General features: G+C 47.6%; 7 protein-coding genes and 1 long non-coding RNA gene across 15 annotated transcripts; 4 read left to right on the plus strand and 4 right to left on the minus strand.

Annotated features, from left to right (window-relative positions):
- Positions 1-536: 536 nt before the first annotated feature.
- On the plus strand, positions 537-12,998 carry ARPC1B (actin related protein 2/3 complex subunit 1B). The gene is made up of 10 exons (XM_033109942.1): positions 537-672; positions 6,229-6,305; positions 7,070-7,174; positions 7,616-7,838; positions 8,565-8,672; positions 9,706-9,912; positions 9,993-10,068; positions 10,978-11,171; positions 12,013-12,103; positions 12,401-12,998. The coding sequence occupies exons 2-10, from the start codon at positions 6,242-6,244 to the stop codon at positions 12,437-12,439; spliced, it is 1,107 nt and encodes a 368-aa protein (XP_032965833.1). The 5' UTR covers positions 537-672; positions 6,229-6,241; the 3' UTR covers positions 12,440-12,998.
- An 816-nt stretch (positions 12,999-13,814) lies between these two features.
- On the minus strand, positions 13,815-23,686 carry PDAP1 (PDGFA associated protein 1). The gene is made up of 6 exons (XM_033109948.1): positions 23,535-23,686; positions 20,496-20,587; positions 19,108-19,215; positions 17,558-17,679; positions 15,455-15,606; positions 13,815-14,546 (listed from the first exon to the last, which is right to left on the minus strand). The coding sequence occupies exons 1-6, from the start codon at positions 23,545-23,547 to the stop codon at positions 14,488-14,490; spliced, it is 546 nt and encodes a 181-aa protein (XP_032965839.1). The 5' UTR covers positions 23,548-23,686; the 3' UTR covers positions 13,815-14,487.
- Positions 23,687-23,840: 154 nt separating this feature from the next.
- BUD31 (BUD31 homolog) lies at positions 23,841-33,783 on the plus strand. Of its 3 annotated transcripts, none has more exons than XM_033109949.1 (6): positions 23,841-23,998; positions 25,051-25,191; positions 25,624-25,748; positions 31,439-31,561; positions 31,788-31,954; positions 33,540-33,783. In XM_033109949.1, the coding sequence occupies exons 3-6, from the start codon at positions 25,655-25,657 to the stop codon at positions 33,588-33,590; spliced, it is 435 nt and encodes a 144-aa protein (XP_032965840.1). In that variant the 5' UTR covers positions 23,841-23,998; positions 25,051-25,191; positions 25,624-25,654; the 3' UTR covers positions 33,591-33,783. The 3 variants fall into 3 exon arrangements, with proteins under 3 accessions (XP_032965840.1, XP_032965842.1, XP_032965841.1); XM_033109950.1 differs by lacking the exon at positions 23,841-23,998 and adding an exon at positions 24,001-24,128; XM_033109951.1 differs by lacking the exon at positions 25,051-25,191 and having other exon boundaries at positions 23,870-23,998.
- Positions 33,784-33,925: 142 nt separating this feature from the next.
- Positions 33,926-52,324, minus strand: PTCD1 (pentatricopeptide repeat domain 1). 3 transcript variants are annotated; one of them, XM_033109940.1, is made up of 9 exons: positions 52,225-52,324; positions 49,666-50,167; positions 47,473-47,613; positions 43,131-43,349; positions 41,185-41,286; positions 38,594-39,277; positions 37,363-37,479; positions 36,485-36,667; positions 33,926-34,384 (listed from the first exon to the last, which is right to left on the minus strand). In XM_033109940.1, the coding sequence occupies exons 2-9, from the start codon at positions 50,143-50,145 to the stop codon at positions 34,202-34,204; spliced, it is 2,109 nt and encodes a 702-aa protein (XP_032965831.1). In that variant the 5' UTR covers positions 50,146-50,167; positions 52,225-52,324; the 3' UTR covers positions 33,926-34,201. The 3 variants fall into 3 exon arrangements, with proteins under 3 accessions (XP_032965831.1, XP_032965830.1, XP_032965832.1); XM_033109939.1 differs by lacking the exon at positions 52,225-52,324 and adding an exon at positions 52,085-52,195; XM_033109941.1 differs by lacking the exon at positions 52,225-52,324 and adding an exon at positions 51,972-52,050.
- A 73-nt stretch (positions 52,325-52,397) lies between these two features.
- CPSF4 (cleavage and polyadenylation specific factor 4) lies at positions 52,398-66,541 on the plus strand. Of its 4 annotated transcripts, none has more exons than XM_033109946.1 (8): positions 52,398-52,655; positions 54,455-54,505; positions 56,237-56,389; positions 58,582-58,677; positions 59,070-59,163; positions 60,870-60,942; positions 62,575-62,670; positions 65,585-66,541. In XM_033109946.1, the coding sequence occupies exons 1-8, from the start codon at positions 52,553-52,555 to the stop codon at positions 65,651-65,653; spliced, it is 735 nt and encodes a 244-aa protein (XP_032965837.1). In that variant the 5' UTR covers positions 52,398-52,552; the 3' UTR covers positions 65,654-66,541. The 4 variants fall into 4 exon arrangements, with proteins under 4 accessions (XP_032965837.1, XP_032965838.1, XP_032965834.1 ...); XM_033109947.1 differs by having other exon boundaries at positions 62,578-62,670; XM_033109943.1 differs by having other exon boundaries at positions 52,401-52,655; positions 62,500-62,670.
- Positions 66,542-67,347: 806 nt separating this feature from the next.
- ATP5MF (ATP synthase membrane subunit f) lies at positions 67,348-74,915 on the minus strand. The gene is made up of 4 exons (XM_033109952.1): positions 74,771-74,915; positions 69,571-69,678; positions 68,268-68,384; positions 67,348-67,488 (listed from the first exon to the last, which is right to left on the minus strand). Exons 1-4 carry the CDS (start codon positions 74,781-74,783, stop codon positions 67,460-67,462), a joined length of 267 nt encoding a protein of 88 aa, XP_032965843.1. The 5' UTR covers positions 74,784-74,915; the 3' UTR covers positions 67,348-67,459.
- A 36,889-nt stretch (positions 74,916-111,804) lies between these two features.
- Positions 111,805-112,444, minus strand: LOC117024907 (uncharacterized). The gene is made up of 2 exons (XR_004423532.1): positions 112,368-112,444; positions 111,805-112,178 (listed from the first exon to the last, which is right to left on the minus strand). It is a non-coding gene; the product is annotated as an uncharacterized LOC117024907 (long non-coding RNA).
- Positions 112,049-124,755, plus strand: LOC117024905 (zinc finger protein OZF-like). Its single transcript, XM_033110583.1, has 5 exons — positions 112,049-112,186; positions 113,347-113,429; positions 113,980-114,068; positions 116,288-116,414; positions 123,060-124,755. The coding sequence occupies exons 2-5, from the start codon at positions 113,396-113,398 to the stop codon at positions 124,271-124,273; spliced, it is 1,464 nt and encodes a 487-aa protein (XP_032966474.1). The 5' UTR covers positions 112,049-112,186; positions 113,347-113,395; the 3' UTR covers positions 124,274-124,755.
- The last annotated feature ends 10,028 nt before the right edge of the window (positions 124,756-134,783 follow it).

Here is a 134,783-nt window from a genome sequence, read left to right on the forward strand (position 1 = left end):
GCTGCCAGATATGAAAGAAGTGAAGCAGTCTGCAGTGGAACCAAAGGTCATAAAGTCAGCATTGAGAGAACATGCTGGAACAGCCAGAGTCAGCTGAGGCGCTGGTGTGCACTCCTGACCAGGGCCAGCACCCCAGTTTTGTAGTGAGGATGGGAAGGGTTGGGAGGGCTGGACTGGCTGCCTTGTCGACACCGTACTGCACTTTTGTCGCCCAGCAGGCATCAGTTAGTGAAGTACCCGTGATGGTACCCGTGAGCTGGGGACAGAGGCCTGCAGAGGTTCCCTAAGTTGCTGGGTCACCAGCACCAGCGTGTGAACGTAGAGCCCGTCCTGCTCTCGGTGGGGTGGGGTGGGGGACATGCACACTGCCAGACTCCGGGTACCCGCCGGCTGTGCTCAGGCTGCGCACCCCTTTCTAAGCCTCAGTCTCCCCGTCCATAAAGTAGTGAGGGGCGGTCGTGGATGATTTCTGGGCTCCCTGGGTCGGTGCAGACCCGAAACCCGGAGGGTTGGGCGGGGCCTTGGATTTCCGGACGGTCCCTGGTCCCCGCCCCCATCCCCTTGGGGCTGAGGCTGCGAAGCGCCGCCCCACGCCCACGAGGAAGTGGCTGCGAGTCCCAGAGCCGGTTCGGCGCGTCGACTGCCCAGAGTCCGCTGCCGGGGCGCCCCGAGGTGAGGAGGCGCGGGGGTTTGGTGGCTCGGAGGTGGAGGGCCGGGGGTCTGCCTAGATGTGAGGGGAGTTTGGGTGGATACGGGGATGAGAGGGGCGCGGGGAGGGGAGCCTGAAGGGGAGGAGCGGGGGAAAACCTGCCGGGAGATCTGGGGGCGTCCGGAGGGGAAGGGGGTACCCAGTAGTGAGGGGGTACGCGGGGGCGGAAGCTCCCCAGGAGGTGAGTGGGGAGCGGGCGGCAGGCCGGCCGAAGAGTGGGCAGCGCAGGGCTCCCCGCACCCGGCGCCCTCGGGGCGGCGAGATCCCTGGCCCACGTTTCCCCCTCGTCCCCTCCCTTGCTTCCCCACTTCCCTGACTTTTCCCCACGGTCGGTGTCCCCGTTATTTCAGGCAGCGAGGGCCCCACGCCCAGTCACTTCCCCCAATCCTCCAACCTTCCGGGTTGCTCCAGCGGGAAATGAGCTGGCGCCCCCGCCCCGCCCCTCTCTCCTCCCGGCCGCCCCCTCCCGGCCCCGGGAGCCAGGTCCGAGGCGTCCTGTACCGGCTGAGCTGGACCCGAGCGGATCCGATCCGAGTGGCCCCTCCCCTGCCGGCAGCAGCTGGGAAAACAGCCAGGACACCCAGACGAGGCAGGGCCGGGACCGCGGGCAGTAACTGTAATACAGTAATGAGTAGCGTGAAGCAGCAGGAGAGCTGGAGGCTCTCCCCAGCTTATTCCAGGCTGTCCCCAGGCTCCTCCCGCCGGGCACCCGGCGCGGTGCTGCCCGATGTTTAAGAGCACCCATCACCTGTGAGTCCTCGGGGCCCTAATACGAGTGCCAGCTTCTGCTTTCACTGGCTGATGACCTTAGCAAACCACCTCATCTCTCTGGGCCCCAACTTACTTGCCTTATCTGGAAAATCGGGAACTTTCAAGTTGTGAGACATAAATATGATAATATGTATAAGGAACTTGGCAATATGCCAGGCACGCACAGTATAAGTGTGTGCTGCTATTGTCACTGTTATTATAAGGCTTGCCTATGTTTATCAAAGTGGCTGTCCAGGTGAACCTGTACTCTTAAGATTTGGGGTCAGAATGTGCTGTGCTTTTTAAGAGCTGTGTGACTGAGCAAATCTTGGCTTTTGTGTAAGTCTCAGTTTCCTTCTGTACAAAACAAAGGTTAAAAAAAAACAAACACCAAAAAACTTCTTAGGCTTGCTTTAGGGGTTAAAGAATGTACGTCAACGTCCTGGGTAAATCCTGGGCACTTAGAGATGCCAAGAAAAGTTAGTTTATTACATATGTGTTTGTATGTAATCCACATAGGTTTTTTCCTAATAAATAGTATCCCAATGTGTTAATATCACATGTACTCTTTCCATATCTCTAGTCATCTGGATTTTTTTATCCTGTCACCATTATAAAGAGGATTATTTTGGACATATTTGCTTTTTTAAAAGTCAGTGGCTGTTTTCTTAGCACAAAAATGACTTTATGCCACCAGTGTTAACAATCTTAAATTCCTGTTTGTGTTATTCTGTTCTGTTTGTTCCTACCCAGTTGTTGAGCGTTATCACATTGCTCTTCAGAAAGGCTGAACAAATTATTAATAGCAACAAATGAGAATTTCTCTACAGTCCTGCCAGCATTGAGTTTTGTGTGGCTTTGGTTTTTGTTTTATTTGGATTACTTTAACTGGAGCTTTATGGTGCCTTGTGATCGTTTTCGTTTGTGTTTCTTGACTTTGCCTGCTTTTTAAGACCTTAAGAGCAGATTTGGGGAGAAGGGATTGATTGGCTGGGTTTTTTGGGGTGGCAAGGGCTGTTCTACACATAACAGGAAATTGAGTAACTGCTTAGCAGGCTGCAAAATGGCTCACTAGCAGCTCCCTCTAGCCAAACTCTGAGCTGGGTGGGGACTTCCCTATATGCCTGTGGAGCCGAAATCCTTGCCTCCAGGCAGCTCCTGCCTGGATTAACCTCAAATACAGCCAAACCTCTGGATTCAGGGAAGGCTAGTAAAGCTTGTCTGAAAGGATGAAAAATCCTACAGCCGGTGCCTCATCCAGCCCCAGCCTTTTTTGAACGGAGATGTGAAGAAGCATTGTATGAGGGCACCAGCCAGTACAATGAACGCAGCACTGTAAGGAAGGAGTGCTGAGGCATGAGACCCTTGGCCGGGCAGCCTGAGGCTTCGCCTAGCTTGCTTTGCTTTGGAGAGGAGCTATATTCTCCCTGAATCCTCAGAGGACCCTCTAGATTGCAGGTTTCCAGGATTTTCTAATCATTGACCCTATCAGGAAAAAAATTTGAGCACATGCTCCCCAGCAAATATTTACAAATTTCATCCATATGCCACTGAAGTAATATGGCATATCCGTTATAGAACATCCCCTAAGACAGATATGAAAGAAAGGATGTGAATCGTTCATTCAGCCACATTCAAGAAATATTTATTGAGCATCTACTATGTGCCAGGTACTATAATTGGTGGTGGGGATACATCAGTGAACAAATACCCCTGTCCCCCTGGGGCTTACGTACATACCCCAGGGTGTCGTCTTTGGCACCCCTTGATGGAGACCCACACCCCACTTTGAAGAGCTATACCCCCTCCCAACCCTCATGCCACGCTTCTCTGCCCTCAAACCCCCAGCTGTGGATGCTTCCCCAGTCTGGAAAGTACTGCTGGGACCACAGAAAGATGCTGGCTCCAGTCTAGGGGGATAGGGAATCTCTCAGAGTTTGGCCGATGCTCGCCCAGCCTCACTCAGTTTCAGGAGTGATGGGAGACACTGAGCACTTCATGTGAATCCCACGTCCCAACGCCATCCTCAGGTCCCCCTCCTGTCTGTCTTCAACGGTCACATGGGCCCACAGAATGCTGGCTCACAGGGCCATGGTGACAAGTGCATGGGTGCCCCAGAGGCCAGAGCCTCGGCCTGCCTTTGTCTCACCACGAACCTTCTCTGACGCATTGTATTGTCAACACACTTGGGCACAAAAGCCCTGCCAGCATTTTCCTATGCGGGAGGTTGGCTGGTAGTGAGCCCCCCTCCCCCTCTTGGTAGGGTAGAGGTTTTCCTGGGAATGATTAAGTCAGAGTTCCTCAGTCAGGTGGCCCTATGTGAAGGCTGCTTCCCTGGATCTGACCACAGGGACAATCCAATGATTCCTGAACTAAGAAATTACGCACAGCCCTGAGGCTACCGTGGCTGGAAAAGCCCCTCCCCTCTCTGGGCTCCAGCTTCCTCATTTGTAGCATGTGGGGGTTGGGAATCATTGCTGGGGCGCTGCTGGTTTCAGATGCTTTGCAGAACTTACAAAAAAATAAGAAAAAAAGGGAAGTGCGTCCTCCGCTCTCCCACTCCCTTCACCCATACCCCTGCTCCCTTTAAGGTGTTGCTTCAGCGGAGTAAGAAGTAGTCCTGAATTCATGCTAAAATGTGATTGGCTGATGTAGTCTGAACTTCCCCTGTCTGTCCCCCTGTGCCTGTGGCCATCTTTCCCAGCCCCTCCTTCTCCCACTTGAAAACCTTTGGATCCCAGGAAACAGTGGTCAGGGTTCCCCAAGTCCTCTCAGCTGCATCTTTTACTAGCATGGGGGCCACTGTCCTCGGCCATCCCAGCTTTTCCATCTTCACCGCCTGGAATTCTGGAACATTATGCTGGACAGGCTTTTACAGCCTGGCCCAAGTGTCTGGATGCTGTTCCCGAGACCTTGCAAGAGGCAGAGATGCCGGCCACACGGCGAATGTGTGACATTTGGAGCTGGGAAGTTGGTTCTTCCTGCTGACCAGCTCTGAGCCTGAACCTGGGGGCCAAGAACCCCGCTGCCCTTGGCTGCGGCCTCAGTGTTTCTTCCTTCTGGATCTCCTCGGACTGAAGGAGTCAGGAGTGGTTGGCCTCAGCTGGAGTCCAGGGCTTTGGAAGTAGGCTCTTGCCTTGATGCTGCCATTGCCCTGTTGGTGACCTTTGAAAATGGGGGTGAGCGGAGTAGCATAGCTTAGCAGTCAGACAGGCCTGGTGCTCCCACTCCTGAGTCTTGTCGTCTGTGGTGTAGACAGTGATGAAACCCTGCCTCAGCAGAACGGATGCAGCACTGGCCCGGCCCACATGCACCGGAAGCTTGGGGGAAATCCCCATCAGGCCTGCTAACCCGAGTCCACAGCTGGAGGGCCACTTCCTGGGCCTTTGCCCTACACAGAGAGGCCTTATAAGGAAAGAGGCTGGGGAGGCAGCCATGGTGGGAGCAGTGTGCTTGTGTGCGTGCAAGGCCGAAAACGTTCCATTGTGTGCATATGGGAGCAGTGTGCACACGTGCGCGTGCAAGGCTGAACACATACCATTGTGTGCATATGGGAGCAGTGTGCACACATGTGCACGTGCGTGTGCAAAGCTAAAGACATGAGCATGTGTGGCCTAAAAGCCTGGGCTGCTGAGGAAGATGTCACTTTGGTCTTTATGGATGAGTAGGACTTTGCTGACTAGAACAGGGGTGGGTATTGGGTGGCGTGGAGAGAATAGCACACAGGTGTGAAATGTGGGCAGAAATGGCCTTGAAGGCACATCCACAGGAAAGCAGCCTTCCCTGCAGAGGGAATAGCATGCACAAAGGCCAGGAGTTCTGCGTTCTCCAGGCACTCTTGGCTGAGGGCAGCAAGCTCAGCATGAAGAACAGCCTGGAGGGAGGGGATGGCCTGAGAGGGTAGTTGCTGGGAGAAGTCAGCCAGTCCAGGGCAGAAATGAGCAGAGCTGTGTGGGGAGGGGGGAGAGCAAAGGGAGGCTGTGTGTGGACCCCCCCCTCCGCAGGCCCAGCAGGCTCCCTTGCAGCTCAGCCAGCACTGCTGAGCAGGAGGAGGGGCGGGGGACGTGCCAGCCCCTCTCCAGCAGGGAGGCCTGCGACTGCCAGGGCTGTACCTTCCGTGCTGGGCCCAGTCTCCCTCCTCCAGGCACCGGCTACCCTCTGGATCCTCATTCACCCCAAAGCCAGGCCACCTTGGGGCCCCAAAGACCCCACTACCCACTCCAGGCGCAATATTGCCCATCCTCTCAGCTGCAGGAGCAGCAAATGAGTTTCTTTGATGAGCACGCGTTCTGTCTGTCTGTCCGCCTGTGCCCTGGCCCACAGGCGCCTGCAGACCCACCCAAGGAGAGAGGGGAAGACCAGGGCTCTGGGTGTGGAGGGGACTGCTCTGGGTTCATGACAGTGTTTCATTTCATCCTCTCACCCTGTCCTTCTGGCGGGGCGTTCCACCTATGAGAAAACGAAGGTACATATGATGGGTGATGGCTGGTCTGGCTCAGGGTCCCAGCACACCTCACTCACGGCAGTGGCTTCACCCCGCCACCCACACCCCTCCCCCACTACCCCACCCTTTGTTCCCTGGAGCCTCAGAGATATCCCATGACAGTTGTCATTTTATGAGGAGGGAACCTGAGGCCCCAGGAGGGAAGCAGGGCGCCAAGCCAGAGTCAGGAGGCAAGGTGGCCCCCACTTCCTTCCTGTGCAGTGGGCTGAGGCCTGATTCTGGGGCAGGGGCAGGACTGACTTGGGTTCTCCCCTCTTGGGCACAGAAGCTGAGAAGCCATGGCCTACCACAGCTTCCTGGTGGAGCCCATCAGCTGCCACGCCTGGAACAAGGACCGCACACGTGAGTGCCGCTGGCCCCCAGAGCACGCACACATGGGCGTTAAAGCAGCCAAGCACCCTGGACTTGGACTCTGAGGGTCGGCTGTCCCCCTCCTGCACCCTGGGTCCTGAGTACTTAGGAGGGAAGGGATGCACAGCTGAGATAAGCAGGGGCAGCCGGGCGAATGGGCGTTGAAGGCTGGAGGTGAGAGCAGAGCCTGGCGCAGGCTGGGCCGTAGGTACAGGGGCTCCCAGGCTGGGGATGAGAACCGAAGATATAACCTGCAATGGCTGGTAGTGAGATGAGCTGTGCAGACCAACACATGGGGTAAGGGAAAGCAGTGGAGGCAGAGGCGCTGATTTCAAAAAGATGGCCGGAGAAGGCCTTTTGGAGGAAGCGATGTTTGTACTGAGACTCAAAGGAGGGGAGGCAGGGAGGGGCAGGTGCAGAGGCCCTGAGGTTGGGCAGCAGGCGGACTGGCTGGAGTTGGGAGCAGAGGGCAGTAGTGAGGGATGGGGAGAAGCTCCCAGAGGTCATGAGACTGCTTTGGAGACATCCACGGTGGTACAGGTGAGGGGTGGCCAGTCCCTGGGGAGGTATCACAAGGGAGGCCCGAGGGCCTTCAGGGAGTCCTTACGAAGCAGAGGAGGAGAGTCCAAGTATCGAAGGACAAGGCATTGTGCAAGTGGCCTGTGAAGGGCGTTCCAGGTAGAGAGGGGTCATGAGGGCAGGGGGGAGCCTGGGCATGCTTGCATCCTCCCACTTCCCACCCGTCTCTCCTGCAGAGATTGCCATCTGCCCCAACAACCACGAGGTGCACATCTATGAGAAGAGCGGGGCCAAATGGGTCAAGGTACACGAGCTCAAGGAGCACAACGGGCAGGTGACAGGTGGGTGAGGCTGGCTGGGATCACCCTCCTGACAGGAGGCAGGGGGAGGGCAGGCCCAGCCAGGGCATCCACCCACTCACTTGTTGGTAGGATAGTTTGGGTTGTAAGTAACAGCCCTCATTCGAAGTGGCTTACGTTAGAAAGGGATTATATTGGTTTGCGTTACTGTAAAACTCAGAGATTTGGGGGGCTTCAGGAAAGGCTTGATCCAGCAGCTCAGCATTACCAAGGACCTATTTCTTTTCTGTCTCTTGGCTTGGCCTTCCAGCATGTTTGGTGATAGCTGGGGGAGCTATAACATCCCCAGTAAGCTCTAGGAGCACTCCCTGGAGCAGCTTTCCTCCAGATTATGGCTTCTGAGCCCCTCCTACACAGACGCTTCTAGAGCTAGCCATTTCTCCTTTGGTGGCTTCAACCTAGTGTCCCATCCCCACACCATAGGCATTGACTGGGCCCCTGAGAGTAACCGCATCGTGACCTGCGGCACAGACCGGAATGCCTACGTGTGGACGCTGAAGGGCCGCACGTGGAAGCCCACGCTCGTCATCCTGCGGATCAACAGAGCCGCTCGCTGTGTGCGCTGGGCCCCCAATGAGAACAAGTTTGCGGTGGGCAGTGGCTCCCGTGTCATCTCCATCTGCTATTTTGAGCAGGAAAATGACTGGTGGGTGCCTGGGCAGGGCCCGAGTGGGTTGGGAGGGCCCCGGGCTGCAGACCAACAGGCGGTGGGCCTAGAGTGCCCCCGAAAGCATCAGATGGGGTATTGGAACCCCTGTTCACATGACACTGAGGAAGTGTGTCCTCTGGATCTTGTCGGTGACGTAAGGGGCTCCCTGCACAGTACTGGGTGTTCCCACAACCCTGTCTCAGTAACAAGGTTACAGACCACACCAGGGCCACCTCTGTGGTCACTGCATTAAGCCCTGCACACATACTGGCATTGACCCCCACAGCCCGCTGGACTGGGCGCCTGTTTTGCCCACTTCACAGATGAGCAAATTAAGGCCCTGCGGCAAAGTCACTTGCCCAAGGCACCCAGCCTGTCACACTCCAGGACCAACTCATAAGGTCTCAGACACATGATAATCTCCCCATGGTCCCTGACGACAGAGGCCAGGCAGGAACTCAGGCTGGAGTCTGGGAGACCCAAGTTCAAATCCCAACAGGGTTGTGAGGTTTAAAGGAGATCGGGGGTAGAGTTCCCACACATTATTGGCCTGAGTGGTGGTCCTGACAGGCCTGTGGGCTGGCAATGCCCAGGCCCCTCCCTTCCGGGATCTCGGTGGTCTGCAGGGCCCAGCTGGAGCCTGGGGCACTAAGACCCCAGGTGAAATAGGGGGGTTGCTCACCTGTCTGTCCCTCTCTCCCCCTACCTGACTACTGTGTCCAGGTGGGTGTGCAAGCACATCAAGAAGCCCATTCGTTCCACCGTCCTCAGCCTGGACTGGCACCCCAACAACGTGCTTCTGGCCGCGGGCTCCTGTGACTTCAAGTGCCGGTGAGAGGGTGGGGCCCTGACATAAACAAGGGAACAGGGATTAGAGAGTTGAGGGGAGCCCCGTCCTGGGAGCCCCACACTTTGCCTTCCAGACCAGCTCTGCTGCCAGCAGGGTGACCTGGGCCTCAGTCGAGCATCTGTGAGGTTTTGCTCTTTGAAGGATCATCGTTGGGTCCTGTGTTCAGCCCACGGACGTCTTAGCAGGATGTGCCCCTTCCCACGTGCTAACGTCAGCAAGGTTTCCTGGGCCCTCTCCCACTTCCTAGGACCCCCCCACCCCTTCAGTTTCTTGGCTTCTGTCTGAAGGAAAATGAGTGGGTGTACTTTTCACACTGAGGTATGATGACTGGGCCAAGCCCTGCCTCATTATCCTAAGGCCTGGAATGTAGAGTCTCTAGTAGCCATTGGCTGTGGTTTACATCTGGGCTTAGCACCCCAGAGTCTCCCAAGGCCTCTAGCTCCCAGCCCCAGACAGAGAGCCTGGGTGTCTGAATGTCCATCTGGGACACGAGACTACGGGAGGCCCGGGAGGCCCCTTTGGAGGCCGTGGGCACAGGGAAGGAGACGTCCTGATAAGGCTCTGTCGGTGGGTGGGGAGCTGGTTGGCTGGCATCCTGATCTGTCAGCTGAGCCTTTGCTGGCCCTGGATGGAGAGAAGCGGGTTACTGAGTGTGAAGGCAGCAGTGTGCAGTAGCACTGGCGGGATGAGGGCAGGGTTAGTTCGAGGTACAGAGCAGAGGAAGGAGGGGTGTGCTCGGGGCTGGCTGTGGGGTGCAGTGGTCGGCACGATGAGGACCAGAACGCCCCTGGGTCTCACCTGTGGATGGTCAGTCTGCAGGTGAGGGTGCCAAGTGCCCGGGAGTTCACAGGACTCTGAGCTGGAGGACCTCCTGGCCGCACTCCATTGCACAAAGAGGGCACTGAGGCCCAGACTTGTCTGAGAGAGAAGATGCAGGTCATGAAAAGCTGGCTGTGGTACCATGAGCCTGACGCGCTGACCCTCGGTGACTTTTTTTTTTGTGTCCATGGACAGGATCTTCTCAGCCTACATCAAGGAGGTGGAAGAGCGACCGGCACCCACCCCGTGGGGCTCCAAGATGCCCTTTGGGGAGCTGATGTTTGAGTCCAGCAGTAGCTGTGGCTGGGTGCATGGCGTCTGCTTTTCAGCCAGCGGTAGCCGCGTGGCCTGGGTCAGCCACGACAGTACTGTGTGCCTGGCCGACGCCGACAAGAAGATGGCGTGAGTACAGGTTACCTGAGGGGGGAAACCACGGCACAGCAGGAGGGGGCCAGTGTGGCTGACATCTTTGTCTCTCGCAGTGTTGCGACTCTGGCCTCTGAAACGCTGCCGCTGCTGGCCCTGACCTTCATCACAGAAAACAGTCTGGTGGCCGCGGTAAGGAGGGAGGGAAGGTGGGGAGCAGTGGCCCGTTAGAGCAGGTCTCCCAGTGAGCCCAGAGATGCCCAGCCAGCTCCCCCTTGGTCCCCCACCACCCCTTTTCCCTCCATATTGATCAGAAAAAGTTGGATTATGCTGCAACAACAACAAAACTCCCCAACTGCAGCGGCTTAACACGGTACAGATTTTTTCTCGCTCCCTTTACATGTCCAGCATGGGTGTTGTGAGGGGGCCCTGCTCAGTGCAGGTGGAGGCTTTGTCATCAACATGCTCCCCAGCTGCCCTGGAGGGAGAAGGGGGACGTGGAAAATCGGGCCCTGGATCCTGACATCTCTGCGTTACTGGCCAGTGGAGATGACAGGGCCACAGCTACCTCAGTGGGTGTGTGGGGGGTGTGCAGTTCTACCAAGTGTCCAGAAGGCACTCCTGCTCTCCCTCCCTCCTGCCCTCCTGTCTGTCAAGTCCCTTTTCACCCCTTAGCAAACATAACGGGGAGCCCAGAGAAAGATCAGGTCTGCTTGGCCTAGAGAAGCTACACCTGTGGGGTGTCTCTCAGGGCAGGTGTAACCGCTGAGCAGGACAGAAGGCCCCGGGCTCCCGGAGGAGTCCCAGACAAGCTTTCCCATCTAGCAGCTGACCTTGCTGGGGTCGGGGCCGCCCTGTGTGCACACTCCCAGCATCTGGTCCCCATAGCTGGGGTCGGGCCTGGATGTGTCTGCAAGCTGGCATCAGCTTCCCGGTAGCTCCACCCGAATCCTGCATCCAGCCTCCCGGGAGCCAGACTCATGGCCGAATGCCCCTTTGCCTCACAACTTGCCTCCAGCCTCAGTTTCCCCCTGTGGAAAATAGGGGCGCTGCGCCTGCCCTCAGCCAGTGCACTTAAATAGCACCCCCTTCTCATCTCAGGGCCACGACTGCTTCCCAGTGCTTTTCATCTACGATGGTGCCGCGGGGACGCTGAGCTTCGGTGGGCGGCTGGACGTGCCCAAGCAAAGCTCGCAGCGTGGCTTGACGGCCCGTGAGCGCTTCCAGAACCTCGACAAGAAGGCGAGCTCTGAGAGCGGGACAGGCCTAGACTCGCTGCACAAGAACAGCGTCAGGTGAGGGGAGCCTGGGGCGGGGCCTGGGCTCCGCAAGAAAGACAGGTGAGGGTGTAGCCAGAGGGGCCGGCCTGGGCCTGGAAGCCGGGCTGATCTGGACTCATCCCAGCAGCCTGGAGGTGCGAGCCCTGATTTAGGGAGCCAGCTAGATCCCTGTAGGTTGCACAAAAATAGTGTCAGGTCGGGGCAGAGCAGTCAGCCACGCTCGGCATTTTTAGGACAGGGCTGTGGCCACCGTCGTCGGGGTGGGGCCTGCGGTTCTCTGGAGTGGCTAGGCAGTGACTGCTGGCTTCTCATGGGCAGAGTCATAGCTGAAGCAGGTCTAAGTGCTAGAAACTGGTGAGATGGTGGCAGAACTCCGGGTCCCGCTGCAGCCTCCTTGAGAAACTAGGGTGGGACTAGGGGGAGATCCTTCAAAACTCCCAAATCCTACCAGCCCCAGGTGTCTGCTCCACAGCAAATAGAAGAAATGTGGCAAGACTTTCTGACCCAGCCAGTTAAACTCTCTTGGCGTTTAGGGACCAAAGTCCTTTGTCCATCTTTCAGCGTTCTTCAGAAGCAGCCATGCCCCTCCCAGCCCGATCTGTCTTTTTCCCATCCTGCCACCCTATTGTCACTACACACCTTCCCCGGACACACGTGTCCTTAACGCCCTGCCAGGCCGTTGTGTGTCCTGTTCCAGTTGCCTGGGCCACCCTTGGCACCTCGCACACTACTGCTGTCCCTAAAGCAGACTCGTGAGCCCGGTCCTGTACTCCTGCCTCCTGGAGGGCACAGTGGGCTGGAGTCCAGCACAGGAACAGGCTGGGATCCATCCCTAAAGCCCTCCTCCTCTTTGCAGCCAGATCTCGGTGCTCAGCGGGGGCAAGGCCAAGTGCTCGCAGTTCTGCACTACCGGCATGGACGGCGGCATGAGCATTTGGGATGTGAAGGTGAGCTCGCCCCCACCCCCGCTTCCCACCCGACTCCCTGGCCCCATACTTCATTCCTGCAGGAAAAAGTACTTGGCACGAGGGGGGAGATGAGAGGCAGCCCCTCGACATCTGGGCCTCAACACACTGCGGGCACCTCCTTTTTAGGGCTGGGATTCAAACTCAGGTCCGCTCGACCCCAAAGACCAAGTTCTCTGTCCTCTGCCCCGCTGGGGCTGGGGTGGGTGTGGGCCAGGTCCCTGCAGATGGGATGTTTGCAGGACCCCTGAGAACCAGCCTGTTCTGCTCACCTTCCAGAGCTTGGAGTCAGCCTTGAAGGACCTCAAGATCAAATGACTGTAAGGAGAACGGTGGCCTCATCCCAGCTGCTGGGGAAGGAAGGGGTCAAGGAGGCTAAGGCTCGCTTTGCTGAATGTTTCTAGGGTACCCATTTGGGTCCCCACAGTGGGGAAAAAGGGGTAGGGGGTAGGAAGCTTTTCTTAACCTATTTGAAGGAACACGTGCCTTTTTCTTAAATACTTTCATTTATTTAAAAAAAAAAAATTCCCCAAGCACTCTGCTGGTCATGAACTGCTTCGAAATTTGGAATAAAAATACAATTGTAGACATGCTCACCTGTTTGGAAGACGAGGTTAGGTTTTGCACGGGCATAGGTAGCTTACTTTGGTTTGCCAGCCAAACGATCCGTCAATCCAAGGGCCTTCCCCCACATGGTTCCTTCCCCACTGCAGTCCTGCCTAGGGGCTGCCAGGACCAGGCGCCTTTCCTGTCATCCACTTAGTAGTTAGATTCCTGGACAAGTGGTTGTACATCCCAGGCTGGTTCTGGGCTTTAACAGAATTTAGTATTTCTCTATTTGATGTTTGCAGTTGGTTTCTGATAAATGCTCATTTTTTAAGACAATTTCCCATTTCTTTTACTCAGAGGGTTATTTTTGTTTGTTTAACCATACACTTTTTAGTTATCTACTTATGGGTTTTCTTTTAGTCTAGGTAATGAGGGGTTTTCTGCAGGCCAGGGTGCGCTAGAGGCTGGCAGCTGTGACATCCCTCTGGGGCACCCAGAGCTGTTGACTTTCAGCACGGTCAAGCCCAGGTGTGGGAGCGGTCACTGGAGTCAGGGGCTTGAGTCCATCTCTGCCACTAAATCCGTCTGACCTCAGGTGCAATCTCCTACGTGGCACCCAGTCACTGATCTCTCAGGACTGTGCAAAGGCTGTTCACGAGGCAGAGCCCCACAGTGGGGGTGCAGGGGCCTGAGGTGCCGTGGCCAAGCCTGCAGGCAGCCCTTGTGACTGTGCTGAGCCCCAGCGTCCCAGCTGCCAGCCCCACACTGGGTGGTAAGGTCTAAACCAGGTAAGGCATGGCAGTCATGCTGGGTATCCATTTTGGGGATACTTCCTTCCAGCACTGAAATCCTGAAGCTGTTAACACCAGGGGGCAGGACAGGGAGGCCTGGTGCTGCTGCCAGCTTGCTGTGGACGTGGGAGGGTCCCTGGCTACCCCAGCCTAAAATCCCTACTTGTTTAAAGGGGAGTGGAGGGGGCCAGCTCTCGTATCCTGCACTCTCGTTTGGATGGCTGGGATCCAGTCCCCAAACCCTGCTCAGTGCCCGTGGACCTTGTGGGGTAGCCCTGCTTTGAGGGACACCACGCCCTGCTGGGTGGAAACAGCTCGGGCACAGGGACGCAAGATGGATCACAGAACAAGGATTACGATAATGTCAAGTTTAATCTGCCAAATATACAAGTTGGAATTGTGGTGCGTGTTTTGCCTGGGTGCTGAACAGTAAACAGGTTTCTTGAAATGACTGATGGGAAGGGTTAAGCACGGGCCCTGGCCAGAAGGGAGGGAATGGGACAGGGAAGGGCAGAGGGGAGGCCTCAGTCGGAGGGGACTGGCCAGGGATGAGCCATGACCCTTCAGGGACCCAGGGGCAGGGGCTCCCAGATGACAGCCTCTCTGTGTAAGCACCCAGGCAACAGACGGGCTGGTTGTTGCAAACTCGCCAGCAGCTGCCCCCAGCACAACCGCCCCCCACCGTGCAATCTACTGGACAAACAGAAGCTCCTCTCACCCCACCTCCCAGGCACCCCCAACCAGGGTTCTGAATTCTAAAAACAGCAAAAACATTCAAATGGTTACATATGAAATGCTGTCCTGCCTCTTTCTGTCACAAAGACAGCAGCTGCCCCCTTCCCCTGCCCCCCCTCCCACCATCCCCCCAACAATTTCTGTGCCAAGATGAAGAGGAGGCCCCAGGCTGTGGGGGGCTCCTTGTCTTGAGGGGCTGCTGCAGTGGTGCCAGGGCACAGGGTGGGCGAGCCATGGCAGCAGCGCTGGCAGCATGGCCCAGTCCCCTGGTATCTCCTCCCTCCGGCCACGCTACTTATTCAGGGAGAGCGACTGCATTCGTCTTCCTGACAAAGTCGCGTCATCTTTTGCTGAGGGTAGAAAGGGAAGGAAAAGGTAGAGTTAGAACAACGCCTCCCCATACACAACTGCGTCCCCAGAACCGCAGACCTGCAGGTCTGAAAGGCCTCAAAAAACTGCAACTGGCTCAGCAGGCAGATGAGGAGAAAGCCCCAAGGAGAAGGGCCCACCTTACCGCCTTCCCAAGGGAGGTTCCTGCTGAAGCCACTGGACCCAGGTATCCAACATTCTTGCTGAGTCTGGGGCCCACTCAGTAAAGGCCACCAACACACTCCATGGGGCAAACAGAAACTCTTCTTACCCGCTCCCCAGCCCCAGGAAAAACCCCTTAATTCCAACCACTTCCCGTGGGTTCTGAAGTCTACAATCAGCAACAATGTTCACAGTCACATAGGAAGTCCTTTCCTGCCTGGGGCCTGTGAAGCAGGAGCTGCAGCAGGGAATTGGGCTAACCAGGTATCTCCAGTGGAGAGAATGCCCCTAGGCAACTGGTTTCCAGTTTCTAGGCCTCAGTTTCCTTGCTATTTGGTGAGGAGGCAGGACAGCAGGATCCCTAAGGGCTCTTGTCCCACAAGGAATCGTGCATGTGACCAGGACACAGAAGGACATGAGCCAGAACACTCCTATAAAGCAGAACAACTCCCCATGGCCAACCTGGCCTAGAGGAACCCCTGCCACCTTCGGTCCCACTGGAGACACGGGGGAAGAGACACGTGGGCCACACCTCATCTAAGTCTGTGCCTTGGCCCCCCTTCCCAAGCCGCTAGGACACACTGGTGACCCCAGGCAGCTGTCTCAGCCACACAAGGCACTCGAGCACACACTCGGGGCCTCCAATCTCACCGCTTCCCATTTCACAAGGCCAGTGAAGTGTAGGGTCGGTGCCCAGAACCAAGTGCTCCAGAGGCTCGGCACTTACCTTTCCTCTCTTCCTCTTTCTTCCTGGCAGCCTCCTCCCGCTGTTTCCGGATGATCGCCAGCCGGGCAAGGTCGGCCTTGGCTTGCTCTGTCTTCCCAGCTAAATGCATTTTCATGTAACGCTCTTTTGCTTTCTGCTTCTCAATTTCTTCTCTGTTTGGATAAAATGGTGTCACAAGGGACATCTTCCCCACCGTTATCAGCTGAGCTGGATGTGGGAGCCAGAATTAAGGCCAAGTATTCAGTCTGGGGCCCAAGCGGAAGAGGGCACCCTGGCTGAGGGAGGGGCCCTGGCTGTGTGCCCCCTCCCTGATGGACACTCACCCAACAAGCACGCAGAGGACAGGCCTGGACCTCTGCACGACAGGCTCAAGGGGCTGGGGAAAGTTCAAGTGGTCCACTCAGCTTCCTCAGATGGAAAACACAGGATGGGGGTGAGCTCAGCACCTGTGACCTTCGGAAAGCCTTAGCACAGAGTGGACCATACCTGGTGGGGCGGTGGGGGTGGGGGGGACAGGATGTGGCTGACTAGGGGCTGGTGTCCACATAAGAGGGACAGAAACCAAGTGAACTGTGTGTCCAGAGAAGACCAAGAGGAGGAAGGCACTACAAACCACACTGTAAGGAGTGGAGAAAGGAGTGGACCAAGTGGCCTTGGATGGGAACAGACCCAATCTCAGATCGACACGACAGCACATTCTCAGTCAGAGCAGCTCATGTGTGCATGAGGCTGCTCCCAAGTGGGGAGCCCCCATGGATGGGGGTGTGGGAATAAGAGCTGGACTCCCATGGGACAAAGGTGACAGCCACCAACCTGCTAAGTAGAGAGAGAGGTGAGGGCCATTTGTTTCCCGTTGAGGATCTCCTTCCCAAGCCTGAGATTCTGAACTGGGGGGTCCTATTTATACCAGGTTCTTGGAAGAGCCAGGTTTTGGAGGGAACAGGGAAGCCCTGCACGGCAGGAGGCTGGGGAGGGACTTGGCATCTCAGAGGCCTCACAGCACACAGGGCTGAGGAATAATGAGGAGACATGGGGAGCCTGGCCGGAGGGGTGGGGGGGTGAAACCCAGCAAGCAAGTCAGATGAGCAGATGTCTGCCCAGAAGACTCTGGACAAGACAACGTGCTAGAGATGAGATGGGAATACCTGCCAGCCCAGCAGACCCTACCTGGGGAGGGAGGAGGGGGCACGGAGGCATCTAGAATAAGCAAGGCTGCAAGAAGGCTCTGCAGGACCTCCTTAGTGAAAGCTAAGTGCAGGCAGGGTGCGGGCCTTTATGGCTTTCACTCCTTAACCCCGAAAGACGGGAGTAGCAACAGGATGCACTTTTCACTGTGAGAAGGAAGCTACTGGAGGGGGAAGAGTCTTCTGCAGCCTCCATTCACGGGCCTTTCCAATGGGGTTTTCATAGACCCCTTAGCCATCATGGGGCCAACACAGGAAGGTGGGAAGTCCTGCAGCCCACAACCTCTTGTAAGGCCCTTGATGTCACCTGGTGGCCATCAAAAGCCAGGGCACTACTTATGGAAAACAGGCCATGTGCAGGGCACTTTGGTACTCGATTGTGATCCTCGCACAACCTCTGAGGAAGCTATTACCTGCAGCAACATTTTCACCTGGGGAGCCAGGCGCCCTCCCTGCAATGTGCTGCCTTCTGGATACCACAGTCCCTAAGCCCCCTCCCAAGCTCCACGGCCATGACATTACAGATGGATGCGGGCCAGAATGGTGAGATCAGGCTGGGTAAGGAGGTGGCCCTGGAGCGGGGTGTGCTAAGAGGAAGGGAATGTAGCGGAACCCTCTGCATTCCGGGATTACTTCAAGTGCAACACTCGGGTCTGAATCGATTCTATGTATTTTCCCTGCTACGTTTCTATTGGTGAATAAAAAATTCTTTTGTTTTGTTTTTTGGAGAAGCTCCTTGAAGTGGCTTTTGGGGAATGAGAAGCAACAGAAATCAACACCATAGCTGGAGCCTCCACACAGTCACTGGGGACCTGAGCCCGAGAAGCGAGGGCCTCAGGGGAGGTGGGTGCCTCAGCCCCCCGCAGGTCAGCCCCCGGCCCATGTGCCCCGGTCACCAGGCCCAGAAGCAGAAAGTTACCGTTCTCTCCTCGAGAGCTCCTTGGGCCCGTCCAGGTCCAGTTGTGTGACCTTTTTGGTTGTCTGTGCCACCCGGTTGGGGTTCTCGATGTCGATAAGCCCTTCCACACCTTTGCGCTTTTGCTAAGATAGAACGAGAAGCTGGCCATTGGAGTTTCAGTCCTGCAGAGCCCCTGAAGGCACTCCCACCATCTCCCAACAGCCCATCTGGATACAGGACACCACAAACATAACGTGTCTAACAAGCACTCTAGCTTCACCCCTCACCCACCTGGCTCCGCCCCATAATCCTAAGCACAGCCTTATTCCTCTTTCCCTTGGCCCCCTTCCAACCCTCAGCAAACCCCAATAAATCTACCTCGAAAATATGGCTTAAATCTACCCACTGTTGTGCACTGCCACTGCCACCAGCCCAATATAAGCCACAATTTCTTATCTGAGTACCAGCCACCATCTCCCTGCTTCCACCCTCAACACCCTACAATTCACTCTTTGCTGAGAAGCCAAAACAATCTTTTTTTAAACTTTTATTAGTTGTACTATTAATTTCTCTGTTTTTCAGTCTCTACGTATGCAGCCTCCTCTTCATATCCTAATTTATAGGGGTCCCGCTCAGCTGGTCTTCAGATGATTCTCAAGGTTGACTGTTCTATCACTTAGCTGTAACTTGAATGTGATTCTGGGGGCAGCAGGCACAGCCTTTCTCTATTCTGCCATCTTGGGCGTTCCCCCAGAACAATCTTTTAAAGCGAGTCTGGTCATCTCTCCCTCCACCTCAAGACCTCCCCCAACTGCCCTCTACAGTGAAACCCAAACCCCTTCAACACGCATGCACTGCTCTTTACATGCTTTCCTCCCTTACCCCTCAGCTCTCCACCCCTTACCCGCCGAGCCACAGCCCAAGCCCTCCTGTGCCCTGAACGTGCTCAGGCCGTGCCCAGTCCAGGGCCTTTGCACTGGTTAATCTGGCTGCCACCACCTCCTCACCACACACGATTCTAAGTACCTGCGATCACAGTCCGTTTTATCTGTAATACTCCTCACTACTTGAAATGATACTGTTCACTTATTTCCTTCTTGTCTATCCAATCACAGGCCCCTCAGCGCTGGGGAGATGTTCTAAGACATGCGTCATTAGGCACGTTTGTTGTTGTTCGGGCATCAGAGTGCACTTACAGAGCCCGATGGCGTGGCCCACTGCTGTGATTGGAGGTGCTACGCCCAGACAGGACGGGCAGTGCAGGTGTGCTCACACCAGCATCGCCGCAAGCCGTATGGAGTACTGTGCTGCACCACCACATTATACCGCTAGTGTCACTAGAGAATAGGAATTTCTCAGTTCCGTTATAATCTTACGGGACCACGGTCATATACTTGGTCCATCGTTAACCGAAACGTCGTTACACAACGCGTAACTATCTCCCTATTAGAATGTAAACTCCTGCGAGCTGGGACTCTGTCTGCACCCACCACTGAGACCGATAATCAATACACACGCGACGAATGCTGAGTGAGCGAGTCCGTGTCCCAGGCCCCCACCAAACTCAGTACCTGGTAATCGTCTTCTTCATCCTCACTTTCATCTGAGTCTAGTGATTTCTTCTCCTTTTTGGGGTCACCTGCAGCCCCATCTCCACCTTCTTCTTGTTCCTCTTCTTCCTGTTTCAGAAATGGACAACCTGCAGAATCAAAAACGCAAAACAAACCCCCAACACTGTGACCCCGGCCCCCACATCCCCCACACGGTGGACCTTGAGAAATTCAGCCCGCAGAAGGCTGGGACCAAGGATGACAAGGGTCCCACTGTGAGACCCCGGCCCCCAGTGGGGGACCTGTCAGAGGCAGCCTATCCACTTGACTCTGCAGCCTGGAAGCCATTCCCACAATCCAGCAAGCCCATCACACAGCCATAAATGCCATTCCCCTTCTCAGCCCTGGTACCTCCTCTCCCAGGATCGGACTCAGCCATGGGGCTGGAAACCACAGTCCTGCTCAGCTGCTCTCCTGCTCCCATAGCTGCCAAACTGTGCTCGCATTCCCAGGCGAGTCCTCCCCTGCTTTCCACTCCAGGGTCAGTGGCAGGCCAGCCACTCTGACCTGCCCATGCAGATGTCCTGCTACACTGGCTTCCCACGACAACACCCCAGCACGCCCATTCCCTCCACCTTTCTTACCTCCCCACCAAAAAGATCCTTTATAAAAACTGTACACCCTTCCCCGCTTAGCACTTGCCTACACGTTCTCCGAGGTCCTGCTCAACTGCCAGCCCCTCCACTAGGCAGGCCCTCCTCTACCCTCCCCTCTCGGGGCTCCAAGGTACTATACAACTGTGCCGCTCCTCTGGCCTGACTGTGCCCCGCTTCGGCGCTTACGCAGGTGAGGATCTAATTCTGACACCACCAGTGACAGAAACATATTTTGTTCCTGACAGTGGGCTGGAAAAAGCGCTGCAGAAACAGAGTAAAGGGAACTACTAAGCTTGGACTGGAGTCAGAGAAGAGGTGAAGTTAAACAAGGTCTGGGGGAATGAATGACTGTGCCTGCTGGGGGTGTGGAAGGCAGGCCATCAGGTTATGCTGGGTTTGGCAAGCAGTCCTCAGGGCTGGAGCCGACGAGCGGTGGTGCTGGGAGCTCACCCTGGGGATGGGCAGAGCCTGGCAGAGGGAGAACCCCTGGAAGGCAGGAACACAGGACCAAGAACAGATACCCACTAACGCAATCATTGCTGAGTGAACAAAGCTCTAACTGATCCAGAGGATGGCTGCCCTCTTGACTGCCATCAGTTGTTCTGAGACTCCCACCTGCTCCTTGCTGCCCCCCAAACCTCAGGTATAGGCCTTTCCCTGAGAATGGGTGGTCCTTGCCTGCCCTCTCTGGGTACCAAAGAGGCAGGGCGCCACCCTGGGACACTGGAGTGGCCTGGACAGGCATGTACTCACCCTGGCCTTCTGCTTTTCAGCCTGGAGCTGTGCGTCGATCTCCTCGGGGCTCGTGTACTGCCGGGCCCGGCCTTTGTGGCCTCCCTTTCTCCCTGCATGAGGAGGTGAAGTTGAGGAGGGCGGAAGGGAAGCAGCTCCTTGACTTCCCAGCCCGAGGGCTGTCATGCTTGCGGCGTTCTCATTGGAGGCTGCAGACCTCACCTATCCCTCACCAAGCACCCCCCAAACCGATACTCCCCTCCTCGTGTTCAAAGGACAAAAGAGGCAGCACATGACCACTTGATGGGGCACCGAACTGTGTGCTGGATGCAGGTTCCCACACACAGGACCTGAGGGGAGGATATGGAGGAGGGCATACCGCATACAGTGACTGGCAAAATCCCCTGGTCCCTCAGAATCCAAACATAGCAGACTCAGACGCAATCATGAGAACGTGTAACACTTACACCTCTGCTGTCACTACCGTTCTTTTTACTTGCAATGTTGTGTCACAGCCATGGGCTCTTTTGATCGTCAGAACAAACCTACGGTGTAAGAATTACAGCTGGTCCCATTTTATAGACAAGGAGACTTAAAATCAAAGTAGAGTGAAGAGCACAAATGCTCGAGTCCAACTCTGGGATTCAGCTCTTAGCTCTACCACTTACTAGCTTTGCGATGTTGAGCAGGTACTTAACCCCTCAGAGCCTCAGCTTCTTCATCTATGTCCCTACTTCATAGGGTTGTCACGAAGATGGATTTGTTAACACATGTAAAGCTGTTGGGACAGTGCATGGCACAGGGATAAGCACCACAAAAATGTTTGTTATGATTCTTCCTTTTCTCTCTAATAACAGTATTTGGTGTAGGGGGAAAACCACTGGCCACATCAGTAATTTACTACAAATGTGAGCGAATGTAAAATACATCATGTTCACCTAAATGGTATGGTAGAAAGAGAAAATTTAATACCTATAGATAGGAGAAAACTTTATCTTGCTTAAAGTAAGAAACATAGCTGGCAAAGTGCAGATTGAAAATAAACCGAACTACCATCTAAGAGTTAAAAATATGACTAGCAATTTCAAGTTCATCTAAGTGTATCAGTTTTATAGTCTGACCCTGTTGAGCCAGGACACTACACAGACCCCTGCCGAAGCCATCAGCCAGTTTTACAGCAGGGTGGCATCCCCTCCGCTTGTCCTAGAGGAAACTGCGTGGCTGTGGCCTCTACCCATCCCCAAGCTTTCCTGAAAGCTGTGGTCCACCTGATTTCAAGTGAGTCTCTCACTGAGGGCAGAGAATCGGTGTGAGACAGCCAGAGCTAGTCTGGACTCCAGAGACACTAAGAGATACCGGCCTCCCCTGAGTTCCTAGACAGCAGCTGGAGAGCCATAATTGGGCTGCTACAAAGTACACCACCCATTTTTAATGACTACCTCGGTTCCCAGGAGTGTCTCAGTCTATGCTCATGAAAATCCTATTATGAGAGATCAAGCTCACCATTATAACCAACACCCTTTCTTGCACTCTTAAAAGTCCACGCAATAGTAACAACTCAAAACTGGCTGCTACCGGCTCCCACCCTGCACACTTGGCTAGGAGATACTGACCTTAACTTGGTCTACAGTAACTTTCATCAGCAATTTGTGTCTTCAGAAACGCTTCCCAGTTACATAACGCAAGCAAGAGTTGGTCCTTTGTTCATGGGGAATTTGATACTTTAACATACCCGTGTTGTGTTTGGCTTTTGAAGCAAATTAATGCAAGCAAGAAATGTAAAACTTGTCTACACATAAAACTTTTCACAAGCCAAAAGGCCAAATCATTTAACCAAGAATTGATATATAGGACTTTCTAATGTTAACATCCAACCTTGGCTCAAAGCACCTATGAAGTCGGACTCCGAGAGCCAGAATTCTGGAGTTGGAAGGGCTCCTTTTGCCAAACAGTAGACTTAGGAACAGAGGTAACATGGCCCTTCTTACCACAGAATAAATTAGTAGACAGCAAAGTATAAATGAATTCTGCTCTGTGAAGCCCAGTGTCTCTGGAAGCAGAGTCAGGAAGTCATTTAGGTTTGAAAAAGCTCCAAGGAGATTTTCCCGTGGGCTGATGCATCTCAACCAACAGGACACATGAGCTACCAATATCAACAGAACCAACATCTGCTCTGTGCCAGGGGCGAGGCAGGCACTTCCAGCGCTCTATCGTTTTATGACCCCTACCCCCAACTCTCCAGGCTAAGGGTTGGCAGCCAGGTGTTCCAGATGAGGAAAACAGGCTGGAAGTTAAATAACTTCTTCAAAGTCACATGTTGGGCTTCAAATTGAGAACGACCGAAGCTTAGGGAAAGAGGCTGGAAGACGATCGACAACGCACTGGGAAGCTATGGATCCTGTACCTTCTTGGCCAAGGAACTGACAAAGTCTTACAAACAACAGCAGGTAATCCTTACTGGGCACTTCAGGCCTGCCCGGCCCTGCATTGTGCACTCCACCTAGTGTAAGGCTCTCGTCAGTACTATGAGGTAGGGACAATCATAACCCCCGTTTCCAAATGAGAAAACCGAGACACAGGGAGGTTAAGCGACGGGCTCAAAGGCACATAAAACCTCGAGCCGCTCCTGAATGGGGCAGTCAAAGCTCGGTCGGCCAAGCTCAAGAGCACTACGCTATGTCTCACTACGCAGGCCCGGCTCGACCAGAGCCCAAGGCCCACATTTCACACGCGAGCCAGGCAGGCCCTGCACAAGGCGCGGGACAAAGTGACTCAGTCACCGGCGAACCTAGAAGGAAAGAAGCTTCAGACCCTCCAGGCCAGGAGAAGCGCTCCCTAAAACTGGCCTTCTGTGTCCGATCCGAGGGAGTGGCTCGAGGCCACTGTGGTCCTCAGTTTCCCCATCTGGACAATTGGGCGTCGAGGCCCAGGCCTGGACCTCGGCCGGCGCGGACGTCCCCCCTTTGCGCCTCTCTCCGAGGCTCCCGCGGGTTGAGTGGACAGCGGGAACCGGACTCGAGCGGCCCCTCGAGGCCCGCGGGCCACGCGCCCGGCCCTCACCTCCTTTAGGCATCGCGGCTCCGGCGGCTGCGGCGGCGGGGCCTCGAACTGACACCGGAACCGGAAATACCTCGGGCTCGACTTCTTCCGCCCAGCCCAGTCCCCTCAGCGCGGCGCCGCCGCCGCTGTCGTCGCAAGAACCGGGGACCTCACGGAAGCCGGCGCACGAAGCCGGACTGTCCCGCGCGCTGCCTGAGTCCAGGCTCTCACGTGCGCAGCCGGGCAACAGCACCCTCAGTCTCCCCCACCCCGGGAGACACGTGAGTCTGCCGGCCACCCCTCCCGGGAAGTGAGGACAAAAAGCAACAGCGACTCTGGAATTCTATACAGGCAGAGCATCGGACACCTAAGATTACGCGCTCTCCGCGCGAGGTAGGGCGGGGCTCCCGAGGACCTCACCCTAAAGCGATCACCTGGGAAGCGGAAGAGTAAGGAATCGGGGACCGACAGCGACAGAGGTTCCGGTAGGTGATTTTTTTCCTCCGTTCTCCGGTACCTGGGTAATGGCTGGGGCCAGGGATCGAAGGTCTGCACTAGCGCAGAGGGTGATGTGAACGCCTGGACTGCGACGGGTTCGGGCCCCTGGACCCGGAGGTCAGACTGAGTTTCCGAGAGGAGGCGGCGCCTCGCTCGTTCTGCTGAGAGAAGGGGAGATTAGGGGATGCTCTTGTTCCTGGCCCCGCCCCCACGCTGTTTTCTGTGCCGAGAGCGTGTTTTGTCTAAAAACTGCTTGTTCTTCTTGTAAGCCCAGTTCAGATGGCGTCCTCTGTATGAGGCTCTCCTACGATTCTGGCTGTAACGTCTTTATTCCTTTTCTCTGACGCCTTTTCACTCGCCGCTACTCTCGAGCGCAACTACCCCTCTTACACCGCCAGACACCTTGATCTATTTTACCTCCTACCTGTTATCTCCCTTGGGAGGCTTCCTCTGACTCCCAGGCTGGGCCAGGGCCTTCACATTTCCCTAGTTGATAGCAGAGTGGTCATTCCCGTGTCTTTGTCCTCCCAGCCCGTGCGCGCTGGGGCAGGGACCAGATTCCATGCATCTCTAGCTTCAGCGTAGGGGAGACAAGTACAAAGACCACTGATTTGGAAGTCAGGGTCCCCCAATCAGAGTCAGACTCTGCTAGCTCCCAGCTGTGTGACCCTGACTTGAGCTTTTGAGGTTTGATTCCTCATCTGTAAGGTTGTTAAGGAGAATTCATGGAAGGAGGTTTTGGGGTGGGGAGGACTTTGTAAACCATCAGACACCCTACAGAAGGGAGGGACGGAATGAATTTGGGGGAGAGGAGTCAGCTATGTTTAAAGGTAAGAGATAACCTGAGTTCTCTTTGCCAGTTAGGCAATGGTATGAGGCTTGAAAAAAGTGCTTTGCTGTTTACATTTGAGTTGGACTACTGTATGGGTTTTACATGACTTGTCTCTATGTAGTATGTTTGTTGGGTTTAAAAGAGAACGTGGCAATCTGGCTACTCGTATTCCCTTATTTTACAGATGAGACTGCCCTTATTTTACAGATGAGACTGAGGACAAGGAAGGGAATGTGACTCTCTCCCCCAAAAGTCACAGAGTAACTGGTAGAGCTGGACAAGAACCTAAGCCTCTAACTGAAAAGACCAGAGATTTTTCTGTTACACTCTTGGGAAGCAGACCCTAAGGTACTTTGGTTTTATATTGTCTTTTTCCCTTTTAAACACTCATTCTCTCAGCTCCCCTAATCATAATTCTTTTCATACTGTATTGTAATTGTCTTTTTACTTTCTATCTCTTCGCTAGAATGTCACCTTATCGAGGACAGAGGTTGTGTCTTACTCATTGTTCTATGTTCCCAATATCCAGTAAGAGGGCAGGCTCATAGTTGATACCCGTTAATGATAATAACAAAAATCAATTAAGCACACATTAAATGCCATGCATGTTATACACAATTATCGTTAAATCTTTACAGTGACCCTATAGTGTAGGTTCTGTTATCCCCATTTTACAGATGAGATAACAGGGAAGTGAATATGAACCAGAATGGTGGCTGGTGAAGAGCTCCTTTGGGTATCTGAGGTTCAGAAACCAATTCATTTAATTTTCCCCTCCAGATCTTCGCAAAGTATCTTGTGGGGGGAAAAAATGCCTAAAGTCAAAAGAAGCCGGAAAGCTCCCCCTGACGGCTGGGAGTTGATTGAGCCAACACTGGATGAATTAGATCAAAAGATGAGAGAAGGTGAGTGGAGGAGTTCCTGTTTTGGTGGGCTGCATCCAAGGGTCACAGGCTTAGATGCCTCCAGGGGACAGACATAAATGCAAAGAGGGCAACACTGTGGCCTCCTGACACTGACATGTTTTGTTTACTTATTAACTGTGGGAATACAGTAAGTGTTGGAAAATAAGATAACAGTAATGAAAAGGTCCTCAAAAATATTTTTTGGGCCAATTTGAATATAAAAGCTTTAGGGAATATAAAGCAAATAGTCTACCTCTAATTATTTACTGTTTTGGCTGGATGTATATTTAAAATCATAGTGAATATATTTACTTGGGAAAACCCTGTTTTTTCACTTTTTTCTGAAACATTTTATTCAGATTTTTCTTGAATCTCTGACACTGTTTTCATCATCTTTGTTTTTTCATCATCTACCAGTTTTCCAGAATGTGCTATCTTCATTTCCCTCTAAATGTTGTGTGCTCCTGTACTTTGTGAATTCAGTATAGTGTAGTTTTTGGAAATCTTATCTGAATACCCAAACTTCTGTTTGCCTTATTTGATCACAGTGTTACCAGTTACTAAATTACTTTTTTTTAACTTTTTTTTTTTTAATTTACTAAATTACTTTTTAAAGTAATCATTTTTTACAGCTTTTAGGTAATTAACCCTTGTTATGAAGTCATACCTCCAGCAATAAGTACTAACTAAATCACTGTTAAATTACTTTGCCTCCTTTTTTCAAAACCTCTATTAAATACCTAGAACTTACAGTAATCAAGATCATTTTGAGCTGAGAGATTTCGTCCCCACACAGATCTTTATTCAAAATAAAGAAACTGGAGAATGCTGTAAGTCAGATTTTGTAAATCCTTGAAAATAAATCTACTTCCTCTTTTAAGGGATGATTTTTGGGTATTTAGATGTATGTGATACTCTTTACCTCCAAAACAAGTGTTTTTCTCTCCCATTTTTATTTAACCAGATAGCCCGTTAGCATTTCTTTGCTTTCCCATTTTGCTCTTACTACCACTACAAAGAAAACAGTGGATGGCAGCTGGGACCAGACTTGGCTTCAGTGTTGAGAACAGTGGGGAGCTCTGGGGATGTGGAAGCCTGGAGAGGGGCAGAAACTGCTACTTACCTCAAGCCCATTTTACCATTGGAATGCAGGCTCAGCATAACCAAATTTGCTACCTTTTTTTCCCCAAGAGAAGCCAAAAATCTAGCTGTTTTATGTGAACTCTTCTAATTTAAAATTCAAACTTAAAAAAAAATAGTTTCTGTGGGAAGAACCAAACAGAGCCTGCCTTCAGGCTGGCTGGAACTGCCAGCTTCCAGTTTGTAGCCTCCAGTACAAGTTTGGCCTGTGGAATCTGTGGCTGTACTCCTAGGCCATGGGGGACCCTTGTGTGGCCTTTGGCACAGAAAGTCCCAAAGCCAGTGGCATTAGCAGGCCCTTACTCCTTCCTGATCTGAGGGCCATGTACAGGACAACTCACTTATTGAAGCAGTTGGCATTGTTATCTTAGGAAGGAAAATTTGTTTTCTTTTTTAGTTTGTTCCCCCGTATTTCCTAGCTCTGATCTTCATAGCTCAGATCTTCGTTTCTGAGCTCATCATGCAAGTTTTTGTATAGGCGCTGTCACCCTGTAAGTCTCCAAAACCAAAAGCCTGGTGTAGGGATGAGGGGTAGAGACAGGAATCGTGTGGCAGAGCGTTCTGTGGGGGTTGGCAAAGGACTGTCTCTGCACTGTGACCAGGACTCGTGAAGACCTTTGTTTTTATAAGGACTTTGTTAAACTAATTGAAAATCAAGCATAGTCAGCACTTGCATAATGAACATTTCATTAGACTTTTAAAGACTAGTACTTTAAAAGGACTGTTAACCCAGGTTTTGAAGTTAATGGGCATTTTTTGGCATTAGCAAAGAGGCAGAAACCGAAGTCTAGTTTATGCTGTGGTATCTCCTGCCGCTGGCCTCTTTTCATATCTTCTGAGTGGCAGGACGCATCACCCACTGAGAGCTGCCTTCCACTTTGTGAGTGGACCTGTGCAAAGCGATAGCCAAGACTGTCCCAGGGGCTCAGAACCGCAACAATCCTTTCCTTTCACTACCTTTTTTTGAGGTTGGGGGAGGGTAGATGGAAGGGACTGAAGTTGTGGGGGAGGTAGGAAGCACATCAATAAAGAGGAAACCATCACGCTGGCGGGGAGGGGAAAAGGATATCCAAGAATGTTCACATTATCTTGTGAAAATGTGTCCAAAAAGGGATTTTAAAAATGCAGGTGATGCTATGATTAAAAGATTTGAGAAAAGACTCAAAAGCATAGAAGGTTCCACTTCCAGGATGGCAGCGTAAGGAGCTCCATGCTCACCCCCGCCCTTCCCTCAGTGGTCTCATCCAGTCACATGACTTTCGACATTCTTTACCTAGGTGACCAAATGTCTTCTCCAGCCTTGACTCCACATTAAACTACCAACTGCCTATTGGTTGGCTCCATTTGAGTGTCTAAAAACATCTCAAACTTAACATGACCAGAACTGAATCCTCATTCACACCCCAAAGCTGCTTCCCTTCTTAGGCCACAAACTATGGAGCTGTCCTTGACTCCCCTCTTTCTTTTATTCCTCCTATCCAAGCATCCTAGACATCCAGATTCCTAAAAAGGGTGGCAGAACAGAGGGAAAATTGTCACAGATAAATATGACTTGAGACAAGTCAATCAAAGACAATACCTGGACATTGTTTGGATCTTAATTCAGACACATCAGGTGTCAACAGATATTTTTGAGGCAATCTGAAAATTGAACATGGACTGAATATGGGATGCTAATAAGGAAATGGTTGATTTTGTTGGGTGGGATATTGACATTATACGTAGGTATTTTTTAAAGTCCCTATTAGTACGTTAGAGATACATATATATTTATAAATGTGATGCTTGATGTTTGAGATTCTTTTTTAAAATACTCCCAATTCCTTCACTCCCCAAAGTGGGCAGAACTTGATAAAATAAAACTAGCTGACTGTTATTGTTGAAGCTGGGCGACAGATACTTGGGAATTCAGTAAACTGTTTTCTTTTGTGTATATTTGAAATTATGCATAGTGAAATCTTAGAAAATTCATGAATGTAAAATCTGACTCCTTTTATCCCATCTACCCCCACCACCTGGTCCAGCTACCCTCACCTCTCATCTGGATTACCGCAGTAGCCTCTTGCGTCTCCTCTCCCTAGAGTCTTCTCCAGGGTGAGGGTTTTAAGTCACATACCACTGACCCTTTAGTGGTTCACCTCCCCATCAGAGCAAAACCAAAGTCCTGTGGCCTCCCAGGTCGGACATACACTCACCCCAGCTCCCTCGAGCTCTATCCCCCACCGCCCCCACTCATTCACCTCCCCCAGCTCTGTTGTTCCTTGATCCACAGGTACAGTCCTACCTCAGCGTCTTTGCATTGCTGTTTGCTCTGCCTCTTGACCATGTTTGCCCCTCATTTTTCTTTTTTAAATTGAGATATAATTGACAGAACATTGTATTAGTTTTAGGTGTGCAACATGATTTGATATATGTGTATATTGCAAAATGATTATAGTAAGTTTAGTAAACATCTATCACCTCAGTTACAGTTTTTTTTTTTTCTTGTGATGAGAACTTTGAGATCTACTCTCAGCAACTTTCAGATCTACAAAAGGGTATTGTTAACTATAGTCACCATGCTGTACATTACATCCCCGGGACTTAAAACTGGAAGTGTGTCCCTTTTGACCACCTTCACCCATTTCGCCCACAGCCCACCAATACTTCTTGTCTCTTAAGGTCTCCTCCGATCACACGTCTCCTGTGTGCCTTTGGTCACCTATATAAAATGGCAGTCCCCCCTTTCCCCACTTGCCATCTCCTTCCATGTTTTCTTTTTCCCTATGCCATTACCACTTAGCACCAGGTGGTAATCAGCTTCCCTCTCCTGGTACTCAGCTGCAGGCCTTGTCTGTCCTCCCTGTGGCTGTATCTTGGGCACCCAGAGCACAGCCTCGCCCCCAGGAGGTACACAGTGTGCATTTGCTGCATCCTTGACACCCGCCTTTTGCATGGGTCAGAATCCTGTTTTATAAATATTAGGTAATAAAATGGCCTCAAAGTTGGAGAAAGGGAGATACAGGTTTTTGCCATTCCTCACCTTTCCCCTCTGCCCTAAAAACCAAGAGGTGGTGGTAGACAAGACCAATTTGTGACAGCTGAGAGAAAGACTTGCCGTGTGGCCGGTGTGAGCTGCTGCCTGAGCCTCTAGATACTGATGCAGCAGTTATTTCCTGAAGGTCCGCTGCTGTGAACTTTCAGACTTGTCCTTTTTTTTTTTCCTCTCTTATCCCTAACGGACTTTAGGAAATGAAATTAGATGTCCATCTATAGGCCCAGAATTACCTTGAGATATTATTATGCTGTAGAAATAGGTCTGGAAGGATGAAGACCAGGGTGTTACCAGAGGTTATCTTTGAATGATTTCTTAAACTCTTTGGTTTCTTATTAAAAAGATTTTAAATTTAAAACAATTATGTTTAAATCATGTGGCTTATGTTTTTGCTTTAATTTTTAAAAACAGCTCTATTAAAATATAAAACATATGTAAAATTTGCCCTTTTAAAGTATTCAGCTAAGGGGTGTTCAGTATATTCAGAATTGGGCAACCATCACCCCAATCAATTTTACATTTCATCACCCCCAAATGAAATCCCATACCCTTTAGTGGTCATTCTCCCTTCTTTTCCCCGTTATCTCCCAGTTCTAAGCAACAGCAATCTACTTTGTCTGTAAAGACAGAATCATACAATAGGTAGTCTTTGGGGACTAGTTTCTTTCACTTAGTGTAATGTTTTCAAGGTTCCTCGAGGTTGTGGTGTGTCAGTACTTCTTTCCTTTTTATGGCTGGATGATATCCATTGTGTGGCTAGGTTACATTTTATCTGTTCATCAGTTGATGGACACGGGTTATTCCTTTTAGCTGTTGTGAATAATGATGCTGTGGACACTTATATACAGGTAATCCCCATAGAACACGGTCGGTAGGTTCCTAAAAAACCTGTTATACAAATCCATGTTATACGAAACAAAGAACTAGTATAAAAAAGGGGGGTGACGTTTCAAAAATTAAGAAAACATACTACTATATTTTTATAATTAAGAGAAGTATCTTCATTAAAGCAATTTTCACCAAAAGTGTAACATTAACATGTATTAAATGTTTTCTTCGTCATCACTACTAAGCTTTTATTATGTTCCGTGTTGTTTGGGGATTTCTCTAATTCTCAAACCATGTTAGAGTGAACCCGTGTTCTAGGATGCCGGGTTGTACGAGGGGTTTCCCCAATTCTCGAACCGTGTTACAGAAGTGCCGTGTTATACGGGGGTTACCTGTACAAGCTTTTGTGTACATGTGTACGTCCAGTTCCCCCGCCAAACTGTTCTCACAGCAGCTGCACCATTTTACATTCCCACCAGCAGGGTATGAAAATTCCAATTGGTCCACATCCTCAACACCTGTCATAGTCTGTCATTTTGATTATAGCCACTCTGGTGGGTATAAAATAGGATTGATTCTTTATTCCTAGTTATTTTAAAAAACAAAGAAAACAAAAAAAAACTCAAAATAAGATGTGCAGATTAACCCTCCCTGCCAAAACAAAACACGAACGCCTCCTTCTCCCCAGCTGAGACGGAGCCACACGAGGGGAAGAGGAAAGTGGAGTCTCTGTGGCCCATCTTCAGAATCCATCACCAGAAAACCCGCTATATCTTTGACCTCTTCTACAAGCGGAAAGCCATCAGCAGAGGTAAGGGGCTGAATTCACTCTTGGCCTTTCTAGCCTGAGTGGCTTTCAGATTTATTTAAGTAATGGATCTAACAGCCTCAGCAAGTTTCATGATTCTTCTTAACCACTAAAAAAGGTGGGGAGGGGACACTGTTGGCTAAAGAGTCTTTTTTAATGAGGTAGTGATGGGCCAGGGGAGGGCCAGCTGACACCATGGACTGATGCCCTGTCCCCATCTTTCTGACAGAACTATATGAATATTGTATTAAAGAAGGATACGCAGACAAAAACCTGATTGCAAAATGGAAAAAGCAGGGGTACGAGAACTTATGCTGCCTGCGGTGCATTCAGACACGGGACACCAATTTTGGGACAAACTGCATTTGCCGAGTCCCCAAAAGCAAGCTGGAAGTGGTAATGTCTCTATCCCTATACAATGTGTGATGATTGAGTTTGATGTTACTTTCAGTTCAGATTTCTGTCCTAGTTGACGCCAAAGGATTTTATACTCTTTGGGGGCTGGAATATAGTTTGGTCACTGGATGTGCTGTTGGCCATTCCCCCTGGGAGTAAATCCCTCTATCCAGGAATCCATGTAGGTAGTTTGGCAGTAATCATGTTTGCCACGTCTGGGGCCACTCCACCTTTGGGCAAGTTATTGAACTTCATGCCTCACTTACGAAATGGGAGTAACGACACCCACCCCCACAGTGGTTGGGAGGACTAAGTCAGGGAAGGGTGGCTCGTCAGCAGTGCTCACCCTTCAGCCATCCCTTTTTCCAGGCCCCCTTTTCTTCACTATACTTTAATTACACTGCATTACATTCTTTTCCAAACTAGGCTGGGCAGCTCGGGAATGGTGCTGGGTGTGCAGTAGCTGAGCTCAGGACGCGAGCCCCTCTGAAATGGAGCTGCAGGAGGAGGCGGGGAAGTTACTGCCTGGCCGTAGGCCATTCATGGCTTTTGAGTGTAGCCCCTTAGCTGACTATTGTTAGCCCAGCTGGGAGGTCAGGCCCCATTGCCCATCTTCTGGGTCGGCCTTTCACACAGGTGTCCCATCACAGGGTCCCCTGACTCTGCATACTAGTTACAGCTTACAGAGCTCCAGCTCTCAGCCAAGGGCTTCAGCTCAGTAGGCAGCTGTCTCCCTGAATCGTCTGGAAGGTCAAGGGCAGGCATTCTGAGCAGTGGAAAGTGAGCAAGGGCTGCCTCCCCAAGGGAAGGCCCTGGGTGTTAGTTTTCAGGGCGGGGGAGGGGCGCAGGCAGAGACAGATGGCAGAGTGGCAGAAGCCCCCCTCATCTGAGAACACGAGGATTCCATGGCAGTGCCTGGTAGGGGTGCTGCCCTAGCCCGCCCTGGGGCCAAAACAGCCTGCTTTAGAGTTATTTGGTTGGGTTTCACCCAACTTATCAGATCTTGTTTGCTTAGACAAGAGTCCTACTCCAAAAAAGAGGAAAATAGGAAAATAAATAGAAACCACTGCTCTGGGGTCTTCTGCCTGCTGGGTAGGCAGGCCCCTGGCCAGACACTGGGCCACACCTGGCCTAGGGGAGAGGACTGTCCCTCTGGCTGCCGCAGGGACTCAAGTGCACACCCTTCTTCCTCGGGGCCTCACTGGAGAGTTCCGCTGCCCAGGCGAGGCCCTGAGGCCCCGGCAGTAGCATATACGCCTCCAGCTCACTGCACATGCTCACTTCACGGGGTAACGAGTCATTCATAGATTTTTCCCCCTTTTTGGAGAGAAAACAAAGTGTTTATGTTGAATCTGCATAAATTAAATGCACACAGAGATGTAACTTTAGTATCAACAACAGCTGTTTCCATCTTCATGAGGGAACCAAGTTACCAAGTTTTCACCATCCAGAACTGGAACGGAGGAGTTTCTGAGGTGTCCTATAGGGAGTGACTGTCCCATGGCCAGCCTTCTTGGCGAGAGCATTACTGGGGGTGGGGGTGGCACGTGGAGGGGTGCAGTGTCTCAGCCGACCTCTGTTGCAGGGCCGGATCATTGAGTGCACGCACTGCGGCTGCCGGGGCTGCTCCGGTTGAGGCCCTTGGGCCCGGACCCCTCTCCACCCAGGACTTCAGATTTGCTGGTGTCTGCCTATCATGCCGCCCCCTTTCCTGGGAGCAGCTCTTCTCGCAGAGTGGTACCCCAGGCCTGAGCTGGAACATGGTCTCTACGTGTGAAGGCTTTGGTGTTCATCAGCTATGATTTATAAAAATAAATCTTGAAACCTTTGGGCCCTGCATTCGTTCTTTCAGAGCCAGGAGTCTGTGAGGCCCTGGAGACCAGTCGCCCTTGGGGCGTGATACTGACGCCACCTCATCCGTGCCGTGAGACCCTGATCAAGTTCATTTTTCTCATCAGTGATGACAACCTGTCAGGCGAGGGTAGCCTAAGATGACGTGCCAGCGTGGCCCAAGCTGCACTGGGACCTGCTGTGAACTTGTCAGGCACCCTACGCCCAGCATTTGTCCTCATACCAATGCCTGCAAAATGCTGCAGCTCTTACTCTGGCCGGACCTTTCTCATGCTTGAGGCTACAGCAATGTTCGTGTGTCTTTAGCATGAAAGGGACTCCTGGGACTCCCACAGAGCACTACGTAGGCTGTGCACTTTGTTCCAGCTCTGCTGGAGGTCCCCCAGGGCCTCCCCATCATCTGCCCCCACGGCCTCCGTCCACAGCAGCCTCGGGGATGCTGTCTTGGTCCCCCTTAGGCTTGGTCCGGAACTTCTGCCACGGGTGGGGGGTTTCTTCTGCTGGCATCACTTTCAGCCACTGCTTATAATAAGCTCTAAAGCCATCAATCTTCTCCAAGTAGGTGTTTTTCCCTTTGTACTGTAATTAGAAAAGCATGGGATTCAGGGGTTCAAGGAGCACGATTAGAATCACTACACACTACCTACAGCTAATCCCAAACCACGGCAGCTGGCCTAGCCTCAGGGAAACTGTTCCCTCTTCCAGGTGGTTAAGACGAAAGGGCACAAAAGCTACTCAATACCTGAGTAGTTCACCGTAGAGAAGCAAAGTTGCTGGACGAGGCGGACCCAGACTTCCATCTGCGGACAGTCCTTCCTAACTGTGCTGCCCTGCTCCTATACCCAGCAGGGTGTCACCCCTGTCCCCCAGGCAACAACCGCTGGGTCCCACCAGCTGCCTCCACAGTCTGACGACGGCCGCCCCTCGGCACAGCCACTGTCTCCCTTCTTACCCTCATCTCAGCACTGCTGCAGCGGTCTCTACAGAGAGGTGGAAAGAAAAGGAGCAAACCAAATGTCCTAGGCAGATACCAAAGGAAGCTGGTAGAGGAATAGACGGAAGAAACAGACAAAGCATCAGAGAGAAAGGCTTCATGATGATAAAAGGGTTGATTCAAAAGATTTAACAATTATAAACTTGTATGTATCTAATAGAGCCTGAAAGTACATAAAGCAAAAACCTGATGTGGGGACAGAGCCAGGAGCGCAGTTTCCAGGCTCTCGCCCTCACGTGGAAAGGTGCTCACTCGGATAGTAAATGGCCATCAGCTGTGGCTGGTTGGCCGTCAGCTGTAACCAGTGAGCCACTGGCCCCTAATATAACTGCTGTGGCTACGCTAGCAGAAAATGGGGGCTAGCAAGAAGATGGGGGCTGAGCCTGCAAGCGCGGATTGCGGTTAGCAGGGCAATTGCACCTAGCAAGTGAGATTGGTTCGCAGAGAGAAGTGGACGGCAGGTTGCAGACAGTATGGTTTCTGCTTCCTGTGTCTCCAACCCAGCCGCCAGCAAGAATTTCGCGGTATGACTCCCCTATCTATGGCTCCGTGGATGTTCCTTTTTGGCCTCACCATGTCCTGCGTTCTTATTTGGGGAGCGGGAGCAGAGACCCCGCAGGCTGCCTCGCACGACACCTGACTATCAGAAATACGTCCACCACCATAAGGGAATATGAATATGATTTGAATACAATAAGCTCTAAGGCCAGTGGTAGTCTGGTGACTGCTGCCTGAACCTGAGAAGACCTTAGTGGGCCCTCTACCACGCAGTGAAGAGACAGTCGGCTAACTCAATTTTTGTCAAACACAACCAACAAAAGACTAGTCTCCAGAATACATAAAGAACCCTGAGGAGTCAGTAAGACAAGCCTAAGTGCCCAGCTGTGCCCTCTGCCTGGCATACTCTCCACGGCTGGCTAATTCTTACCAAGCCTTACTCAAGCATCAGCTACACAGCTGTCCCTGACCCCATGTCCCCACGGCTTGGTGTGTCCTTGCCAACTTAACTCCCTCCCCATCGGGCTCATGCTCCTCCAGGCCACAGCTGCTCTGGAGGAGCTCAGCACAGGATCTGACTCAGTGGGCCGAAAAACGGAACCCCCAGAGCCTGACAGCCACAGAGCAGCAAGGAGAGAAGTGGCCATTGCAGAGCAGATTCTGTCACTGCCCTAGTGTCACCCCCCATTCACTTGACAACAGTCTGTACTGGCTATCAGGTAATGGGCAGGCACCAGGGATCCAGGTGAGCAACACAGACCGTCTCCGCCTCTAGGGGCAAGAGTCACGTGTGCACATGTAATCACAGGCTGTGAAGCATGGTGACAGGGAAGGGAGGTAGCCCGCAGGGCATCTCTGAGAAAGCCATTTAGCTGAGACCTCCTGGATGAGAAGAAGCCAGTTATGTGAAAAGCAGGGGGATACAGAATACAAAAAGCCTAAGGCAGGAAAGTGGCTGGTGTTATCTAGAAAGGATGAAAGTCTTGTGGGACTGAGAAGTGAACAAAGGGAAGAGTGGCCTGAGATGAAGGAGCCACAGGGACCGGGTCTAAGGAGTTTGCAATTGCTCCTAAGGGAAGCCACTGACAGTTTAAAGCAAGGGCATACCAACCCCAGAAGGCCAGAACCGGGGTGAGGATGGCATTGGATAAGGAGACCATGGGCACATGAGAGCTCGGTGCGCATACCCGGTCAAAGGTGGGTGGGTACTGGGCGGCAAACTCCAGTTGGCGGATGACCACTTCATTCACCGGGACTCGGTTCCGCTGCATGTCCTTCAGGATACTGATGAGATAGGTGTAGTCCAGCTTCTTGAGAGCCGCGTTGATGAGAGAGCTGTAGATGTAGGTGTTGGGGACCATCTGGGATTTCTGGAAAATCACACAATCAGCGAGATGACGGCGACCCTTGGGGCAAAGCCACTGCGGCATGTCTGGCTTGGGGAGTTACTCTGCCCGTCAGGTCTGCAGGTGCAGACCAGCGACCAGGGACAAGAAGGGCAGAACCTCGGAGCAACAAAAGGACAGCACGCATGCCCGCTCTGCAGATCCCCCCACACAGCTAAGCACCTTCCCCTCTCAGCCCTGACAACTGAGAGAGAAGAATGCTGCTCTCAGAGATCAACAGACTCGGGCAGTAAACCACGGGCGGGAGACCTCTTCCCCGGCTCTTGGCTGTGGGTTTACAGCACCCCTGCCCCCCAACAATTCTGATACATTCCTGCTCCAGTCTACCCTCTAGCCCTCCAGGGTTGGGGCCAAGACCTGTCCCCACACCTCACTCTCACCCACTGCCACCTTCAAGACTGTAACATCCTTGCTCTCCACGCCCATTCCTGCAGCAGCTCACCAGGTCCTTTCTCCCAAATTGGGCCAATGATCATTCTAAACTTAAAGGTAGTACAATCCCACTCCCCCCCGCCCCCTCCTACAGCTATCCTGTCTGGGTGCAGAGACCTGGGGGATTTGGGAGGGCCCCCACTTCTTCCCCCACTCAGCTTCCTTCCTAAGCACCCCCCGAGTGCTCCTCAGCACCACAGGTCCTACCCAGGCCTGGGCCCACTCACCTTCATGTCTGCCAGCAGCTGCAGACCGTCCCCTGGTCTGTGACACGCAATGGCCAAATTACAGAATGTCTGCAGGTTGGGGACAATTCCCCTCTTTGCCAGGACTGGCAGCAGCGCCTGTGGGGACAAACATGGCACCCAGTAAGCTGTAATCCCCCAGCCCTGGCTAGAGCCTTCTCTGTCAAAGCCGGGGGATGAATGCTGGAGACTCCAGGGGCATGGCACAGCTCTGCTCCCAGGCCTCAGGCGCCCCCTGCTGGCCTCAGCCAGGCATCCGAAGGCCCAGGGTCCTGTCCAGCCACCTATCCGAGCCCAGCCCCCCAGAGCTTAGCCACGGTCCACATCCACCCTGGCTCCTAGCCTGCCTGTCTCCAACATGCTGTCCCTTCTCCCGGAATGCCCTTAATATTCCTGCTCCTCTGTCTGCCATCCATCCCCGCACTTGGGCCTTCAGTGTCCCTGGAACAGCAGAGGCCTCGAGGGCTCACGGTCCCATGGTCCCGGGTGGCAGACAACACCAACAACAGTGTGGGAAGTGCTGGCTGAGGGGCCTGAACAGGGGCGAGGGAGAGAACAGGACACCTGTCAGCCTGGCTGGGTCAGGGAGAGCCCCAGGGAGGGCCCCATCACGTTTAGCTTATGTAGGGAAAGGTGCCCTCTGTGCCGTGGGCCTGAATGCAGAGGCTGTGTCTTTGTCATCTTTGATGCTCACAAGTGCCCAGGTCAGTGCCCTGGCAAAAAAGACACCACATAGAAACACGTCATATGAATGAACAAAGTCCTGTGAGAACCCCGGCGTCCCCACATGTGAAACAGGGAAAGCCAGATACCAGCAGTGCCTCCTGGGGTGGTCAGGAAAGGAAGAAATGGAGGTGAAGCTCTTAGAACACTATCTAGTACAAAGTGCGATGTCACAGAGGCTGAAGCGTCGGGACACGCAGGAGCCACCAGCCTCAGGCCACCACGGCCCCCTTCCCTTGTCAGTGTGCGGATGTGTTTGGTGTCTGCCTCCCACCCATCTGTGCGCTCCTTGAGGAGAGCAGGGAGTGCAGCTGGCTGGTTCATCGCTCAACTCCCAGCTTCTCAGCAGAGCCCAGAACGGGCTCAGGACAGTCTGCCCAACTGCAGGAATGGACGACACCTGGCAGGGAGCCAGGTCCGGCAGTCGGATTGATCAGAGGAGAGAAGGGGGCCCAGCCCAGAGCCCGGTGCCGGCCTCCACACCCCTCACCTTCGCCCCCTCCAGATCGCCCAGCTTGCTCTTCTTCCTCATCAGAGTGTTGAAGAATGTCACATCAGCCTCCACCTGGTGTGAGTCCAGGACAGTCAGCAGCGAGGACTCTGCAGGGCTCCCTGGCTCCACCACCTCGGCCAGCAACGTGAGGGTTTTGATGTCAGGCCGGAGCCCATGCTCTGCCATCTTGCCCAGGAAGCCCTCCAGGCCCCCCATCAAGGCCAGCCTGTCAGCTGGGGTGGTCACAGTCCCAAAGGAGACCACAGCTGGGGGGACAGCCCCCAAGGTCAGTAAGTTGGCCTCCAGCCCCCAGGAGGCAAGGGCCGTGTCAGCAGGGTCCACCTTGGTTTCCACTTCAGGCTGGGCCTCGCTGGAGACGCTGGCCTCCCGAGGCTCCTGAGGCCTCTCAAGTGCCTGAGAAGGTTCCAGAAACAGCTGCTTCTCCAGAGTCTCCACGTGCAGACTGGCTGACATGCCGTCGATCATCCCGGCCCGGGCTGCCCTCCTTGCCCGCTGCCCGCCTTCTGGGGGCTGGAACAACACCATTTCCTCCCGGGGCCTCAGGAGCAGCACGGAGGCCACGTCTGGGTCCCCCAGGCCACAGTCCCGAGCTGCCCCCAACAGCAGGTTGTAGATGTGCCGGCTTGGCTGGAGGCCTAGACTCAGCATCTGCCTCCACACCTGCCAGGGAGAGACAGCCTCAGCTCTGTGCTCCGTCTCTGGAGGGAGCAGGCACTGGACTCAGCAAGCAGCCGGCAAACACCAAGGGCGAGGGAAGAAGGCGGAGAGCATCTGACCTCACACCAGGCTCTGGGCAACTAAGAATCTGAAGAATCTGAGAACCCTCTAGGAGACTTCATGGGGGTACCACTCCTTTCCTCCCTTTAGCTCTCCCTAAAACTGGGTCCTGGATCTCTGCCCACTTTGGTACTTCCCTGGGGATGGACAGCCAGGAGGCTAGGTTCTGGAAGAGTCTAAGCCAACTTAGGGATTGGATGCAGCTGCACGTCCTGAGTGCAGACTGTGCTCTGCCCCACGCAGCCTTCTCAGACTTCCTCGGGAGCACAGGACAGAGGAAAACTGCGCCAGGCAGAGAGCCTCACTAGCTGTGGGCTTAGCCCTGTTTGCTCTGAGATGAGACCATTTTCATCCTCACAGCACAGTGTTCTGTGTTCTCCAAAAAGGGCTGCTCTGATCATGCCTGGGTGACCAAGACAGCGCCACAGGGGCTCAAGGTCTCGCTTGCTTCTCGTCTCCAGACTCAACAGGAGGCCACACTCAGTGGGCCCAGAGCGTGCATCTGACTTCCTGCCCTCAGGGACTAGTGTGCAGGTGAGGTGGGGCAGGTAAGGCCCAGGTGGGCACACCTGGCAAGAGGGTGGCTGTCCACCAGACAGAGTCTTGAGGAGGGCTAGGGTCTTGGCAGGCACCTTCACAGGTGACGAACTGAGTTTTTGCAGAGATACACATGCTATCCCAGGGTGGCAGGGATTCTGACTCTAGAGCCAGTCGTACCTTGGTTCAAATCCCAGCTCTGCCACTTAGTGACTGTGGGAACTTAGGTAAGTTACGTAGCCTCTGGAGCCTCAGTTTTCTTGTCTGTAAAACAGGGCTAATGCTGCCTAGCTCAGGCAGTTTAGTAAGTGCATGACACTGTGCACGGCTGCTAGTCTTACAGACCCTTTTATAACTAGAACAGATCTAGACCAAGGAGAGGAAGGAGTTAGGTCTCGGCTGGTTTGCACCAGCCGAAGCTTGCTGATGGCCAGGGAATGGCCGGCGGCCCCTGCTTCCAGGGAGTCTGCAGAGGGAAGGCAAGCATTTGGTCCAGGGCTGTCCCAGATCACTGGGGCTTGAACTCTGTGCAGACCAACGACCTGTGGATCCTGCTGAAATCCTGATCTGGACGCAGTGGGGAGGCGGGGTCTGAGACCCTGCCTTTCTGGCACATCCCAGGTGAGGCTGCTGCTGCTGCTCTGTGGCACCCCCTGAAGCTGGAGGGCTCTAGGTGAGCTGCGGCTGACGAGCAGGAGAGCACCCACCACCACTAATACTATACCCCACTTGATGAGGGTGTTGGTTCTCTCTGGGGGTCTGAGGTGGGATTAGAGCAGCATGTCTCGACTCTGATGTCCATGAGATTCTCCCAGGACTATATACAACTCCTGGGGTTCCCCTGCAAAGATGCTGAGCTGGGGGCCGATGGAGGATGGTTGAGCGAGCACCCCAGGTAGGTGTGCTGCCGGCATGCGGGAACCGTAGCTTAGTAAATGCGGGCTGGCTGCACAAAGGCCGCCAAGCAGAGTAGGAGGGCATGGGCTGGCTGCGCCCTCCCTCTCAGGGCAGCCATGCCGCCACCTCCTCTGAGGGCCTGCTCTCCCTGCCTGCTGTAAAATGAGGTTGGTGAGGGGTGGGGGGGAGCACTCTGCTCTGGAAAAGCCAAAAGATCACAAATATAAAACACCCAGCACAGAGCAGGGGGAGGAGCTCAAGACATGCACACACGGACATCATGTGCACCCCACACAGGCACACGGGAGAAGTGGGGCAGCGGGAGAGGCAGGCAGGCAGAGCCAGAAGGGACACACCTGCAGGGCATATCGAAAACCTGTCTTCTTGTCCTGGATGCAGCCCATGAGCAGGAAACTGAAGGTCTCCTCTGTGACGGCATGTCCTTTACGAACCATTTCCTGGGGGAGGGAATGAGGTGGTCCTGTTGGGAACCTGCAGCAGAGCCCAGCCCCGCCCGCAGGGTCTGACTCAGGACGGACACTCCTGGGGCAGGCCCGCTTCTGCATGTCTAAAAGGAGGGCCCTGAGCCGGGCTCTAGGGCCAGCTAAGAACCAGCTCCTGAGCAGAGTTGTCCCAGTGCTGCCTGCATTTCCTCCTCCCCTTTCCCAGCCCTCTCTTCCAGCTGCTCCTATCATTTCTGTGCAACCCTCTGCAAAGACCACCCCAGTGGTCACTTTTAGCGCCTGTACTCAAGGCTTTGGAATTGCAGAGCTGGTTTCAAGTCCCAGCTTCACCACTGGCCAGCTGCAGGAGCGCAGGCAAGACTCCCCAGTCTGTTTCCTCATCTGTGGCAGGATTTGTCCTGGAGCATCTTGGGAACGACCACACGAGGCGGTGTGGTGGCTGCACACAGCAAGTGCTCAGGGCACTAGTTACTACTGGCTTCTCCTGGGCCTGTCGTGGTTGGCCACTGCCTACTTGAGATACTCCTGCCCCCTCTCAGCACTTCAGGATCTCTTCCTCAAGCCTGTTCTCCTCTGCCCTTTGTCAGCACGGGTGCTCCCACCCCAACACTGCCATTCTCCCGCCTCCCCGTTGCCAACCCTTCCACCTCAGTGAAGTTTTAGTCTGTGTTCTCTCTCCTGCATCATCACAGCTAATATCGTAACTCACCCCTCTCCCTCACCAGGCAGGTGACCTGTCTAAAACACAGATCTGACATCTCTGGACAGGTCAGGCCAGAGGCCTGTCAGCCACACTTCCGGAAGCTTACGGTACTGGCCTCGCACACAGCACCCTCTGGAGGGATGCGTCCCTCACAGGAAGGTCTCCAGGCTCGAGACCATGATCCTGCCCTTCGAGCAGGGCAGGCCCACTCAAGGCAGCCAACCCAGGGACTGGCCACAGGCTGCCCCACACCGTGAGGTGCCGGACAGCCCATCAGGTCCTCTCTCTCACGATGGGCAGGAGGGACCTTGCTAAGTGCAGTGAGGAAAAGCGTCTGTCAGTGATGTACAGAGTGAGACAGCAAGCAGCCACGACTCTGGGTAACACTAAAAATAAAGAGTGTGACATGCCTGAGGGAAGAGTACGACGACAAGGCTGCCCAGGGCCTTGCTGAGCCTTGACACTACCCTGCTTCTCCTGGGGTTTAGTTGTGGGGACCTAGAGCCTTCCCTGCTTCCTACAAGCCTTAATTTCAGTGTTAACTTGCATCTGTCTTACATCCTTGCAACCGGAGAAAGCAGAACCACCACCCTGCTCTTGGTCCGCCCTACTCAAACCCCCTCCTGGTCACCTCCGTACACTGGGGATAAAAACCCTTCTTACGAGGCCGCTGAGGAGTAGGAGAGGATACAGGCCAAAGCTCTACGCAGACAGGCCCCTGCTGTGCTCTCATACTTCCACCGCCTGCTTCCCTCAAACCCAACAGAAGGACCGGTCGGAATCCACAGCTCCCTGGACACTGGGGCTTTTGTTCCTGCGGCTCCTTTGAAGCAGGAGGCCCTCCCTGCTGAGCACCGACTCATCTTTAGCACTGTGAGGCCGCCCTCCTTGTGACACCACCGAGTCTCACACAGCAGGACACAGCACACAGCAGCACACAAAACCCACCACCCTCGTGGGGCTGGGAGCCTCTGAGAGCAGTCTCGTCGGATTCCTCTGTGAACCCCAGGGCCCAGCTCCAGGCCATCTCACTGGCCCCTGAACCTTCTTGCATGAGGGGCACACATGGCCACAGCCTCACATCGCTACCCAGCACAGGTCCCGAGTGGGAGGCAGGAAGGGAGGGCGTCCCCACCTTGAGCACATCGAAGCACATCCTGAGGTCTGCACACATAGCCGTCATCTTCAGCAGGGCATGGTAGGTTTTCAAGTTGAGTTGGAAGTTTCTGGCCTGAAGCTGCTGCCGTAGCTTCAGGGCGCTCTGCAGAGCCGAGTCCTTCCAGGGGGACTCAGCGCAGACATTGAACAGGGCTGTATAGGTGGCATCTGAGGGCTCCAGGTCCCGCTTTTTCATCTGTGGAGATGGGGAGAAACCTGGAGGTGGCTCCAGCATCAGCTGGACACACAGGTGACAGATACCCCAAGAGGAAGCTAGAGAGGACTCCGTCATATTGCATTATACAGGCCTGGAATTGGGGCCTGCGCTGAGGCAGAGCTGAGTGACACATCAGAGCTCGGTTTTCCAAACCTGACTCAGGCAGAGGGACTCTGAAAACTGACCCTGCACCCCAGATGCACCAAACAAGAAACTATCCTGGAAAGGCATTCCATGTTTATAGATTAGAAGACTCCACATACTTGAAATGGCCATATTACCCAAAGCAATATACAGATTTAACACAATCCCCATCAAAATCCTAATGGCATTTTTTAAAGAAATAGAACAAAAAGTTATTAGATAATCACAAAAGACCCCCGAATAACCAAAGCAATCCTAAGAAAAAAGAATAATGCTGGAGGTATCACACTCCCTGACTTCAGCTTATAATACAGAGCAACAATAATCAAAATAGTATGGTATTGGCAGAAAAAACAGACACACAGACAAATGGAATAGAATTGAAAACCCAGGAATAAACCCACATAAATATGGACTGATACTTTTCAACAAAGGAGCCAAAAACATACAATGGAGAAGAAACAGCCTCTTCAATACATGGTGCTGAGAGAACTGGAAAGCCACGTGCAACAGAATGAAACTGGACTGCTATCTGTCACCATGTACCAAAACTAATTCAAAATGGATAAAATACCTAAGTATAAGACCTGAAACAATAAACTGCATAGAATAAAACATATGTACTAAACTTATGGACCTTGGGTTCAAAGAAGATTTTATGAATTTGACTCCAAAGGCAAGGGAAGTAAAAGCTAAAATAAATGAATGGGACTATATTAAAGTTAAAAGCTTCTGCACAGCAAAAGAAACCATCGACAAAATAGGCAACCAACCGAATGGGAAAATATTTTCCAAACAATTCCTCCGGGGCTAATATCCAAAATATAGAAGGAACTCATACAACTCAACAACAAAAAACCAAATAATCCAATTAAAAAATGGGCAGAGGACCTGATTTCTCCAAAGAGGACATACAGATGGTCAATAGACATATGAAAAGATGCTCAACATCACTAATCATCAGAGAAATGCAAATGAAAACCACAATGAGATACCACCTCACCCCAGTTAGAATGGCTATCATCAACAAGAAGAATAGTAACAAGTGTTGGAGAGGCTGTGAAGAAAAAGGAACCTTCATACACTGTTGGTTCAGCCGCTATGGAAGGCAGTGTGGAGGTTCCTCAAAAAATTACGAATAGAATTACCATATGACCCAGCAATCCCTCTCCTGGGTATCTACCCCAAAAATCTGAAAATATCCGTAAAGATATATGTGCTCCAATGTTCACTGCAGCTTTATATACAGTGGCCAAAATATGGAAACAGCCAAAGTGTCCTTCAATAGATGATTGGATAAAGATGTGGTATATACACACAATGGAATATTATTCTGCCATAAGAAAAAATGAAATAATGCCATTTGTGACAACATGGATGGATCTTGAGATTATTATGCTAAGTGAAACAAGTCAGAAAAAGTCGAGAACCATATGATTTAACTGATATGTGGGATATAAACCTGAAAGCAACAAAAGAAGAGAAACAAATGAAGAAACAAAAACTCATAGACACAGACAACAGTTTAGTGGTTACCAGAGGGTAAGGGGGGAAGGGAATGGTAGATGAGGGTAAAGGGGATCCAATATATGGTGATGGAAAGAGAACTGACTCTGGGTGGTGAACAATGTGATATATAGATGATGTATATATATCAACGTGACATATAGAATTGTATACCTGAAACCTATGTAACTTTACTAACCATTGTCACCCCCAATAAACTTTAATTAAAAAAAAGAAAGAAACCATCGTCCCCATGGCACTCATCAGCCCCCCAAGGCCTGAGGTGCTTGAAGCAGAGTCCTCCCAATGCTCCCATATCTGGCCACCAGGTCGCCCTGAGTGTTAAGGAGACCTGGGGCGAATCTGGTCGAGAAAGGGCAGGGGGGGCAATCAAAGCCCAGCTCCAATGTTTACTAACTGAAGGGTCACGGGCAAGTTAGCTCCTCACTGAAAATACTGGGATGATACTGTCACCTTGAGAAGTTGCTGCAAGGTCAGGTAGGAGAGTATCCCCAGACCAGCAGCAGCCAAATGCATGCTACTGCAACACATCTCAGGTCCCCCCACCCTGTGGAGTCACAAACCCCAGGCTGCAGCCGACTCTGTGCTTATCAAGCCCTCTGGGTAATGGAGCTCCTGGGAAAGCCGAGCACTCAGTGTTTCCCAGAGAAGGGCCACCTGACCAAGGGCAGGCATCAAGCTGCTGAGGAGGGATATGAAGAGCCCTTCTCTTGGAGTCAGTCAGGCCCTTTTGGGCTCAGCCCCCAACTCTACCGGTAACTCTGGACAAGGCAATGCAACATCTTCCGGAAACTTTCAGGCAAGTTTCCTTATCTGAAAAGTGAAGATGGTGATTCCGACTTCGAATGTATTCACACATTCAACAGATGTGTACTAAGGTCTCTCTACAAGCCAGGCACTGGCCACCAGTGGCTACCAGGACAGACTCATCTAGAGGGGAGGCACACAGCAGAGATATAGGTAACCAACAACGGTAATAAGTGCTGCAAAGGACACCCACAGAACAGAGGCTGGAAAGGGGAAAACAGCACCTTCACGGTGAGAAACCTGGCAAACACCACTTAACCAAGTGACCAAGATAAATGTTACCTGTGCTAGGTCATGCTGACGTGTTGCGAACCCCTTGTACGAGGAGGGCACTTCAGCTCTGTGATACTCTTTCCCCACACCCATAACTCCAGTCTCATCATGAAAAAGTATAAATTCTCAAATAAGGGGCATTCTACAAAATCCCTGACAAGTACTCGTCAAAACTGTCAAGGTCATCAAAAACAAGGAACCTCAGAAAATGTGACAGATTGGAGGAGCCAGTATGGGAACCCGGATCAGATATACAGGAATACAAAGAGGGTATCAGTGGGTAAAACTGGTGAAATCCAAATACAGTCTGAAGTTTAGTTAACAATAATGAACTAATGGTGGTTTCTTAACTTTTGACAAATGTACCTTTGTAACATAAAATGCTGACATAGGAGATGGGGGATGGGGGCATTTGTGAACTTTCTACACTGTCTTTATAACTTTTCCATAAATCTAAAAACTTCCAAAATAAGGTTTATTGACGGGTGGGAGGGAAGCAGTAAATGGAGAATAACGAAGGTTAAACAGAGTGGCCCAGCGTGTGGGAAGTCTCTTAAGGATCTCCAAAGGTAAGGAAGTGCTGCTAAGGACTCTTAACCAAGAGCCACAATAAATGCCCCTCCCCCTTTCACTTAGCACCTGAAACGTTTTTTTCTGCTGACTAGGCAATCAGGGCAGACTCTTGTTTTTCTATGCCATGATATTTAATTAGCTCTTTTAAAGCATGTGTTACCTTACCGTCTGTAAACACAATTCTTCCCCCTTGCTTCCAGCTAGAGAGTATCAGGCCTGGAGTAGGAATATCCCAAACGACAAGACTAGGGCTCCCAAGAATTTTTGTTGGAGTCAAGGATGTCCCAGTTTCTGGCCACAGGAGAAGATGGGATCACTTGTGCTAGAATTCAACACAACTCTTTCCCAACTCACAAAGGAAATAGCTTCCTGGCTCTGAGAATGACAAATACACCATACCCCAGAGGTGGGTGAATGTAAAGCAAAATCACTTTCCAAGAGAAATCAGAGCCCTTTTTCAAAGGACCAGCTTTGGAAGAAAGGTGCACGTGTGGCGGGTGAGGATAGGGATGAGAAAAAAGGAACACAAACAAACTGGGCATAGCAGGAGAAAAAGAAGGGGACGGGTGGGGCCTGCCATGGTCCAGGCAGATGCTGGAGGACTTCACGTGCCATCTCCATTTTACAGATGATGAAACTGAGGCCAGGGAGGTTAAACCATCTGCCCAGGGTCATGCACTAGCAGGTGACACATTTGTGATCTGCATCCAGCTCTTTTTGGCCCCCAAACCCATGCTTTTTGGGGCCTGGCCCCTGCCACGCCCTGCCCCCCACTCACGTCATTGTAGAGCTTGAATGCCTTCTTCAGGTAGCCGGCCCGCCCGCAGCCCCCAATCAGCACCGTGTAGTTGCACTCAAGGGGCTGGAGTCGCTCCTCCTTCAGCATCTGCCTCTCAAACAGGTCCAGGGCCTCAGCCAGCTGGGGGAGGAAGGAGGAAACAAGGGAGGGGGCTCAGGGTGGCCTCAGAGACCCTCAGCAGAGGGAGGGAGGCTGAGACTGACGGATCCTCCCTGAGCCCAAGACCAGGCCTGTCCAGGAGCCACACACACACCTGTGGCCTGTGCCACTAGCCTGCTGGTCCCTGTGCTGCAGCAGGGAGCTTTGTAGTAGCCAGGAAGGAAAGCCCACTCGTTTCCCACCACCTATGGGAACTCTCAACCCCACTGCTGTGGGCTACCTTCCCTCCAGCCCGACGGTGAACTCTTTGAGGGCAGGGGCCAAAGAGGTCTTTGCCTCTCTGTGGGCCTATTGTGAAGCCAGGCCTGGCACTCAGTAGGTCCTCAGAAAATGTTAGTTCTGTGAATCTCAGGACCCGTGCTTCCCTTGCTTCCTTGGTGACCCCATCCATAGGCCTGTCCCCTGGGTCTGAGCTGGACGAGAGGCTGGGTTCTGGGCAGTGTGGTGAGCAGGCTCAACCCCAGGGGGCCATTCACAGCAACAGCCTCTTGAGATGCTGTAGATGGCAGCTCTGGGCGACTAGCTTCCTCCAACTGCAAACCCCCTTGGCCCACGGCTGTCTTTGCCCCATCCCCACCCCTAAACCATCCCCCTTCAAATCCCGGCTTCACTCCTTTGTTTTTTTTCATCCATGCATTCAACCAGTAGTTACTGAGTCCTACTATGTGCCAGGCAAGATCTATCTGCTGAGGCTATAGCTGAGAACAAGATGGAGCTCCCTCAAGCAGCTTATCCTCTGGTGCGGAAAGACAGACATCAAATGAGATGACCAAGAAAAATACATAGTATGTGGAATGTGCTATGAACAACAATGAAGCAGTAAGTGCCAGAAGGGTATAGGAGATTCAGGGTTAGATATGCCAGCCAAGCAGGGCCTCATCCACAGGGTGACAGGTGACCAAAGATGTGAAGGAGGTGAGGGAAGAAGCCCCTTTGCTATCTGACGGTATGGCCAGAGCAAAGGCCCTGAGGCAGGAGGACGCCTGGGAGCAGAGAGGAGACGGGGGTGGCTGCAGCACAGTACATGGGGGAGGAGGCCAGCGAGGGCTGAAGAGTGGTGGTAGCAGACCTCGCTGGCTTCATAAGCCATTGTGAGGACTCTGGCTTCTCTTTGTTTATTTCTCAACTTTTCATTACGGAAAATTTCAAATATACACAAAAGTAGAGAGAAGAGCTAACTACAACAATTATTAACATTTAGACAGTCTTGTTTCATCTACACCCTGCACTTCTCCTCCAAACAGAATTTTTTAAAGCAAATTCCAGACATCATTTCATTCATAAAATCTTCAACATGTACCTCTAAGAGAATTGTAAACAAACGAATGTCATTATCAATACTTAAGAAAGTGAATACCTTCAACATCACTGACTACACTGGAAATTTTGGAGAAGAGTTAATGCTATCTGCTTTCTGCTTTAACTGGAAAGTTCTATGCTGTGAGCTGACATCAAGGCAGAAGGTGGCAAGAGCAGTGGGGAGCCCAGTAACCAGGATAACAGCTGTGAGGGCAAGGAGCAGGCTAAGCCTGGGCGGGCATTCAGGGGTGGGATTGTGAGAAGTGTTAGGACTGACAACATTTTGAAGTTGGTGAGAGAAAGAGAAGAGTTAGGAATAACCTGAAAGCATTTGGCCTGGGCAGACGGAATAATGCGGTTGCCAATTAGTAAGATGAAGAAAGTGCAGGGAAAACAAGGTTGGCAACAAAAATTTCAGGTCCATGTGGGTAAGTGGAAGGGAGATGGTGAGGAGGTAACTGGATACACAGATCGGGAGTCCCCGGGAAGTCCAGGCTGGAGATACAAATACAAGAGCTGCAGTGAAGGGGGGCACTGAAAGCCAGGGGGCTGGCGGGTCACCTGGTACAGCACCCAGGTGAGGAAAGACAGAGGAGAGAAGAGCCGTGAGCATCCCAACCTTTAGAGATTAAGAAAGCAAAGTGGCCCCTCACAAAGTACTGGGCTACCGTCAATGGAGGAGCCAGGAGCAGCAGAATCCAAAAGTTCCCTCACCTTCCCTTCCTTGATCAGGTGTTTGCACTGAAAGAAGTACCAGTAAGGGGTGTTTCTCCGGCCTTGCCATGATTTTGGATCCAGTTCGTTTTCTTCATCTTCTTTAACACTCTGTTCCCTGAGCCGTAGGTTATACAACTGGGCCGTTGATTTGCGGAACATTCTCCGAGAAGAGTATTTATCGGAAAGGGTCCCAAAACTCTCCTCCTCCTCTTCCTCCTGGTTGGCCATGGGGCTGGGCTGGCTCAGGTCAGAGCTGCGGTTGTGCGTGTTCTTCTGGCTCCCCTGGCTGAGGGGCAACTGAGAGGGCGAGCTGCTGAAGGCTGCTGATGTTGGCCCAGTCGGCCCCATGGCCCTCAGCCAAGCAGGCCCCTCCCTAGCTCCTGCCCACCTGGCTCGTAGAGGGTCAAGGCATTGCAGGACAGACAGTCCCATGGGGCGGGGGCTGGAAAAGAGCCGGGAGAGTCTCACAAGGTCCATCTCTGGCTTTTACCTCCAGGGCCTGGCACAGGTCAGAAAAATATTGAAGTTAACTCAGGTTCATAGTCCAAAAAAGGCAGAAAGACAGAGAAGTGGTCATAAGCATGAGCCCTGAGGTTAGAAAGCCTATGTTCTGACTTCAGTTCTGCCAAACAACCATCCATGAGTCCCTGGGCACTCAATGCTCTAGCCTCAGTCTCCTTGCCTGTAAATTGGGGTTAACTATAATGTCACCCACACAACACTATAGCAATGATTGAAGTCTCAGATATACAGTGTGCAGCACAGTGCTGGCACATTAGGCACTCAACAGACATAAGCTACGGATATTATCAAACTATGATCAAAGAGCACGGTGCTGAAATCACAGCTGAGTTTGAGTCCTAGCCAGAGCTGTGTGTCTATGCCTATTACTTGACATCTCTGTGTCTCAATTTCTTCAGCAGCAAGGTAAGGATAACCCCACTTGCCTCAGCACGAGATTATAAGGACTAATGATATATTTTTAACACAATACCTGACAGTTAATAGGTGTTCAAAAAATTGCAGCTATTAATCATTTAATATTAGGAAAAAAATTGTTGGCATTTTGGGCCTCTGCACAGGAAAGCTAACTCAAGCACTTCTTTTCTGCAAGTCGTAGACAAATGGGCTAGAACTGTGCTGTCCAATATGGTAGCCACTGGCCACATGTGGCTGCTGAGCACATGAATACAGCTAATCTGGAGATATGCTAAAAGTACAAAATACACATCAGATTTCAAAGGCTTTGCACACAAAAAAATCAATGTAAAACACACACACAATTATTTTACATGTTGAAATGATAACATTTTGGATACACTGGGCTAAAGAAAATTTAACATTAATTTCACAATTTTTTTTACTTTATTTAATGTGGCTACTTGAAAATTTAAAATTACATAGTGGTCACATTATATTACTACTGGACAGTACTAGGCCAGAGGTCCTGCTCTGTATACTTAAAACTCTTTCATAAAAAAATATCAGAGTAACCATTATGAAAATATTTTAAGGCCTGGTTATATCAGATCACCACTGGAAAGACCTCAGAGGTGACGGCAGACTAATAACTGAGGCCCAGGTAGGGAGTGACATGCTGGGGGCCCTGCAGCAGTGCTGTGGGCAAGGCTGGCCAGCGGTGGAAATGGGCTGGCTTTGAGCCCAGGTCAAGGACGGCCTCTCTTGACTAGCGCCCTAGAGACACTAGTGCAGAGGGCCTTCACCATTCCATGGCTGGTGAGGCCTGCGACTCCAATAGAAAGACTCCAATAGAAACAATGGTAGCATATATGTAATCTTAAAATTTCAACTAGCCACATTAAATAAAGTGTTTACATGCATTAAATGAAATACATAAGATAACAAAAAAAAATCGAGATAGGTATCAGATGTCTTAAAAACAAACTTAACGCTATACTAGGTATATAAGCTTCTTTTCAACACACTAAAACAAGATCCTATCTATCATCCTGTTAAAGTAGTAATGAGTGGAAATGATAGCTTGTAGTAGTTGCACATACTCTATCTCCAACTATCCTTTACACGCATCACCACTTGAAATCACAACTTCGTCTTGGAGTTTTGGGCACTGCTAACGCTACTCGTTAGTCGGGAAAGGAAATGCTCAATTTCACAGAGACAATAAAGGTGTAATTTTCCTACCCAAGTTCATTAATCTCCCTAGGCTAAGAACCACTGAATTAGAGATACGCTGCCGCTGTTCTCCCTTGGGGGACCAGCCCCTCCCCAGACATTCCTGGAGCCTCAGGCCAACCCAACCCCTCCACACTGATCTTTAGAACCTCGGTTTCCTCACGGGACGCCCCGGGCTCAACGCCGGCAGTGACACTCGCTGCCCCTCTGGTCTGTCCCCGCCCAGGTTCCACGCTCCGGTGAGGATCAAATAGGAACTCACTCCGAGTCCAGGGCAGTGAACACGGCCCCGATGTCCGCGCCGCGTCGCCCGACTCCGGGTCCGCGTCCCCAACCCGCCCCTCCGTGCTTCTGACTCCCCTTCCCCGCCCCCCTCTCCGAGGCGCGGAGTCCCAGCCAAACCTCGCGCAGGCGCAGTCTACGTTGCGAATTCCCTGCGCCTATAAGTTATTCGCGACCGCGAGGTGAGACGCGGGTTTGGCTGGCGGCTGGCAGGGCCTAGCGGAGCGGCCCGTACTCCGCGCTCGATTGGTCCGGTCTGAACAGGCGAGAGGCAGGCGCGGGCTCTGGGCGCTCCCGGCATTCCGCGGGCGGCGGCGGCGGTGGCGGCGGCGGCGGCGGCGGCGAGGCGAGGCGGAGGAGGACCGTGTGCGGTGGCGGGTGGCAGGTAGAGGTGTGAGAGCGGCGAGGTACTGAGGGGAGCCGGGCCGGTGGGGCCGCCGCCGCCGCCATGCAGGAAATCATCGCCAGCGTGGACCACATCAAGTTCGACTTGGAGATCGCGGTGGAGCAGCAGCTCGGGGCGCAGCCGCTCCCCTTCCCCGGCATGGACAGTGAGCGTGGGGCCGGGGCGGGCAGGCGAAGGGTGCGACCGACTCGGACCTGGGACCCGACCCCGTGGACTCATGACCCCACCCCCTCGGTCCTCGGACTTGGACTCGGGTCTTTGATCCCCTGGGACTAGTTTAAGACAAACTTCAGGAGGGCAAGACCTAGTCTGGCTGTTCAAATAATTCTTGAATGAAGGCGGGTACTCTGGGTTGAAAATCCTTCCCCCACCCCCGCACACTCCCCGCCTGCAGGAAAATACCGTATAACTCTCTTCCCCCCTCCAGCCCCCTACTGTGAGCGAGCTCCCTCTTCTTGCTCTCGTCAGAGCTGAGTCTGGAGGAGTCTGGCTGAGGGAAGGAACTCCTCTGTAGGATATCCTCAGTTAGACTCTCAAGCTCCTTTCTCCTAGGACGCACACTCCTGCGAGCCTGTCTCTTTTTCTCTGGACCCCAATTCTGAGTCGTTCATCATACCCTGGCAGCTGCCTGCGCTCCCCCCACTGTTGATAGCACTAGCTTGAGGCTGTGGAACCATCCATGCAGGACAGCTCTTTCCATCCCACCTGTCTCTAGCCTGGGACCACAGATACTGGAGTCTGTGAGGGCAGGCGCAGTGGTGAGGGGCCCACAGACCTGTTTCTAGGGAGGGTCAAGGACATAACTAGCCACGGGTGCTGCCCTGACTGGCCTCAGACTTGGTAGCTGCCCTCAGCGCACTGCCTGCCAGTGATCAAGTCCAGTGTGTTAAAGCCCAGGGAGGCCACAGGCCCTGTCCCTGAACTTCATTTCTTAGTTTGGGGAAGAATTGTCTGTTCTGCCCTGGAGGCATATTCTTTTATTCTGTCTGCCTGACACCCAGTCCCCAGGACTGGGGACTTCGGGCTTTAAGGAATGAAGGAAGCAACCCTAACTCTTTTTTGTGAGACATTTTGAAATGCAAATGAGTGACAGCCCAGGACTCCCAGTTCCACAGCCGTTAAGTCTCTCCCAGCAAAATATGCCTGCTCCCGAGAAACCAAGGAATCTCTCGCAAGTTAGCAAGAAGAGGCACGGAAGTGGCCTTCAGAGATGCTGTCTGTAGGTTTTCAGCAATTCTGAAATGCCCTGTGAGAGAGAAAACTGTTTATGACACCGGAAGGTTTACTCTGATAGCAGGGGTAGTCCTGGGCGCATTGGAACAGCCTGTCCCCTGAGCCCACTGACTTCCATTGCGCTCACTCAGCCTCTGTTCTCTTGCTCCCCTCATCTGAACTAGCTGCATCTGTGGAAGCAAAAGACTGCCCCTTTAATAATTGTGTGTTGCTGCTGCATATTAAGAGCAGTCCTACTTCTGTATCTTCAATTATGCTCTCCCCGCCCAAATAGCATCTCTCTGGAGCCTGTCCGTCCTCGGTCCACATTCGCTTGTGTTTCCTGTGAGATCATTCCCTCCTTCTGCCTCACGTTAAATTAGCCCTCTGGAATGTCCAAGCACAGTGTAATTAATTTCTGTGATCTTGTGCTCCATCCTTCCTTCCCCCACACACGCTTGACTCCTTGAAAGCATCTTTATTGTAGGAAGCTCTCAGCCCTGAATAATGATTACTCTCAACAATATGTCTCATTTTACGGGGAGTGACTGAAATAAGCAACTTTCTTCTTGCTTGGTTTGGCTTTGCATTTTTTTTGCCAGTCTGTTACCTATACCATGAACCCTTAGTGGGTTAAAGACCAGAACAGTTCCCTCCCCCATCTTCAGATGTTACCAGTAGTAATCCTACGTTGCTTTGATTGACGCCTCTCCTATTCTCTCCTTTCTACAGAGTCAGGGGCTGCTGTCTGCGAATTCTTTTTGAAAGCAGCCTGTGGCAAAGGTAAGAGACCCCTGGCTCCCTGGGGGATGTTCCTTCCACCACCCTAGCCCTTAGCAGACTTGCAGGCCATCAGGTCTCTAGCTTACATGGCTTTCTGCAGACAATGTCCCTAGATGAAATTGTGGTTTGGGTAGGCTAGGTACATGAGAACATGATGGAGTGTTTTGCCTGAAACCTAAAACACAGGATGGAAGCTGGCTCTGAATTGGCCTTCTCATCTCACTTTCCCTGTGGCCACAAGCTGACCTATGACATGAACAGAAGCGCCTAGTACTGAGATGCTCAGGCACTTTCTCACAGTCACAGAGTTAGTGAGTGATTGAGCCCAGTGTTTGAATCCAGGCCTTTCTGGTTCTACGGAGTCGACACGGGCTCACTGTCCTTTGTGTCCTCTCATCAAAAAACCCCATGATAGTGTCTCGTGGAGTCACGTTCATACTAACCAGGGCCCAACAGAGGCTGCATGAGCCAGACTACCTATCCATTAATTCATAAGAAGTCTCGCAGGGCAGGACCTTACATACCATGTAGAGGTCTGGGCATCTTTCTTCCTATAAGCAATTTTAATCACAAGCTTAAATAGGGAGCACAGAATTAGAGCAAGTTTCTTTTTTATGGCTGATTTTGGCAAGTTTGGGTTCTATAACTCAGTCATTTACAACTGAAGCAATAGACCTATCAAGTGGATCCACCCGGTTGACCTCTGGTGTCTAGTTGGAACATCATCGCCCCTGGGCTGGTTTCATGGCCACGTCCTTGCTTGGTAATTGTGCCTTTCTGACCTGCCACCATCTGTCCTTAACACCAGCAATATGCCAGTCTCTTTGTTAACTAATACAGTAGCCACTAGTTACATGTGGCTATTAAAATTTAAATTAGTTAAAATTAAATAAAAATGCAGTTCTTCAATCACACTAGTCACATTTTAAGTGTTTTATAGCCACGTGTGGCTACTGGCTGCCATACTTGACAGCATAAATATAGAATGTTGCCACCATTGCAGAAAGTTGGCAGTGGGTGGGTCTAGATCTTTTCCAGTCACAGCCTCATTCTAGTCAGGCCTTCCCAGTAGTCCTGCCAGGCCACTGTTTAGAAATATGACTTTCGCAGATATAGCTCTGTCACATCCGGATGGATGATCGCTCAGGTCCGGCTATAGAAGGCAGACCTCCCCGAGTTTGTATACAATGCATTTCTTTAATTCTATACTTGATCTTCTTAGTTCGTGAAGGTTAAGTGGGAACTTCTAACTAAAGATGGAGCCCGCCTGGAGTCCAGGCTTCTGGTGGTCCTCTACCTTCTATCTTTTAGGGCTGGGTTTCCAAACCCCCACTCCCCGCAACCCACGCCTCCCCCTGTAATTTTCACCATGTCTGTGTACTGCTGGACCTATTCTTTAAATTAAGAAATAAACTCAACCCCACCTCACCCCCATGCCACCCTTAGACTTGTTAAGCCTCTATCTTATAGTAATACCTGTGAAAGCATTATTTGATTTTAGTTAGATTATCAAAATACATTAAAACACATACCTATTTAAATTTAAAATGTCTGCCCATGTCCTGCCTAAAATCACATTGCCATCTGCAGGGACAACCATCACCTGCTAGGACATGCTGCTTTCAGGTGCTTTGGGGAGGAATGAGGTGAAGGCACCTTGGCTCCCCCAGGCCCAGTGCCCCTGGGCTCAGGGCCACATCTCTCCTCACACCCCCATGTCTTCCTTGGCAGGGGGCATGTGCCCATTCCGCCACATTAGTGGCGAGAAGACAGTGGTGTGCAAACACTGGCTACGGGGGCTGTGCAAGAAAGGGGACCAGTGCGAGTTCCTGCACGAGTATGACATGACCAAGATGCCTGAGTGCTATTTCTACTCAAAGTTCGGTAAGGCGGTTGGTAAGGTGTGTGGCCAGGCCTCTCCCTCCACCCAGACCCCCAGCAGCAGTAGCCCTGGGGGGCTCTCCCAAGAATCAAGACCCAGCGGAGTTCAGCACTGCTCAGAACCCACAGTGTCTGTCATCTCCCATCTTTCCAGCCTCAGATGAGAACCTAGGGCATTGCCCTGCAACCTCAGCTGGCCCGTTAGTTATGGGGAGTTACAGTTATCCTCTAATAATCCCTGCATCTCTGTAGTGCTTCAGGTTTTTGCGTACTTTCAGGTTCTTTGGGAAGTTGAGACTAATGAAGGTCTCCCAGTGGGTGAGTGAACCGTGCCGAAGCAACCTCCCTTAAATCAGCTTCTTCTTTCAGCGTGGCGACTGATTGTCCCCCGGGCCGAGTTGGTTCCTTCTCTCTGGGAGTGTCATCCCAGGTAGTAGCTTTGTCTATCCTAAATACACCTTAAGAATAGCAGGTTTGGGGGCTGTCTTCTGGTGGCAAAGAGCCGTTTTTCACCTTGAAACAGATTGCCTTGATCCCTGCTTAGTGAACACGTGGCCTCAGCTGTCCTGAGTGAACTCATTGAGAAGTGGGGATGGGCTGAGAGCGGTGGGTTAGCACAGGGCTTGGCTGAGCTGTTGTACTCCCTGGTGGAATTAGATCCTCCCTGGCGTTCTGCTCTGGGTGAGGTTACTCAGGAATTAGCCCTGGTGGTCAGGACAAGGGCTGGCTCTGGCCCCAGGACTGCCATCCCCAGCCCTGTGCGGGGCCTGGCGGAAGGTTGGACGCCTCCGTACCCTGTGTGGGCCGAGGTGTGCTGGGCCTGCCACAAACTTCCGAAGCTCTATTGTCAGAGGAGACATTCATTATTTCAGCAGCCCAACAGGCTTGGCCTGCTGGCTTATTAACGATTGTTGTGGCTTTTCTTGTAGAGGCAGCACAAGCTGAGAAGTCAAAGCACAGTCAGAAATAGGACTCGGGCTTCCCAGCTCCCCACTCTCTCTTCTCCATCCATAGCAGCCCTGGAGCCAGCACTGGAAGGAAGCAGTGGCTTCTCCATGGGAGCCTGCTCCCAGCTGGCCCCGATGGTGGGCATGAGCCCTCATGGGCACCTCTGCAGGCTGGCCTGGGTTCCCTCCTTGCCCTGTAGAGCCTGTGCTGGTGCATACACACAGTCTGCAGTTCCTGTCACCTGTGCTACAGGTGACGCAGGTGAGGGCTCCCCTTCTAGGCAGTGAAGAGGACAGATCCAGTCCCTGCCCCATGGTGCTTTTGCTCTAGTGGCCCAGGGAGAGGCAGCTGATTTGCCAGCGAGGTGAAGAAGAGAATTGTTCCGATAAGTGCTCTGAAGGAAAGAAACAGTAATGGAACCACATGAGGAAATCACAGTTAGGCAGAGTGGTTGGGAAGGCCTCTGAGGAGTTGAGACCTAAGCTGGGATCTGAAGGCTAACTAGGGGATGGTCTTGGAAGAGCTGGGGGGCCAGTGTGGCTGGAGGGGAGGAAGAGACTGGGGAGGGTAGGCTGGACCACGTAGGGACTTGGGGGTCTGGGAAGGAGTTTGCATTTTCTCAGAGTGGTCTTTCGTGTGCAATGAGGATTGGAAGGGCAAGCATAGAGGTGGCAGAACCGTAGTTGGGTGAAAGATGCTGGTGGCCAGCTGGGCCGATTGCTCCTGAGAGGAGCTGTCGTAAAGGCTTTACTGCGTTCTACCACGGGACCCAGCCTGGAGTTCCCAAATCTTCCCTACTTTTGTCCTGAAAGGTAGACTCCTCAGACCTTTCCCCTGTCCCAGCTAGTAGATGTGAAGAGCTCACCACTGTGGAACAGTAATGTCATGGCCTTAACCGGTGCATTTGCCTCCATGGGCAAGTGATGCCTGGGACTCCCCCTGTGGGTAAGGGATGGAGCCGTAAGTTACTTGATGAGTATATACCCTGTGCCTGGCTGTCAGTGTCATTGACACGCATGGCAGCATGGACACATGTGAGGGGAGGACCTGCACAGCCACGTACAGGTCAGGAAACAAGCTGAGACCTGTGTCCTGAGTCTCAGGGTTCGCCAGGCCAGCTCCAGAAGCCAGCACCACCTGGCCCTCTGCTGCACAGCAGGCCCTAGCCCTGGAGGAAGCCGAGGTGGGTCTGGGTCCAGCTCTCCTGGAGCTGTCCCCAGTGGACGCATGTCTGGGTTTCCCTGCAGGGGAGTGCAGCAACAAGGAGTGCCCCTTCCTGCACATCGACCCCGAGTCCAAGATCAAGGACTGCCCTTGGTACGACCGTGGCTTCTGCAAGCACGGTAGGTATGGTGCTTATGCCCCGGCAAGAGGCCCGTCCTCCCTTCCTCTGCCCACATGACCCTCTGCCTGTCCTGCCTGTTCCAGCAAAACCTGGTGTTAGGCGTTTAGGGGCTCGTGAGGCCTTTTCACACCCTCAGCTCACTTGAGCCTCCCAAGGCTCCTGTGTGGGCTACATTCTCACCTGCATTTTTGATAAGGAAACTAGTATTTTAGAGATTGTGTGTCCTGCCCACTGTCCCCTATGAGTAATAGGCAAACCCAGTATTTGAAGCCCTCCTATTGCTCTCTGCACCCCAGACGGTGGTCTGGGCAAGGCTCTGACTGGCAGAGGGGCACGAGGGTGACCCCTGAAGAGGGGATGGTCTGAGTGACCTGACGCTTGTCTCCACAGGTCCCCTGTGCAGGCACCGGCACACGCGGAGAGTCATCTGCGTGAATTACCTGGTGGGATTCTGCCCAGAGGGGCCCTCGTGTAAATTCATGCAGTGAGTAGCCAGCCCCTACCTTCCCACCCCTCCCCCACCACTCCTGCCCCAGGCCCTGCTGCTCTTTACATCTTTCCTGGATCTCGTTGGCACAGTTCCTGGGATGGGTGGGCATGTGTGTGTGGGGGTGGGGGAACCCTTGCTGCTTCCTGAGCCCAGAGGTGGCTCTGCCTAGACCAGCACTTAACCGTTATTGGGTCACAGCTGTCAGGGAATCATGAAAGCTGTGGGCCCTGTGCTCCAGAGAAACTCATGCCCACACAGCCTTACCTATCACTTAGGGCCCTCAGATTAAGAACCTGTGCCCTACAGGGCGGAACTACAGTTTCAAGGCTTCCTGTACGGAGGTGCTGAGCGTGGGGTTTCCCACACGCTAGTTCATGTAACTCACAAGTGTGAGAGAGAATGTCCTCTTTCACACATGAGAACACGGAGGCCCAGAGCTTTGCCACTGGTGGTAGGTGGTGGTACCTGCTCAAAGGCAGGTCTGTGGGCCTCTGAAGCTGGGCTCTTGCTCAGCAGGGCTCAGCGCTCCTCTCCTCGGCCTCAGGGCACATGTCACTTTGGGCGGTTGAGGGGACAGGGTGGCACTGGCTGGGACCAGTGCAGTCTCCCCCTCCTGTGCTACCTCCATCTGCACTGCCAACACCTGTACAGGAGCAGTGCCCTGGTTGTTGCCACACAGTGGGCAGGTGGCTGCTGAGCTAGTCTTGCTCCCTAGATGAGAGCCCAGGAGCCGGCAGGTGGCCCAAGGGGCTCTGTTTGTGAGGCAGACAGGCGTGTCCCCTCGGGAGTCTGTGTTGTCGGAGGAGGGCTGGCACTTTGGGACCCGCAGGGAAGGGTGTGTATTGGAAGGGGCTCCCATGTGCAAAGCCCGGATGGAACAAGCTCGTGCCTTCTGACAGTACCAACTCTTTCTCACTATCTGCATTATTCCCTCTAGGAGCTATGATTTTCTGTCTTCCATTTCTGACCTGAAAGCTGCTTAGTGAGGGAATCAGGGAAGCAAAATGAAAGAATTCATCTGTGCACTGTGGCAAAACTGTTACTTTTATGGATTTCACAGCTCAGCTAACAGTGTTACCTTTTCAAGATTTATATATACTCTTAAGAAAAACCATGAAAGCCTTGTTGTTATTTGGTCCTAATAGTAATTCAGTTTTCTATAGTTGACTTTTAGAGGGTAGGTAGATGGTTAATTATTTAACATGATATTAAATTTTCTATATCCTGAATTATAAACTGAAGGAAATCATACAATTTTTGAGGAAATGTATTGATTTATTTAAACTACTTGTGAAGTTGCATTTCAAAGTATGACCTCACAATCTTAATTTATCCATAGCAAACCTGTCTACATATGGTTGCCAACGCTTGGTTTATAATTTAAATATTAAAAATTTTAAATTAAAAAGTTTTTTTCATTCATTTCTCTGAGAAGCACTCTCCCCAGGCCTCAGCCAGGTGTGGGCAGAGCTGGGTCTGAGCCCAGGTGTGTCAGTTCTGTTCTCCCCACTGTCCTGTGGCCTCGCGGGCAGAGGTGAGCCAACAGCTACCCCACGTCCAGGTGGTTCATGTTGCTCTGTGCTTAGGGACTAGACTGGCTGTGATTTTCCGAGGCCATAATTTGAGAACACTGCCCAGCCTAGCTCCTCTTTCATCTCTTCTTTTTTTGTTCTCATCCCTTCTGGCTGCCGGGTGTCCAGCCCTCGATTTGAACTGCCGATGGGAACCACCGAGCAGCCTCCACTGCCGCAGCAGACGCAGCCTCCGACAAAGGTACTGTGTCCTGGCCCCTCCTCGGCCCCATGGCATTGCCGGTCCTGGCAGTGCCCTTGCACAAGAACTCAGTGCCTGCAACAGTATGCGGTCTGTCATACACCCAGCTGGACACCCTGTGAGGGCTCGGGAAGAGGCGCGACGGGAGGGGAATCACCCTGAGTTCCAGCAGAAAATGTATGGAGCAAAACAGTTTGCATCTCCCTCTAGAGATGGAGAGTTGTCTGCTGGAGCCGAATGCCCACTTGGCTTCTCTTCCCTTGACTGGCGAGTGCCTTGGCAGCTAGCAGTGCCTGCCTTGGGAGCCAGAGTGGGAGACAGCATGGGTGCCACGTGTCTGCTGCCTGCTCTTGCTTCTGGTTCAGACCCTTCCCTTTACAAACGGAAACTGACACTTTTAGAGGGAGGGGCTTGCCTGAGAGGCCACACTGGGCAGGAGCAGATCTGGTAACAGAACCGAGGCTGGCTGGTTCTCTGGCCAGTGCTGTGACCGCTCTGTGAGGATGTTCCCTACTGTAGGGAAGTCTGGGAACAGAGCTAAAGGACCAGCTGGCTCCAGTCTAGACAAGGGGTCCTATAACCCAGCAGGTGGCTGGTTCTCTCAAGCTGGGGAAAGAGGAAAATGCCATAGACAAATGGGCATCTGCAGCAGCCCCCACCCCCCAAACCAAGGGTATCCTGGACATTTGGTTAAGGGGGTGGGGAGTTGGGGACCCAGAGGAAGGGCTGGCCAGTGCGCTGGGGAGGGTCTCAGTAGGCTGAGTAAATCTGCCTGCTGACCTTGAAGCCTTACCTCTTGCCTGGCTGGACTCTGAGCCCATTGCCGTAGCCCCTTCCAGCCCTCCCCAGTGCTAGAGGCTGAAGAGCCAGGTGGAGATAAGCCGCGTTTGCTGCACTGACCCCCTCCCTCAGGAGGTTGTGGGGCAGATCACATAGAATTCCTTATCAGCAAATCTGGGAATTCCTGGATGTGGGTGCAGCCATGACAACCTGGGCGTTTCTAGCTCTGGGTCCCTGCGTTATGGAGGCCAGAGCCAGGAACCACTTGGTTGGGAGGTGGCCTTGCTTCCACTCCCCACCCCAGCACCCCCGTCCTCCTTGCTCACATGACTCCATAGTGAAGGGCCCTCTCAGCCCCTAGACCACAGGTCAGCGTGTCAGCCTCCAGCTGTTTTTCTGTGACTGTTGCTCGCCGTGTAGGCTGCTAAACATCTGGCTGAACCAAGCGTTCATCCTCACCTGAAGCTAGAACCTCAGAAACAAAAGTAAGGCCTGCTCATGCCCTCGCCCCGCTGCCCAGAGACCTCGTCTCTTTGGTGTTTTGTTTTCTTTTATTTTTCGTTTCTGTGTGTCTGCATGGTATTTTTCGGGCAGCAGCTCCTGCCATCATCACCAGATGTTTCTTTTCTGCCTGCTCTCCTGAGCGGGGCGCCACGGAAGCCCTTCTTCCTGCTGGCCATGCGGGAGCAGTCCTGCCCTCTTTTTTTCCCCGGCCCCATTGGTAGTCTGCGTGCACGTGTTTTCCGCAGTAAAACCGTGTTGTGTAACTCTTTCCAGCAAAGTAACAATCCGCCATTACAAAGGTCGTCCTCCTTGATCCAGTTAACGAGTCAGAACTCTTCTCCCAATCAGCAGAGAACCCCGCAGGTCATTGGGGTCATGCAGAGTCAAAACAGCAGTGCAGGCAACCGGGGACCCCGGCCGTTGGAGCAGGTCACCTGTTACAAGGTGAGTCTTGGGTCTGGGGAGCAGGGAGGGGTCCTCATAGTCAGTGGCCTTCGTTCCCCAGATAGTTAATTTTGGAGAATGAAAAATCTTTGCTTTTGCTGATTATAAAAGTGGGCCACTCTGGTGGGCTAGAGACCATCCTACTTCCTTTCACAGCACACCAAGGCCAGGTGAACGATTAAACATACCCTGTTAAGGAATGGAGTGCACTTGCAAGAAAGGGAGGGAAATCTTTCAGAGGCTAGCGACAAAGTGGAAGCACAAATCCAGGGACAAGAAGGAACCCTAAGGCCTCTGGTTGTCCTCAGACCCTGCGTGGGCACACTCCAGGGAAATGGACAAAGCTTTAGGCCTACACACAGAGGAATCAGAATACCTTTCTCACGCCTTATTCACACACACATACATAAAATAGGACACTCAGGGAAAGGGTAAACTTTTAAAAACCCACTAGGAAACGTGTCATTCTTGGCTCTGGAGGGGAAGGGGAAGGGTCCCTTGAGAGTTTATAGTCACTATTAGGCCCTTCCATGAGTTGGGGCCTGTATCTTGCCCTTGGTGAGCACTAAAAAGCTAGTTTTCTAATCTAAAACAGCCCCAAATAGGTGGGCTTCTGGCACCTGGCTCTTTGAGAAATTTATTCTCAACTCAGGTCCCACAAAATTCCCAGCTAGAGTTCCAAAGAATGAATTCATAATTAAAAATCACAAAACATAGAAGGAAACAAGCACCACCAAGTGAGTCAGCAGAAACTTTACAAAGACTAGACTCACAAAGACTTCAGATTGGGAGTTGTTAGACCAAATGCAAAGTTAGTACATGCTTTTTGTAAAAACTTTTTGATGATATAGATGATGATATAGAAGTGTTTAGGATACAGAGTGAGTGTTGCCTTACTCTCCCCTTTCCTAAAACAGCCACTTCACTCAGTGTGTTCTGTTCTCATGCTCTTTGGTTTTGGTACCCCTTTACCCGCCCAAACCCCCATTGGCGACCCCACTGTGGACCCCTGGGCCCCTCTTGGAGAACTGTTCTAAACTTGTATTCACATACACACAACATAGTATATATTTTAATATAAATAGGGCCCTTGTACGTATTATAAGTCTATACTCTTTTCTTTACAATATGTCATAGATCTCTGTATCAGTGTATGTAAATCTAATCTTTTCTTTTCAGTGGCTGCATAGTATAACCACAATTTATTTTACAAGTTCTCGTTGGTAGACAATTAGTTTTTGCTGCTGAAAACAGTGCTGTACGTGGCTCTGAGACCTTTGTGAGTTCTTGTCTGGTGTCAGTAGCGTCCATGCCTACAGGTAGAGGTCTGAGCCCAAAGGCATGTTAATACTTCAATGTCCATAGAAAAGCCGGGCTACCGGGCACTTCCCACGGCCGCAGCCATCAGATGCTCAGCGAGCACCTGCAGTGCCGGCTCTGCTGAGGAAATAGGCTGCTGCTGCTCCTTCCTGGGAGGGGTGAGTGTTCTCAGGGGAGAGGAAGGCAGGTGCCCAAAGACGCTGAAGTTAAAAGTGTATATGGATTCAGGGAAGACCTCAGATTTCAGAGTCGCAGCCCTAACAGGTGAGGCGAGTACAGAGGAGGCTGTGAAGAAGGTGAGGTGGATGGGGGTGCGTGCACGGTGCATGGCACACAGCTTCTGACCCGTGTTCCCAGTACAGTGAGCAAACTTAGGTGTCCTGTGCGGAGCGTGGTTGTCATCTTGCCCCCCTGCAGGACTCTTCAACAGGGTTTCTGTGACGCAAACTCGCCTACGTCCTGGACTTGAGAAAGGTGGGGCAGGGACTTGCCAATCTTCTTACCAGGGGTACTTCAGAGTTAACATTAAAGACGCCTCATGGGAATCCTGGATTTCTCAAGAAAGGCTGCGGAGGCTGATGGACATGCCAAGTGCCATGAACGGGCCCACGCAGTCCTTCCCTCTGGTCATCACATCAGCCAGAGGACTAACTGGCTGCTCTGTAGGCCACTCGTCCACACAAAGGTCACACAGATCAGACATGGGGACGGCAGGGTCGGGAAAAGAGCAGCCAAGAGTTCTGGGCAATGACGAAGAGCCCCACATTCGCGCCTGGAGCCTGGGAGAGCGCTGAGTGGGTTAGTGCAGAGTGGGTGCTCCTACTGCCTCTGGACCCCTCGTTCAGTACATTCGCTCCTTTTCTGAGAATTCTGCTTTTTGAGGAGCCAGAAGAAAGAATGAAGGGGAGCTAAGGCAGGGACTGGGTAATCAGGGCCAGTGCTAGATTTTTGAGAGGTGATTTTACCGGGTCTGTTCACCCAAGTCTAACCATTGTCCCGTCTCTCTGATCCTGTGACTGAAACCTGTCCCCAGGGGTAGCTTAGGCAGGTGTGCAAGAGCCAGGAGGGAGAACCCTGGGTGCAGCCTACCCTCAGTGTCCACAGCAATGAATCCCCACGTTGGGGGAGGAGCCTCGTAGCTTCTCTCTTTGTTCCCTCAAGTCTCCAAGGAGTCCCAGAGTGGTGCCTCAGAGGTAAGTGACCCGCCAGCCATGCAGAGGGGCTTGGTCCCCAGGCAGTTGGGGGAGCTCTGGTGCCATGGGCTTGTCTTCAACCTGCCTCCCAGGGAGAGCCCGAGTGGGCGGGCCCTGGTGCCGGCCAGGCCAGAGGAGCTCCCTGCTGTGTGCTCAGATCAGCCTGTGGCCACAGAGGAAAAACTTCTCTTCCATTTGCCAAGTTGTTGGCTGCAGTTTTTGTGCCACCATACCTTCTGGAGCTCCCTTTCTCTCATATTTGAATGAAAATCTGTACCACTGAGGATTTCAGAGTCCCCATTCTCAACCTGTTATTTGGTGGGTGCTGCCTTAGTTGAAAACTGCATTTGAAAACGGTGTTTTTTGTCTTTGTTTTGTCTCCTCCTCCCTGCTGTTCCCAGTGTGGTGAAAAAGGACACTACGCCAACAGATGCACCAAAGGGCACTTGGCCTTTCTCAGTGGACAGTGACAGCAGCTGGAGCCAGCTCGGAGCAGCCCAAGGGGCCCCGTCGTTGGGGCCCACTCCAGGCCATCCTGGGGAGCGTGCATTGAACTGTGTAATGCCAGTGTTGGTGCAACTCTGGCTGGGGCTGGCAGGCAGGCACACTGGGGTTGATCATTCTGAGGGGCTGTGTCTGCCAGTTTCCCTATCATTTTGCTGTAATTTTTTTTTTAAATGGGACATGTACTCCAGTTGCCCCAAGTCAGCATCATGTTTGTCTAGGCATCAACACTTCCTGTCTGGGACTCCCTGTACACCACCCTCTGGGGAGGGGAGGAAGTTGTGGGAAAGGGCTTCTGCTAAACAGTTGTGTATGAAAGACAGCCCTTCCTCTGGGACCTCATTAAACACCAGTTCTCCATGACCCCAGGGGCTGGTGGGTCATTAAAACTGGCCAGGTCATGCCTGCTTCCTCCATGTCCTGCTGAATTCAGAAGCTGTGCCTATCAATGTGATTTGCACGAGGCAGCCCTTCAGGGCAAACTCAAGGGAGCTTGTCGCTTAGCCTGGCCCTGCTCCAAGGTGGCAGCAACTGAGAGGAGGGGTGTAGGGCTCTCAACTGTGAGGGTCTTTTTCCTCTGGGCTTACTTTCTTGGGGCACTCGCTTGACAGTGTTTAAGGTATACCTTCAGCTGGAGCTGCAGACCACCCTTGAAATAGATGACACAGTCCATCTGTGCACTTACCTCCTGCCCCATCAAGTGTCTGTACTACCAGACAGCTTTGGCCTATGGAGACCACCCTGCCGAGCCTGGAAATGTGAAACCATCACCTGGAACCTGCTGGGCAAGTGGGCCTATCCAAGTTCAATTACAAGGACAATTTTTATGAAGTTGATTAAAGCTTGTTTTTTAAGCTATGTCTCATTACTTCAAGAACTCCATGCCAAACAGGGGGTCTTGCTGTTGGCTGCACTAGATGCCTGGCACAAAACTTTGATATTGGTGCCCACTTGTCCCCTTTCAACAAATGTGCATTTGAGGAAGGCAAGTGATGCTGTCAGTGAAGAAAGGGCTTTTTACTGGCAGCTGGAAACGTCTGGAAGCTTGGCCTTTGGAACAGCCACCTGGCAGGTCTCCTTACTTTGCATTTCATGTTAGATGATATGTCGGGTCTTCTGGGAGGTAATTAGCCACAGCCTCTCACACTCTTACAGTCCATGCAGTTTAGAGGCTCACCATGCACCCCTTAACTAGTTCTGGCCTTCATGTCACTTTACCAAAGACCTTTGACGAAAGGTAAGGAAGAGTGCTGGATTCAGGGGCAGTTGTGAGCTATCAGGGCCTGTGCTTTCCCTCCCAGGATCATGCTACTGAGCTTCCTGGAGCCGATAATGCAGAAAGATGAGGGAGGGGAAGGCATTCTTAGGAACACAGGGCTTCTGCTTTATACTGTGTCCTGAGTGTCAGCTGACAAGGCCAAAAGTGCTTAGGACACTAGGCCAAGAGCAAGAAAACACTTGACAGGGTAGTGCTAGATGACACCCACCCCCAAGCCAGGAGGGACAAGATCCCAAAGGGGCGTAGGGAGCCCATCAAGGCCACATGGCTCAGCCCTGGGCTGACAGCCCCCCTTTGGGAATGCTAGAGCAATCTCATCCCACCGCGCAGGGGAGCTCCTCGACGTGCAGGGAAACGGCTAAACCAGTGAAGCAGCCCAGAAGCAGTCCGGTCATCTTTTATTAGGTGTCAATTAGGATACGAAAGAATTCAGGGGTGCTGGGCGAAGGCCATGGTCAGGAATGCAGTGTGTGTCCTCCACACTGAGCCCTCTTCAGTGGTACTTGCGTCGCCGCTCATGCTCTGAAGTTAGAAAGGCAAAATGGTAAATTTCTTAAGAGGTACAGTGAAAGCACACAATGACAGGGAGGGCAGCAGGCTGAAATCACATAAAGCCATCCTGAGAATTCCTTTCAGGAATGACCCAGAACCTGCTTGCCAGCATCTCAGCAGAACCAGCCGAGTTGGGGACATGAAGGCACCTCAGGTGCTCATCTGCCACCTGGCCAGCCTCGTCCTTTCCGAAAGGAACACCCACTCAAACAGCCCCGGAGAACCCGTCCAGTCCTTCAGAGCCAGTGTTGCCTGATGCCACAGATTGGCAGGGCGCTGGACGCTGTTGGAAACAGCGCATGAAACCAGTCGGTGGCCACCAATGACACTGTTGCCAGCATCTCCCCCCAGACAAGCTCCTCTCAGCTCTCAGGACCATGAGCAGCTACGCTTCTCCAGAGCACTGCACGATACCGGATTGTACCACTCCGCCTATTTCCCTCTGCCCTGGCTGCTAAGAAGATGAAGCCAAAACTTCCACCAACCTTTCACAGAGCCTACAGTATCTTACAGAATGCTTCCTAAGTATTACCTTTGTCCCAGCTTCAACTTCTTTTTCCTGTCTTCATTTTCTCTTTGCCACAATTTTCTCACTTAAAATAATATCCTATATACTATATGAGTATTCTGATAAGTCCCTCCAATTCTTCAGCTATCAGTATAATGATGGACTTCTAAATCTGACAGTGAACCAATGCCACCCTCCCAGGAAACCCCACCGAAGGCAAGGCAACCCAAGAGACACTCACTGAGTTCCTTGTAGGAACGGCAGTAGTTGAAAAGCACATAAGCTGCCAGCACCATGGAAACCCCAGCGACACTCCCTTTCTTCACATTGACGTACTTGTTGTAATACCGGTAATAACCTGCGAACGAGAGGAGGTCACTGCCCTGCTCTGCTGGGGATGCTTCACACAGTGCAAAGCAAAGTGACGAATCCAGGGACCCAGTCCTACTCTGGCTCTTGAAGCCACGCACCCTACATTCACTGGTTGATAAAGGGAAAAGCACAAATGCACCACGAGCCCAGAGCCCAGGACAAGCTCCAGCCAGGCCCCCTGCTCCTACCCTCTGACCTTGATCGTGTGTTAACAGATTGGCTCAACCTGTTGGCCTTTGATCATACTTCACCCAGGGGATCCCCTGACCCTAATTCTGACCCAGCATCCAACCCCCAATAAGGGCCTGGCCCTCAGGGAAGAAGAAGGCTTCATGCATCTGTCTACTGGGTGCCCCCACCAGTGAAGAAACAAACAGTATCTGCCCTCCTGGGGCTCAGGGCCTAGGAGACAGAAAAAGAATGAAATGATCATAGAAGCCATAGTTTACAACCGTGAGGAATGCCAGGACGGAGTACTGCACTGAGCTGTGAGCACGAGCAGGCCACATTCACCTCCACTGAAGAGTCACCACTGTTCTCACTCAAGTGTGGGCAGAAGGCCGAGTATTCTAATCTGAGGGCAAAGCTGAGGAAAGGCCTCAGGGCAGGAGGCAACGTGTCACAAAAGACAGCCACAGGGTGGCCAGAATTAGAAAAACAGGAGGGGGGCCCCTGAAGAGGCTGGAGATCCCACAGGCCCCCATGGGGTGATCTAGGTCTTTATTCCCAGAATGATGACACAGGTTCCACAGGACTGAGCTGACTCGTCATGCACTTTAAAATGCACAGACCTGAAGAACAGACCATTTGGAATATTCATCTTGGAAGTTTTCCCTGGCAGGGAGAGAAGCACTGTATTATAGACTGATGTCTAGGATGTTTCAAACTCATTTTCCTCTTAAAGAAGTCTCATGATGTAAAAACGCTCATAGACATTTCTTTAAGACGAAGGCAGTGGTACCGATTCCAAGCAATAGAAAACATTTTCTTGGCTGAAATATCTCAGAGCCAGGATTTGACAGGACCAATCAAACATGGAAAGTCAAGGGCTAACAACCTCTCTGTCCTCTACATAAAGGCAAGGCCTTTACTACCCAAATTAATTCAGGGCAAAAAGAGGCCTGAATCCCCAGAAGTTTGCTTTTGTTTACACATGTCCATAAGGTTCTGACCTCTTTGAAATGCTCCAGCAATGCCTTTAGGGGTGAAATCCCGCATCAGTATCCACTTTGGCAGCTCCCCTATTTTGACATCCATGAGTTTCTTCTCCTTCATTGGTACTGAAAAGCAAAAACACACACACTGAAAAATCTCCCATTAACACAAATAGCATCCTTTTGTGTCACTTATTTCAATAATTAACTACAGGGGCATTCGATAACATCACTACATAGAGGCTGAACGTAAGTAGTGATAAAAATAAGACAGCAAATTCACTATTTTAAGTCATAGACTATATAATGGCAGAACTGCTGCAGTGACAGTTTTACTAATAAACAGGATTTTGAATACAAAGCTTACTGGGAATAACTATAAAAAGAGAACTAAGGACCATGAAGAAGAAAGTGATAAAGTGGAGGACAGAAGAAATGTGACTGCAAAGCTAGCATTTACATTACATACATTAGCTCATTTAATCTTCAAAGCGAGTAGTTGATGCCTTTATTTTTTGGAAGGTGGTAGGGGGCCCTCTTCAGTGGTACTTCAGTGGCGGGTTGACTCAAAGAAGTTGGGCAACTTGGCCAGGGTCAGAGTAGGCAGGCAGTGGAGTCAGGACTCGGTCCTCATGCTCCTGAAGCCGATCTGATTTCTACCTCTAGCACCCTACCTGGCACCACAGATGCCAAATGACAGTAAAAACGACTCCAAATGATCCAATGGGCCCCAGACTGTATTTCAATGAGTCGGGACAGGCCAGGAAGAGCTCCTGGTCGAGGCGATACTATAGTCGTCTCTGGGCTTCAGAGTAAAATAGGAAGGGACCAGGGAGGTGGAGGAGGAGGACCTGTGAGTGTCAGATGCTCCTGAGGAGGGACGGCTCCCCTTCCCCCTACCCCAGAGGCCAACTTTTAAAAGCTGCTTAGCAGGTGTCCTCTTCAGGGCAAGGAGTCAAGGACTATTGTCCCTTCTTTAAGACCAACCACAGGAGGAATCAGACTAAATCACTCCAAGGTTTCTTCTCCATTTTGGGGATCCAAGGAAAGACTCACTCCTTAAGGACCAGCCTCAAGAGTCCACTAAGGGGAACCCCTATATGTTTCCTCACATCTCCCAACCCTTCACAAGGGCGAGGGTGGTCAGGCCATAAAGAGAAATGCAAGGCTTACCAGCAGCTTCTAATCTGCTGCAGGTCATCTGGAGCAGCAGATGCTTGGTCTTGACGGACCAGACTGAGTGCTTGTCAAGAGGCCACAAGTGACCGGTAGAGGCATAAGCCTGGCGCATACATGGCTTTAGGGTTGTGGTTTAGGCTGCCTGTCTCAAACAAACTGCCCCAACCTTCCATCTAGATTCACCCAACAAATATGGAGCACCTACCATTTGCCAGGCAGCGCCCCAAGCACTGTGGACACGGCACTGACAGCAGACAAGGGCCTTGCTCTCAGCAGCCAACAATCTATGGGGGAAGACCACCGTCTCACATCCACTCATCTTCCCCGGCTTCCCACTCTCCAGCCAAACCCTTGCTGCTCATAGGCGACAGGACTGTTTTCAGCTGAGTGCCTTTGCGTTTGCAGTGCTCCTGCTTCATCACAAGGCCGTCTCAACTTAAACCTCATCTCCTAAAAGGCCTCCTTCCCTGCCCACCTTATCTCAAGCGCCAGCACTTCCTTTCTATAGAACCTCTGAGCTCCAGTTTGCTCGTCTGTAAAATGGTGTATTCCAAGGATTGAATGGCAATCTATGTAACAGGATTTGGAACAGTGCTCAGAACTGTAAACTGTTATTATTATTGTTGAAATATCATTAAGGTCTATGTGAAACATTAGAAAAAAAGGAAAAGGGTGGAGAAATGGCATACAAACCAAGCTTTAGGACATTTTAAACATAGGGGTTCAGGGATTAATCTCACCCTTTAGTTCTTTTACAAAACAGAAAACTATAATTAGTTTGGTGATATTTTTGAAATGTGAGATAGTCTCAAATGAATTTTAGGATATGTTCCATATCTCTGTTGGAGAGTTTAATGTCAATAATATTAAGCTCAACACCAAACAATGTCATCTGAAAATGACCTACACCTTCCTCTGTCACCTTGTCTGTGCTATTTTTAGAAAAGTTGAACAGGTACACATCTTACATCCCAGGTTTGTCATCATTTGCAAGATCAGCAGGCTTTTAGTCCAAAGATTACTATACTACATTTCTTCTTGAATAAGAACAAAGTTAATACCTTTGCTACACACTCAAAGCCTTCTTGCATGCAGCGAGGAGTACAAACACACCATTCTAAACCCAACTCTCGCTCTAAACATGGCATGTGGTGGGGAGAGAATGATGAAGGTGTAGATGGGACTAGAAGGGCAGCATGTCGCAAACTGTTGACACTGGGTAATGAATACAAAGCACTTGTTACCTTATTTTGTTTCCTTTTTATTTGAAATCTTCCATAATAAAAAGTTTAAAAGTGCTTTTGAAAAACAACTATGTTGGGGGAAATGTGCAAAAGAAAAACAGTATTTTTAAATCAAAGTATTTTTGACTGGTATAAGGCTGGTGACTCCAAAACCAAAAATCAGGCCACTTCGGGGCCCACTGAAGCTACTTTTTTCACATTCACACAAACTACGAAAATACATTCTGCATTCTCATGAGCATATTCAGGGGCTGGCATGGTGCCTTGGCATCACTGGAAGGAAAAAGCCAACAATTTAAAATAAAGACAAAAGAGTGTTTCCTTAACCAAAATTAAGAAACTTATAAGCGCACGCGCACACTCACACACACTCACACACACACACAATCCCATTAGCCTTAAGGAGAGCAAGTACAGCACCGTCGCAAAACAAGGGGCAATCAGGTTCAACAGAAACATATCTATACTTATTCCAAGAATTTCTCTTTTAGTGGAAGATAAAGGCCTCGGTCTTTGGCAGCCATACTGGAACCCTGTTCCCTCAACTCTCCTCTGCAGCACTGCACACACCCCTCTGCAGTCACTGGTTCACACCAGTAGTGTGGTGGTAACAGAGCAGATTCTAGTCAAGTGTTCTGGGTTTTGTGCCATTTCGCAGCAAGGTTCCTGTGGACAAGTTACTGCCCTCTCTGTGCCTCAGTTTCCTCCTTTGTAAAATAAGGGCAAGAACAGTACTCACCTTGGTACTTGGCTCTAGGTACTGTGTAAATGGGAATTACTATTTTTCTTTCTGCCTGACTGAGCTATCTGAAGGTGGGAGCATCCACACACACAGTTACTGGTCGTGACAGGCTTTCAGTGGAGACTGTAGAAGGACCACAGGTCTGGCCTGATTTTATGACTCCAAGAAGCACTTATATGAAGTCCACTTATATGAAGCAGCATGGAAATGCCATGTGTCTTCTAGGTGCTAAATCCACCCAAGGGGTTGGCCAGAGAGTAAGAGTTTAGGCTTTGCAGGCCACTCAAGGCCTCTGCAACAAAGTCTTTTTCTAACAAATTTTTTATTTTTTATTTTTTAGGGGAACAGGATTTTATTGGGGAACAGTGTGTACTTCCAGGCCTTTTCTCCAAGTCAAGTTGTTATCCTTTCAGTCTTAGTTGTGGAGGGCGCAGCTCAGCTCCAGGTGCAGTTGCCGTTTCTAGTTGCAGGGGGCGCTGCCCACCATCCCTTGAGGGAGTCGAGGAATTGAACTGGCAGCCTTGTGGTTGAGAGCCCACTGGCCCATGTGGGAATCAAACCAGCAGCATTCGGAGTTAGGAGCACGGAGCTCTAACCGCCTGAGCCACCGGGCTGGCCCACAAATTTTTTAAAAACATAAAAACCATCCTTAGCGCACAGGCCATACAAAAACAGGCTGCAGGAAATCCAGCGTATCGGCCATAGTTTGCCAATGCATGATCTCATCTGTTGCTATTAATTCCTACCCCCATCACTTTATTTGCTAATGAACTAGTGGCTTTATGCTCTGGCAATAGACACCATCTAGAAGATCATCAGTACTTAAAAGACTTGGACTCCAATTCCTTCTCCTAGGGTGATGCTGAATGGGCCAGAGGTGACATGACCATGCCCACAGGTCAGAGTGACCGCGGGGGTGCCAGGCACTCATCTGTAGGCCAGGCAGTGTTCCAAGTACCTTCCATGTACTAAGTTATTAAATCTTTAGTCCACGGTGCTCTTCACGCAACCCTCTGCTGAAACAAGATGCCAAGTCTCAATGCTTCCTTTTCTTATTTAAATAATACAACCATCTGTGAATAAATATTCTCATGCCCATTTTTTACAGACAGGAAAAACAGCATCAGTCTCATCTTTTCTGATCCCCTTTTCAGTTCTCAGGGCTGAGTTTAAGAATACAGAAACTGGGGTAAGACACATAGATTAATCCAAACTCTGCCACGGCCGTGTTGTGTGACCTCAGGCAGGCCACACATCTTTGATGTTATTTTCCTCATCTTTAAAATGGTATCAACATTCCCGGTACTGACTTCCTGACAAGGCTACTGTGAGGATCTAGGACCAGTACATAGTTTCCGTATTAATAAAAAAAGAAAGAAGGAAAGAAAAAAAAGTGTGCACAGTCCGATGTGTAGAGATTTATACATACATGTCACCAAAAGACCCTCTGGTCTTAAGGTCATCCTTGTGATTCAAGCTCAGTTACCACAAGGCCCCTAACTCCTAGGTTTGAATTCAAGTTCAGGTCTCTCATTAGTGACCTTGAATAGGTCACTTCAGCTCTTAAAGCCTCTTCAGCGCCTAGGCGACATACATGCGTCGAACCTTTTGTGGTGTCAGGCACTGTCCTAGGCATTAGCTTCTCCTGGAACTTAATTTGAGCTTCAGCTTTGGGAAGAAGGCTAGTACCTGCGAGTAGGGTTCAAGTGCGAAGCGCCTGGGTCGCGGTGGGGGCGAGAGCCCCTATTCCTTAACGGGCAGCGTGAGAGAGTCACGAAGCGGAGTGTTCCCAAGCCCCCGAAGCGCGTCGCTCGACTGCCCTCACTCTCCCCGCCGCAGCCCGGCGGCGTGGCCCAGCGAGCAGAGAAGGGATGGACGGCGTAGGACCCTGGGCAAAGGGTCTAGTGCGCCTCGGGTAAGGTCGCGGCCAAGACCCTGGGCAAACGGCAGGTGACTCCGCAGCTCCCTCCCCTCCCAGTGCATCTCTGAGCCCCGACCCCGGACCCCGGCTTCTGCTTCCAACCTGACTGCCCTAACCGGGTCCGGTACTCACCGACTGACGCCATCTTGGAGTCCGGGACGTCCGCTCTGCCGAGCCGCGCGATGACTGCTGGGTAGGGAGCAAGTGCCCCGGTGTCGCGGGGAGCAGAGGCTCACGGGAAGCAGGTCGCGATCGGTACTCAGCTGGCGCTGCAAGTGCGCCATGGGGTGAAGGGCGAAGTCTCCTGAGGGCCAAGCCCCGGGACCCCGCAGTTGTGGGCGGGGGCGAGGGGTGTAGGACTCAGACTGGGTTCCCCATCCTAGGAGGGAGGAGGCTGGAAGGGACCAAAAATTGGGAAGTGAGGGGAGAAGAGCATCCTGGCTTTCTTAGTCTGTCACCTTAAATTTGTTGTAAAAAGTGACAGACATATCAAGATCTTTCCTCCCAACTGTGCTGAATGGGAGGTAAACTCACAAGGAAAAACTGTGTCCAGGCTTAGGCTCCAAATAGGTTTGATACAAGAGTACTTATGTGTCCAGAACTGCGCTGGACTCTTAACTGCAGAGATGCAAGATCCTAGGGGCTCACAGCAGCTCCAGTCCTTTTTTTCCAGGTATAGGGATGCCTGACCACCGTCTTGTTTTTTGTGGAAAGGCTACATTAACCATTTCTGCTTAAGCAATTCTGACTCCAGGGAGACACTGATTCTCTGAATCTTAGTTTCCTTCTCTGTAAAATAGTGATGTAATGCTTGCTTGGCATCCTTGTTGTAGGAATTAAATGAAACAATGTGTGTGAAAATAAAGGATTAAGAACTGAGTGCATAGAGGGAATTGAACCAGTGAAAGTGATAGTTTTATTAGGAGAGTGACTTGGGGGAGTTATCAAACTCGTCTTTTATCAGCCATTTTATTCATTCACTAAACACACACTGGTATATACTGGGCGCTAGGGACATAAAAATCAATAAGACATGGTCTCTGAGCTCTAAGGTCTCTGGTAATGAGCAGGACACAAGTGTATAGACAGATGTGAGCACAGCAATAAATGCATGCGCAGCAGGGGGCCATGGACTCCTTGGAGGGGGGGTCTGGAGGACTTCAGAGAAGAGGGGCTTATCTGGATTGGCTTTTGAAAAATTAAGAGGTGGTTGTTAAGTGAACAAAGGAACCGCAAAGGTATAGAGGGATAGAGCTCCTTGACGGATTTGGGTTAGAATGGTGGCAGTTGGGGAGTTAGTGTTCAATGGGTACAGAGTTTCTGCTTGGGATGATGAAAACGTTCTGGAAATGGATAGTGGTGATGGTTGCACAACAACGTGAATGTATTTAATGTCACTGTTTGTACACCTAAAATGGTAAATTTTATGTTATATAAATTTTACCACAATAAAAAAACAAAAAGTGATGGAGATAACAGATGTCTGGAGAGGTAAGCAAGGGTCAGAACACAAGATGCTGTGAAGTTAGGTGAAGAGTAGGGCTATCCTAAGGGCACTGAGAGCTATCAGGGTTTAAGAAAGAGTGACTTTATCAGATTTACACACTAGAACAATAACCCTGGCTGCTGGGTAGGGAATGGATGCGGGAGGGAGAGGCCTGGAAGAGACAAGCCAGCTAAGCAGGGGTCACAGTTCTGTAGGATTCTCCTTTAGCAAGTATCGAGTGCTACTCTATGCCAGGCACTGAAGATCCTGGGAAAACAAAGCAAATAAAACTCCCTGCCATTGTGGAGGATTCGTTCCTGCGGAGAGAGGGACAATAAACACACAATGATCTATAATCAGGATGGGCTAAGTTTGGCTACAGTAGAAAAACACCTCCAAATCCCAGGGACTTTTAAAAAAAATTTAAAAAGTTATTTTTGACTGACCCTACAAGCCCATCACAGGTAGTAAAAGAACAGTACTTGTACTTACTCAGGGATTCAAGTTGACCAGCAGCCACCATCTCAACCGTTTAGCTCATTTTAGAGACTCAACCTGACTGTCAACATCCTGACCTAGAGGTGCACAGGTACTTCTGCACATACTCATTGGCCAAAATTGGTCACGTGAATTCATCCCTAGAAGTGCCTGAAGTGCAAACCATCTTCTGCTCCAAAGAAGGTAATCTGAGAGATATATCGAAAATGGCCATGTCCTTTCCATTATATCTGATGGTGAAGAGTGGAGAAAACTAAAGCTGGGAAGGATGGGAGTGCCAGAGGTTTTAAACTGGGTCACTGAGTAGGTCTTCCTATAGGTGACACATGGCAAAGGCCGGTGGCACTGTGGTGGAGGTGCGGAGTAAGCCAAGTGGGTGTCAGGAGAGGTGTCAGGTAGACAGGGCACGTTGGCTTGTTTGCAGAAGGGAAGCAATGAACAGCAGTGGACATACATTCAGGGGCAGCAGATCCTCAGGGCTTGGGGACAGACTGTGTTTGATAGGCGGTGGTGGGAAGGGGTAAAGCAGAGCACCAGTTTTCTGGCCTGGGAGAAAATGGGGAGGGGGTAAAACCCTCTCTGAGATGGGAGCAACTAGACTGGCACTGTCCCATACAAAGTTCTGCGGTGATGGATATGGTTTATGTCTGCACTGTCCAGTTCAATAGCCACTAGCCACATATGACTTGTGAGTACTATTTAATTTTAATTAGTTAACGTGGCTAGTGACTCCCTATTAGCTATTCCATGTTTTAAAATGTAGGTTTTATTATTATTCAGGTATGGTGAGGTCAACAGATCAGGAATTGATTGCCATTGAAAAGGCAGAAAACATGGGAAGCACCAGGTTCAGAAGGCAGAGGAAGGGGGAGGAAAATGTGGACAAGAGCCTTTATTGTGGTTTCCTTGGGACAGAATGGGTGAGGCAGCATAAACAAGTTTAAGATTGGCAAATTTGAATAATTTCAGGGGCTCTAGTGCGTAGGCAGTAGAGTGATTAGAGAAGGGGGCCTGGAGTACAAGAGACTATAAAGCACGTGGTTGGAGGTCTGGGCTCTGGAGTTGGTTTGCATTCGAAAGGTGCATTCGGCTCACACGCATGTTGTTAGAACCACATTTGGGGATTTATTCGCAGGGACAACTGCTGGCCCCTCTGAGGCCACTATGGAGGGCAGTCACAGCCAGCAGACACCAGCAGACAGCAGCAGAGGCACGCTTGGTTAGAGCTGCCTGCCTCTGAGCAATTTGAACACTGTATAATTTTCTTCCTTCGTCAAGAAAGAGCCCAAGTGTGAAAACCAGAAGGAGTTATGGCTATGTTGAAATCAAGAGTCCAAGCAAATCTCAGGCTCACCATGCATGGGTGTCCCCAAGACCCATGGTTTCTAAGCCCTAGCCATCAATCCTCAGAAGGAAGCAGGGACAATGGAGAGGTAATTACATCCCCGGTCTTGAGGCTCAGTGTTGGGATAACAGGAACTCTCATACATTGCTAGTGGGAATGAAAAATGGTACAGCAATTTGGAAGACAGTTGGGTTGTTACTTACAAAACTAAAATACTCTTACCATAGGATCCTTGGATCCATATGATCCAGTCATGCTCCTTGGTATTTACCCAAAGGAGATGAAAACTTATATCCACACAAAAATCTGCACATGGATGTTTACAGCAGCTTTTCTCATAATTGCCAAAATTGTCAGTAGGTGAATAGATAACTAAAATGTGGTACATCCAGACAATGGAATATTATTCAGCACTAAAAAGAAATGAGTTTTCAAGCCATGAAAAGACATACAGGAACCTTAAATGCATATTACTAAGTGAAAGAAGCCACTCTGAAAAGGCTACGTGCTGTGATTCCAACTACATGAAATTCTGGAAAAGGCAAAACTATGGGGACATAAAAAAATCAGTGATTGCCAGGGGTGAGGGCAGAGCACAGAGAATTTTAAAAGCAGAGAAATTAGTCTGTATGATATAATAAGGATGGATATATGTCATTATACATCTGTCCAAACCCATAGAATATACACCAATTGTGAACTCAAAGGTAAACTATGACCTTGATTGTGATGTGTCATTGTAGGTTTAATCTTGGTAACAAATGTTCCACTCCGGTGAATGCTGTTGATAATGGTGGGGGCTGTGCATGTGTGGGGGGACAGGGGGCATATTGGAAATCTCTGTACCTTCTTCTCAATTTTGTTCTAAAACTAAAACTGTTCTAGAAGTGCCTTTCTAAAAGAAATGCATCAAGTACCAGCCACAGGCTGCCATTGATATCAACTCTCTAGAAAGAACTTGAGCTGCAAATTAGTAGCCATGGTTTTCTTACTGAGTTACCTGTCTGGGTTTTGTAGGAGTACTCTGTTCTCTGTTTTTTCTTCTTCCTATTCTTAAATTATTTCTTTATACAACATCACCACATTTAATTGTCTTTGCTCATTTCCCTCCCATTCTTCATTATCTGGAATAATTTCTTTTGAAGGGCCTTCTGTGCATTTTTAAAAAATAAATTTCTTTGCTTTGACTTCCATTAATATTCTGACAATATTGTAAGTACTTCTTGCCTGTTTATGGTGGTATTTTTAACAACTGCTGGCTCCAATGTTCAGTTAATTGATACTTTGCTGGAGAGGAAAGTTCCTAAGAATAAAATAGTAATAATTAGAAAGTCCTGGAAAACTTGAAGAAATTCTGGCACAGGATAAATTCACCTCTTCCTAGCAGAGCCATTAACCATTGAATCCATTTTGCCAGGTTCCCTTAACAGAAAAATCTGTACTCTCCACAACTTTAATATCTGAGGCTCTCTTCTAAGCTATAATCTGAAATTTTGGTGATTCTTAATCCACATTGCGTCTAAAAGGCTGCCTTTTGGCACCTGTCAAAGCTACCTCTGGATACTCCTATTCAAGACCTAATTTCTCATTCTTTTTTTTTTTTTTTTTTTTTTGCTGGGTGGTGGGGCGGGGGTGGAGTGGGGAACAGTGTGTACTTCTAGGACTTTTTCCAAGTCAATTTGTTGTCCTTTCAATCTTAGTTGTGGAGGGTGCAGTTCAGCTCTAGGTCCAGTTGCCATGGTTAGTTGCAGGGGGCACAGCCCACCATCCCTTGCAGGAGTTGAGGAATCCAACCGGCAACCTGTGGTTAACAGCCCGGGCTCCAACCAACTGAGCCATCTGGCACTACCCCATGTGGGAATCCAACAGGCAGCCTTTGACATTAGGAGCACAAGCTCCAACCGCCTGAGCCACTGGGCTGGCCCTAATTTCTCACTCTTTATTCTAGTCTTGCTCTGGAGAGGATGACCCTCATATACTTCACTCAGTTAACTACAATACTGTAAATACTGGATATTCTTTTTTACGTGGCACAATATCATGCACTTTCTATAAAAATGATTGCATGAAACAATACACATTTGCATAAACTGTAAAAACAGAATGATTGTCAATAATGAATTCTGGGCTCAGTTTTTGTTGTTCATTTAATCTCAAACACTGAGTATTCTCCAGTAGCTCAGAAGTCGCCATTGGGACACCTTACTCTCCTGAAAAGGGGATTGTCCGTTACCTTCAGGACTTCATGTGGAGGCACTGAGACACCCTACAGCGTGGATTAGCTCCCATTCCCAACCTAGTTTCCAGCACTCAGCAGCTCCCCTGGTCGCCTGAGACGAATATGAATAGGGGGCCCGGAGTAGCAGGTGTTAGCCGGACGGGTAGCCTCGTACTGAGTCAGGGCTGGACCCTGGAGAGTCGAGTGTGGGACGCAGCAACCCCAGCCCTGGACAGAATTTGGGGACAAGGCGGCAGGAGGCGGGGGAACGGTGGTCGCGGGAAACCCAAGACCTGAGTCTGTGCCTGTGGAACGGGCAGGGGGCCAGGGCAGGGGCGGATTCCTCAGCAGAGTTAGTTCCAGCTCCAGAGCTGGAGACCCCTCTCTCCGTGTCCAAACCCTCTCTGTCCAGTATCTGGCCTGGCACCCAGACTTTTATCGTTGCCTTTCACAAGCCTGGCCAATCGACGGTCGAGGTTCCAGGCGCATCACAATGGGACCCTCCGGTCCCCGTTCCCCATCTTTACTCCATCCATTGAAGACCCTCTAGAGCTCCCCCGTCTTGCCTCTGCCCCTGAGCGATCTATTCCGCCACAATCCTTCCCCTTCCAGTTCCTGCCTCCGTGTCCCCGCCCTGCCTGCTCTCTCCCATGCAGAATCGGGAGATGTCCCACATTTCCCGGAGAAGTTGCAGCAGCTCGGTGACTGGCAACTGTCACGACGTCAGGTGAAAGAGGAAACCTCCAAATCCGGGGTCCCGATAGTCGCGCTTCCTCCCGGGGCCGGCTGATTTAGAGAGGCTGGGGCGCAAGGTCGAGCCTGAGTAGAGAAGCCAAGCAGAAGGACATCCTGGAATCGCCATTAGGCCTGGGAGACCCCTCCAGGTCCCAGGACTCTGACCCGCGGGTTCCCAAGCTCCACCCCGGGGGCAAAAGCGGTTTCCATGGTGACGGTAAACAAGCCTCTGTTCAGCCCTGCCCCTCCACTCTCCCCACCTCTTCGCGTTAATGAAGTGACTCAGAAGGACAACTCAGATGCCCAGATGGGAGGAACTGAACCATCGAGGAAGGGACCACCTGGGGTTCAGAACTCCGAGACCCGAGGCTCTGTTGGGAGGGACAACAGACAGCCGGAATGGGCAGCAGATCCAGGGAGAACAGGAATCGGGCTCCAAGGACCAGTGCAGGTGGAGCCCAGTGCACGTGGCTCCACGCGCCAGAGCTGGCGAAGGTGCCAGGGCCTCAAGCCAAGCAAGGCGTCTTGGTCATAGCATTTTCCTAGAAAGAAGTAGGGGCGTGGCCAGGAAGGGCGCTCCCGCCGGAAGAGGAGTGTGAACAGCGGGCAGAGAACTCCTGAGTGGAACAGGGTCACGGAGACTCAAGCACTGCAGAGGTCGTCAGAAAGAGCTGTTAAGCGTTTCACTGTTAAATGTTAACTTTGAAATTAAGTTACACATTCACATCGTTTAAAACGTTAAATCTTCTAGAATTTTCACTTTTTTTTTTTTTTAAATAAAACTGCACTTCCATACTCTTCATCTCATTTCTTTTACTACGTGCAGGACACCCTTTTCATGGTACTTGTTTTTTATTCAAATTTTTTCTCTGAGTACTACTACCTATATTTCAGCTCCTCTGCTGTCCTGTCCTCTTTGGGGCCCTGGGATCTGGACATTTGTCTCATATTGTAGAAACGATGGCTTCCTTAAGTTCAGTAAGTGTTGCCCATTTTTAATCATGTTCTTAGGTAAACTTTTGTTTTCCTTTTCCTTTCTTTTTTAAATCATAGTTTGTTAGACCTTGTTGCTTTTTAAAAAATAATTCCTCTTTATATTAGGTGAGTTCTCTTGTAACAGCTTCTTTGCAGGAGATAGTTATATTATCCCTATCCGGAGGAAAACATAAATTATCTGACACAGTAACACTGTGTTGTTCAATGTGGTAACCATGAGTTACTTTTTGTGGCTATTTAAATTTAGATATGAATTAAGTGATATTTAAAATGTAGTAACTCATTCACATTAAGTTACATTTCATGATAATATGTAAAGTTGTCATTTATATATTTTATTATATATAATAGTGTGTAATAAGAAGACAAAAACAATTTGTAGACCAACTCAAGTAGAATAATAACATTATCTTTGATGCTTTCTCTGTACCTTCACTCATCACAACTCTTCTCTCACCCCCAGACATAATCAGTGTTCCTAATTTTGTGAGTATCAATTGCTTGCTCTTCTTGAGATGTTTATCACATTTTAAAATCACCAAACAATGTATTGTATTGTTTTTTATCCCTTCGACTTCCTCTGTCTCCTTCCTGTTTCAGCAGCCCGGATTTAACTCATTCTCCTCTGATCTTAGAATAACTTTGTAGGACCTGTGCATTTCGTCCTTAAACAAATAAATCTTATCTCCCTCTTCTTCATATATGTTTCATTTCTCAGAGTCACTAGCAGAGCTGTATTCCTTTGAATCTCCAGCTGATGTCCCAGTATAGTCTCAGTTTACTGAGTCGAACTTTTGGGCAGGTTACTTCACAATTCGGGAATATCAGTGTTCAGTAGCAGGGCTGGGGGGATGAGGGTTATTCGGGTGGGAAGGAACATCCAAGAAACGGATGTGGCCAGATAGGGAAGGAAACATCCGGAGAGGCAGGACCAGCTAGAGGTGAACGTTAGGCATTCATAAATTAGAGCGTCACCAGGTGGTGAGCAAACAGGGAATAAGAACACGGACCTCAGCAATGATGAGAAAGAACAGCGAAAAGGAGTATTGGCCTCAAACTTTCCCTTCCCCCACAATACCTTTTTCTCTCTCCTAAACTTCTAAAATTACATTTCTCCTTCAACTTGAGCTCAAATGATGTCTTTAGGAAGGCTCCCCTCATTGCATGATGATATCCAGTCCCCTAACTTGTCCCCCGCTCCGCCCCCCACCCTCCCACCCCACCCGGTCTTTGCTAACACCTATCGTCCTCACCATAATTTGTCTCAGTTATAGGCAATCGCTTGTGGTCTGTCTTATGCAATAAATAGCAACTCCATTAGGACAAGAACTTATCTTTAAAAAAAAAAATTTCCCCCCATATCTCTCAACATGGGGAAAGTCATTAATAAATGTTCACAGAATGACCTCATTAGGAGAAAGTGTGCCGTGTGCAGAGTGGGCACTTGAATCATTGTTATTTAACAAGTGCTTAGTGATCGTCTGTTGTTCACTAGTACACTGGTATGCACGTATATGGGCACTGGGATCACAAACCTCAACAAAAGAGACAAAAACTTTCAATCTCAGGAACGTACACTGAAGTTGTATATTAGTTTTCGGAATGTGTGCACTTGGGGAATTCCCCAGGTGTGCTCGGAGGGAGAAGTTTCCCAAGAAGAACCTTGCATGATCCTTAATCTTCATGACATCACATCTTATATTCAAACATTAAGGGCGATTTTTATCCAATTAGCCACCAGGGGACGCACAATCAATATCCCACAATATTGATTACTTTGAATTAAAGTTATTTGACCAGCAGCTGGTGCCAGAAGTTACCCTCTCTTGTCTCCTTGAACGCAGGAAATAAATCTCCCAGGTGAAATGTGTCCTCCCTGCACCTGGAAGACACCCTTTATCACCAGAGTTAACTCAGAGCCGAACAGTCTGGGTAATCAAATCTTATTACCTGTTTTCTAATTTATTACTTTGTTTAAATTTGTCACTAATACCCAAACCTTGCTTAGATTCCTTTCTAATGAGTACTGCCTTTCTTTGTCCTATCAACTTCTGACAAATTTATTGTATCTTTGTCTAAAAAGCATGAAAAGGTGCCTGATTCAATCATTTCTTTGAGTCACATTTTGTGATCTGAGCATCATATTGAGGTTCTCCCATGTGCATGTATTAAATCGGTTTTATTCCTGTTACTCTAACCTTATGTCAATTTTATTATTTTTTACTAGTCTAGCCCTAAGAACTAAAGAAGAATACAAGGGGGTGGAATCCCCCTTCCCAACAACATGAAAGTTATTGGCTGAGAATACATGCACACATACACACACACACACACACACACACACAGTCACTTATACAAACACACAAAAAACTTCATTCTCTCTGAAGCCTCAGGGAGTCACTTCTGTGTCTCAGGAGCTACTTCTATCCAAAAGCTGGTGAGATGGAGCAGGACATCAGAGAAGTATCCTCCCAGAAGGCCATGTTGCAAATGACCTCCCTGCCCAGGCATCCTGCCTCTGTGACCATGATGGACTATTTGGAGCTGGACCTGGCTGGGTGGGGAAGTGGGGGAGCGAGCAGGATCCCGTCTGGAGCTTCAACAGAGGATGACTCGGGGGCTCCACGCATCTACACTGGAACTGGAGAGAGGGGAGGGAGGAAGGGATGTGCCATCTTCACTTCAGCCATTACAGCCCTGATTCATGGGAAACATGGGAAAAATGAAGGGCTGTACCATGTTCATCCTGGGAGTCAGAAATGTGATCCGGTTCCCCTCTCAGTCCTGCTCAGAGTCTATGTCCAAGCTAACAGTGAAAGAAGAAAACCAGTCCCTTTTCTCCACCCCTGGGAGCTTGCTGTCAAATGGGTCCGGGAACCTGAGGAGATGGATTAATAAAGTCCAACAGCCCAGGCTCCCTCCAAGCTGTGGCCAGGAGTAAGGCATCGTGTGGGCACAAAATACTGATGGTGGCTGCTTTTCTGCATGTGCTGGGACTTGTGTGGCCAAGGACAAGTTCCCCGCTTTGGTCTTAGATTCCCAATACATGATTCCAATTCTGACACCAATTACAATGTGTTGGGGTTTTTCTTCACACCAACAAGCAATGCTCTGACCCCAGCTGGGTGTCCTACAATTCAACTCAATTCTGACACTATCTACCTAGACATAGCATCAGATCCCACAGGTTAGGGCTCAGTCCTACAAGACTGACACCCCTCCCCTACACACACACACACACACACACACACACACACACACTTCAGATGCCAATCCCAAGTCCAGGTTGTCACCAAGAGGCTATAGATAAGAGGTTCCAACCGCCCCTTCCTCAGGTTCGATTAATTTGCTAGAACCGCTCACAGAACTCAAAAACATTTTATGTTCTAGATTATAAAAGGATAAGGCTCTGGAACAGCCCGAATGAAGAGATGCACAGAGCAAGGTGTGGAGAAAGGGCTCGGAGCTTCCGTGTTCTCACTGAGTGGGCCCCTCTCCTAGCACTTGCAAGTGTTCACCAACCCGTTAGCTCTCCAAACCTTATCCTTTTGGGTTTTTTTGGAGACTTAATTACGTCGGCATGGTTGGGAGAATACTGTGACCTTGGGACCTACAAGCATCTCCAAATCAAACAGGAAAAGGGTTTTCTTTTACAGGAGGGGGGTAAGCAAGGCTAGCAAGAACTTTGTGAGGGAGGAGGGCAATCAGTCTGGTGAGCAGACAGCATGGGAGGGGGATTAACAGGACATGAACTGTTGAGGGGGATGTTCTGCACCTGGCTGCTATAGGGCTTGTAGGGCTTGTGCAAGCAAAGTTCAAGGGCATGTGGGGAGGAGAGCAGCCTGACTAGTGTGGTTAAGCCAAAGTTCAGGGGTAAGTAGTGGGCATTCATGAACAATGGGTCACCAGAAATCAATCAGTTAATATTTCTCTAAAGAAATTATCCGCTTCTCTTACTTGATGATCTTGCCTAACAATTCACTGAGAAGTAGATCCCATTAGGCAGGACTTGAATCATCTTCCTACCCACCCAATAAAATGATATGCACAGCTCTGTACCCTTCTTTGCCACATTATATTAAAAATATGTTCATTCCCTTGGTAGAAATGCCACACCCTAAGTAAAAGATCCGTATTGCATCTGTTAAGGTCCGGAATTGTCCCCCCTCAGACAGACAGAGAACACGCACAATAATGCAAGTCACACAACGAGGTTTATTTCCAGCCAGCTGGGGTCCGAGTCTCTGCCCGACGCAGCCGGTTTTAACAAGGACCCCAAACACTTAAAGCCAAGGGTTTATATAGCATTTTCAAGGCTTTCCATAGCTTCAGAGAGTACTAGATAAACTTACAGGATTTACATAGCTTCAAAGAGTATAAGATTTACTACAGGACAAGGCGACCAGGAGTATAAGATAAGCTACAGAACTTGCATAGCTATAAGGAGTATAAGATAAGCTACAGAACTTCTAGTCTCCATGCTGCAACTGCCCACATCCTGGAATTTTATAATTATGTTGTTTCAGGCTAGGGGCTGTTAACCCTGACCTAAAGATAGCAGTTCTCATGCTAAACAGTCTCTTACATTTCCCCTCTGTGTGTTGTTCATAATGAGGAATCTTGCTCATGTATGGGCCAGCCGTAGAGGTCCTCAGGGGTGGGCACTGTCTCATACTGTTGTCTTAGGACCATGAGCTGGACGGTATTAACACGATCTTTCACAAAATTAATAAGCTTGTTTAATATGCAAGGGCCCAAGGTTAAAATAAGCACAAGCAAGATAATTGGGCCCACTAAGGTAGATACTAAGGTGGTGAGCCAGGGGGATCTGTTAAACCAAGCCTCAAACCAGTTCTCTTGAGCTTCCCTTTCCCGTTTTCTCTTAGCTAACCCTTCTCTCACCTTTGCCATGGATTCTTTTACCACACCAGTATGGTCAGCATAAAAACAACATTCCTCCCCCAGCGCGGCACACAGTCCCCCTTGTTGGAGGAACAACAAATCAAGTCCTCTTCTATTCTGGAGTACTACCTCGGATAGAGAGGTGAGCGACTTCTCTAAATGACTAATCGAGGTTTCCAATCTTTCTATGTCCTCATCTATGGCCACCCTTAGGGAGGTCATTCCTGATTGTTGAGTAGTCAGGGAAGCTATGCCAGTCCTGGCTCTGGCTATTCCCAAACTGAACAGGGTGGCAATGGTTAGTGCAGTAATGGGCTCTCTTTTATTTCTCGTACTTGTGTCACTATCCCAATGCGAATACATACTCTCCTCAGGGTGATAGAGGATGCGGGGCAGCACAGTTACTAGGACACAGAATTCACTGGCGGCATTAAAGACCGAGGTAGATAGGCACGGGGTGAGGCCAGTCTTTGAACATATCCACCATCCATCAGTTCTGGGGATTAACCACTTAGTGTCACTTTTCCAACTAGGGGAGCTGTCTATGGAGGCACATAAACTTTGTTTTGCCTGGGGCACTTTCCCTAGACAGGTCCCATTTCCGCTCACTAGTTGCATGGTTAAGCCAATTTTACGATCCCCCCATGAACACTGAGAGGGGTTCTTACCGTTAGAGGCGTTGTAGGTGGCATTAAGTCCTATTGCCTCATAGAACGGGGGCTTTACATCATAGCACAGCCAACAGGAGGTTGTGAGGTTAGGACTGGTGGCATTAAGGGTCTCGTATACAGTGCGCACCAGTTTCCGCAATGAGTCTTCGGTTGTCTGCGTAGCAGGTGTCGAAGGAGTTACAGAGGTCTTTGGCTGGGTTCCTGCAATCCCTCCTGCGGTGTTTTTATCCCTTGATATACCTGGGTTCTTGGTAGGGACGAGAGGGGCCAGCACCTTATTTGGACCCACCTGAGTGCTGATCGTTTCCACCGATAGTTGAATAGTTAGGAGACCGCCGGGGTGGGGGCCTATCCATGCCCAACGGCCTATATCTAATTGGAACCCCCAAGTTAATCCTGATAACCAACCACGCTCTTTTCGTGCCACATCTTGGTTAAACTGGACACGTACCTGGGGCACCCGGTTGTGGAGGTCCCTAAAGGAGAATTTAACTAGATCCCTGTTCCCAACGTCCCACTGTCGGGGCCCGTCATAGGAGGTGACACAACTCCAACTACCACAATAGTAGCGGTCTGGGCCGCCACAGGTTTTCCAATTGTTTCTTAGGTTCCCTGGGCAGGCCCAAAACCCTTGTGCACCATATCCTTGAGAGGTGTCAATTACAGCCCGCTTAGACCTGACTGAGTAGTCATACTGCCGTCCACATTTAGTGCCGAAAATGTCACGCAGGTCAAAAAACAAGTCTGGCCACCACGTATTGACGGGGGCAGTATGTGTGGTGCTATTAAGGGTTGTTTGGGTCTGTCCATCTGTTAGGGTCCATGTTAGCTTATGGGGTTGGTGGGGGTTAATCCCCGCGTGGCTCTTCTCCCAGATGTTGAGCAGAGTTAGGGCTAGCAGCCATTCCATCGTTAGCTGAGGTAGGGGGCTTGATGCTTCCCCGAGGTCGGGAGAGCTGCAGCTTCAGAGGGTTATCAGGGTGTCGCCATACGATCCACTCCTCAGCTCGCGTCTTCTCCAGCTGGCTGGCTCGGCGCACGTGAGAGTGATGGACCCAAGGCCCGATGCCGTCAACCTTTAAGGCAGTGGGGGTAACCAGAATAACCACATAAGGACCTTTCCATCTTTTCTCCAGTGTCCGGGACCTGTGTCTCTTGACCCATACCCAATCCCCTGGAACGATGCCATGTTCCGGGTTCGGGGCGTCCTTAATTTCATACAGGGAACTCACTTGGGGCCATATCTCATGTTGGACCCCTTGCAGGGCCTTTAAACTGGCCAGATAACTTGGGGCCACATTGGGGTCATGATCTGGTAGAGTACGAACAATAATGGGAGGTGGTGCCCCATACAGAATTTCGAAAGGTGTCAAACCATGTACATATGGTGAGTTCCGGACCCAGAAGATGGCATAGGGTAAGAGGGTCACCCAGTCCCCGCCAGTCTCGATGGCTAGTTTGGACAAGGTCTCCTTTAGAGTTCGATTCATTCTCTCTACCTGCCCTGAGCTCTGGGGATTATATTCACAATGTAACTTCCAATTGATCCCTATCGCTCGGGCTAGTCCCTGTAGGACGTTACTGATGAAAGCTGGGCCGTTATCGGAGCCTAAAACCTCAGGAACCCCATATCTGGGAATAATTTCTTCTAGTAATGCCTTAGCAACCACTTGGGCAGTCTCCCGTTTCGTGGGGAAGGCTTCCACCCAGCCTGAAAATGTGTCAACCATTACTAGCAAGTACTTATACCCACACCTCCCAGGCTTTACCTCAGTAAAATCCACTTCCCAACTCCGTCCCGGCGCTCTTCCCCGTACCCTCGTACCTGTATGTTGGGGTCCTTTCCTACTGGGTCTCATAGCCTGGCACCCAATGCACTGATCTACAATCTCTTGAATCTGAGCCGCTTGTCGGGGAAACCGGAGGCGGGCGGACTTGAGAATCGTCAGCAACTTCTTTTTTCCTAAGTGGGTGGCTTGATGCAGGTTGGAGAGAAGAAACAGTCCTAGCTGTGCCGGCAGTATCAATCTTCCTTCTGCATCCCGATGCCACCCCTGCTGATCAGACTCCAGGCAGTGGTGGTTCTGGATCCATCGCAGGTCTTCCGGAGTGTAGTCAGGTCGATAAAGCTGATGAAGCTACTGCCGCTGTCTTGGCGGCTTCATCCGCTCACCGGTTTCCTTCAGCTTCCGGGGTCTGGGCAAACTGGTGCCCAGGGATGTGGACAACTGCGACTGCCCGGGGCATTTGCACGGCCATCAGTAGTCTTCGTACCTCAGGAAGATTGCGCAGAGCCTTTCCTTCCGCTGTAACAAAGCCTCTTTCCCGGTAGATAGCGCCATGCACATGGACAGTGCCAAAGGCGTAGCGGCTATCGGTGTAGACAGTCACTCGTCTTCCTTCGGCCGGTTCTAGCGCTTCCGCCAGTGCGATCAGTTCGGCCTTCTGGGCTGAGGTCCCCGGGGAAAGCGAGGCACTCCAAATGATGTTTCCGCCTTGGTCTACCACCGCTGTGCCTGCCCTCCGCACACCATCTATAACGAAGCTGCTTCCATCAGTGTACCATACCAACTCACTGTTGGGTAGTGCGGCGTCCTGGAGGTCGGGGCGTACCTGGGTGACTTCTGCCATGATCTCTTGGCAATCATGCAGGGGAGCTCTCAGATCCGGGTCGGCAGCAGGGTGGCTGGATTCAGAGCGGTGGGTTCAGCGAAGATGATCCGGGGTGCATCTAGCAAGAGTCCTTAGTAATGGATTAGGCGGGCATTAGTCATCCACCTACCAGGGGGATATTTCAGGACCCCCTCGATCGCATGGGGGGTCACTACCTTCAGCTGTTGCCCAAAAGTGAGTTTATCTGCATCCTTCACCATTAGGGCTACTGCCGCAATGATCCTTAAGCACGGGGGCCATCCTGCTGCAACTGGATCTAGCTTCTTGGATAAATAGGCAACCGGACGTTTCCAGGGCCCCAGATGCTGCATTAGCACCCCTTTCGCTATTCCCCTCCTCTCATCAACAAAGAGAGTGAAGGGCTTCAGGGGGTCTGGCAATGCCAGGGCCGGGGCTCTTAGGAGAGCGACCTTGAGTTCATCGTAGGCCTTCTGTTGGTCTGACCCCCAGGCCCAAGGGACCTTATCCTTGGTTGCCTCATACAGAGGTTTCGCTATTTCAGCATACCCCAAAATCCACAGCCGGCAGTAGCCTGTCGTCCCTAAAAACTCACGGACCTCTCGTGCTGAGGTCGGGACTGGAAGTCTAAAAATAGTCTCTTTCATGGCCTCTGTCAGCCATCTGGTTCCTTCTTTCAGCTTATACCCCAGGTAGGTGACTATTTGCCTGCATATTTGAGCCTTCTTTGCACTTGCCCGATAGCCCAACTGCCCCAGCTCCTGGAGGAGGTCTCCAGTGGCACTTCGGCATTCGGCTTCGGAGGGGGCCGCCAGAAGCAAGTCATCTACGTACTGCAGGAGCGTAACTGAATTATGGCTCTGGCGAAACGAGTTCAAATCCTGATTTAGGGCTTCATTAAACAGAGTTGGAGAGTTTTTGAAGCCTTGCGGTAGTCTAGTCCAGGTCAGCTGCCCGGGGGTTCCCGTATTGCCATCATGCCATTCGAAGGCAAAAATCTGTTGGCTGCTGGGTGCCAGGGCTATGCTAAAAAATGCATCCTTTAAGTCTAAGGTAGTATACCAGACATGTGAAGGGGGCAAGTGACTTAGTAAGGTATAAGGGTTGGGGACCGTGGGGTGGATATCTTCAACCCTCTTATTCACTTCCCTCAAGTCCTGGACTGGCCTATAATCTTTTCCCCCGGTTTCTTAACGGGGAGAAGTGGGGTGTTCCAGGCAGAATGGCAAGGTTTCAGTATTCCAGCTTCCAGTAAACGGTTAATGTGCGGGGCAATCCCTTTCCGCGCCTCTGCAGACAAGGGGTACTGGCGGATCCGGATAGGCTGGGCCGAGGCTTTAAGTTCGACCACTACTGGTGCTCCGCAGGCCTCCCGGCCCACACCCGCTATTTCCGCCCACGCATGAGGGTACGTTTTAAGCCAATAATCCATATCACGGGGCCATTCTGTAGAGGGAGGGTTGTAGGGGTTGTCCTGCAGGGCGAACAGGAGATGTTCATCCACAAGAGACAGGGTCAAAATGTGGAGGGGGTGTCCCTGGCCATCCAATACCTTAATGCCATCCGACTCAAAATGGATCTGGGCCCTGATCTTAGTCAGGAGATCGCGCCCCAATAAGGGGGCAGGGCATTCAGGGATAACTAGGAAGGAGTGGGTCACTTGGTGGCGGCCTAAGTCCACTTGGTGCCTATTAGTCCACCGATAAGCCTTGGACCCAGTTGCCCCTTGCACCAAACTGGTTTTCTGAGATAAGGGCTCCGTAGGCTTGTTCAGAACTGAGTACTGGGCTCCTGTGTCTACCATGAATCCTACTGGCTTCCCCTCCACATACGCAGTTACCCAAGACTCTGGGAGGGGATCCGAGTCCCGTCTCCCCTAGTCACTGTCCATTCCCGCCAGCAGAACCTGTGCGTCTTGCCCGGTTTGGCCCTGGTGCTTGGGGCACTCCCTCTTCCAATGTCCATATTCTTTGCAGTTTGCACACTGTCCCCTATCCAGTCGGGGCCGCGGTCTCCACGGTCGGGCTGGTCCGACTGGACTCGGTCCCGCCCTGATTGTGCTTTGCACGCCTGCCAACAAGATCCTGGCCATCTCCCTCTGCTGCCTCCTGTTCTCCCTGCTCTGATGCTCTCTGTCTTCCTTCCTGATTCATTCCTGTAATTCCTGATTTTCTTTCCTAATTCTATCCTCCCTTTCTTCGGGAGTCTCTCGAGTGTTGAAGACTCTCTCCGCTACTTTCTTTAAATCCCGAATGGACATCTCTCCCAGTCCCTCCTGTTTGTACAATTTCTTCCTAATATCTGGGCAGCCTGGTTTATAAAGGACATAATTACAGCCGACTGGTTTTCCTCTGTCAGGGGGTCCAACGGGGTGTACTGTCTATAAGCATCATAGAGGCGTTCTAAAAACACGGCCGGGCTTTCATTTTCCCCTTGCATTATAGCTTTTACCTTGGCCAAATTGGTAGGGCGGCGTGCCGCCGCTCGCCGCTCGGGGACCTGCCATAAGAGTCTGGCGGTAGACTCGGAGACGCTCCCTACCTTCTGCGTTCCCAAAGTCCCAATCCGGTCTATTCAGGGGAAAGCGCTCGTCGATCAGGTTCGGCAAGGTCGTGGGCCGCCCGTTGTCGCCGGGGACATTCTTTCTGGCCTCGGTGAGGATCCGCTCGCGCTCCTCGGTGGTGAATAAGGTCTTAAGAAGCTGCTGGCAATCATCCCAAGTGGGACTGTGTGTGTGCATGACAGACTCGAACAGGTCAGTTAGGCCTTTCGGGTCCTCAGAAAAAGGAGGGTTTTGAGCCTTCCAGTTGTACAGATCACTGCTTGAAAAGGGACAATACTGGTATGCTCGCTCCCCATCTGGCCCAGTCCCTCCTAGTGCTCGCACGGGGAGAATCGGCGCCGCAGCGGAGGTGGAGGAGGACGGTTCCTCCTCTGGGGTCTCTTCCCGGCGTCTACGAGGCCTCAATCCCCTCGCCGGCCCTTGAGCTGGGACAGGGGAACCCGGGGGAGGGGGAGCCATCGGGGAGGCGGCAGAGTGAGGCAGCTCGGAAGGGGCGGCAGCCTCAGGCTGGAGCGGCGCCACCGGGCTGGGCGCGCATCGCGGCTGGAGCGGCACATTCAAATCTTGCAGTCCTTATGCTGAGATGGGAAAGCCCAACCCATCCCCAACCAGTACCTTCATTAGCAAGAGGAAGTATTAAATAAACAGCCTGGACGTGGTTGGTTGCAAAAAAGATAGATAGATGGAGATCTTCTAACCCCCATCAGCCTTCTTTCTGATTCTGAGTAACTGCGTGTGACACCTGCAGACTGATATAATTCTTCTTAACAACTTTGAAAAAAAAAGTATGGTGCCCCAGATTTACTGCTCTGTTTATGTTAATAGCACTTTTGAAAATACACTTACCCAGACAGCAAGAAATCTACTCAGTGATTTGTGTATTGAAATTCTGAGTGTTTTGTTTTGTTTTCTTTTTCTTTCTTTTCTACCCCCAGCACGCTCCTTTCAGTTCCTATCTTTTAAAATTCTATTTCTCGGCGCCACCGGCGCGTAAGGAGGGAGGGTCTCTTCCAGATCTAGGTCTATCAGGGAGGGATATATGTCTGACCCCTTCTGTAGGATGGGTCCCTGGGTCAGCTTCTCCGGGGGTTTCGGGCCAGCCGTGGGCACCGCCGGCTGGCGGGAGGGTCCCGAAACGGTCAGGACTTTAAGGGGCAGGGAGGGATCTTCTGGCTTGTCGGGGATAAAGGGCTTAAACCAGGAGGGAGGACTCTCTACTAAGGCTTGCCACATCAAAATATAGGGATATTGGTCCGGATGGCGCCGATTAATAATATCTCGGACCTTCTTAATAATGTCTAGGGAAAAAGTTCCCTGGGGGGGCCAGCCCACATTAAAAGTAGGCCATTCTGCAGAGCAGAATGTATCAAACTTACCTTTCTTCACTTCCACACCATGATTACGAGCCTTGGCGCGGATTTCAGGAAAGTGGTTCAGGAGCAGGGTCTTAGGTGTTACCTGAGCCTGTCCCATAATTGTCACAAAGAGAAACCAAGAAAAGGCAAAAGAAAGGACAAAAGACACAGTGCCAGCAAATACACAACTTCGCATGGGACTCTTCAACACCCACTGGCCGGTCAACCACACCACATCCACAGGCGCCGTTTCAATCACACCAATCTCACCACGCTCAAGATCCTTACCCAGGGCCCGTCCAAACGGCATCCACTGCAGACGTCGCTGGGCCACCTTCTCTTCAGGGACGTCTCCCACGACTTCAAGTAATGGAGCCTCCAGGGTCGTAACCCGCACTTTCCTTCTCGTGAGAATTCTCAACTGGGACCGGGCAGAGACCTGTTTCAGTCCCTCCGGTCGAGGACCTGTTTCAGTCCTCCCCTATCGGAGGTGGCCAAACCTCCTTCCACGGTTCCCTATGTAAACCTCGGTATCAGGAGTTGTCTGTTCCCCTGAGGGGGGGGGCAGCCCGGATGAGCCCCCAAAAGTTAAGGTCCGGAATTGTCCCCCCTCAGACAGACAGAGAACATGCACAATAATGCAAGTCACACAACGAGGTTTATTTCCAGCCAACTGGGGTCCGAGTCTCTGCCCGACGCAGCCGGTTTTAACAAGGACCCCAAACACTTAAAGCCAAGGGTTTATATAGCATTTTCAAGGCTTTCCATAGCTTCAGAGAGTACTAGATAAACTTACAGGACTTACATAGCTTCAAAGAGTATAAGATTTACTACAGGACAAGGCGACCAGGAGTATAAGATAAGCTACAGAACTTGCATAGCTTCAAGGAGTATAAGATTTACAACAGGACAAGGAGACCAGGAGTATAAGATAAGCTACAGAACTTGCATAGCTTCAAGGAGTATAAGATTTACTACAGGACAAGGTGACCAGGAGTATAAGATAAGCTACAGAACTTCTAGTCTCCATGCTGCAACTGCCCACATCCTGGAATTTTATAATTATGTTGTTTCAGGCTAGGGGCTGTTAACCCTGACCTTAAGATAGCAGTTCTCATGCTAACAGTCTCTTACACATCGAGTCTCACTTTTAAAGGGATTTACTCTGTTGCTTCCATCTTTCTTTCTAGCATCCTCAAATTCTACCTTTTCATATAATCATTTCTGCAGTATGCTAACATACTCTTATTTATCACTTTAAACAGTCTATTAATGCCACATTGCCCTTTTCAAGACTCTGATTTCTCTGGGTCACTTCAGAGTTAAACTTCTAAAAGTACTAGTCAACACAGAATTCTTACCTAACATTCACTATTCACTCGTTATTCTACACTTTTACTTCTCCCACCAAATCACTACAAAAAAAATTGCTCTTGCCATGGCCACCATTGATGTCCATGATGAAAATCCACTGGACACTGTCTAGTTACCATCTTACTGGCTATTCTAGTAGCAGTCCAGGTAAATGCTCACTTTGTTTCTTAGAACACACTCCTTTCTGGGCTCCTTTTATTCCTACCTCTCTTAATGTTCCGTCACAGTATGTTTTTGTTGTTTTGTTTTGTTTTGTTTTGTTTGCCAGCAAATTGTCCCCTACCTGAGTTTTAAATTTCAAAGTACATCATAGTTCAATCCTGAGCCCTATTCTTTTCTCTCTACAAATTCTTTTTCACACTGAATGATCTCATCACTTTCTAAGGTTTTGAATATCAACTCTGTGATAATAAGCCTCAAATTTTTCCCTCTAGTCAGAATTATGTATACAACTGCCTAACTGATTTTCTGACTTGGGTGCCTCACATGTTAAAAAATAATCCAACATTAAATTATTGTTCTTTCCCCCTAATCATACCTTTGTCTCAAGCTTTTCTATCTTGTCTGATGGTGGAGCAAAGGTGTAATGGCCACTGTGATGAGAAGGTATCTTAAGACTGACAAAAAAAGCAGGCAACTCCGTAGACTATAACAGAATTTATTACAGGAAGATTTGGTGGGAGTAGAAGAGACAACACAGATAATCATCAACTAGAAAGCTTTGATATGCTTCCTACAGACAGTGAGGTTGGTCAAAGTTCACAGCATGAAAGTTAAAAAATGAAATGAAATCTGGGACAGAGTTGGAGTTGGTTTTATTCACATCTACATCTATAAACATCTAAATAAAGTGTATCATTGTTCACTTGTTACAGTTACTCCATTCCAAACACTGGAGGAATTTCTTCACCATTTATCTCCCTGCATCATTAACAACCCATTATATGTCTTGTGCATTGTTCCTCCAACATAGAACTCCAAACAGCGCATTTCTTTCCTTTACACACTACTACCATAACAGTGTTAATCAGCCTTCTTTCTCCCCTGGACTATTCCAATAAGCTGTTTCTGGAGATGATCTGATTTCTTAATGAAGCTTTTTACTTTTATGTAATACTGTGCTTCCCTGAAAATAAGACCTAGCCGAACAATCAGCTCTAATGCATCTTTCAGAGCAAAAATTAATATAAGATCAGGTCTTATTTTAATATAAGACTGGGTATAATATAATATAATATAATATAATATAATATAATATAATATAATATATTATAATATAATATAATATAATATTATATAAGACCGGGTCTTATATTAATTTTTGCTTCAAAAGATGCATTAGAGCTGATTGTCCAGCTGGGTCTTATTTTCGAGGAAACACGGTATTGCTATTTTATTATAAAGGATACAATTTATTAGGTTGGTGCAAAAGTAATTGTGGTGTAAAAGATTAAAAATGATTGCAAAAACCGCAATTACTTTCGCACCAACCTAATAGAAACAGCCAAATGGAAGATATACACAGGGCAAGTTCTGGGGAGGGGGTAGGGGTTGCTCAGAGCTTCCATCCCTCTCTGGGCAAGCCGCTCTGCCAGCATTTCAATGAGTTCACCAATGTGGAAGTACTCTAAAACCCCTTCAGTTAAGGATTTTTATTTTAAGTGGAGGCTTCATTACATAAGCATGATTGATGAAATTATTGGTCATTGGTGATTCACTCACTCTCCAACTCCTCTCCCCTCCTGGAGGTGTGTGGGAGAGGGGTGGGGGTGGGGTGGGGAGTGAAGCTTAAAGTTACGAAGATATAATCTTGCCTTGGTCTTTCTGGTGACCAACTCCTGTCCTGAAGCTATATAGGGGATCACCAAGAGTGGCTTTATTAGAACAAAAGACACTCCTATCACCTAGCAAATTCTATCACAATATGTTACATAAATAGGTTAAAGACAGCCCTTCTGCTGTTTAGTTTTTCACAGTAGCCTGCGACTGCTGGCTGAAGCCCACTGGCACCAAACTCAAATTTTTACACAGCCAATTGCTTTAAATATAGTCCAGATAAGCATATTTTTTAACCATTGGAGCATGCCTGCTTTGCATACCCCAGGAAATTGCATCCAACAATCTGCTAGCCATAGATAAGGCAAACACTGAGGCTTTGACCCGGCCCCTGCTGCCATTGTAGCTCTCTGACCCGGAGGCTCCCCACCACGCTGCTGAGTGCCATCACCTACGCCCTTAAAGTCCCCCCTCCCATTCCTCTCCGCCCTGGGAGTTCCCTTGTCCTATTCTCCCTCTAGGTGGCGCTCCTGCACTGCTATCACTGGAGGGTCTCCTGCTGTGAGGGACTTTTCCCATCATGCAATCTGTCAAATCACTGCCCAAATAAAGTTCAGCGTGTGCTTTTGCCACCTTGTGGTCATCTCTTTTTTTTTGATCAATCCCCAAATCCTTAAATTTGCCTCATTAAGACAAATCTAATTGTCAGTGCCCAAATTCGGCGAATATTCCCGGATGTGGAAATGTCTGGCTCTCTCACCTCACCTGATAAGGTCTCTTCCCTCTCTGGAAACTTAGTGCTTCTAGTCCTCTTTGCTTCTACAAGCTTTAGGTGTTTTAAAGCATAATATTTTTCCTTTAAAAGTGTGTATTTTTATTTTACCTTTTTATTGTAGTAAAATATACATAACATAAAATTTACCGTTTCTAAGTATACAGTTCAGTAGCGGTAAATACACTCACCCTGTCCCGGGGAGAGCTGAAAGCCTACTGGGCAGAGGTGGGGAGAGCTTAGGACCCCACCGCTGCGCTTCCCCGCCCTGAGCTCTTTGTCTGACGCAGGAATATCTAGAAACTCCAGGGCTAGCATCGCGCCGTTCCTACCCCGAGTTGGGAAGCCAAGGTCTAGAGGACTCTCCACTCCTTGGGCGTCAGGGTCAAGTCTGAGTTCAAGGGGGCGGACGAGGGTTCAGCTACGGATCTGGAGGTCTCTGCTTCAACGACATTTTGGGTCAAAGTGTACGTTTCAAATCTGAGCGATATTTGGGTTGCTTCATTTTTATCTTAACAAACCTCCCCAAAACGTCCCTAAAGGTGCGGGTGCGAAGCTGTTCGATTACCCGCGGAGCACTACCTCTCCACGGGGGATGTGCCGGAGAAAGGATTTTGGTTTTGTTGGAATAAAAATGGGGTTTCTAAGACATCAAGTGTAGCAATTTTCCATTTTGATTGGTGACACAGAATTTCTGATTTCAGCACATTTACTTTTTTCTTTTCCTTTTAATGAGAGAGACTATTTGAGAACAAAGAGAAACGCGTCTCTACCACCTAGACCCAAAAAGCCCTCTGCGCCCGCGAAGAGCGGTCCGCTTAGGCGCGCAGCCGCCTACCCGGATGACGAACACTTCCCACGAGCCAATCCCACCCTGCGGGGACATCAGTATTAGGGGTCTTCTTGGGGGAATAGAAATCGGGCGTTCTCTTCAGCCCTCCCCATCCATATATGTCTCAATTGAACTTTGGGAGAATTCCTCGTTTTTCTTGTTTCGGGAGTGGAAACGATCTCCAAGTCTGTGTCCTGGATGTGCTTACTTTATTGTTCTGTTATATTAAAATCGACTCTCACTAAAAAGGATATATATATATATCCTTTACATCCCAAATCTCCAACATAAAGAAAAACTAGCATCACTTGCTATATTTGAAAAATAAAATACATTATTGAAACAACAAAAAAGTACATTAGTTCGTGTTGCAACTTTGTGGCGCTGTCCAAACTCTGCGAAATGCCGGACAGAGTGCAGGCTGGTTCTTCAGTCGCTGGGGCAAATTCACTGAACATCTCCGGGGGGGAAGGTTTGCTGTAGATGCCTTTTTATAAATGGGACCTTCTAAATGTCTTCCAGGAAGCCTGGAGATAGAAAGAAAAGTAATGCCCGTGCAAAACCCAGCATAGAACCTGATACTTCAAGTCTTCAATCTAAAGCGTTCTTAACCCGGCTAGCCTCACTGCGTAAGGCTGTGACACAAATGCAGACATAGCTAAACTAGTCTTTGTTCCCAACTCAAAATCAGCGTTCTGTTTTGTGTGTCCCAAAACTCAGGAATGGAAGATTTTCGGTTACACCAGCAAGGGCAGGGACAAATCAGCCTTGGTACTTCACCCAAGAGGCCTTTATGATGTCCAAGTCCAGGACAACTGGCTGTGTCACCTGACTCCCTGTGTCCAAAAGCTCCTGCGTGCCAGCTCCTTCCTCCTCATTCAATCAGCGCAATGAACAACAGATCGCTGCTACTGAAATTGTATAATCCATGGTCACACTCGCTCCACTAATCCCTGTTCTTTGATCTAAAAGATCACATCAGGTGGCAAGATGTATACAGCCCGGTGTCTCCTTATTGTATTGTTTGGTTTATTGTATCTGATGAGATTTCTACAATAAATATGTGTTATTTTTTCAGGTAAACAAACAACAAAAAAGGAACTACTAAGTGCTCTTTTTGATAAAAGGAAATATCTTCCTCTAGATTGACCCACGTGCAAATAAATCCTCCTGGTGCTCCGTGTGCAGAAAGGCTAGGAGAAGAGAGGTCTGGGCCCTGACGACCCCCCAGCCTTCCCTGTGAGTTGCGCTTCGCACTTTCCACTGTCGCCTCGCAAACCACGCTCGGGAAGAGTCCATAGCCCCAGGAGGTGGATTTCCCCGAATCACCGGGGCGAGTATCCCTAGAGCCCGGTTTCTCCCCTCCTCCATTTCCGTTTACAGTTAGCTTTGAATAGCCCCGTTATAAACGGGACGAAGAGCTCATCATCAATCCCACATCAAAATACGGGCAGTAAAAGAAACAAATACTGGACGCTGCATCTGACAACCACTGAAATTAACGTCCTTCCAAAACACACACAAAATAACGCGGTGTCCAGGACCTCGTGGCGCAACGGTAGCGCCATGAACAGAAGCTTGCTCATTCAAATCATGTAGGAGTCAGGAATTAAAATCGTGATTTTTCTTTGTCTACAGTGATATAAAATCGGTAGTGAACAAAACAAGCGACTTATCGCTAGCTCTGAACCTTGGACATTTCAAATATATATATTTTGTTTAGTCCAAAGTCTAATGATCAACTCAGCAATGGATAGGTACTTAAGATGAAGGGTAAGGATGACCTGGAAGGGAAGAAAAACCTACATGAGCTGGAATTTAGGTCGTTCTGTTCTCATCTTTATCAGGATTTATCTTTATTAGAATTATACTTTAGATGACTTCAGATAGAAAGAACATCAAAACAAGGCATGAAGAGACTTTGTGAATAGTCACTCTGGTGTGAAAATAGTTTTATTGGGTCCTGGACGGGGATGGCACACTCTTCCTAGTTTGATGTCTGTGACCTGGAAGAAGTCAATTTCCGGATTCTCTTCCTTCCCCCACCTCCCACCCCCTTTCACGGTTAGAGCTTCTTCTGCCAAAAGCTCCTGAACGTTGTGGTTAAAGAGGCAATACTAATGTGAAGTTGATTCAAAGTTTATGTTTATGTTGAACTCTCTGAGAGTGGAAAGTTACCCTGGCATTTCCCACCCTTTTACTTGGCAGTCATTTAACTGTTTCCCTCCAATGGGGATATGAAACAATCAAGTTCCAGAAACTAACCACTTGTGACGTGAGAGCCAGGAAAACTCACGTTAGAAGAAATGGAGATCGCTGTGGACTTAACCAGGATTAAGTTTCCGCGACGCTGGTCCCACTCCCCCTTCTGAATAAAGCCTGACCTTTTCTGAGCTAAAAAACAAAAAACAAACAAAAAAACCTCCTCCAGGTTTTAAAAATCTGTGATTGATGAATTCTTAGAATCGACAGCCTAACACTCGATTCCGACGAGGTTAGAACGCTCACCCTTATAGTCTAGAATCAGATATGCTACCGTTGAGCCACGAAGTCACAAACGCCAACCCCTTTTGTATATTTCACATGTACTGATTTCCTCACTTCTCAGATGCATAGTTCAATATTTGCTATCCACGCATCCAGATGGTTTGGGACCTCAGCTGGGCTTCTTGTCCTTTCATTACAGGGATAGAGAAAACGAGATGATGTTATCGGTGTTATCGGGGAATATTTGCCCTCGCCATTCAGAAACAACCCGCCCTCCTTGGAGGTTTTGATGCCCCCACCAGCGCTGATGGTCCGGCGCCTTGTCCAGGACGTCAGGTCCCAAGCAGCCACTAGGCCAAAGCTTTACTCAGAAGCAATGTGAGGTGGGACAGGGAGAGTTTCCTTTGACACGGAGCGTCCTGACAGCAGGCACCAGCGTAGATTCTACCTACCTAGCTAGGTAAAGCCGGAGAGGAGTGAATGGAAGGAACCTCGGAGTCAATGGACTTCCGAGAAGAGCGCATTTGGGAGCATTCTAGGCTCTTAGCTGCAGCGGGGCTCTACTCCGAGGACCCAACCTGTCCTCTCTCTCCCCACCTGCATTCAAATTCCTGGAACTGAGTTGCAGGACTGACTCCCTACGTCAGCTGCCTAAGGACGGCCATGCTTGACCCTCTCTCCCTCCCTTCTTTATGTTCAAATGCCTGGAACTTCCCGGGAGCCCTGACTTTCGTGGGTCTTCAGTAAAGAGAAACATGGGTGCTGCTGTGGGGATCTGCTATCTGTGAGAAAAGGAAGGTTTTCTCCTTTTTAAAGTGACTGAAAGAGCAGTTTTCCTAATTTATGTTACAGATATTTGCATAATCATAAGATAACACATGATGTTCTCGGATGTCCAAGCACTCTTCTAGGAGCTGGGCACAGGTCAGAGAACAGAATAGACAGGACTCTCAGGGAGGCACCAGTCTCATATCTGAAGAGATTTTGACAGTGACAACCACAACACAAAGGGAAGGCTGAGTTGACCATGTGGTCAGGATGGGGGTTCTCTTCCTTCTGGCCCTCATCACAAGAGTGCACTTGAGTCGTACCCATAAGGACAATATTCCCCCCCCCTTTGTTTAAAAAAGAGGGCATTTTTTTTTCTTTTAAAGAGTGGGGATAAAAAGTGTTTTTTGAGACATTATTCCAAGTACAGGACATTTTGATAAGAAAACAAAATTATCCATAATCAAACATCTCAGAGAAAATCAAAGCTGTTGTGATGGTGTGCAACTTTCTGGGTTTTCTCTCTATGTCTATCTGTCCTTAAACATTATTGCTCTCTTGTAAAATTCTTTTTGTAAAACAATTTCTCCAGTAACACTATACTAACAGGTATTATCTATAAAGTTAATGTGAATTTTTAAAACAGCTTTATGGAAGGAAGGAAGGAAGGAAGGAAGGAAAGAAGGAAGGAAAGAAGGATGTTAAAGAAAGAAAGAAAAAGGTTGCCAATTGGCTACCCCAGTGGAGAGCCCAATATACTCCCCGTTTCAAAGGCCTATAGAGCTGATTTAGCAGGGAACCACAAGCAGTGTTCCCATCCCAGATTCTTGGCTTACATTGAATATAGTCCATCCATTCTAGATTTCCAGGTGAGGGACATCACTTTCATCTCTGTTTGAATTGGTTCCTTTCCCAGAACATCCTCTCTCTTTTTTGCTCCTGGCATTCAGGACAATTTCTGTCAAGACACTAGCTGAATACAAATAAGCTAAAGGAACAGAGACATCAGAGACCATATAGGACAAGAAATACAGACTTTACAAAAATAGTTTAAAAGACTCTACACAATCAGCTGCAGACTACAGCAAACAACTAAGGGGGGGCACTTTGCAGAAGGGGAAGAATCAGATTTTTAGTTACTTTCAAAATAGTCATTTTCAACAAAATATTAAGAAACATGAAAAGAAATAAGAAAGGATGGTTCATTCACTGAAGTTAACAGAAATTCCTGATAATCCTGGGTGTAGAAGTTTCATTTATATTTTGTTTATACTTTATAATTATAGGAATATACTGTGAGCCAGAATTTCTAACTTTTTAATTTTTTTAATGTAATTCAAGCCTAGAGAAAAATTATTGCAAGAATAGCAAATGAATTCCCATATTTTCCTCACCCAGATTTATTTCTTCTTAAAAACATTTTGTTACATTTGCTTTTAGGTGTATAAATTGATACACATCTACATATATTCACAATGCACACATATATTCATACACATATATACATATTTTTATATTATTATTGACACTTTTGTGAATCATTTGAGAGTAAGGTGTAGACATCATAACACTTAACACCTAAACACATTAGCATGTGTCACGGTAACTTTTAGCATGCATTATGCTAAAAACAGAGGCATTCTCTTATATAATCACAGTAGAATGACAAAATTCTACTTGGAAATTTCATTTTAATACAATAACAATATCTAATGTATACAACATATTTAGATTTTACAAATTGTCCCAATGTCTTTTATAGATTTTTCTTTTTCTAATCAACATCTACTCCAGGATTATGCATTACATTTAGTTTTCATATCTCTTTAGTTTCCTTCAACCTGGTAACTTTCAGCTGCCTTTGTTTTTCATGCCATTGATGTTTTTGAAGAACATAGTCCTATTGTTTTTTAGAATGATCCTCAGTTGGGTTTTATCTTATTATTTCTTCATAATAAGATTTGGGTTATACCCTGTGTGTGTGTGTGCGAGAGAGAGAGAGAGAGAGAGAGAGAGAGAGAGAGAGAGAGAGAGAGAGAGAGAGAGAGAGAAAGAGAGAGAGATAGGGGGAATACATAGAGATGATGTGTCATTCTCAGCAGAAAATTCTAAAGCACTGACTGATATTCCCCACTTTGGAGAAAAAGACGTTGCAGGCTTTGTACAATAGGAGGAAAAAATGAAGTACTCACTCCTCTAAAGATAATAACAATTAATAATAGCCAATATTTATGAAGTGCTTCTCACCCTACTTAGTCTTCACAATAATCCATGAGGTAAATATAATTACTATGCCTTTTTTTGCAGATAAAAAAACTGTAACTCACATTAAAAGGGCACATGGCAGTAGGATTTGAAATTGGGATTTGAATCATGGAATCTGACTTAGCAACTGCATGCTTAACCATTATTGTACACCTGTCTCTGAAAGATTAATAGCACTCACTAAGAAGGCAGACGAGGTATGGTAAACATTATCACAGAAATCACTGCCTTGATGGGGACCCAGCTGGAGGAAAAAAGCAATCAATTGGAGGAAAGTTTGAACACACCAAACAAAAAGAATGAATGGGGGCCAGCCCGGTGGCTCAGGCGGTTGGAGCTCCGTGCTCCTAACGCTGAAGGCTGCCAGTTTCATTCCCACATGGACCAATGCCAGATGGCTCAGTTGGTTGGAGCGCATCCTCTCAACCACAAGGTTGCCAGTTCTACTCCCACAAGGGATGGTGGGCTGCGCCCCCAGCAACTAACAACAGCAACTGGACCTGGAGCTGAGCTGCGCCTTCCACAACTAAGACTGAAAGGAAAACTTGACTTGGAAAAAGTCCTGGAAGTACACACTGTTCCCCAATAAAGTCCCGTTCCCCTCCCCCACCAAAAAAAATGAATGGGAGAACTGATAAAAATCACCAACTCAAACATCACATGGGAGGAGAAACCTTGTCCTTGTCACGCAGGGTGTCATGCGGGGTCTCTAGTCCCGCTCTCCACATAAGAACGCAGGATATGGTGAGGCCAAAAAGAACAACAACGGAGCCATAAATAGTGGAGTCATAGCACTATATTCTTGCTGTAGGCTGGGTTGGAGACACAGGAAGCAGGAGCCACACTATCCGCAACCTGTCGTCCACTTCTCTCTGCCAAACAATCTCACTTGCTAACTGCACTCCGCTGTGCTAACTGCAATCTGCGCTTGTAGGCTCAGCCACCATCTTCTTGCTAGCCCCCATTTGCTGCTAGCATAGCCACGGCAGTTATATTAGTGGCCAATGGCTCACTGGTTACAGCTGATGGCCAACTAGCCACAGCTGATGACCATCCAATCACAGTTGATGGCCATTTACTACCTGAGTGAGCGCCTTTCCATGTGAGGCCGAGAGCCTGGAAACTGCACTCCTGGCTCTGTCCCCACAGTCCTTGATTCAGCGAAGCTGATCCGTGGGTTTTGGACCTTCAACAAAATTAGAGGTTGAAAGACAGTGGAGAAAAAATTCTTTACCTACAACTGCTCAAATCCATGTGCCTTTCCCAGGCGCTAAAGGACTCAACCATAAATGCAAACAAATCTGAAGATCTCCAGTTCACTTTAAGAGAATTACCTCACTTTATAGTGCTTAGATAAACAAGATGAATCAAAAGAATCCGCCAAAGCAAGCATTTTATATATAGAGTGGATCCTGAAAGTTCTGTTCATCTTCAAAGATGACTAAATTGAGTTCTGTTTATGGTTGACTACGGGTTTAGACCAGCCCTCCCACAGAGAACCAATGGAGAAGCCAAATAAAAGAAAACAGATGGTTGAAGGCATCAGAAAGCTATGCAGGCAAGGAAAATTTGCAGAGACAAGATCCAGAAGAGCCAAAAGAGGTGAGCTCTACATTTGGGGCCACATTACTCATTAAGTTAATTGCTGATTACAAAAGCAAAAGTGGTAGCTAAGAAGCTGAGCTGCAGAAAAGAGCTTTCAGCAACCCCTCTCACTGGAGGGAAGAAAAATCAGAGTTCAGGGCTCATCATGGAGGAGGAGCCTGGTGAACACTGCAGGCTTTTACTAGGAGCATGGAGGGGCTGGAGTGTAATAATAAGGGTGAACTGAAAATAAACTAGACCTCTCCAGGACGGAAGTCCAGCTCTAAGCCTGATTGTCAATTTCTCATTACATCATTTTTACCATTTCATTTTTAATTTCTAATTTATTGAATATCACTGACTATGGTTTTCTCTTTAGAATATAATTTCCCCATATATTTCATGTTTTCTCATATATATTTTTACTTAATACTTACCCAGGTGGAGAGCAAGGCTCATTATGCCCAACATGGGCCAGGGAGCTGCGTCCTACACAACTAGACTGAGAAGCAATGACTTGAACCAGAGTTAGGGGGGAGAGAAAAGGAGGGGGAAAAAAATTCCATTCTAGACATAAATGCACTTTTGAACCCATGCAGTTACTCATTCTTTGACTTCAAAGCAACAAGTTGGACAGTGAAATTTATCAGGGGTGAAGAATTTCTGTGCTGAATGTCCAAGATGCTCCCAATGATCACCTGGCACCTGTCCTTTCCAACTTTGGACCTTCCATCCTGGAGTTTATGCTTTCTTGCTTTGGGTTAATAGATACAAAACATTCAGGGAGAGAGAATAAAAGAAAGAGCACAGGGTCACTTTTCCATTTGGAGAGATGCTGATGCAGAGAATCAGATATAGCAAAATTTCTAATGATATCTACAGAACCCATTTGAGGGGATGAGGTAGAGGTTATCGTTGAAGTGTCCTCTGCCACTTACGTCCTTGCATAGCATCCCTCTTCTTGTATGAGTTTCTTGGAGATCAGGGGAACACACCTGAGGACATCACTTTGACTTTAATGGATCCCCTGCAGCTCATGGGAGGCATAGAGAGGTCTTGGGAGTCCGGGCAGAGGGACTGAGTTGGAGATGGTTTGGGGCTGGAAGTCATAGGGCTCATCCACCCCTGAAACATTCAAAGATTCAATTCACTTGGCCTTCCTGTTAGATACCTACTTTATACTTTCTAATTATCTATATAAATAGCGGTGAAAAAAGTCCTGCTTACTTTTCAGTTTCTCTGAGAATCTTAAGTCAGCTCTGTACCTGGAACAATCTCAAGAGATTTCCCACTCACACTCCCATTATTTTGTCAAGTCCCCTGGCGTAGGACTTTGGCTCCCTTAAGAGCTGCCATTGGGCTAATTGGAGCTAATTTTGGACATTTCAAGGACTGAGGCAAACAAACTCCTTCCCAGAGCAGCATGGTGTTTGCTCGTGAATGAAACTCTGGGGAAAGAGAAAAATGTAGTCCTTATAACCCTAGCTGGAGAGGAACGTGAAGGGAATCTCTAAGATTCTTCAGAACATTCTTTCCTTTGTTATGGGCTCTTGTTGCCTCTAAGTCTGATTTTCAGGTACTTACCTTATTTATTGTGTTTGCATAGTATAGTCTTAGTCTAGTCAACTGGGGTCTGAAGATTCAAAATTGTATCTTTACCTTAAGGAGGAAAGTAGAATAATGGCCTTAATAAGTGGACCCAAGTCCCTTCACACTGCCCACCATCAGCACTGAGATCCAGGCCTTAACACAGAGAAGCACTCTATCACAGAACAAGAAGCGGTATTAGAGATGAATTATTTCAGAATTTTTCATTTTACAGCTCACAAAGTAGTAAACAACCTGGAGTATTCCATCGATTCTAAGGCACCATGAAGTTGCAAGAGGCACAATTATTTTCTGTGCCACTATAAAGAAAAAACACTGCCAATTAAATAATGACATAAAACTTTATCACTTTGACATTTTATTATGTATTATTAATAGATCCCTTTTAGACTTCTTTAGACATAATTTTAATCCTACATTCAAAAATGATATATAACTCTTGTACTCACATAAGAAGGAAAATAAAATGGTTAAGGTACTGCTAAACTCTTCACATTCAGAATCTTATTCTGAATCATTTTTCCACGCAGTGTTGTCTGTGCCTACGGTTTTCCACCCAGTATTGTTTCCCTTGCTACCAAGAGTATTAGTAATACGGCAACTCTTAAGTAAGCTACATTATTGTCTCTGGGATTTTCTTCCAAGCTGTTGACACCCATTCTGGTGTGCCACTGTGTATCAGCACGGGTGTGATGACTACTCGTTACTGGCACCTGGCCAACAACAACTGGCAGGTACTTCTGGATTTCAGAGTTATGAATATGTAAAATAATTTTACATATTAGAACCAGTGAAAACAGTGGGATTCACAGTACAGTCTGCTTTTCATTATAATACTGTCACAAGCACTCCTGGATCATTTCTGAGTAGCTGGTAGATTGTGTGTTCCCTATCTGTGGTTTCAGATTCAAGCTGAGACATGCCTTCAGTCATAGTCTGTTGACTAGCTTTGTGAGTCTTGTATGAACAGTAGTAGTATTGTGGATATCTGCACAGCACATGACAGAAAGATGTCTGTTAATTTAATCATATTTATTAGAATTTTGTAGTTTAGCTGGTATTTCTATTTTATATTTTTAACTAACTTATATGACTTAAAGCTGTCTGCTGTGATTATGTTGGGGAACATATTGATACTGGTGCTGGGAAAACATATTTCTTTATATGCAAAATAAAACAAACATACATGCATTTGAAAAGTGTTACCCTAGAAGTGCTCAGAAAGCACCTTGGATGGGCTAGTTTACGCTGTAGAATCAAACATCCTGAAAATTCTCATAGATGACAACCAAGGTGTCTTTCTTACTCATTCAGTATGTCCATGTTTTCACTCTGGAAACAGACTGATGGAACAGTCTTATATGAGACACTCTGAGTGTCATGGCAGAGGGAAAAGAAATGGCAGATCAGAAACTGACTCTAAAACAGGAAAAAAAATGTATGTCTCTCAAGAATGTTATTGCAACCATAATGAGATACCACCTCACCACAGTCAAAATGGCTATCATCAATAAATCAACAAACAACAAGTGCTGGCGCGGATGTGGAGAAAAGGGAACGCTTGTGCACTGTTGGTGGGATTGCAGATTGGTGCAGCCACTATGGAAAACAGTATGGAGGTATCTCAAAAATATGAAAATGGAACTACCCTATGATCCAGTAATTCCACTCCTAGGTATCTATCCGGAGAAATCCAAAACTCCAATTCAAAAATCTTTATGCACTCCTATGTTTATTGCAGCACTATACACAATAGCTAAGACATGGAAACAACCAAAATGCCCATCGGTAGATGACTGGATTAAGAAACTGTGGTACATTTATACAATGGAGTATTACGCAGCCATAAAGAAGAAAGAAATCTTACCATTTGCAACAACATGGATGGACCTAGAGAACATTAAGTTAAGTGAAATAAGTCAGACAGAGAAAGATAAGTACCATATGATCTCACTTATATGCGGAATCTAAAGAAAAGAATAAGTGAATGAACTAATCAGAAACAGTTTTGGAGACAGAGGAAAAACTGAGGGTTGCTAGATGGGCGGGGGCGGGTGGGGGTAAAGGGGAAGGTGAGGGGATTAGAAAACAATCAGTAACCACAAGATGGCCACGGGGTTTGAAAATTAATCTGGGGAACGTAATTTAGTGGCTACCAGAGGGTAAGGGCGTTGGGGGGTGGGAGATGAGGGTAAGGGGGATCAAATATGTGGTGATGGAAGGAGAACTGACTCTGGATGGTGAACACATAATGTAATTTATAGATGATGTGATACAGAATTGCACACCTGAAATCTATGTAATTTTACTAACAATTGTCACCCCAATAAATTAAAAAAAAAAAAAAAGAATGTTATTGCAAGTCACAGGTCCAACCCTGAATTCAACTAGGCAGGGAAATCTTCCTGCAAAGCAGCAGTAGCAGATTTTGGACAATAATGTAACCTACCATGGGTGTATAGTTAAGACATACCTACAGAAAGACAATCTTGAAGAAATTTATGCTTCCTTCCACCTCCCAAATAATTTAGAGACTTCATGCCCTCAGATTTGAGTACAGGGAAGTTGTATTAGGGTTCTCCAGAGAAACAGAACCAATAGGATATACATAGATAGATAAAGATTCATTATGAGTAATTGGCACATGAGAGTGTGGAGCTGAGAAATCCCATAATCCGCTATCTGCAAAGGAGGCCCAGGGAAGCTGGTGGTATAGTTCAAGCCTGAAGGCCTGAGAACCAGGGGAGTCAATAGTGTAAGGCCCGATCCAAATCAGAAGACCCAAGAACCAGGAGCACCAATGTCCGAGGGCAGAAGATGAAATGTCTCAGCTCAGGTAGAGAGAGAAAATATGCCCTTTTTCTATTCAGGCCCTCAAGGGATTTGTTGATACTCACCTACTGGCATTGGTGAGGGTGATCTTCTTTATTCAATCTGCCAATTCAAATGCTAATCTCTTACTGACAGACACACTCAGAAGTGTTTTATTACGCAGTTGGACATTTCTTAGCCTAGTCAAGTAGATGCATAAAATTAACCATCACAAAAGCTGGATATAGTCCCACTTGAAAACCTCTCATTTTTCTGTGAAATAGATGGTGGTGAAATAGATGATGACTTTCTTAGTCAATAGAACTTATTGACTAAGAAAGAGGGACTTGGTGATGAGATAGAGAGCTTCGGAGAGGAGTGGCTGTTGAATGAAGTCAGAAAGAGACAACCAAGGATAAAAGGAGATAACCATGGATAAATAACTGCTAAATTATGCTAGGACCTAGCTGAGGTTGGGAACTGGCATGGCACCTTCTCAACACTCAACTCTGTCACGCTCTGTGCTTGAAAATTGTGATGCACAAAACATGTATATCTCACGGAATTTACAGTCAAGTAGGAAGACGTACATTGAATAGCAGCAAAACAATGTATAATTACAAATTATAGCAACTCTGTGGAGAGAAAGAACAGGGTTTTGTGAGAAATTTAATTTGAATTAAAGGGAAGGAGTTCAGGGAAGGCTTCTCTGAAGAAGGGACATTTGAACTGAAATCTGAAGGATTACTAGAGGGAGATGTTCTAGTACATCTAGATTACTAAAGGCAGTTTGGGATGAGTATAGAAAATGATAGGAAGATAGCAGCAGAAAATTCAGGATTGGCAGAGCCAGATTATGCAGGGTTTTATAAACTGTGTTAAGGAGTTTGCATTATACTAAGGGCAGAGGGAGATCATTGAAGGGCTGAGAAAAGTAACATAAACAGATTTAATATTTAAATATTCATCTTGGCTGCCTTGAACATTATGGATTGAGGAAAGGCAAAATTAAATATGGAGAGACTATTCAATTGTCTATGGTAATTTGGACTAGAATGACACTTGTGATACAATTGGTTTTTTTTCCGATTTCTGTAAAGAACTGGAGCTATAGCCCTCAGTGTTTCTGACACTGAGGAAAGAAGTAGCTTTTATCTCCTAGGTCTCTGGCTCAGGGGGCGTGGCCCTTCCAGTACTCGTTCCTAAATTCCAGGTCCGCACAGTTCTCCGTTTCAAAGCCAATCTCCCTACTTTCGTCTTTCTCACATCAAACTTTTTTGTTTGTATCTTTCCAATCAGGACAAAGGTTTCTCGATCCTGCCTATGCTTTTTATCTATCAGCCAGAATACTTTCAATCAAATCAGCGCTAGCGCTCACAGATTTGAGCTTTATTACAAGAAAGAATGAGAAATACTCGGGTAAAAGACTGCGTAACAGGTCCCCACCCCCACCTCCAATTAATAATCAGACACTAAAATCACTTGGAGCTTTAAAACGGCAGCTTCTACTTTTATTCAGAAAGCAGACCTAACAGGTGGGGAATTATCTCCATTTTAGGGCTGACAGTGAAAGCCCGCAGTTCTCTCCCCTGGCTCTGCAGCCACTCCCCGAGGACAGTCAGCGTGGTCCCCAAGGATAGGCACCGGTGTCCCCGAGCCCTCTGGGAAGTGGAGTCCTTTCGCCAAGACCCCCGACCTGGCGCGGTTGCCTCCAAGTGCGCAGATGCGACTCCAGACAGAACCTCGGCCTCAAGCCTTTTGTCTCCTCGCAGCTCTGCGGGGTCCGAAAGGCCTCTGTCCGCCCCTCGCAGAGCGCAGGCTGGCGGGGATCCAGCCAGGTGGCCGGAACAGGGTCTGCAGCGCCTCGAAGGGTAAGAGAAAGCGGGCCTGAGACGCGGGTCTCCGTGAGCCGGCCGTCCATGCGCGCGGCTCTAAACCCTCCTGCCGCAGCCCGAGCCAGGCTCTCAGGTTCGGGCTCGGGGGAGACACGGCTGGGCCCTGCAGGCATCCACGACCCCCCGCTCCCGCACCCCCTGCAACACACACACACACCGGGCGTTCGGTGCACTACTCCGCGGTATGCCCCTCCGCATCACCAACTGGGTTTGTGGATTTGGTTCTGAGCCGAGGGGCGTCCGGACGTGGGGTTGCCGCTAAGCCCTCTGGGAAGTGGAGTCCCGGAGCGCCAGTGGGCGTGGCGAAGAGGCATTTTGTTCAGAGGCCGGAGAGCTCGTCTTCTGAGGTGAAGAGAGCAGGAACGCTTTCGGCTGGTTTTAATCTTAAGACTTGTCACTCCAGCAAGAAGATCCTTAAGGTTCTGAAGTTTTGCTACAGAAAGACAAAATAAAATAAAAGGAGGCTGTGTCTAACTCATTCCCCTCTGTGCTTTGCTCTGTTAGTTTTGGGGCCTGCCTGTATTTAGGGGCCACTGCAAGGTGTTTGACTCAAACTGTAAGGGAATCTCGGCCTATGTATTTCCAGGGTCTTAAAATAAGACGCTTTTGAGTAATTGGCTGTATAAGGGCCTCATCTATCAACTGCTTTGTGTTTATGAATAGTGAGAATGAACAAACTGTGGGAGCCTTGCTTATAGTTACTGCTACCATAATCGCAGGCCACCTTATGGACAGTTCTGTGATTTAGGGCCTCATGGGAGTTTCTGCACAGTTTGGAACCAGTTGTGTGACTGAGTCTCACAGTTCACTGCCCTGATTCTGTTTTTGCTCTGGTGTGGCATGTAGGGACTCATCTTGGTACGCCAGAGAATGGGCTTCCAGCTGTGGAGATTAATGTAGCCTAAATAATAAAGGTTCCAAGCAAAGCAGAGTTACTTCGGAGGCTATAGGACTTAAATACATAGGAATAAGCCTCCTAGGAGTAGGAGGGAGTAGAGGGAGCAGGAACCAGTTCCAGAGGAGGGCAAGCCTAACTTCAAAATCTCTCTCCAGAGCTTCAGAGTAGAGTTGAATGATTTACACAAAGAAGCAGATTATGTATTGTTGAAAATCCATGTCTATGTTGTCTGAAACAGTGAATAAGGAGGAAGTTACAGCAATAACAGGACAGAGGAGAAGCTGATCATGGATTATCTGACCATTGAAGTTGAGGAAAGAGGTAAGCATTACAGGAATAAACATGGAGTTGAAACTAGGGGCAAGTGAAGGAAATGCTCTGCTCTTGCTGAGATTGAAAAGGGTGGGTGCCCCTGTATGGTAGAAAAGGGAAGCAGACATATGTTAGGAGAAGCCCAGAAGTAGAGAATCTCTCAGTCAGCTACCATGTTTGGAAATCACTAAGTAGGCTTATTGTAACACATTTTCATAATTTCTTTTAGCACATCTGTGCTTATCCACATTCCCTCTGAAGCTGTGGAAGGGAGAATATTCCATAGTGCTTGCTTTTGTGATGAAGGGCAGGTCACACTTTTTCACCCCTGTTTGTTCCAAAAGGTTGATGTATTGTGGGTCTGTGAGTTTAACTTTTCGGTCAAAGCACTTCCACTTTATTGTCATATTCTAGCCTCGTCTGAGCTTTTTGAGTTAGGTAAAGTAGGCCTTATGTATGTATATAATTCAGCTGGCTTGTGATAGCTTTTGTCCTAGTGAATTTGGAAGTTGGAAGATAGAGTTTACCTCCTTTATGGCTTTTTTCCTACTCCTTCCAGCCATGACTTCTGAGGATGCTTCTCTGCTCCCAAAACAGAGCACAGAAGAAATGGAACCTACTGTTGAGCTCCTTCCTGTTGAGTTCCAGGCAAGTTTGAGTTTAATTTCTCTTCCCCGAAATCTTAGCTTAGTTTTTACAGTGTGTCCTTGTTTCTTTCTTTCACCTTGCTTCAGGGGTCCACAAAAATCCCATCTAGAGAACTGAACCAAGGTAAAGTTTCCTTGCAGACTTGAGGCTCTGGGGAGTGCTCAGGCTGGAGCTTTAAATTTGGAATTTTTTGTCAACGGTATTTTAAACTATGAAACTGTGATCACCAAGAAAATAAGTGTAGATGGAAAAGAGATTAGATCTTATTACTGAGTCCTATGGCTTTCCAACACTTAGAGGTCAGGAAGATGAAGATGAATCAGCAAAGGAGACTGAGAAGATGTGGCCAGGGTGGTCAGGGGAAGCCAAAAGTATGGCATCATGATAACCAATAGAAGAAAGTGTTTCAAAGATCAGGGAGTGATCAACTATGTTAAATGGTGCTGCTAAGTCAAGTCAGAATTGACCATTAGATTAAAAAATATGAAGATCATTGGTGACTGCCAAGAACAATTTCATGGAATAGTAAGAGGGCAAGCCTGATTGGAATTCAGAAGCCTGATTGGGTTCAGAAGAAAATAGGAGGAAGGAAATTGGAACCAGGGATTACAGACAACTATATTGGAGAGTTTTACTCTACAGGAAAGGAGAGAAGTAGGGTGATAGCTGGAAGTAATAATACTGGTAAGACGCAAGAGGGTTTTGTGTTTTTTTTAAAGATGGGAGAAATAACATTGTTTATAGGTATTTAAAAGTAGATGGAAAAGAGATGTCTAAGGTCTGAACTCTAGGGCACTCGGATATTTAAAGCTACTTTTCAAACATTTCTACATGTATTTTAAACAAGTGATCTTGTGAGTTAGGGGTGATATCTATTTCACAGTAAACTGAGGCTCATGGTAACTTGCTCAGAATGATAAAATGGTTGAACCCTAATCAGAACCCAGGTATGTCTGATTCTAAATCCCATGCTTCTAACCCCTTTGTTTTATTGACTGACTTTCCCACAAAATATTCTCCAATTAATTGTGGACAACAAAGTATACTCACATGGCTGTCAATATAACATAGAGTTTGAATCTTATTTTAGAACAGTTGATCATTTTCAATTTAAAATCAGTAAATCCACTCATTCAGAATAATTTTAATTCCTAATAGATAACTAAATAAATCTAAAATCATAGCCCCAGGTACAGAGAAAGAAGAAGAATCTATTAGAATAGCATAACTTTCTATATACATTCAGGATATAAAGCTGAATTTCTGTAAAAGCTCAGAATATTCCAGAAATCAGTATAAATTACATATATGAATCTTATCTCATCTAGAACATAGTCATTAACATCTGGTTGTCATTCAAAATACTACATTTATTTAGTTAAATATGTGAGAGACAGAAGATTATAATTAAGAGTATAGCTTTGAAGTCAGACGGCCTAGGTCCAAATCTCAGATCTAATCTTTACATCTGTAAATAGTATTAATAATAGTATACTTACCTCGTACAGTTATTATTACAAGAGGTTCTTAGCACATAGAAAATAAGTTATAAATGTTAGGTATTATTATTTTCTCTAATCCAGACTAATTCTTAGAAATTTAAAAATATTCCATTAAAATGGTTAAAATAAAGGTTTTAGATTTAAAAACACTTCCTCTTCTAGATTGTTCTCCTCCCAAGGGTGACCAAGTCCTATAAAAATGTGCTTGTGGGCCGGCCCGGTGGCTCAGGCGGTTAGAGCTCCATGCTCCTAACTCCGAAGGCTGCCGGTTCGATTCCCACATGGGCCAGTGAGCTCTCAACCACAAGGTGGCCAGTTCAATTCCTCGAGTCCCACAAGGGATGGTGGGCAGCGCCTCCTGCAACTAAAATTGAACACGGCACCTTGAGCTGAGCTGCCGCTGAGCTCCCGAATGGCTCAGTTGGTTGGAGCGCATCCTCTCAACCACAAGGTTGCTGGTTGGACTCCCGCAAGTGATGGTGGGCTGCGCCCCCTGCAACTAGCAATAGCAACTGGACCTGGAGCTGAGCTGCACCCTCCACAACTAAGACTGAAAGGACAACAACTTGAAGCTGAATGGCACCCTCCACAGCTAAGATTGAAAGGACAATAACTTGACTTGGAAAAAAAAAGTCCTGGAAGTACACACTGTTCCCCAATAAAGTGCTGTTCCCCTTCCCCAATTAAAAAAAGAAAAAAATGTGCTTGTTCTTCCAGGAACTGGTGACAGTCAAAGATGAGGAAATGGACTTCACTCAGGTAGAGGAGGAACAGCTGAATTCTGCCCAAAGGTACATGGGCATGGACATGAAGGTGGAGAATTGTGGGAGCCTGGTATTTTGGGGTAAGAAAGTTATTTTGTAATGCAAACTTCTTACTGGGACATAAGATTTCTCTATAACTAATGGCATCTAAATGCCATAGTTTTGCTTAAGATCCAGAGAGCCCTGATCCCCTAAAGGATCTCTGATCACTTTGGGCTCAAAATTGGTCTTCTTTTCTCTTTTGGCAAGTAAAAGTTTAAATTTGGAATTTTGTGTCAACGGTATTTTAAACTATGAAACTGTGATCACCAAGAAAATAAGTGTAGATGGAAAAGAGATGAGATCTTATTACTGAGTCCTATGGCTTTCCAGACTAATTCTGTTCCACCATAAGTGGAACAGCTTCATTTTATTGATTTTAAGACTTATAAAGCTATGGTAATCAAAGCAGCGTAGTATTGCTGAAAGGATAGAAGCAAATCAGTGGCACAGAACAGATAGTCCAGAAATAGACCTACACATACATGGTTAATTAATTTCTGGAAAAGATGCAAAAACAATTCAGTGTTAAAAGGAGAATCTTTTCAATAAATTGTGCTGGAACAATTGGACATGCATAAAATGAACTTCGACCCATACCTCCCATCATATATAGTAACTAAAATGGATCACAGAGCTAAGTAGAAAACCTACAACTATAAAACTTTTAGAAGAAATATTAAAGATAGGCTTTGTGACCTTTTGTAAGGCAAAATTTTGTTAGATATGGTACCAAAAGCTTAATCCAGTAAAGACTTCTGGGTTTCAAGTTTATTTTATTGGAAACTTTTTCACCTTAAATCTGGATCCTGTATTAGAGAGAGGACAATTCAGGTTATATATTTCTTCTTGACTGAGCTCTGGTAATGCTTTCCCATTTTTCATTCCTGATATTGATAATCTATATCTTCTCTGTTTTCATTTTGTTGGTCTTCCTAGGAGTTTAACAATTCTATTGATCTTTTCAGGGAACCAACTTTTGATTTCATTGATTCTATGTATTGTTTTCTATTTTCAGTTTTATTCATTGATGTTCTTATCTTTATTATTTTTCCCCTTTGCTAACTTTGTGTCTACTTTGCTCTCCTTTTATTAGTTTCTTAAGGTAGAAGCTTGATCATTGGTATAAGATCTTGCTTCTCTTCTAATATGAATGTTTAATGCTATAAATTTCCTTCTAAGAACTGCTTTAGCTGCATTCCACAACTTTGGTGGTGTTTTTGTTTCCATTTAGTTCAAAATAATTTCAATTTTCACTCTTGACTTTCTTTTTGACTCATGACTTATTTACAAATTTACAAATTTTAACCGATTTTTCAATAATTTCTTTTTAAAGTTTTGTAGTTTGGTTCTTGATGATTTCAGTTCTTTTAAATTTTTGACATTTGTTTTATTACCTACAACATAGTCTCAATGAATGTTCCATGTGCACTTGAAAATAAGTTTAATTAGGTCACGTTGGTTGACAGTGTTGTTCTGGTCTTCTATATCCTTACTGATTTACTGTCTACTGGCTTCTGTTGATTACCAGCAGAGAAGTGTTGAATTCTCTAACTGTAACTGTGGGTTTGTCTATTTCTCCTTTTAGTTCTATCAGTGTTTGTTTAATGTAATTCTGAAGTTTTTTTTTTAAAGACACATTTATTCAGCATGATTATCAGACTATTACATTTAGCAATCAACAGCATTGGTGCAAAAAAAAAAAAAAAAACTACATTAAAACCCTTTGTTGGAATGCTTTACACTTTCCACAAAACAGAAACTAAAATGACCTGTCATACAATTACTCGCAAATACAGTCCTCGAGTTTTTTGCACATACACATGAGTATTGTCTAAAACATGTCTTTGTAGCAGCTAGGCCCTGCTACCACTGTGCTTGGCTGAGTTCACAAATCTTTTGTAACTTGGAGCTTCCCTGTCACTTCTCTGGCTCTCCTCTCCTGCTAAGCTTTGTTTCCTGGCAGTAATTAAAACCTTCTGCCACTGCCATAGCTACTGCTGCTGCTGGAACACCATAGCCACTTTGGTTTTGTGGTTTGGCAAAGTATTGGCCTCCACCACCACAGGGACTAGAGCTTTGCCTCCAAAGTTTCCTCCTTTCATGGGTCCAAAATTTGAAGGTTGATTGTTGTAATTGCCAAGATCGTTGTTGCTTCTGCCACCTCCACAATTGCTTCCATCATTACCAAATCCATTATAGCCATCCCCACTACCACCATATATACTCACCACCACGACTGCCACCAAAGACATGTCGACAACTGAAGTTTCCTCCACGACCAAAGTTGTCATTCCCACCAAAACCACCTCCTCGACTGCCACCGAAGTTTCCAGAACCACTTCGAACCTCTGGTTGGATTAAGCATTAGCCATCTTTTGTTTACATAGGGCTTTCCTTACTTCACAGTCGTGGCCTTTCACAGTGTGATATTTCTGAATGACAATCTTGTCTACAGAATGATGGTCATCAAACGTTACAAAAGCAAAGCCTCTCTTCTTCCCACTGCCTCAATCAGTCAGATTTCAATCACTTCAGTTTTCTCACACTGTTCAAAATCATCTTTTAGGTGATGTTCTTCAGTATCTTCTTTAATACCACCCACAAAAATCTTTTCCACAGTGAAGCGGGCACCAGGTGTTTGAGAATCTTCTCCTGAGACAGCCCTCTTTGGTTCCACAACTCTTCCATCCACCTGTGTGGCCTTGCCCTCATGGCTGCATCCACGTCCTCCAAGGATGCTCACTCGGTGGCATCCACTGAAAGAAATGCCTGAAACTCTTTTGTTAGGTGCATACATGTTAAGAATTGTTATATCTTCTTCTTGGTAAATTGACCCCTTTATCATTGCATAATGTCCCTCTTTAATCTTGGTAATATTCCTTGTTTGGAAGTTTATTTTGTCTGATATTAATTAATGTAGCCACTGTTGCTTCCTTTAATTAGTGTTTGTATAGTATATGTTTCTATTCTTTTAGTTTAACCTATTTAAAGTGAGTTTCTTGTGGATAGCATATCATTGAGTCTGGTTTTACATTCTGACAATGTCTGATTTTCAATTGGTGTGTTTAGATAATTTACATTTAAAGTCATTGGTATGACTGGATTTAAATATTCCATACATCTACTTGTTTTCTATTTGCTCCCATCTTTTCCTTCTTCTGTCTGTTTTTTTTTAATAGTGTTTTAAGATTTTATTTTTTATTTTTTTTTATTGGGGAAGGGGTACAGGAATTTATTGGGGAACAGTGTGTACTTCCAGGACTTTTTTCCAAGTCAAATTGTTGTCCTTTCAATCTTAGTTGTGGAGGGTGCCGTTCAGCTTCATGTTGTTGTCCTTTCAGTCTTAGTTGTGGAGGGCGCAGCTCGGCTCCAGGTCCAGTTGCCTCGAGGTCCAGTTGCCGTTACTAGTTGCAGGGGGCACAGCCCACCATCCCTAGTGGGAGTTGAACCGGCAACCTTGTGGTTGAGAGGATGTGCTCCAACCAACTGAGCCATCCAGGAGCTCAGCAGCAGCCCAGCTCAGGGTGCCGGTGTTCAATCTTAGTTGCAGGGGGCGCTGTCCACCATCCCTCGCGGGACTCGAGGAATTGAACTGGCAACCTTGTGGTTGAGAGCCTGTGCTCCAACCAACTGAGCCATCTGGGAGGCAGTTCAGCTCAAGGTGCCGTGTTCAATTTTAGTTGCAGGGAGCAGAGCCCACCATCCCTTGCGGGACTCGAGGAATTGAACTGGCAACCTTATGGTTGAGAGCCCACTGGCCCATGTGGGAATCGAACCGACAGTCTTTGGAGTTAGGAGCATGGAGTTCTAATCGCCTGAGCCACTGGGCTGGCCCGGTCTGTTTCTTGATTGGGTATTTTTTAATATTCCAATTTATCTCCACTGTTAGCTTATCATTAAACCTATTTTTAAAGTTTTTAAGTTGTTATCCTAGAGTTCGCAATATGCTTTAGTTAATCACAGTATGCCTTTAAATAATATGCCACTTTATGTATAGTATAGGAACCTCCTATAAACTTCTAATTCTTCTATCCTGTCTTTTGTGTAATTGTTGTCATGCATTTTACCTTTATATATGCTATAAAACCACAATATATTGCTACTGTTTTTGATTAGGACAGTCATTATCTTTTAGAGCAAATAAAAATAAGAAAAAATGAATTTTATATTCATAAATATTTATATTTATTTTCATTTATGCCATTTTTTAAAAGTAGATCAGGGGTTGGCAAATTTTCTCTAACGAGGACAAGATGATAAATAATTTCTGCTCTGTGTGCCATATGGTCATTTTTGCAACTACTTAACTTTGCTGTTGTAGCATGAAAGCAGCCATAAACAATATATAAACAAATGGGAATGGCTAGATTTGACCTGTGGTTGGTCAGATTTACTCCATGGCCCATAATATTCTGACTCCTGGTGTAGATCTAAGTTTTTGACTGATACCAGATACCTCTGCCTATAACATTTCTTATAGTGCAGGTCTACTGGCAATGAATTCGCTAAGCTTTAGCTTGTCTGAAAAAAAGTCTATATTTCATCTTCATTTTTGAAAGATGTTTTTTACCAAATATGGAATTATGGTGACAGGTTTTTTCCTTCTTTCAGCACTTTATGTCACTTCACTGTCTTCTGATTTATATAGATTGTGACAAAAACTTTGCTGTAATTTTTACTTTTGTTCTTCTGCATGTAATGCATCTTCTTTCTATGGCTACCTTTAAGATTTTCTCTTCGTGTTAGTTTTCAACAGTTTGAATATAATGTGTTTGTGTGTGTGTATGTGTGTGTGTCTGTGTGTGTCCATGTGTCTGTGTGTGTGTATCCATGTGTATGTGTGTATGTGTGTCCGTGTGTGTGTGTGTGTGTGTGTGTGATCCTACTTGGGGTTCTCTGAGCTTCTTTGGTTCTTTGGTTTGATGTCTCTCAGTGCTTGTATTTTTTGACTATCATCAGCCATTCACTCATCTAATACTGTTTCTGCCAATTCTGTCTTTTTCTTTTCAGGATTTTAATTACATGTATGTACTTAGATATTGTCTCACAGTTCTTAGACACTCTTTTCTGGTCTGTTAGTTTCTTTGTTTTTCGCTCTTTGTTCTCTTAGTGTTTTAGTTTGGGTAAGTTATATTAACCTATTTTCAAGTTTACTGATTCTTTTCTTACCTTTGTTGACTTTACTGCTGCACCCATCTAAGACATTCTTCATCTTGGTTACCATACTTTTTCATTTCTAGAATTTCCATTTGACTTTCTCTGATAGTTTCCATCTCTTTGCTAAAATTCCCCAACTGTTAATGCATGTTGTCCATCTTTTCCACTAGAACCTTTTACATATTAAACATAGTTATTTTAAAATTGCTTATAGTTCTAATATCTGGGTAATCATTAAGTCTTGTTCTGTTGATTACTCTGACTATGGTTTCATATAATCAGATATGAGTGGAACTGGGGCTGGTGCATGGAGAGAGGACACAAGCAGATCTGTTATGAGGCTGTTGCATTAATTTAGGTGAGAGATGATGGTGGCTGAATTGGGGTGGTAATAGTGGGGAGGGAGAGTACAAAAAGAATATGAGAGAGATTTGGGAGGTATAATCCCTAAAACTTGGTGATTTATTTGTTGTGGTTGGTAGGGTGGAGGGAAGAGTTCAATGATTCTCAAGCTTCTGACTTTCAACTAGAAAAACTTTTGGCATGGACTGGATTAGTTCTTTAAAGGAGACAGTGAAATTGAGGGGTGGCAGGCACAAACGAAGGGAGCCTAAGACTGAACACTAAGAAGAATCAACATTTAAGAAGAAGGAACAGCAGAAAAAGTTCAAAAGAAAGATCCAGAGAAAAACCTGGAGAGCTTAGAATTATAGAAGTGGAGAGACAATATAAATCAATTATATATGAACAAAGTTGGGGAAACGAAGGAGAATGTTATTAGGAGGAAAGCATGGTCAACACTGTGCTGTTGAGAAGCCAAGCAAATCGAGGAATAAAAGGATTCACTGGATTTAGGTGACCTAAATTTTTAGTGACTTCAGTGAGAGCAGAGAGAAGCCAGACTACAGTGAGTTCAGGAGCAACTATGTGAGGAGTTAAAACCTTTTGAGAAATTTGGCTATGACCAAAAAAAAAGTGAGAGAAAGGAAGGAAGGAAAGAAGGACGGGGAAAATGGTTAGTGGAGACAGAAAATAATAATGAAAGCGTATAGTAAATAAAAAAATCTGTGCCTTTAAAAAGGACTGGAGGGAACTATTTAAAAAAATTAAAAATGGTTGTCTCCAGGCGGTATGATTATAATTGATTTTTGTCTAATACTCTTAAAAACTGTCCAGTCTCAACCTGTGTTTGCATCTTGCTTCCCTGCCTTAGTTATTATATGTTAACATTTATTCTCATCCTATATGCTTAACTGTTCCCTGGATAGTCTGTTCAGTTTTTCATCCTCTTTGGTAGGGCATCCTCATAGTCTATCCTTTTATTGTGCCTCATATTAGTCATTCTCCCATTTCTGTTATTCCCTGAAACTTCTTCATCTGCCATCGCTTTGAAGCACTTTCTGAAAACATTAAAATACACGTTTTAATCGGCATCATTTAAATTTTTTTTATCCTCTTGCCAATTTAACAGTTTTCATACTCTCAACACAGAGAACATAAACATTTGCGCTTTTTATTTATTTCAGATTCTGAATCTGTAAGTGAAACTAAAAACTCCCTTTCAAAGCAGGAAGTTTATGAAGAAATATCATCTGAAAGGGAGCTGATAATAGAAAGACTGAAAAAGGATGATTCCTGGGACTCCAGATTGATAGAAGCCTGGGAATGTGAAGGCACACAAGAAAGGCAGCAAAGAAATCAGAGGAAAGATTTAAGGCAAGTCATAATTAAGCACAAGAAAAACTCCATGGAAGAGTGTAATGAAATTGGTGAAAGTTCAAAACCAATTAAACATCAGAAAGTTTACTCATTGAAAAAACCTTGGAAGTGCAATGAGTGTGGGAACTCCTTCAGTTACTATTCAGCCTTTATTCTACACCAGAGAATTCATACTGGAGAAAAGCCCTATATATGTAATGAATGTGGAAAGGCCTTCAGTCGGAGCTCATCACTTATTCAGCATCAGAGAATTCACACTGGAGAGAAACCTTATGAGTGTAACAAATGTGGGAAAGCTTTCAGTCATCGTTCAGCCCTTATTCAACATCATATCATTCATACTGGAGAAAAGCCCTATGAATGCAATGAATGTGGGAAGGCCTTCAACCAAAACACATACCTTATTCAACATCACAGAATACACACTGGAGAGAAACCCTATAAATGCAAGCAATGTGGGAAAGCTTTTAATGACACCTCATCCCTTATTAAACATCTAAGGGTTCATACTGGAGAAAAACCCTATGGATGTAAAGAGTGTGGGAAAGCCTTTAGTGACAGGTCAGGCCTCACTCAACATCAGAGAACTCATACAGGGGAAAAGCCGTATGAATGTAGCGAATGTGGGAAAGCCTTCAGTTACTGTTCAGCTCTTATTCAGCATCAAGGAACCCACACTGGGGAGAAACCTTACAAATGTAATGAATGTGGGAAAGCCTTCAGTGACCGCTCAGCTCTTGTAAGACATCAGAGAATTCATACAGGAGAGAAACCTTACAAATGTAAAGAATGTGAGAAAGCCTTCAATCAGAGCTCATCTCTTACAAAACACGTGAGAACTCATACTGGAGAGAAACCATATAAATGCAATTATTGTGACAAAGCCTTCAGCCAGAGTTCATCTCTTATTCAACACCAGAAAATTCATACAGGAGAAAAATTCTACAAATGTAAGAAATGTGAAAAAACTTTCACTCTGCGTTCAGCCTTTCATCAACATGAAGAAATTCATAATGAATAGAATGCAGCAAATTCCTAAAATAATTATGTTTTCTCATCTGATTGTAATGATGAGCAAAGTTGGAGGACTCGCACTATCTGATAATAAGAGTTACTATAAAGTTACAATAATTAAGATAGTGTGTATTAGTGTAGGCTAGATAAATAGATTAATTAAACAGAAACGAGTCCTGAAATAGACCCACACACTTATATGTCAATTCATTTTCACAACAGGTATTAAAGCAATTCAACAAATGGTGCTTGAACAACTGGATATCCAAATGGGGAAAAAAGAACCTTGACCTCTCTTTCACTTTATATGCAAAAATTAATTAGAGATGGATCAGAAACCTAAATGGAAAAACTAAATTTAAAACACTTAGAAGAAAGCATAGGAGATTACCATCATGGCCTCATAATAGACAAAGGTTTCTTAGGACAGAGAAGCAATAACTATGAAATAAAAATGATAAATTAGATCTAATGAAAAGTTAAAACTTTTTCTTTTCTTTTTTTAATTTAATTTTTTCAGTTGGGGAATATTGGGTAATAGTATGTTTTTCCAGGACCCCTCAGCTCTATGTCAAGTCGTTTTCAATCTAGTTGTGGAGGGCACAGCTCAGCTCCAAGTCCAGTCATTGTTTTCAATCTAGTTGTGGGGGGCGCAGTTCACTGGCCCATGTGGGAATCAAACCGGTAACCTTGGTGTTATGAGCACTGCACTCTAACCACTGAGCAAACCAGCCGCCCCAAAACTTTTGTTTTTTCTTTTGATAAACCACTAAGAAAATGAATAGGCAGCCCACAGACCTGGAGAAAATATTTGCAAATCATGTGTCTGACAACGACTTGTGTCCAGAATATAAAAAGAACCCCTACCACTCCAGAATAAAAAGACAAATAACCCAACACATAAAATGGGCAAGAGAATTAAACTTCACACACACACACAAAAAAAATACAAACATTTAAGAAACGCATGAAAAAGTACTCAACAGCATTAGTCATCAAGGAGATGCAAGTTAAGACCACAGTGAGATACTACTACTACACATCTGAACAGTTAAATAAAAAGTAAAAACTAAAATTAAAAATACATATGTTGGTAAGATTGAGGGAAAACTGGTAGTCTCATATATTGCTGGTGAGAATATAAAATGGTACATTTTGAAAAAGTTTGACCATTTAAAAAAATAAAGTTAAACTCATGGTCCTTGACCCAGCATTACACTCTGAAGTATTTACATTAGAAATGAAGACATATACCTCAAGAAATAATAGCAAAAACATGGAAACAACACAAATGTTCATCAAGAACAGAAGGGAAAATGAAATCATTGTATTAGGTTGGTGCAAAAGTATTTGCGGTTTAAAAGGTTAAAAATCATTGCAAAAAACACTGTTACTTTTGCACCAACCTAATATATTCATGCAACACATACTACTTAGCATTTAATAGGAATATACACAACAACATGGCTGTATCACATAGCCATTCAGAGCAAAAGAAGCCAGATTACAAAAAAGTAAAAAAAATGTGTGCTGTATGATTTCATTTATATGAAGTTTTTGGGGAGGCAAAACTAATTGTGGTAGGAAGAATAGTTATCGTTTTCCACACAGCCCAGTCACTAGGCACAGCAGGCCAGGACACTGGGGCCTAATGCTCTGAAATTCCTTTGCTCCTGCTCATTCGTAGGGTGGAGGTGCTACTCCAACAGGAACGAGCCAAGAAGACTAGGGATCAGTGCCGCAGACAGCAGGAAAACTAATCCAAGAGAAGTGGACCGCTGTCTCTGCCCCCAGCTCTTGTGCAGTGGAACAAAGGTCAGCCCCAGTCAAAGATTCAAGGAACAAGATGAGCAAAGCAGTTTCTCTGGAATGGCTTCTGCAACTCCATTTTGAAATGGCATTTTTCACAAATGTCAGGCTTAAAATCACACGTGTCCCTGGTAGTCTGGAAGACCATGTACATGCCCAAGGCTGTGCCCTCTCAGGAAGATCTGTGAGTAGAGCAAAATAGTTTTTCAACAGCAGTCTCTTAATCTGTTGCCCTTACTTTACCTACATAATAATAAAATGTATTAAAACACATGATAGCTTTGATGAGAAAGTAATGTTTAAGCTACAAACTTTATTATCATCAATGGGAGATGCTAAATTAAGAACAGGTAAGAATATTTTTAGCAAAGAGAACAATGTGAGAAGATCCTGAGGCAAGAAGGCACATGTTACTTTAAGAATGGGCAGTATGATTTGCGACAACCTGGATGGACTTAGAGGGTATTATGCTAAGTGAAATAAATCAGAGAAAGACAAATACCATATGATTTCACTTCTAAATAACAAAAGAATGTGGAATCTAAAAAACAAAAGAAATGAGCAAACAAAACAAATTCATAGATACAGAGAACATTTTGATGGTTGCTAGATAGGAAGGGGGTTGGGGGAGTGGGTGAAAAAGGGAAAGAGATTAAGATGTGTAAATTGCCAGTTACAAAAACGGTCCTGGCGATGTAAAGTACAGCATAGGGAATATAGCCAATACTGTAATAACTGTGTGGTGTTAGATGGGTACTAGACTTATTGGGGTGATCACTATGTTGTATGCTTGAAACTATTGTATGTTAATGGTAATTTAAAAATAAATTATTTTTAAAAAGTGGACAGCATGGCTAAAGTCACAAAAGCAGTAAGTGAGAGTAATGCAAGCAGCGTATGAATGAGGCAGAACCCAAGGAATGCAGGACATTTGAAAGTACATTACCTTTTCTCCTAGGAGCCGTACAAAGTTGTTGAAGAATGTAAGGCATATATGTTTAGATAATCAACTGTAATATAGATTCCCTATTGTGATTATGCTTGTCTGAATGATTGTTACTTGTAGTTAAAAGAACATTGCCAGATATAATAATGGTTGCTCAGATTAACCCATAAAATGACCAATCCAATATACTTGACCACTAATGACCATCTTTTAACTTAGAGGAAGGAAATTCACTTCTAAGATTTTTAGCATTGTAATTCCCATGCAGCAGAGAATTGTAGTTTGTAGACTAAAAGAAATGGATTTCCATAATCATTATCTTGGCTTGGGAAGAGGTAACATAGACTTCAAGAGATAAAATAATTCTTTGTTTGTTTACTTAGACTCCAAATAGTGTGCCGAGTGTCCAGAAGATCATTACCCAAACAAGAAGAGAAACCACTGCCTCCTGAAAGTAGAAATGTTTCTATCATTCGAAAAATCTTTGGGGATGTCTCTGGCCTCTGTGATCATTTTCTTTTCTATCCTCATAGCTCTAGTTCTCATAGTCTTTGTAATCATCGCGACTCTCCTATAGTCGAAGCCAATTGTAGAGCTCTCAGCTACACCCTTCTCATCTCTCATCTTCTGCTTCTTTTGTTCTTTGCTTGTATTGGTCAGCCTACAGTAGTCACTTGCCTCTTTCACAAACAGGTTTTGGAATCATATTCACAGTGTCTATTTCCTCTGTTTTGGCCAAAACCATCACTGTATTCTTGGCATTTATAGCCAAGAAGCCTGGGAGTAGAATAAGGAAGAGTATGGGACACACAACCTTTTAAAATCATTGTTGTCCACTTGCTGATCTAAGCAACAATCTGTGGGATGTAGGTGGGGACTTCTCCCCCATTTCTAAGCAAGGATTCACAGTCTGAGCCAGGTTTCACTGTCACTGAATGTAACAAGAGCTCCATTAACACTTACTGCTGTGTTTTGGGTTACACAGACTTCCTGATGCTTGTGAATTTCACCATGGCATTTTTGGCCAGGAGCCTACCTGACACTTTGAATGAAGCCAAGATGATTGCATTCGCCATGCTAGTGTTTTGCAGTGTCTGGATCTTTTTTCTTCCCACTTAACACAGCACCAACGGGGAGGCCATGGTGGCTGTGGACATCTCCATTTTAGCCTCAAATGCTGCATTATTCACCTTTGTATTTATTCCCAAATGCTATGTCATTCTGCTGAGGCCTGAAAAGAATATTCAGAGATATTTAAAGAAGAGATGACTATGGTATTTAAAACTAGAGAATTTAAAAAAATTGTCTCAGCTATTAGATGATACTAAGTTAAGAAAACAGATAGTTGAGAAATGTAAAATGCAGAGACTCCTTCTCATAAAGGTAGTCTACCAACATAGGGCACAGTAAGTTCTGAGTAATACTGAAAACATTTACCAATGTATGTTGTAGGCAACACCCAATTTGAACAGATCCTAGTTAATCAGAATAGATGGTGGCAGGAACACTATACTTGTGCATACCAGTTGAAAAGCAGCCCCATTGCTACCAAATTTATGGTAGAAAAGGTGTTTGCAGAGAACTAATTGTGAGCAGAAAGATTTTTATGTGACATGGATTGAAAAACAAGGTATTAATTGAGTGGGAACAGAAGGCCGAAATGTAATAGTATTGAAAAACTACAGCTTTTCTTCCAGAGCTCGTCCCTATTCCTGGTCTCCACTTTTTGTGAGAAAAATAATACAATCATGTAGAAATTGATACATCTAAAAAAATTATCCAATTCCCAGAGGATAGAGAGATTGAAGAAGGATGATTGGCACATCATACAAACTCAGTACCTCCTTTCTGATTTCATTCAATTTAACAGAATGTCTCATTAATAATACTACCAAAATTTAGAAGAACCAGAGCCAAATAAATGGAGCAAATGACATGTGAAATTTCTAAACTCAGCAGATACTTTTGCATTAGACCATGCAGATAAACAGAAACAATCAAATCTAACTTTTTCTTAGATCAACTGTATCCTAACCCATCCATTCCTGTCTTGGAGGTTATCCCATTCTTTATCAAGGCTAATTAGTATTCCTATGCTTCTGATCTCGTCCACTCAAGCTTCTTGTGAGAATCTGAGAGATGAGAATTATTGAGAGAATCTGAGTTACCAATATCATATTTCTAAATTAAAAAAGAATATATCGGGTGCTGACCCGGTGGCTCAGGTGGTTGGAGCGCCGTTCTCCTAACACTGAGGTCTCCGGTTTGATTCCCACGTGGGCCAGGGAGCTGCACCCTCTACAGCTAAGATTGTGAACAACAACTCTCCCTTGAGCTGGGCTGCCGTGAGCAACCAGAGTTTGGCATGAGCTGCCACAGGCTCCTGTGTGCTGCCATGGGCTATTGTGTGCTGCTGTGAGCGGCTGGCAGCCGGTGAGAGCTGCCCGGAGCTGCTGTGAGCAGCCAACCAATGACGAGACCGACTGCCTCAATGGGGGTGGGGTGGAGGTGGGGCTGGGGTGCGCACAAGGTTCATAATACCAGCATGGGCCAGGGAGCTGTGTCCAAACAACGGCTTGAACCAGAGTGGGTGGGGGGTGAGGCAGTAGAAAGGGGGGGAAAAGAATATATCAATTTTCTCAACTCCTTTAATATAAAAATTTAAAACTTAGATGAAATGGATAATTTTCTATACAAATATAATTTACCAAAAGTGGACCCAGTAAAGAAAGTCTAAACAGAGCAGTTTCCTTAGAGAAGAAATAAAGAAAGTTGAAAATAAAACCTAGACTCAAATGCTTTCAATGCAAAATTCTACCAAAATTTGTAAAGATTTGATCATTCCAATACTTCTTAAACTTAACAGAGAATGGGGGGAAAGAGAAAGTTCCATATTTTAAACAAGTATAAAATTAATATTAAAGCTTAATAGAAATTGAAAAAAATAGACATACACATCATTTTAACTTATGTATATCAATGTATAAGTACTAAATATATATTAGCCAACAGAATCCAACATCACATTTAAAAATACATCATGACCACATGGAGTTAATTCTAGAAATGCAAGAATATTAGCAAACCTATTAATACGTCTAAGGATAAAAAAAATCATGATTGCTTCTTTAGATATTAAAATAGCATTTATAAAAATCAACACCCATTATTGAAATGGGCATTGATAGATTCTTTTTTAACATAGTAATAAATAAGTAAGTAAATATTAATATGTGTATATGTATGAGGTCTGACAATTAAGTTCGCAAACTCACCTTTAAAAAGTGCTACTACATACCTCATTGCTGAATATCATTACCGTCACCTTCGAAATATTCCCCTTGGGAAGCTATGCATCGACACCAGTGCCTAGTCCACTCTTCAAAGCAGTTTTGGAACTTTTTCTGGAATGGCCATCAGAGCTGTCATCGTATTACCCTTGATGTTCTGAATATCATCAAAATGTCTTCCTTTCAATATTTCCTTTATCTTCAGGTAAAGAAATAAGTCATCGGGGGCCAAATCAGGTGAGTAGGGAGGGTGTTCCAATACAGTTATTTGTTTACTGGCTAAAAACGCCCTCACAGACAGTGCCATGTGAGCTGGTGCATTGTCGTGATGCAAGAGCCATGAGTTGTTGGCGAAAAGTTCAGGTTGTCTAACTTTTTCATGCAGCCTTTGCAGCACTTCCAAATAGTAAACTTGGTTAACTGTCCAGTTGGTACAAATTCATAATGAATAATCTCTCTAATATCAAAAAAGGTTAGCAACATTGTTGCAACAAGTTTGCAAACTTGATTGTCCAACCACATATGTGTCTATATATTATTTCCAAGCCACCATTTTATCTAATGGGAAAGTACTAGTAGCAAGTCAACTAAAATTGGGTACAAAGATGATTACTATTGTCATTATCATTTAATGTTACGTAGGAGTCATTGTCCAATACAGTTAGACAGGAAAAAGGAACGAGAAGCCTAAAATTCTGACAGGAAAAAGAAAACTGGGTCTATTACATACCTAGAAAACCCAAGATAACTTAAAACATAACTGCAAACCAAAAAATTCAGTAATGTAGCAACTTATAAAATTAAGGTACAAAAATCAATAGCCATCATATGTACAAAATTCTTAGAAAATTTATAAATGAGAAGACTTCATTTATAATAGCAACAAAGATGATAAAATTCCAAGAAATAATTTATCAAGAAATGTGAAAAAATTTTATGAAGAAAACTTTAAAACACTCCTGAATGAAATAAGTACACTTAAATAAATGAAAAGACATTTATTCTTGATAAGAAGACTCAGTGTCATAAAGATGTCAATTATCCTTAAGTTAATTTAAATCTTAGCAAGATACCAATACAAGCAGTTTTCTTTTCTGCAACTATATTTATTAATTCTAAAGCTCATGTGGAAAAATAAATAAGCAAACAATAGCAATAATTTTAAAACGCTGAAAAAGAACAAATAAAATTTTCTCTCATTTATAAAAACAACATGAAGCCTTTCTAATTAAAACTGTGATATTGGCATATGAATAGACTGACAAACGGAAGAGAATAGAAAATCCAGATATGGGTACAAGAATATGTGAAGACTTAGTATATGATAACAGTGGCATCTGATATCAGTGGGGAAAGGCAGGCTTTTAAACAAATGGTATTTGCACTATTGGATAATTTTGGGGGAAAGGTTAAATTTAAAATCACAACTTTCACCAATATCAGGTTAAATTTCAATTGGATCAGAGATTTGTGTATTAAAGAAGCAGAAGCAGGAGCAGCAGAAGCAGGAGAAGCAGAAGCAGAGGCAGCAGAATCAGCAGAAACAAAAGCAGATGCAGAGTCAGCAACATCAGCAGAAGCAAAAGCAGAAGCAGAAGCAGCAGAAGCAAAAGCAGAAGCAGAGGCAGCAACATCAGCAGAAGCAGAAGCAGCAGAAGTGAAAGCAGAAGCAGAGGCAGCAGAATCAGCAGAAACAAAAGCAGAAGCAGAGGCAGCAACATCAGCAGAAGCAAAAGCAGAAGCAGAAGCAGCAGAAGCAAAAGCAGAAGCAGAGGCAGCAGAAGCAAAAGCAGAAGCAGAGGCAGAAGCAGAAGTGGAGGCAGCAGAAGCAGAAGCAGCAAAAGCAAAGGAAGCAGAAGCAGAGGTAGCAGAAGCAGAAGCAGTAGCAAAAGTTGCAGAGAACAAGGAGAGGAAGGAGAAGGAGGAGAGGGAGGATGAAGAAGAAAAAAATGACAAGATAAAAGGAAACCAAAAAAGTGCAAATTCATTTTTAATCTTGGAATAGAGAAATATTTCTAATGAAGTCTCATAACCCAAAATCCAAAATGCAAGTGGTATTTAAATATATAAAAACTTCAGGGGAGGCCAGATGGCTCTGTTGGTTAGAGCGTGAGCTCTGAACAACAGGGTTGCTGGTTCGATTCCCACATGGGCCAGTGAGCTCTGCCGTCTACTATTAGAATTGAAGGACAACGACTTGGAGTTGATGGGCTCTGGAGAAACACACTGTTCCCCAATATTCCTCAATAAAAATTAAGAAGAAAAAAAAGAAATTTCTTGAAAACAAAAAACAAACAAAAACAAAAAAACAAAACTTTAAGTGCACTCTTAATAAAAAAAATGCACATTAAATCTATACTGAGTTGCATCTTCTGGCCATGATGCAGTTACTAGGACTGGACTTACTGGACTCAAGGTAAAAAAAACTAACTATACAATTCGACAGACTATATGAAGCAAAATGTTTTCGGGCCTTGGACAACAGGCAGTGCATACTTGTGATCCCTGAGACAAAGGAAACACATAAGGTGAGGCCAATTATTGCCCTTGCTTTCTTACTGGAGGCACGTTCTAAAACACTGACCAGGGGAGGAAGAACCCAAAGAAACAATAGCAGGCTCTCTGAGATGAGGAGATGCAGATTGGAATTCAAGGAGGTGAAGGTAGCTGGGATTTGGGTAGCAGAATCTTAGAGCGATGAAAGCTACACAGAGAAAGAGCTCTAGAAATCTGAATAAGGGATCCTCTTGAGTCTGTTCCTGGCCGACTCAATGACAGGCAAAGAATGAACAGGAAGTTGTAAGCTGAATAATTCACAGAGCTCACACAGAACTGGGAGATAGTCATGTCCTGACCAGCCATAATAGAGCGTTCTCATTGAACACCTGAAGCATTCAGTAGAGATCCTAAGGATAACGTCCTTAGCAAAAGTACTAAACTAGCCATAGAATACTTTAAGATCTATTTAAGCCAAGATCTGTGATCTTTCAAGCCAAGATCACGCTCTTCTCGGGGTGACTCACCCTTACAAAGCTTCAAACAAGCCTTGAAAGAACCAAGTTGATCTGAGGGTAATTCAAACTGTCTTCCAGTGGGAAAAACTTTATTTTATTGTGGTAAAATATACATAAAATAAAAGTTACATTTTAAATCATTTTTAATTGTACAGTTCAGTGGCATTAAGTACATTCACATTGTTGTGCAATCATCACCATTGTCCATCTCCAGAACTCCCTTCATCTTCCCAAACTGAAACTCTGTACCCATTAAACACTCACTCTCCATTTTCCCCTCCCCTCATCCTCTAGTAACCACCCTTCTACTTTCTGTGTCTATAAATTTGACTACTCCAGATACCTCATAAAAGTGGGGTTATACAATATTTGTCCTTTTGTGTCTGGTCTATTTCACTTGGCACAATGACCTCAAGTTTCATCCAGGTTGTTGCATGTGTCAGAATTTCCTTCTTTATTGAGGCTGAAGTGTATGGATATACAGCCTTTTGTTTATCCATTAATCTGTCCTTGAACACTTGGGTTGCTTCCACCTTTTGGTTATTGTGGGTAATATTTTCATAAACATGGATGTACACTATTTTCAGTTCTTTGGGGGTATTTATCTACATGTGAAATTTCTGGATCATATGGTTTCAATACTTTTTAAAGAAAGACAACTCTAACATTCAATGTAAAATTTATAGTGTCTAGCATTAAATCAAAAATTAATAGATATGTAAACAAGCAGGAAAAAACAATCCAAAACCAGGAAAATAAGCAGTTATTAAATAAATCCAGAAATGACAGAAATTATTCAATTAGGAGACAAAGACTTTAAACAATATGAATATGCTCAAGGATTTAAAAGAAACAAACACAATGAACAGAAAATAATACAAGATAATAAAAGGGACTAAGTGAGCTTTTGGAAATTGAAAAAACCCCAACAACATTGATTTGAAACATTGATTTGAAAGGATCAATGAGCTTAAAAAGCAGCAATAGAAACTATTGCATAAAGGACTTGCAATTATTGGTCTCCTCCCCATAGTGGTCTTTGTTTCATAAGTAGTGGGAGACTGGAAAATCCCTCTCTTCCCATCCCAGTATTTTAGCTCTTCAGCCTCCTGCTCCATATCAGTAATCATCTTGATAGAGAAACTATTCCTGAGTTTGCGGCCCCCAAGTCTCCACTGTTGTCACTTTTACAAAGTGTGATTGTCAAAGGCTCCAGTGCTTTTTCTATCTGTGATCAGCCCTTTGCTGGACCAAGCCCTAAATATTTTGAGTAACATTTAAATGTGTAATATTTTAAATTTAACGCATCCTTGTACATTGTAGGCACTCAATAAATATTAACTGAATTAATGAATTTCATTTTATTTCCTGGTTTTCTTAATTGTCTTCTGTAAGTGCAAACTGCTACAACATTGAGCCAATGAATATCTGTATTCACTGAAGATGTTCGGAAAACTG

The sequence above is a fragment of the Rhinolophus ferrumequinum genome, chromosome 7, assembly GCF_004115265.2.
Source record: "Rhinolophus ferrumequinum isolate MPI-CBG mRhiFer1 chromosome 7, mRhiFer1_v1.p, whole genome shotgun sequence".
Taxonomy (NCBI): Eukaryota; Metazoa; Chordata; class Mammalia; order Chiroptera; family Rhinolophidae; genus Rhinolophus; species Rhinolophus ferrumequinum.

Coding starts and splice junctions, on each gene's coding strand:
- ARPC1B (XM_033109942.1), top strand. CDS start 6,242: ATGGCCTACCACAGCTTCCTGGTGGAGCCCATCAGCTGCCACGCCTGG. Junction 11,172..12,012: donor CTGCACAAGAACAGCGTCAG/GTGAGGGGAGCC, acceptor TCCTCTTTGCAG/CCAGATCTCGGTGCTCAGCG. Junction 12,104..12,400: donor TGAGCATTTGGGATGTGAAG/GTGAGCTCGCCC, acceptor CTCACCTTCCAG/AGCTTGGAGTCAGCCTTGAA.
- PDAP1 (XM_033109948.1), bottom strand. Junction 19,216..20,495: donor CTGAAAAGCAGAAGGCCAGG/GTGAGTACATGC, acceptor TTTCTGAAACAG/GAAGAAGAGGAACAAGAAGA. Junction 17,680..19,107: donor ATGAAGAAGACGATTACCAG/GTACTGAGTTTG, acceptor GTTCTATCTTAG/CAAAAGCGCAAAGGTGTGGA.
- BUD31 (XM_033109949.1), top strand. CDS start 25,655: ATGCCTAAAGTCAAAAGAAGCCGGAAAGCTCCCCCTGACGGCTGGGAG. Junction 31,562..31,787: donor GCGGAAAGCCATCAGCAGAG/GTAAGGGGCTGA, acceptor TCTTTCTGACAG/AACTATATGAATATTGTATT. Junction 31,955..33,539: donor CCAAAAGCAAGCTGGAAGTG/GTAATGTCTCTA, acceptor CCTCTGTTGCAG/GGCCGGATCATTGAGTGCAC.
- PTCD1 (XM_033109940.1), bottom strand. CDS start 50,145: ATGGACCTTGTGAGACTCTCCCGGCTCTTTTCCAGCCCCCGCCCCATG. Junction 47,614..49,665: donor ACCTGATCAAGGAAGGGAAG/GTGAGGGAACTT, acceptor TTCCTCCCCCAG/CTGGCTGAGGCCCTGGACCT. Junction 43,350..47,472: donor CATTCAAGCTCTACAATGAC/GTGAGTGGGGGG, acceptor CCATCTCCACAG/ATGAAAAAGCGGGACCTGGA.
- CPSF4 (XM_033109943.1), top strand. CDS start 52,553: ATGCAGGAAATCATCGCCAGCGTGGACCACATCAAGTTCGACTTGGAG. Junction 54,506..56,236: donor GAAAGCAGCCTGTGGCAAAG/GTAAGAGACCCC, acceptor CTTCCTTGGCAG/GGGGCATGTGCCCATTCCGC. Junction 62,671..65,584: donor AGCAGGTCACCTGTTACAAG/GTGAGTCTTGGG, acceptor TGCTGTTCCCAG/TGTGGTGAAAAAGGACACTA.
- ATP5MF (XM_033109952.1), bottom strand. Junction 68,385..69,570: donor TGCTGGAGCATTTCAAAGAG/GTCAGAACCTTA, acceptor TCTCGTTCGCAG/GTTATTACCGGTATTACAAC. Junction 67,489..68,267: donor CCGTTCCTACAAGGAACTCA/GTGAGTGTCTCT, acceptor TTCTAACTTCAG/AGCATGAGCGGCGACGCAAG.
- LOC117024905 (XM_033110583.1), top strand. CDS start 113,396: ATGGATTATCTGACCATTGAAGTTGAGGAAAGAG. Junction 114,069..116,287: donor TCCTTCCTGTTGAGTTCCAG/GCAAGTTTGAGT, acceptor TTGTTCTTCCAG/GAACTGGTGACAGTCAAAGA. Junction 116,415..123,059: donor TGGGAGCCTGGTATTTTGGG/GTAAGAAAGTTA, acceptor TATTTATTTCAG/ATTCTGAATCTGTAAGTGAA.